This window comes from Paroedura picta, chromosome 11 (assembly GCF_049243985.1).
Source record: "Paroedura picta isolate Pp20150507F chromosome 11, Ppicta_v3.0, whole genome shotgun sequence".
Classification (NCBI taxonomy): domain Eukaryota; kingdom Metazoa; phylum Chordata; class Lepidosauria; order Squamata; family Gekkonidae; genus Paroedura; species Paroedura picta.
In genome coordinates this window covers 15681801-15825979 of record NC_135379.1, presented here as the reverse complement: position 1 = coordinate 15825979, position 144179 = coordinate 15681801, and the positions used below count along the sequence as shown (strand labels likewise).

Sequence of the window (144179 nt, the reverse complement as noted above, 5' to 3'; positions counted from 1 at the left end):
ATACCTTGGATGAAAAATCCTGGAATAATGTTATCAATATGATGATAACTCTAGAACCTTTTTTTTAAAAGCCTCTTGGAGGCAGAAAGGAAATAACTGCAGCAGGAAGAGGATTAGGGGATATGGCTGCCATGCTGGTGGGATAATCTGAACTTTCCCAGCCATACAGCAAGTATTTAGGCTTTACCCCAAAACTTCAGAGCAAACCAGGTTTGAGAAAGACTGGAGAAAAAATGAGGTAACCCTAGGAGATGCACAAATGCACTATGATGCTGTGGGGAAGCAAGACACAACCCCCACCATGAATTATGTAAATAAATGCACAGCACTATGAATCAGGTTACAATGCGCCTCATAATAATGTATTGTGTACGAGGAGCACCAGTAAATATAATATAGCAATATAGCCTTCCCTGTAGCATTAAGCTCAAGGCAGAAAATCCATGTAGAAACTGGCTCTGCATCATTTTCCTCCCACAAAACTACTCTAACCACTACACTATTCATATTTAAAAGATGCTGCTTACCTTTAAATCATATTTTCTATAAACAGATAAGCGATGGCTGAATACATTTCTTGTGACAATCATATATACTTCAACTCCGTCAACAGTAAGCCGGTACATCCCCAAAAACTGGGGGAGAAGCGTATTCCCATGACACTCCACTATAAACTAGAGAGAAACAGAAAGACAGAGAATATATTAAACTTTAAATACCTATCTGATACATTGTGTAGGACATCTCTCGTGCAGATGCACAAAAGTGACTGACAAAAATGAATACATGATTCAGACACATCATATCACTAGGAGAAGACATATGTTGCAAGCAAATATTTGGAAAGGCTTCTATAACCCCCTCATTCTTTCACTATCGTGGGCCCTCATTAAAATGAGAAGGTCCTTCAATACAGAGATGAAATGTTTAAAAAACAAACATTTTCAATTGAATCTGGAATCCCTTCAGGTTGGCTTGTTGTTCTCATGAACATTTTAGACTCCACATCACCTACCAAATTTCCCTTCTCTGCTAGTTCTCACCTCAAATCTGCACCTCATGATTACACAGTTCACTTCCAGCAGGCAGAAACTATGTACATTCACTTCTAAGATCTCAGCATTGCCTCACAAAAAAGGATGTCCGCCTTGGAGCCTGCCACCTGCAGATATATGGGAGCTATCAAAATAGGTATCAAGCCCTGGTCAGCTGGTAGATTAAACACAGTACACAGAATGCAAGATTTTGGCAGGTTTTCACTGAACAAAGATGCGTCCATAGCATATTAATCCAAGCATTCTTCGTATTTCTTTTATTTAAAATAATAATGCAAAAGCAAATTATATTAGGACTTTTATAAGGCTCCGGAAGAGAACATGCAGATAGCAGGCGTTCGACTTCCCCATTCAGCAACATGACCCTGCAAATCCTTCTCCTGAAAGTCGGGGGCCTTCCACGAACAGCAAGGGACTGCATTCCACCCCCCCCCCCGAATCTCTTGCCACGGCTATGGCACAGGAGTTATTTTCTTGTACGCTCAGACCTAGTGGAGCTTACCAATATAGCTTCATAATGGATCACAGTGAATATTCAACTTCCTATTTTCTTTCAGCAAGTCTTAAACCGAATTACCCAGTATTCTACTACTGATGAAGATGCAAGAACATGAACAAAATGTATTGAATGGTGAAGGCTGATGTTGTCCTTGCTGGCATGGCAGCCCCAGCTACAAAACACAACCTTTGGAATCTGATGTCTTAGGACAGCTTAGTTAATTGCAGAACAAGTTCATGAAATGGGATATACTACATTCCTGTAGAGATAAATGCTATCTTGAAAGCCAGTGTGGTGTGCTGTGGAAGACTGCTGGGTGACCTTGAGCCAGTCACACTTTCTCAGCCTAACCCACCTTATGAGTTTGTTGGGATAATAAAATGAAGAAGAGAATGATGTGAGTGGCTTTGGGTCCCCCATTGGGGAGGAAGGCAGGACATAAATGAATTATAAAGTAAATAAATGCACAGCACTATGAATCAGGTTACACTGGGCCTTATAATAATGTATTGTATATGTGGAGCACCAGTAAAAAAACAATATAGCAATATTTTCTGTTTGAGAATCAAAGAAAAAAAAGATTTGCAGGATAAGAGCTAAATAACTATACAAGGGAGAAAGTATAGAAATAGACTGGGACAAGACATGTGATTCAACGACATTTATTTGCATACGATCTGATGTAATATCTCTGGAGCATCTGCTACACTTGATACAGAACTTTGTATTTTATCTACTAATGGGTCAAGGGTAGTTGTTGTCCACAAAAAGAGGGATGCAATTAATCCCATAAGTATATTTATAGTACTCAATAACTCACTGCGCTGATTCTCTTTATTGAACGAAGAGCAGTATTAAAGAGCACTTTAGTTTGTTCTAAGCATCTATTCTAAACAGTAACAAGGTTTTACTGAGAATTCAGTAGGTTAATCACCTCAAGCTCTGTGACAAATGAATCTCCTCCCTTTGCAATCCTGTGTACCAGCCTGCCGGAAGTTCACTCATTCACTAGTGCATGCAAGGCAGTTTTACTCCAGAGAGTATTTGCTGGAAGGTGATTTTTTTTCCAGCACAGTTGGCTGTGACTTTTGCCCATGTGTCTTAATTCACATGCTAAATGCTTTTTAATTGGTAACTTTAGCTGGTTTTATTGGGCCATATGTATGTCCTTGCAACCTGGTTTTCTTGGGGAGGAGGTCCAGAGATTGAAGAGAAGGTTACTACAGCGGCCTTATGCCAAATTAAATAAAAGGGTAGAGCAGAGGGAGTGAATTCCTCCGAAACAGAAGAAAAAACTCACTTCTATCCTAAGTTAGCAGCTATTTTGCATTTCAACTATGATTCCCTTCCAGCAATAAGAAGAAAGGCAACTGAATCTACCATTTCCAAGCTGAAAGCTGTATATAGTAGGAAGCAACATCATTTTTGAGGCTAGTTTTGCTCTAGTATGTTACTTCACAAGAGCTTCTATATATTTAAAATTCCAAAATTGGCCTGGTTTTCTATCCCAAGATGTTACAGAACATGAGCTAGAAGGGACATTCTCTGAGTCACCTGGACCATTGCACCCCAAGCAAAAGCCCCTAGAATCTTAGCAGCAGGAACACACAATGGTAGGCCCCATTGCCTGCTGCAACCATGAGCAGTCAATGCATACTCCTAGGAAAAGCCGTACTCCTGCAGAAAGCCAACCAGAGAAGATGACCCAATTAACCCTATAAGATCCTCAAGAGTCAAAAAGCCTCATCGCTTTATATTTCAGACAGAATACCAACATTTTCCTGTACCCTTTGGTGCTACATGTACAAAAAGGAAAGACCTTGTATATGGAAATATGCATGTCAATTACACCTTTTGGTTATCTGCCTTGATCTTGGTTGAAATCCCCTCTTTTGGTTCACTTTTGGTTCCCTCTTTTGGTTCACTTTCACCCAAGGGACAAAAACACCTATGAGATCAAGAGGAGACCAGCAATAGAAAGCAGAGCTCCCATGGCATGGCATGGCACAGAGGCTGTTCCTAGAGTAGCTTCTAAGGAAAGACCTTGACATAAGCATGATGAGTTCTGCTGTGAGACCACCTATTAAACCCTCCACTCTGCACAGATCCCTGATCTCCCATCTCTCTGGCCTTACGACATCCCTACCTCAGAGCTCCCTTCCTCTCACTGCACCTATCTCTCTCTCTCCCAAGGCCTCTCAGTCCTTCAAATTACTGCAGTTTCTGTCCTTGATCATGCTCTTACATGCTCTTACTTGTACAATACCAATTCAATCACTTCATTCAAGCCCCTTCTTAAAACCCTACCTGTTCTGTGAAGTTTTTTTAATAGTCCCATTAGCTAGAGATGATCCCCCCCCCCAAAAAAAATATCCTAAATCCACAGCCAAACCCATCTACCCCAACAGGCATTATGAGGGAAAACTGAAATATATGCAGCACTAATTTTACCATCAAAGGGTACTTACTGCATGGATGTACTGCAACATGCATCAAATTTAACTTAGTAAGCATGCAAAACTGCATTATTTGGCATACTATGGAATGTAAAAGTAGACATTTCTTAGTCTTGGGTATGAAAAATAGCATGTATAGACAGTGCTTAAGAAATAGGATTTGCAACTTTGCAAGTTGATGGTGCTATTTAGACAGAAGCACTCTCATACATTCATAATAGGACTACCACAATATTTAAATATCAAGTTAATTTATAACACTGAAAACACTCAGCTCTGTCTGCAACCTTAGTCTAAAGACATGTACTTGATATCAATGCATATCCTCCAGATTTCTCTCTTCCTTCCTCCCTTCCCTTTGTGGTCTCAATCTCAAATTTTAGATCAACTTTTCAGCAAAAGAAACTGTCTTGATGGCACCACATGGATAAAAATAGCTGAAAGAAAGTAAATGTAATCAACTCCAACCCAAATTAAATCAACCCAAAACTTTAATGGCCTGACTGCTGAAAGAGAAACTGGTAACCATTTGCTTAGAATTAGAATAAATTATACTTTTACTTCAATTAGCAATTTTCTTTGTCATAATGAACTTAACTTGTGCACTCATGCAAAAGCCTCACTTGGAAGGAAAACCACTAGCTTTGATTTGGATATAAGCCAAATAATTTGTTTCAAATTGGGACTGGCTCAGAGACAGAAAAAGAGGAATGATGATTTAGACAGCCATTACTGTCTCTCTCTATTTAGCATTGTTTCATACATTACATTAATTTCCGAAGGATAACCGGCGACAAAACACACATGTGCTGTATCAGTTGTAAATGCAGGCAAGGAATAGTGACTTCTCTGAAAAATGCATGGAAGCCGTGCCCAGGAAAGACATTCCCAAGGGGGAAATTGATAAACAGAACATGAACATGCCCTTTTTAGCAGATGCAGACAGCTTGGTTTTGTATAAGAACAGATTCTTCCCTAGTATTCTTTTCTGATCCCTTATGGACCAAACTTTGAAACAGTCCAGATTACTTAATACAAACTGTGGCCCTCCAGATGTTCATGGGAATTGTAGTCTATGGACATCTGGAGGGCCGTAGTTTGACTACCCGTGATTTAATAAATCTGGATTATCCCAAAAGGTATTGCTAAAAAAAGAATATGGAAGGGGGAAGATGATATATTTTAACACCCAAAGTCAAGTGCCGTCAAATTGCAGACAATTTATGGTGACCTCACAGGGTTTTCAAAACAAGAGATGCAGAGATGGTTTGCCGTCGCCTGTCTCGGTAGCAACACTAGAACTCTTTGGTGATCTCCCAGCCAAGTATTAACCAAGGCTGACCCCACTTTGCTTCTGAGATCTGACCAGATCAGGCTAGTGTGGGCCCTCCAAGTTAGGATAGTCTTTTTATTTGCCCTCAGGTCACAGCTAACTTACGGTGATCTTGTAGGGTTTTCAAGGTACGAGGCATTCAGAGATGGTTCACCATTAGTGACCATCTGTCTCCTGACCTGGTATTCCTAGGTGGTCTCCCATCCTAATACTTGCCAGGGCCAACCCTGGTTAACTTCCAAGATCTGATTAGATCAGACTAGCCTGATAAGGGCAGCAATCTTGTGTAGGAGTCTGTGTGATTTATGGTGATTCCAGCAAGGGGCTTTCAAGACGTGAGAAGCAGAGGGGTGAACCAGGGCTGACCCAGGTAAACTTCTGAGATCTGACAGGACTGGGCTATGGTATGCCACCTTCCCTATTAGCCGTCTATCAGGGTGATCTAAAACTTCCTTCCTTCGGAGCCACTTTGATCTGCATTGCTCAGACAATAAAACCAAGTAATCAGTTTCAAAAGAAGCCCTACAGGCCTTGCTTTGGTGCCAACAACTGGCAATTATTTTATCCCTCTTAATGTTAAATGTAGTAGTGACTAGGGATCGGCGATATGGCTTAGATAAGTCTGAAAATCTCAAATCAATACTGACTGGAGTACTTTTTGGCCTTATCTGAGCCAAATCGCAAGTCCCATCATTTTAAATGGGCCGAATCAGAGAAGCCTGAAGTGATTTGAGCATGATTCAACTGACTGATGATTTCAGGCCTGCTGGTTAGATATTTAAAAACCTTGGGGCTGGTTGCTGGCTGGGATCAGGCAGGGTGTGCACAGAGCTAACTTGTCAGTCCCATACATGCCTTCCTAGACCCCCCACCCCCCTGGGACCAGCTCCTGCCTGGGATCAGGTAGAGTGGGTGCACAGCTGACATGTCAGCCCCTTGCCTGCCTTTCCGGACCTCCCTTGAGCCTGTCTGCTGTTCTTCTCACACAACCCAAACAGTGTGAGAAAGGCTGCCAAACAGCTGATCCTTGGAGAACCAACTCTTCTTCTTCTTCTTCTGACTACCAAGCCTGTCCTGCAAAGAACTTCTGCAACAAAGCACCATGCCCTCAGTAGGTTGCTAGATGTGTGATGCATCCTTCACCCCCCCCCTAAAAAGAAAAATCCGTACTTCATTGTATTTTAACCCTTGAAATAAGAAATGCAGGTTATTTATTATATTTTCTAGATAGGAGCCCCTATGGAAAGGCAAAATTAAACCAGCTGGGAAATGTAATGTCAGATCACACAGCGCTTTGGGTACCATGCAGGAACATACCAATTCCAAAAGTCATGTATGGTGCTCATTTATTTTTTAATGCCAACGCATTAAGCAGCAGCTTTAGCCCACTGGCAATACAGAAATCAACATCCCCTCCTCTATTAGACATACAGCACATTACAGAATTCCTATTTATTAAAAGCCAGCATTAAGCCTTACTGCTCATTATTACTCTTTTATGCTTTTTAGAAAGGGATCCGTTTGTCCTCAGACAATTAGAATTACAAATCTGACCCATTCGGTCCACTTTTGCTAAATGAATTCCATTGTGTGCCGCCCGTGTTCAATGGTTTTAGTGCCACTGTTTTATCAAGCCACGCGGCACAGCGGGATTCCATTTCTCAGACTGCCTGCTCAACGAGAAAAGTATTTAACCAGTCATGTCATTCAACGGATGAAAAGGTTAAAATTGCTGCCTTACAAGACAGACACAAAGCACAATGAATTATCAAGGCAATAATTATCTGCACTCTTGTGGCATTTATAAGAGTCTGGAAAGAAGATCTCCGCAGTTACCGAAAGAGGACTAAATACAATTGTGCGCTTTTCCACTTGTTTCTTTAATAAGCATAAGATGTTTTTGGAGAAACTGGTTTCAAATCAACACCTATCCCAAGTGGAAGAGTTAGCTTTAATTGCTGGTTGCCTCCGTTGTGACGGATACCAAGTTCTACCTTAGGCAGTCATGAAATAGACAACTTGAGATTTATGGTTTATACAGAAACGCAATACATACAGAGAGCGGATAATTAATTACATATTTAAAACACAAGCAGAAACCACTGAGGACACCTCCATGCAGAATTTGAGCTGTATGAAAAAGAGCCCCATCTCAAACTAAAATAACCACCCACCAGGACATAGATATCTATTTTGTGTTAGGGGTGGGGAGCATACTAGTAAAAGAGAAGAATTCTATATCTCACATGCAGAACTCAGTCTTGGCCCTAGAAGAGTTTCTGTTCAGAATGAGATCAAGTCCTTGCTCAAGTATGTACCTGACTGTGACAAGGCAGAAGTCACAGTGTCACATTCTATAAGCCTCATACAAATTTTGCTAAGATATATAATCATGCCATTCATAAAGGGATGTGCCACAGTATGCACTGACAGATGAGGTTTTGTGGCCAGCTAGCTGCTGCTGCTAAGACTGGAAATGCTTTACCCAGGTTCCAAGAATGTAGCAGCCCTATGCCGGGGCAGCACCATGCATGCATGGTGGGAAAGGGAGTTCTGGAGGCATTTTGTGCTACTTACAGGAATAGGTGAATATACTCTTTGGAAGATCTGAACAAAGCTATGTCTAATTTGCAAGGCTGCGTTAGCTTGATGCTGAACTTAACAAACAACTCTTCATCAGGGCAAACGGTTGATTAACAGAACTTATTGAGATCCATTTTGACTATCAGGTGTTGCTTGAGCTTTCCTGGGAAACTTATTGTGCAATTAAAAAAAAAACTTAAAACACTTCTGTGTCAGAGATTTATAATTTTAATTTCATTTTTTGGAGGTAGAGGATGTCTATCCAGAGTTCGGAGGCTGTTGCCTCTACTCACACTTTTACTTCAAATCAAAGACCGTTTCTACTCACTTTGTTTTTTGCCCTGCACTTTAATAACTTCAGCATATTCTAGTATAATTCTACAAGAGGCAAGTGCAAAGTAATACACATTGGAGCAAAACATCTTAACTATAAACATATGTTGATGGGGTCTGAACTGGCAGTAACTGACCAGGAAGGGGCTATTGAAGCCGTGGTAGATAACTTATTGAAAGTATTGACTCAGTGTCCAACTGCAATAATTAAGGCAAATGCTATGCTGGTATTATTCAGAAGGGGACTGAAAACAGCTGGCTTTTGTAATTTTCTTGGGCTGTGGGGCTGTGTTCTGGTAGTTTTTGCTCCTAATGTTTCCCCTGCATCTGTGGCTGGCATCTTCAGAGGTCTGTCACAGCAAGAAGTGTATCTCTCTGAGGCATTACACATCGAGCCCAGTAATGCCACCCCACTTCCTGATACCTGCTTATGCTATATTGCCATCATCTATGGTACCTATAACATGGCTTCAAGACAAAATCAGCACTTATACTAGCAGCAACATCATGCATTTTTTTATTTAACATTTGGCACAAGTACGTTTGGCACTTTACAGAGCAACATTAGCAGAAGGGAAGTCCCTGCCTCAAGGAGCTAACTAGCTAAATTAAAGCTGCAAGGAGAGGGCCAGGGAAAATCAGGGGGAGGGACTAACAAGCAGAGGTACAATCATGTTTCATTTTGGAGGGCTGGGGGAAAAACACCAGATTTAGGTGGTGGAAAGTGCTGTCAAGTAAGGTTGGGTGCTTTGGCGGCTGAAGCGGCCGGTCGCTCCCGACGCAGCCAGTGCCGCACCACAGGGAGGGAGGGGAGGTGTGGGAGTCGGCGTGTCAGTGGGCGCACACACGCAGGTGCCCACCGGCATGCCGACTCCTGCGCCTCCCCTCCCTCCCCATGGCGCGGCCCTGGCTGCGTCGGGAGCGACTGGCCGCTTCGGTTGTTGAAGCACCCAACCCTACTCAAGTCGCAACTGACTTACGGTGACCCCTCAAGGGGTTTTCAAGGCAAGAGACATTTGGAGGTGTCTTGTCTTCCTTTGCATAGCAACCTGGGCTTTCTTGGTGGTCTCCCAAGCACATACTAACCAGGACCAATCCTGCTTAGCTTTCAAGACTGGATGATATCAGGCTAGCTTGGGACACCCAGGTCAGGGCAACAATGACTTAATTCTATATAATGCTTTACAGAGTGAACAGGAACTTTTTAATGTCCCGTACCTGGTAGCAAGAGCCTCTTGTGGCGCAGAGTGATAAGGCAGCCGCCTGAAAACTTTGCCCATGAGGCTGGGAGTTCAATCCCAGCAGCCGGCTCAAGGTTGACTCAGCCTTCCATCCTTCCGAGGTCGGTAAAATGAGTACCCAGCTTGCTGGGGGGTAAACGGTCATGACTGGGGAAGGCACTGGCAAACCACCCCGCATTGAGTCTGCCATGAAAACGCTAGAGGGCGTCACCCCAAGGGTCAGACATGACTCGGTGCTTGCACAGGGGATACCTTTACCTTTACCTTTACCTGGTAGCAACTCACAGCTTAAAGCCCCTCTTCTCTAAAACATTACATAAAGCATTCATCCATGTTTCTCTTCCCATTTCTGCCTCCTAAAAAAAGAAAAATAAGTAATTACCTGGTGGTATTTCTTCAGTATGTTGTGCATTTCTGCTACATCTTCGCTTGTTATAGTTTTGATGACATATCTTTTGTCGTAAGAGGTATGGAATCGGGCACCGCTGCGGGCTTGAGAGTCATTTGCAAGCGGACAACTCCTTGTCAGAGAATTCTGTCGCAGAAATTAAAATGGGATGCGATGTCAGAACAAAACAGCACTTTTCAAGCTCTGTTACACCATCAGAAGTCGACAACCGACATTCATCTTAATTGTGTAATTGTGAAAACGCCCTGCAGAATGAAATTCTTTCACGTTTTATTACCAGCACTTTGAAATAGTTTCCACTTTGCTATATTAAATGTTACTCTGGAATATGAAGTGTTATTTTGGCAGTAAAGTTACAACATTCTTCAAGAAACCAGCGACATATTGTGATACAGTAGAGCACTAAGTCAGCTTTCTTGATGGTATCTTTAAGTTGGGGATGAATATTTATAGTGCAAAGGAATGCGCCCCGCCCCCCCCCCTTTCAAAAAGCCAGAGATCAGTTGCTTGAAAACAGCCTCATTTCCAGATAAGAATGAAGTTATCATGTAACTAATCAAAACTGGCTGTGTGAAAACATCAGTGTTACTTTTAGGGTGGTTGATTTTCAAACAGACAAAAATTGTGTTGCAGCAACAGGAAGTGAACATGGATCAGGAGCACAATTTTGCTACATACACCGTTCCTTTTCAGAGCCTCTCCCTCAGATCACTGAAAGGGCACACTTTGCCGGAGGAGAAACTGAGGAATATATGCCCACTTTATATCTGGTGAGTTCTAGGCTGAACCTGCACAGAGATTTTATTCTAATCCCAGGTCGATTCAATCCCTGCCGTTTACACTGAATGTGATTTTCATTTTGATTTTGGGCAAATTAAATTTTTTATCTGACACACGCATGATTGATCTGGAGTAACTCTACATTTTCCTCGCAATATCGTGGAGTGGATATAACCCTCGATATTTGAAAAACTGGCATGAGTAAAGGTATAGCTTTCTGCTTTTCCCTGAACTTGCTGCCTCTAACCTCCAATGCTGTAGAAAAGCCCTGATTGGCCAGGGCGACAGTTCAAAGGTTTTCCTCATTCCCAGGTTGTAAGGCTTCCCTTAAAAGGTAAGCCCTAACTTCTCTCAGCAGAGTTGCCTCTTGGATTTATTCCTCCTCCTCTACTGTCCCCAATCCTCTCCCCCCCCCATTCAAGAAAAGAAAGAGGTTCCTGCTGCGCTTGGCTCCCCCCCCCCTACTGAGCTTCCCTAATCACATGCAGAACACTTTCTGTTTCAATGGGGAGGGGGGTGGAATAGAGAAAGACCTGAGTTCAAATCGAACTCAATTCAGCAGGATCCACAGCAGAATAAACAAAGTAAGTGCAGAATGAGCCCAGCTCAGGTTCAACTGACACTGTGTAACTTGATCAGAGTTTTCCAGTGAGAGACTGCCAAGGAATGGGAAGGGGGCGGGGGGAAGCTGAAGGCAGGACAACAGGCTGGTGAGTCAGAAGAAGACAACAGGTCCCCCCTCAGACAGCCTCTCCATGGCCTGAACCAGTCTGTCCTCTCTAAGGGTCTGTCCTCTCTAAGGGCCTTAGCTAAGTTCCGTTCCTGTTATATTGTTTAAGATAACTGAAATTGTGTTACTTAGATTATTGTTGTTGTTGTATTTGTTTATGTTATATATTATTTCGTTCCATGTATCCCCCCATGTTGTATGTAAACCACCCTGAGCCATATGGAAGGGCGGTATAGAAATCAATCAATCAATCAATCAATCAATCAATCAAATAAATAAGTCCTAAAGAGAGATACAACCTTTCAAGCAAAGTGAAATCAATGGGCTTAGAAAGGTTTAAGTCTGAATAGAGTAACACAGGTAGTTTCTCAAAGCATTCCAAAATAGATCTCTGTGATGTGGCAGTGGTAAGACTCAACTGCTGTGCAAACATGGCACCATATACAGCAGGGGTAGTCAACCTGTGGTCCTCCAGATGTCCATGGACTACAATTCCCATGAGCCCTGTTACAGCCCCTGCCAGCAAATGCTGGCAGGGGCTCATGAGAATTGTATTCTATGGACATCTGGAGGACCACAGGTTGACTACCCCTGATATACAGATCAGGGAAAGCTCTGCTGCTCATCAATAAGGTTAACATTTTAACAAGCATTCCAGGAGAACAGATCGAGTATCCCAGCAAATATACTACAACTACAACAACAGACAAAGCTCAACTTGGCACAGATTAGTCACAGGGAAAAATGAGCCAACTAGCAGTGTTACAGAGTCTCTGAAGTGGTAGCCTGATTCCAATGGGCTTAACCTCCCTGCATGCTCTCTGTGAGGCAGTCTTCATCTTTTGTGTGTTTCTGCTATATTTTTCTCCCATTGGAGCAGTTCTCTCCCTGGCAATCCACTGAGAACTTGGAATCCTCATGATAAATATTAGTATAATGTTTTTTCTGCACAGAACACAGCTCCTCCACTGTACAATGCATGGGTGCAGTTGTGAGTGCCAACAGTAATGGCCCCAATTACTTCCTCATTCTTCGGCAAAACTGATCTCTGAATGCTCTGTGCACCCAACCTTCCAAACGAGGAGAATCAGAACAGAAGAATGTGACTCTAGAACTCTCTTCTAGGTGAACCACGGCTAGTTCTGTGGAGGGGCTGAGCCATATTCTAGGTTCTTCCCAGTAGCCACACAACAAAGAATGGTTACCTAAGCGCAAATCTGTTCCCCTTAGTCCTAACCTTACTTTGTATACTTCCCAGCTCCACTCTTAAGATTAAAATACCTATCAAGCTCATAAATTCAATGCCCTATAATAGCTTTACTTCTCTTGCTGTGTTATTACTGTGAATGAAACACAGCTGCCTAAACTCCACATTCACTCAAGAAGCCAAATGCCTTCTGGTTTTTGATCTCAGGAGAACAAACAAGCTTTCTGGTTCACAAATTGACTACTTTTATGGAGGTCACCTTAGGGGAAAAGAAAACTATACTGTTAACTACTTATACATATGGAACATGTTCAGCAAGATCTGTTTGAGCTACTTTCCAATTTATTTGAACACACAACTACCCTGCACTCCCCCCCCACCCCCCACAATAACTAATCCATCTAATAGTGGTCTTCTGAGCAACCTTTGGTTGAAAATGTCACCATGTCTTTACACAGGTCAATAAAAAGATTGTCTATATGTGTTGAGAGCAGTCAGCAACAGCATTTGTTGAAGGTCATGAAATTTAATCTGACCTTTAACACTCACAACTTCAATCAAACCAAACACATGTCCCATACCAGAGGAATACAGACACTTGTTAGCTCTACTATATATAACCTGATGAAACCCCAAATTCCTGCATGGTTTTAAAGCAATTTGCGGCTTTTGATACAGATAAAGATAATCCCTGCGTATATCATGATTTCATCACCTAACTGCGTAACAAAGACTCTTAGTGCATTTTCCCTGCAGTTTTCTTCAGTAATCTGATATCTTCTTCCAAGCTTCCAGTTCAACATTGAGTCAAACATCCCAATGTAAGATTTGTATCTCACTTTTCCCCCTCAAGGAGTGCATTACAGCTTACATGAATCACCAAATGGTTGCCAAACTAGGCAATTAAGACAGGTCCAGATCTGCTTAACATCCAACCAACCACAGAAGGGTGTCTTTAGAATTCTATATGGCATTGCTAATTTTATCTATGACAAGTGCTTCCTTTCACGTAAACACATTTACTTTCCCACTGTAAGAATGGCAAAGGCCAGTTAGTCTTCTCGAAGCCAAACCGTTCTGAAGACCACAGTTTGAACTAGGGTTGAGTGCTTTGGCTCGGTTCGGCCACCTTGATGATCACCCAAGCCCGAGACAGCACTTAGGAGCCCTGCGCTGTAGTGAGAAGGAGCAGCAGCAGCGTGCCAGCTGGCAGCCGCATGCAGGTGCTCAGCTGTATGTCTGCGTGCAGGCACCGGCTGGTGCGCTGCTGCCACCCCTCTTCGCTGCACCGCTGGCCGTCTTGGCCTTTGGTGATCACCGAGGTGGCCAAACTGAGCGGAAGTACTCACCCCTACCCAGTGGCACCTTTAAGACCAACTTAAGTTTCATTCTGGGTATCTGATGAAGTGTACATGCACACAGAAGCTTGTTTATTATTTATTTATGAATGAATGAAACTTTATTTATGAATGAATGAATCAATGAATCAATGAATCAATGAATGAAACTTTGTTTGTCTTAAGGGTGCCACTGGGCTCAAACCTTGTTCTGTTGCTTCAGACCAATACAGCGACCTACCTGAACCATTCTACGACATGACTGCAGAATACCTAGCAGTGGCAAAAGGATGCAGACAGAAATCAGGAAGTCCTTTGCTTCCAAATATGTTAAATATTTATTTCTAAGATAAAATACAGTGGACTCCAGAGCACTGGAGGCACCCAATGCAATTTAGATGCTACTACTACAGAAAAACAGAATGGAGACCATTTGTGACCGCAGAAGGACTTGATAAAGCAGGAAGAAAAAGGCGGCAAGACAGCTAGTGAGGGGTAATGGGGCAGCTGGTCAGCAGATTTAGACAACCCTGACCCAAGACAAAAGAGACAGATGAGATGACTGAAGGCCTGGCATGGGGAAGATGGGTATAAGGAAAGTGATCTTTGCGATCCAGACCTTTGAAATCCCTAACAGCAAGAGGGAAGGGAAGACAAACTCAAGAAGCGGTGTAACAAGACAGGTACAAAATTCTTTCCTCAGAACAAGCAAAGAATAAAACAAACAAAACAAAATGGTTGCTGCACGAACTGCACAGTTGGAGGAATGTCTTGGCATCTGCCTGCAAACTGACTATTCAGAAAGGCCCTGGAAGAGTGCTCTTGTCTTGGTAACTTTAATACCCAAACATCTGCTGCATCAGAGTTTCCTTAGTGAAAATTAAGGGGCAGCAGGATGGAAAATGAAGAGCAGCACCACCATTTCGCTTTGAAGTTTATCTGCACCGTGGGGGCTTAAGGATTACCAACAGACTCCAAGAGGGTAGGAAGGATTTAAAGGTCAATTTAATTAGCCCACTCTAATCTCCAATCTTTTGAACTTCTCGTTGGCATATTAATATCATTAAACTATAATTATGAGTTTTGTAAGACTAAAATATTATATAAGCAGGCACACAATATATTTAATTTACATACTGATTATGGTAATAGCTAAAAAGGTGTCAGACAAAAAAAAAAATCACAGGATAGCTTTCCCCCCTTACCAAGACCACAGATTTATTTATTTATTTTTAAACATGATTAAAAGAAAAAGAGGAACAATGAAATTAACCTGAGCCACACAAGGTTTAAACTTTCATTCAACAAAATGATATATCTGACTAGAGAAAAAATTTAGTAAAGCAAAGATGCAAACTAAATTTCAAACTACACTTTTGACAGAAAAATGGGCTAAGGAGGGCAAGATACTGGATACTATTCTGTAGATCAGGGGTGGCCAAACTGTGCCTCTCCAGAAGCCCATGGGCTACAATTTCTATGAGCCCCTGGCAGCATGCTGCTGGCAGGGGCTCATGGGAATTGCAGTCCATGGACATCTGGAGAGCCATAGGTTGGTCCACCTTGCCATAGATAAAACTGCAGAGTTTCCACCTTGCCACTGATCAGCAAATTTCTGATGATCTTAGGCAGCTTGATACCCAGTAAAGGTAAAGCCCAGTTCTGAAGCAGGAAACTGGATTACTTCTTCAGATGAGGAAGAAGCCTTGCAGATTCAAAACATGAAAAGTCACACCAGAAGATATGCAGACAGGGACACAGTTGTGTTAACAGAAGAATTAAAATGCAGAAGTAACAGCAACTTCACCCCACTTCGCTTACAAAATATGTGGAGAATGTGGCCTTTTGTGCTTCCTCCTCCCCTGAATGAAATAGTCTGAAACTTGCTGACAAAGACCGCAAGTTGGAACTGAATGCTAGAATTAAAAAATGCTATTTTAAAAAGTAAGACGGCCTAAATTAAATTAAGAGGACAGGCCATCACAATCAGCTTCTATGCCTTGTTTAACAAAAAAACCCCAAAAAACACACATACTACATTTTGATTTGGATTTATTAGACTCAAACCGTTTGCTTTGGGAAGAAACTTATTTCCACTGTTTCTTTGGAAGCATGCTGATTAAAACCCAGTAGGTCATTTCCTTGATAAAGGTCAAAGTCATCTGCTAATGACTGTCCTACTTTTATGACAGTGGTCTGACAGCTATCGATTGTCTCCCTCAGTGGAGCGAAGCACATTAACAAAACAATCCAAATTAGCCTTTTCAGTTAATGTAAACTTTTCAATAATTAATGCCCTGCATCACCTCTTAAAATCATTTGGACAGAACCATAAACACTCTTATTTGAGAGAAAGCAATACTAGGATCAAAAGGGATGTGTTTTCAAGTGAGCATGCTTAGGTTTTTGTCAGTCCTTTATAGCAGTGGTCCCCAACCTTTTTATCACTGGGGACCGGTTAATGCTTGACAATTTTACTGAGGCCCGGGGGCGGGGGGCGGTAGTCTTTTGCCGAGGGACATTGCTGCTGCCTGAGCCTCTGCTCCACTTGCTTTCCCGCGAGCGCCCCTGACTTCCCGCCACCCACTGGGGGGCACTGCCAGCAGCAGCTGCGCAGTGCCACGTTGAGGGGATGCCCCAGCCATGCCGGCCGCTGGTGAGCACCAAAGGTGGGCAGCAGCCGGGGAGGAGGATGAGGAGAAGCTGCGGCCTGGTACAGATTGATCTACGGACCGGTACCGATCCCCGGACCAGGGGTTGAGGACCACTGCTTTATATGGATCAAAACACAACTCTTTGTAGCATTTGAACCATTAGTCAGAAAGTTTAAATTGACACACTAACAAGTTAATCAGTTCATAGATGAAACAGAAAATCTGGGGGAGGGTTGGAATTCATGGGCAGCAAAAATTTCATCAAATCATGTTAAGTTTTACCTGCAGACTTTTTCTGGAAGTTTGTTATGAGTACAATGCATTTCGCCTCTGGAACCACTTACCAGGGACATCTAACCTCCATACAAAAAGCAGAAGGTATTTGGGGAAAAATCATTTTATTTCAATTATACTGACAGGCCCATTTAACCAAACTGGGAAATGAGCCATGCATTCACGTTCTGCCTGAACTGCTCAATTAAAGGTAATTGTGTAACAGAATATTAATTCTGGTTGTTTTTCATGAGCCACATGTTCAGATATTTAAAATTAAAAGCTTTTTTTAAATTTAAAAAAATGTCAACAAGCGTTCCAGAGTATAAGCTGTGCTTTCTCAACCAGGGTTTCTTGCCAGCCCTGGAAGGGTTTCTCAAATGGGTGGGAGTTAATTATTTTTAATATATTTTTTAAAAAATTTAAAACATTCATTGTGTGATATGACCATATATGGTCATGTTGACCAGTTCCCCCCACCTCCCATGGTCAATGATGGGTAGGAAGGGGAGCTGTGAGTGTGTACACAGCTATGCTTCCCAACCATATTCTGCATAATTGTGCCACTTCTGGGGTTTCTTGAAGCCTGAAGAATTTCAGGGGTTTCTCAACAGTAAAAAAGTAGAGAGAGTCTTATGAGTCAAAGCTCCCTTTATCAAGTATCTGATGAATACAGCTTTGACTCCTGAAAGCGTATACCCTGGAAATCTAGTTGGTGCTACTGAATATGCTCTACTATGGCAAGCCAACGTGGCTACCATCCTGAATCTATAAACCGTGAGAACGCACTCAAAGGCATATGCAACATGATTGGTAATATAGACCCTCTTTGTTTGCATTGAATTTATCACCAGGGGATAAATACCCGATCCCAGTGCTTCAGAACATATTTGAACTAGGTTTGTTTGTCCACGCTCATCTACTCTGTTTTAAAAATAATATTTCTAAATTTTAAAAACATATTGCACACCCTCCAAGCTCTTCAATTATTTCCTTCTACCTGACGCCTCAAAGAACAATGTTCGCTATATGAACTGCCACTTTCCCTTCCTTTTCTGTTATTAAAATCATTCACTGAAACTGCAGTCTCCAATGGCAGACGGACGGAGGTGGGTGAGGCACCATACATCAGAACTGCTCCCACCCTAGATGTACAGGCCCTGTTAGTGAAAAGATACGGGTACTTCCCTCCCCCCACCCCACACGCTTCTAGCTGGCAGGGTGAAATGAAAGTGGAAAACCTGCCGAGGAGAAAGAGTTAGAGATGCCTGTCCCTAGACTCCCATTGGAGACGGCAGCCTTAGCAGCTGCTTTAAATAAAAATAGAAAACGTCAGGGGGAAAAATTACATGTGATTAACGCTATGTGTAGTTTGAGCCTGAACATCTTTAGGAAGCACTGCAAGAGATTTTCTATTTATAGATGGGATGCGCTAAAGAAAAATAACCAGTGCAGAGAAAATCCAATTGCATCATACCACGCTGGGGAAAAAAAAAACCCCTAATGGTGAAATTCTTAAATAAGCATATGTTCTTCCCATCTTCAACTCTCCCAGGAGAGATTGCTAAAGGATTTTTCTATGTCTTATCAGGGAATCTTAGCATTCTTAATAAGGATGTGCCCATTACAAAACAAATTGGACAACGATGAAAATACGTACTTTGTTCTCCATTTAGAACAATGTGGCCTGCTTTTGGCAAATGTAAAAGAAAAGCTGCCTCCCAAAGTGTGCACTAATTTTGTTCTTTATGGGCTTAGATCCAACAATCCCACTGCAGAAGCAGAAGGCTCTCTTATTCATGTAAGTGAAGAAGGAAATGGCCAGCCCTGTCATGCCCTCTGAAAAATAGCTCCAGAGTTTTTTGGGGAGAGGTGGCCGTGCCCACAAATAATATATTGTATTCTTCCCTCTTTCTCAAAGTTGCTCAGGGAAGTATGTAACGCCCCCTCTTCTCCATTTAAACCTCATAACCAACATTAGGAAGAGAGAGTGTGATTGGCCCAAGGTCACCCATCAACCTTCATAGTTCAGCAGCATATCCCCAGGCCCTAATCAATACTCTGTGCTGGCTCCCCAGTGGCAGCACCTTGCATTCATGCAGTAGGGTCTTTAGACTCCTTAGACTCCCCTCATCTCCTCTCAGCATGCTGTTTTGAGACCAGAAACAGAGTACCTTGGCAAGACTTCAGCATTTTCTGAACTGAATGAGTTTTGCTTCTAACCAAGCAAACATGAAGCGATAGGTGACAACAGCTGTTCACGCCTCACCTAGCTTCACCTCCCCTTGTTGGAAGTAGCAATGTAAGGACTACTGTTTACCAGAAGCTTGAACTGTCACTCTCTAAGGCAATTTTTTGACCACAAAGAAGCCCCTGCAATAATTTTTCAGGCTTCAAGGCGCTCCGGAAATGGTGTCAGCTGCCATGCCTCCCTGCCACACCCCCAGAAGTGACATCACTGCCCGCATTAACAGGCAGGCTTGAGGAGGACGGAGGGGGGAAAGACAGGAGGTGGTTTAAAGCAGTAGGCATGCAGGCTCCACCCACTCCCAGGCACAGAAACCATGAGGGAGAGCAATAGAAGTGGTTGGTTCCCGAGCTTGTGGCCGATTCCATTAAGGCAGGAGGGGAAAGGCTGAAGACCCCCTCCGGAGTGTCCATAGACCCCTGATTGGGAATCCCTGCTCTAAGGTCTCATACTAGGTGGGAGAGGTGGTTTAGCAGCACCTAGTTCATTCTTCCTAATGGGTGGGAAATTCTCTAGTCCACCTTCACAGTCTTCCCTGCTTGGTCCAAGCACTGCTCAATTTACACAGATAATCCTCTGTCCCCCTAGAAAAGAAGTCCCTTGCTGAGACATGATGTTCTCTTCCTTGTGTTGCCAGGCCAATTCACGTCTTTCGATAACACCCACATGCCATAGCAGCTCTTTGTGGGATGTCTCCCACTTCACTAATTCCTGGGAAACAGTACATCAGGGGCCCAAGGGAGTGCCTCCTGGCTGTCACCTCACCCCAAAACCGATGGTCCAACTGAGCAAAAAGGTTATAGAAGGTTCTGAGGAAATCAATATTTCTCCACTAATTTTTCTGAAACCTTCACCTGAAAATGTAACTGCCTGTGTCTCTTTCACAGATTCTTCCTAATGAAATGCAAAATGCTGGCCTCCACAGTCAGAGGAGGAGAATGAGAAAGAGGTTCAATGGAGAACTGGATTTGCTCAGTGCAGTAAAAAGATAAGGACACCAACTGAGAACACAGCAACCCTAACCATGTGGTGGTAAGAGCGCATCCTTTTCTTCAGGTTATATACATTTGCAATCAAATGATCAAAGTCTAAGCTTCCATCTGCACATTTTTTTCCTGCTTACAATCAGCAGGACTGCAAACTATCAAACAGACGTTCACTGATGCAGGAAATCTTACCTGAAAGTCCTGATCATCAATTCCAAATCTCTCACGCAGATTGCGAAATACCATAGGACAGTACTCCTTGAATTTGAAATGGCTTGGCATGTTTTCCCTGAAACAAGGGTTTGAGAACAAAATGAAACAAACACAGCTGGGATTATTATAGCTTTTACAGATGTAGATCTGCCATAGCATAACAATAATTCCCCCAATCATCATGCTAGTTAAATATTCTTATACAGAACACAACTAGGCCAAAATGCATTAAGCAGAATTTTTAACTAACTTTTGCACTGCAACTCAGGTGAAATAATGGTCTTCTAGATGTCACACCTTTAATGGTCCTTAAAACAGCGGTCCCCAATCTTTTTCCGGTTGAGGACTGCCTCCAGGGGTGGGGGAGAGCTGCTGGCCCAGGCGCCGCACATGCGCGTTTTCGCCAGCAGGTGGCGCTAACACGTGTGCACAGAGTAGCCGCACATGCAGATTTTCGCCAGCTGGGGGCACTAATGCGCATGCGCGGCCGCTCCGGGCATGTGTGTTTGCGTCCGCTGGCGTGCCGGAGGCCACACCGGCATCCCCCCCCCTCCACAGCAAAAAGCTAGCAGGGCCGCGAGCGAAGCGGCCAGGAAAGCTTCTCACTGCGGGGGGGGGGGGGGGAGGCAGGTGCGGCTGCTGGTGGCCTGGTACCGAGGCCTTCGTGGCCCGGTACTGGGCTGTGGACCGGGGGTTGGCGACCCCTGCTTTAAAGCACTATATGGCTCGGCACCACAGTAACAGGAGGAACGTCTTTTTCCATACATTCCTGCCCAGGAATTAAGATCACAAGGGAAGGCCCAAAGAGGTGTACCTGGCCCTCTTGATCTTAATGAGGAAGTGCTTTATTTCAGGACAGGATAGCACTAAATTAGTTTAGTTATTCTGCCTGTTAGCAGTTTTAAATTGTGATTTTAATTCATGGTCTTTTATGTGTTTTATGTACTTTTATTATCTAAATTTACTGGAAGCCACTTTGAGCTCTGTAAGGAAGAAAGGAGACTAACGTATGTTTAAAAAAACTGAATGAAGACTGTCATCTGGGATACACTTTAAGGCTTTTTAGAAAATGTGGGCCATAAGGCACAAACCTCTCCTGTTACAGTTGCATAAAATCACAGAGTCTATGGAGGCATCACTGCAGATGTTGTTATCAATCTTTGCCCAGCTTCAGATAGAACTGATGCAGTTTAAGTTTATTAAATGTTTGGCCAGGTTCCAGTACTGATCCTAAAATGATGGTGATGCCCCTGCTGGATATTGGCAAGCCTATGAATCTGTTTATTTATCTGGCAGAGAGATCCAAAAAAGGAGGGCTGCTCATTTCCTTCCAGGAACTTTTCTTGTCTCATGTCCCACAACACTTCCATCCAAACCCTGTTCAAGGATTACACACAGTCACTGGATGAGTGCATGGGGTCATCTGGAATATTATGCTAGCCATTAACCTGATCTTTCTGATGGAAGGAGGAAAATAATTTCCACTGACAGTATCAGTTTTCCCCTGGTTAATATGGTCCTCAGCTTGGACAGCAGCACCTGGGTCCATCAGTGTGCCAACAATTTCAGGAAAGACAATGCAATCCTACACACAATTACACCCTCCTAAGGGCCAAGCAGACACAGCAGTTTTTCCACAATCAGAATTCAGATCTAGCAGTAAGTCATTCATGCCCCAGTAATATTGACACTAATCAAATATAATATAGTTTGTGTGTGCGCACGTGTGCCCTGGTAGGAGATTATCCTGGAATGGTATTAATTCCTAAAGACAATGTATCATCCGCCAGATCTTTGGTTGAGGCCAGGGTACGGAAGATCTGGGGGCCCCTGCACCCTGAACATCCACCAGCACTAGGATTATCGGCATCTCTGAATGCTTTGGCCCCCTGAGGCACTGGGGGAAGGAGGGGAGTGGACAGTGTGGGACTAGGGTTCTTTACTGATTGCCTCATTGCTGGAGCTGGTTTTTGGTCCTGATGTAATTGGGGTTTTTAACAGTTTTATTGTAACCCGCCGTGAGATGCTGTGTGATAGCGGCAGGTAATAAATCTAAGTAATAAACAAATAAATAATAAATAATAAAACAAATGAGTACATTACACTATTGTGCTGTGTCTTATCTGCTTGTGCTGGTTTGGATATATGAAATTGCTCAATGGATGGGGTTAATGCGTCCAAGAGACCCTGACTCATAATCCCAAATCAACAAAGGATGAATCACGTTTGCCAGACCAACCTACAAAGTTATCTGAAAAGGCATCCTTAGTAACTGCTGCCATTATAAGGAGACCTTCTTTCTCGACTGACAGACACACACACACACACACACACACTCAATAGTTTTAGCAGCATTGAAACAACTCATTTGTGCTGGCTTTTCTCAACTAGGTTAAGTCAGTATGAATGGGCAGGGATGTATGTTTGATTTATTTACTGCATTAAGCTGGTTTAAAATTGGAAAGTGCATGCATGCTTTTAACTTATTGCTACCTTGCTCTTAGACGTCAACTAGACTAGAAATCTGAAACAATACACAATGAACATCTGTATATCAAAAATGGAAAATGAGAATCTGTTCAAATATTTATATACTGGAGTCTTATATACCAAGAGCATTCCAAAGGGAGAAAAGGAAATCATTGCTCAGCAAGCTATAGTTACAAATAAAAGAATTCAAGGTTACTGGGGAAACTTTTCTTCCATCCACATGCAAATAAGGCTAAAATTTATAACTGCTAACATTTAAAGGAGTGTTACTTCACTTCCCTTCCTTTCACTTACTTGTTGAAAAGGTGATTGTCCACTTTGATCTTTGAATATGCTTTGAAGTCATCCGGCATCAACATAACAGGGATTTGAACATGGCTCAGCTCATTGATCTACAGGGAAAAAAGCAATTGTTTAGACAAATTTGATCTCAGAGTTGAAGCAGGCGCCTGTTGACATACCCAATCATAAATTGTTGTTGTTGTTGTTGTTGTGCTGGAACCATGGACTTGAAAATAGTGTTTTGCTCAATTTTTTAAAAAGCCTACGGAAAGAGTCAAACTGGAACCCTCCTAGCTTGAACTCTAGCTCAATACTCAACACCTGATCTGTAAGCCCAAGAGATTCAGCCAGACTCTCCAGGACCACATTACCATGGATTTTTGGCTACTGAGAGCATAGCCAGGTAAAACCGGCAGCATGTAAACCATGCTGGCTGGATCACCCATCTTGACTTGCCCCTCAACTTAGTCTTATTTTCTTAGTCTTCTATTACTAAATTGAGGCTTTCCCTGCTCTTTTAAGCTAAATCAAGAAATCATTTTTATGTCCATTAAACAGAGACTGTGATACCTCTTAGCTATAAAGAAATTCTAATGGCTCTCTAGGCTAGTACTTCAAACAGTTCTAGTTTTCACCTAGGGCTAAAACAACACAAGATTTTTGTTGCCTGTATCTGGTGTTATTTCACCTTAGATCAGTGGTCCCCAACCTTTCCGAGGCTGGGGACCGGCAGGGCATCGGGCCGCGCCCCCGCGGACCGCGCCCCCGCGGACCACGCCCGCAGATCGGGCCGCGCCCGCGGGCCGCGCCCACGGATCGGGCCGCGCCCGGGCCGCGCCCACGGATCTAGCCGCGCCCACGGGCCGCGCCCACGGATCGGGCCGAGCGGGCGTGGCCCGCACAGGCGCGGCCCGGCCCTGATTCCCTCTCCCCGCCTCCCGCAGTAAGAAGCTTCCCCGGCTGCAAGCTTGCAGCCTGGGAAGTTTTTTACTGCGGGGGCGGGGCGGGGAGAGGGAGCCGCGGCCCGGTGCCATGGCCTTTGCGGCCTGGCACCGGGCCGCGGCCCGCAGGTTGGGGACCACTGCCTTAGATGAAGTTTATTTTCTATTTCTGGATTATCTTATTTTTCATTTATTTGTGCTAATATGGCTCCTACATTTCTTGCTTGGTGTAGTGGTTAGGAGTGTGGACTTCTAATCTGGCAAGTCGGGTTTGATTGTGTGCTCCCCACCCATGCAGCCAGCTGGGTGACCTTGGGCTCGCCACAGCACTCCTAAAGCTGTTCTGACAGGGCATAATACCAGGGCGCTCTCAGCCTCACCTACCTCACAGGGTGTCTGTTATGGGGAGAGGAAAGGGAAGGCAACTGTAAGCTGCTTTGAGACTCCTTCGGGTAGAGAAAAGTGGCATATAAGAACCAACTCTTCTTCTTCTTCTTCTAATTGCTGAAGTGACATTTACGCCATGAACGCAGCCCACATTTCCTCCAGAAAATATACTGGATTCCAGAAGGTATAATATCACCAATGCTTGACTAGCTGTGGATAGATAGCTTAGAATTACACACAATAGAGACAGGCACAGCAAGGGAAGCTTTGAGAAGCCTTTGTTCTCAGACTGTTCAATCACAGCATCTTTAATTAAACAGACTGTCAACAGAAACTGAAAAAAGAATCAATTGTTTTAAGACTTTTGGTGCCTAGCTTGAAGGTCTGGGAGGAGACACCCACAACTGAACCTTTCTGTGTAACAGGGCAGAATGGAGCTTTTTGTCTCATTTGGTGATCAAAGATGCAGTTTCCTGAAAAACAATGATTAAGCTGTACCGTGTTGCGCCAAGCTAGGAAAGTTCTTTTGCTAAAAGATAAGATGCTCATAATTTCCACACAGATCATGATATTACATGCTTTGAAAACATCATCCACACAGCTTTGCCCAATTCCGTTGTTTAACAGAAGAAGATAAAATGGGGAGAAGTGTCACCAGTCAGTAGCAGAGCAAGTGGTCTTCATGCAAAAAAGTTCCCTGATCAATTTCTGCTGTCTTTAACTTAAAAAAAAATGGGGTAGTGTCACTGGGAAAGGATTTTTGCAAAAAAAAAAAAAACCCTGCTTCTAAAGGTAAAGGTATCCCCTGTGCAAGCACTGGGTCATGTCTGACCCTTGGGGTGACGCCCTCTAGCATTTTCATGGCAGACTCAATACGGGGTGGTTTGCCAGTGCCTTCCCCAGTCATTACCGTTTACCCCCCAGCAGCAATCTGGGTACTTATTTTACTGACCTCGGAAGGATGGAAGGCTGAGTCAACCTCGAGCCAGCTGCTGGGATCAAACTCCCAGCCTCATGGGCAGAGTTTCAGGCTGCATGTCTGCTGCCTTACCACTCTGTGCCACAAGAGGCTCCCCCTGCTTCTAGTTAGCACTAATATTAGGAAAAATGGACCAGTTGTGCAACTGTGTACAGCTTCCCATATTTGAATATCATCGCAGAAATTGAGGGATGGAAAAAGCATACTTCAGAGCTTCTAGAGCTAGCATATTATTAGAGCTAGCTGTTGGATCTGTTGGTTTATACGTTATATCAGGCCCTGCGAAAAATGACTTTGGGTAGTATATCTGTTGACTTATAGGACTAACAACTTAATCATATTATAGTTAACCTGGTTCTAACAAGTAGGATATGCCTGAAATACAATAAATAAATCAATTTTCTGTCGTTTTCTCTACATTAATTATTTTATTTAATATTAAAAGAATCCACAGTTGTCCCCAGCAGGTAAATGAAACACTTCATTCAGCTTCAATATCTCTAGAGACAGAAGCTAAATTGAAAAGCTCAGAACTTTCCCCCCTAATCAAGATAAATACAGATAGATAACACCTTACAGAGTCTATAAATCCAGTTCCTCCCACCTTCAAATGCTATCCAGGTACATCTTAGTTCTACCACTGAACTCTGCTGCATACTAGAAGGGAAGTTGCTGCCAAAGTCTTCTAGCAAACAAGATCAACCATCAGGACTTGCCCAAGAGAGCCTGCAGCCTGAGGCAGAACAATCTGTGCATCTTCCAACTGTGGTAAACTCTTGATATTTTGCTGGTATTTCAGATACCACTAGAGACATCACCCTGCCAACAAAAGTGCGTTTAGTCAAGGCTATGGTCTTCCCAGTTGCAATGTATGGCTGCGAAAGTTGGACCATAAGGAAAGCCGAGCGTCAAAGAATTGAGGCTTTTGAACTCTGGTGCTGGAGAAGACTCTTGCGAGTCCCTTGGACTGCAAGGCGAACAAACCGGTCAGTCCTAGAGGAGATCAGCCCTGACTGTTCTTTAGAAAGCCAGATCCTGAAGATGAAACTCAAATACTTTGGCCACCTCATGAGAAGGAAGGACTCCCTGGAGAAGAGCCTAATGCTGGGAGCGATCGAGGGCAAAAGAAGAAGGGGACAACAGAGAATGAGGGGGCTGGATGGAGTCACTGAAGCAGTAGGTGCAAACTTAAATGGACTCCGGGGAATGGTAGAGGACAGGAAGGCCTGGAGGATCATTGTCCACGGGGTCACGATGGGTCGGACACGACTTCGCACCTAACAACAACAACTGAGTCACCATTGTTTGGTTACAGCGTGCTAAGAAGGCTACCTTCTCTGGTAACAAAAGTAAAAAAGAATTTCTGCATAATCAATATTCTACCCAACAAACTCCCTGTAATTATTTTGCCACAACCAACTCCTCCCCCCCCAAAAAAAGTGACACGACCACAGCCCTTTAAAGAGCTAAAATAAACACCTAGTTTATTTTAGTGACTCCATGCTTATACACTTTTGCCCTTCAAGGGCCCCTACAGGAGCTTGATAAATCGGTCTAGTTACTCCCTGGTGGCCAAAAGTGCTATTAAGTCACAGCTCATTTATGGAGACCCCTGGTGGGATTTTCAAGGCAAGATATGTTCAGAGGTGGCTTGCCATTGCCTGCCCCCATGTCACCATTGGTATTCCTTGGTATTCCTTGGAGGTCACTCATCTAAATACTTTTCTGGAAGTCTAAGTTCCAGTTTGCAGTGTACTCCATAGTACTGTGAAAGCTAGGTGGGGAAGATACTGGCAACACCACAGTCTTCCAAGGTCTGATGAACCTGAGCTATGCAGGTCAGGACTCCATATTTACTTCCAAAAGAACAAGGACACATTGCAGCTTGCTTCTGAATAGTTAGCCTTGAGGTGGGATCCTGCCTGATTTGACGCTTTCATGACTTTTCTCATTCAGAGGGAAGCGTTACAGGAAAGGGTGTGTTTTGGATACTTTTGAGCAACCTAAGGAGCAGAAGACAGGTACATTCACATTCATTGATGCAATTCCGCATATGCACAGATGGGGAAAAAAAGGGAAACTGAAGATTAAATTCTGGAGTATTGTGGGACACCGTGTTCTGCTACTCAGATCATATTTACACAGACCGCACAAGAGAGACCTCCATTTGAGGTAGCCTGAACTTTTAAACCCAGAACCACAGACTAAGATGTTTTAAAGCTGTTTCCCTGCTCAAGCTTACTCTCCCAACAAAACAGTGTGTAGAGATGCTTCTTCCACCCCCAAGCCCAAGTAGGTAACATACAAATCCTGACCAGATCTGAGCAATCTTTAGCTCTCTCCTTTTCTCCAGCCTCTATAGGAGTCATGACCCCATCCACACTTTCCCCCCCCCCGCTAAGAACCTTCCTGAGATCCACCCCCCACTCCACACAAACACACTCACTGAGCTACAGCTCCCATTCAGCAAACGGTATCTATTTACTTCCTGGACAAGTTTGTGCAGAAACCTAAGATTAAAACAGCCGAGGTGAGGCCGGCTGTGACCGAGCCCGATTCAGCAGCTAAACAAGCTCAGCAAGTGCAGCCATTCTTGTCACTAAACTGGCCAGCAGGAGAGGTCAGCTGCATACAGGACTCGTGGGGCAGAACAGACTAGCCACAGAGCTCAGCTTGGGCAGCTGCCCACATCAAGAAAAGAAGAACAACACACTGGGACTCCCCAGCCTTTGCTGAATCCTAGTTGAAAGATTCTTTAAAAAAAAACCCAAAACTTCCCTGTTGTCAAATGTTAATACCCTCAAACAGTAACACCTACGGTCATTCTTTTTTCGGCTTTTGTTGAGAGTAGACAATATTTATTATTTATTTTATTTTTATACAGCCCTCCCATACGGCTCAGGGCGGTTCACATAAAACATTGCAGAGGGAATACCAGTGGGTGCTGTTGGGTCGTTCAGGCTCAAGCAAATGCCTGATGGAGGAGCTCCCTTTTGCAGGCCCTGTGGAATTCTGGGAGTTCGGGCAGGGCCCTGACCTCTGCAGGGAGCTCGTTCCATCAGTTGCGAGCCAGGGAAGAAAAAGCGCTGGCCCTTGTTGCCTCTTCGCTTCTTTCCAAAGAACATTGTTTCTTCAGGATATTCTGCTTTGAGATTCACCAGTCGAGTCAAAGGGACAACTTGCCCAACTAGCTGGCTGCATAACTTCAAGAGCTTATGGCACAGGACTGGCTGCTTGAAAGTGAAACAAGCCCCAACTGGAAAATGACACGCCCCCTCCAGATGCTGTCTGTCATCAGTTTTGGTAAGCCCTGTTCACCTTCACCGTCGATTTTCCCAGACCTTCAGGGTACTAAAATATGAAGGCAGTCGCTGCATAACATTCATCTGGTTCCCCAAGTACTTGGGTGATTATGTAAACAGTTTCAGACAACTCAGGCTGGTCCTTATCGTGGCATTCAGTAGTTAATACTCATTTTAGGTATGCCTTTTCTCAGCTTGATACTTGAATTTCATTGGTCTAGGGCAGGGGTGGCCAAACTCTGGCTCTCCAGATGCCTATGGACTGTAATTACCGTGAGCCCCTGCCAATTGGCCATGGTGGCAGGGGGTCATGGTAATTGTAGTCTACGACTACAGGCTTCCTCGGGAGGTGGTGGGTTCTCCATCTTTGGAAATTTTTAAACAGAGGCTGGATAGCCATCAGCCGGAGAGGCTGATTCCGTGAAGGCTTAAGGGGGTGGCAGGTTAGAGTGGATGAGCGATAGGGATGTGAGTGTCCTGCATAGTGCAAGGGGTTGGACTACATGACCCAGGAGGTCCCTTCCAACTCTATTATTCTATGATTCTATGATATCTGGAGAGCTGCCATTTGGTCACCCCTGGCTTGGGGCATACGAGAGACTTATCTGGAAGTTTGCATTCCGAAGTGCAGTGGAATCCAGATACTGACAACACCCAAAAAATTTCCCCCTAGATGCAGATCCATCCTATTTCAAGGAAATATTTAGATTCAAATGGGTAGCCATGTTGGTCTGAAGTAGCACAATAAAATCAGAGTCCAGTACCACCTTTAAGACCAACAAAGATTTATTTAAGGTGTGAGCTTTCGAGTGCAAGCACTCTTCCTGGACTCTGCTACTGGACTCTGATTTTAAGGAAATATTTAGTTTTTGCAGATGCCAGCATTTATGTTTTAGAAGCTTAGGTGGCCAGCTACCTGATACTCTTCCAGAAGCAACTGCAATAAAACCCCACATTAAAAATGACTTATGAAGAATAGTGGAACTTTCCCAGTATAATAACATGGCAAATGGAGCTAAGGAAGATAAATATTATGGAAGTGAGAATTGGGCAGCCTGTAATTCTAGTTTCCAGAGGGGAAAACAGACTGCAATTTACTGCATGTTTTAGAGATGTACACATGCTGCAATTTATATAATAAAAAACTTATTCCACAAAGAGTCATACTGTTTAGAATTAAATGACAACTAGATGGATGGATCTACATTAGGCGCATAAAGCTACTATCAGTCAGTACTAGCAGAATACAAAGGTCTTTGATGTGTGCACATGCCATTAAGTGGCTTCTGACTTACAGTGAATAAATGACCTCCAAAACCTTTTATCAAGGGAAGTTTTGCTCAGGTCTTGCAAACTGAAAGGCATGGCTATCTTTATTGAGCCAGCCCCATCTCATGTTGGGTCTTTTTCTTCCTACTGCCTTCGACATTCTGAGCACTACCGTCTTTTCCAATGAGTTTTGTCTTCTTATGATGTACAGAAAGTCCAACAGTCTGTTTTGTTATTCTAGCTTCTAGGAAGGATTCAAACTTGATTTGATCTAGAATCCATTTCTGTGGTCCACTGTATCCACAAAACTCCCCCAACATGTTCCAAATGAATCAATTTTCTTGCCAGCATTTTTCACTGGCCAATTTCTATATCCATACATGCTAGCATCTGCCTATGAACAGTTTGGATTTACGAGGCTGTCTTTAAATATTACAGAAGATACCAATCATTCTTTTGACAATAACTTACCACTCTTTCTGTGGGTGGGCTGCCATTTTCTCTCAGGGAGAGAAATGACAGGGATCTCTTCCCTCAGTCTGTAAATTCTTACAAGTTACAGCTTTCTATTTTTCTATTACTTCTTGAACTGTCTTGGAAGTACAGGCCAACATCAAGGTTTCACAATTCATAAAATGCCTATTCTAAATGATTTTAAACAAATGATAGTATATTTTTAGGAAATAGGGAATTTACAAAATTTAAAAAGGATTACACAGCTGAAGTAATGCTGTCCCATCTGGAACTCCACCTAAGGAACAGCATTGACAAGGTAACTAAAAACTTTTAGCTAATTATGAGTCAAATCCTTGAGAATGAAAGGTGGAAGGATGAGTATCAGATCTGACTATATGCAGACATTTCTTAGACCCTGGCATTCATGTAAATCATGCCGGATAGCTCGATGGCAATTCTTGGAGTCAGTTTCGTTAAAGCTGCCCACAATCTCACTTTTCCCTCATCCCAGGAGTCACAACTATTTCAAATCGTATGAAAGCAGCAGTAAGGACTAAGGACTACTTGGATTGGTGTGCAGGTTTCACATTGATGTGACAAACAAAATCAAGCAGATAGGATGTCTTGTCCAACTTAATTTTCTTTCTTCACAAATGGCAAGGTTTGCCTGTTATCAATTCATTCTGACAATCAGGTCTTAGCCTTTCCTCATACATTTCCCAGGGCAGGAAAATTTCCAGAAGGCCAGCCATGTTCGTCTGCTGCAACAAATGTAAAGAGGAGCTTTATGGCACCATGGACTAACAAGGTTTTGTTCTCCAAGGCTCCTGTCTGTTTTAAGAGCAAGGATGTTTAACTTGATACTACAGGGAAGGATGCAATCTTAAGCCTATCTGTTCACATGAAAACATGTACTTTCCCACCCCTTGCTTCAAGTCATAGGAGCAGTCTAGTAGCAGCTACTCGAGTAGCAATCCTCTCTCCTATGCCTTAAGTCTTCCTGGTCTGGTGTGCAACGGTGGGCAGGGAAATGCAGGGTATTTAAAGAAGCCAACATGTGAACGATTGAGAGAAACCAACCAGCCTTCCATAATGGCACTTCTATATAATATTATCTTATATTAGGCCCACTTATCGGCACCTATTCAGGCATATGATATGGGTATCATCACTTGCCGAGAACGTAAAATAGTTATACAATTACAGTCTCTTCTAAAGGAACTAGAATACATTCAGCTGCCCAATGATTGATCTAATTCTAAAAGGGAATTCAAGTACATTTGTTCCCCAAATAAGCATGTAATGTATTTTATTTATACCTAATCTTTTCCTCCAATGGAAACGCACAGAGGCTTACATTATCTTCATTTTGCCCCACAACAACCTTGTGAAGTAAATTAGGCTGAGTGTAATCTACACTAAGAGAATGTTAATCTAGACTAAGAGAATCTTCAGAGCTACTGATCATTACAAGAAGAAGAAGAGTTGGTTCTTATATGATGTTTTTCTCCACCTGAAGGAGTCTGAAAGTAGCTTACAGTCGCCTTCCCTTTCCTCTCCCCACAATAGACTCCCTGTGAGGGAGGTGAGGCTGAGAGAGTCCTGTTATCACTGCTCGATCAGAACAGCTTTATCAGTGCTGTGGTGAGCCCAAGGTCACCCAGCTGGTTGCATGTGGGGGAGTGCGGATCAAATCCGGCTCAATAGAGGTCTGCACTTTTAACCACTACACCATGCTGGTTCTTGATGTGAATGTAATGTGTGCATGTAGTGTGACAAGTTAAGTTCTGTTGATGGGTCATCTTTTTACTCAATGACAAATTAAACATCAGCTGATGTATTTTTTTAGTAAAAAAAATGAGGATTGGCCTTCCTCCCTTTTTCACCAGAGGAAAAATGGGTTGGACTCAATGCCTCTGTACTTCTGAATATTACTGAGACAGAACAATGAACATTGCTGAAAATACAAGGCATCATGTTGACTGTGGGATTAGTCAAGCCCATATTACAAAAGTTGAAAAAGACTGTGCTATCTTTCAGTCCAAATGTATAGGGCTAGACTACCACATCCAAATACATTGTTAGCCTTCCTTACACACATTTTATGCCAACTCATTTTATTCCAAGGCATCCAAACTACTAGTTCTAATTACCATATATACTCGGATAGAAGCCGAGGCACAAAATCTGGGCAAACTCATTGACCCGAGGGTGGGAAATGCTCCATCATCACAGGCTCTCCCATTCAGCCTCCCCCCCCCAAAAAAAAATACAGAAAAGTCAAGAGGATGAATAGCTGCTGGTTTTTGTATCCTGCTTTTCACCCAAAGAAAACAAAAGAATAATTTGGAAGAAGTGATTAAGAAGAGGAAGAAGTGAAGGCAAAAGGAAAAAAAAGATCAGAGTCCCTCAGTCAAACCATTGATGTCCTACAAGCTGCCAGAGCAAGCTCAGTGCAACGATTGGCTGGCTGGAGCAGGCCTTTATTTCAATTACCATATATACCCGCTTATAAGCCGAGGAGGGCTTTTTCAGTGTGAAAAAAGGAGCTTAAAAACTAGGCTTATACACGAGTATATAGTGTAATGTATTCACACTATTTCCAGAGAGCAATTTTACATATAATGAAGGTATATACTTTAGACATACTATGGAACACAAACAAGCTGTACAAGAACCAGCGACAATACAATGATTTTTTAAATATGAATTTTTCCTGCGGCGGCAAACCCAATGTTCTTTTCCTAGATGGGAGCTCTCTTGCTAGTCTCAGCAAAAAGTTCAGGAAATCCTACCACAACAAATGAATAGAGACTCTAAAATCTTTGGCTTAATTATAGCTAAATGCCTGTTCAGTTTTACCTATGACTTAGGTCTTACATGCTTAATTATTAATAAGCATAAGGATCTTTTTTTCTTCAAGTAATTGTATTATACATTCTTCCTCCATAAAACAGAAGGCAAAGGGTGAAAAAAAATCTACATAGTCTTTTGTGGCTGCCATGAACTGGTAACTAAGATCAGCTCATGTGTTAATGGCATAGGAGTCCATGGATAACAAAAAGGCTTGCAGTTATGTGAATCAGTCTATATCTAAATAGTTGCAGTGCAGCAGAAATTGTTACCAAGAGAGATGGCAGAGAAACAGCCACACTTCTAGATGCCATAAAATTTTCATCATCAACAGGCTTGTAACAGATTAAGGTAAAGGTAAAGGTATCCCCCTGTGCAAGCACCGGGTCATGTCTGACCCTTGGGGTGATGCCCTCTAGCGTTTTCATGGCAGACTCAATATGGGGTGGTTTGCCAGTGCCTTCCCCAGTCATTACCGTTTACCCCCCAGCAAGCTGGGTACTCATTTGACCAACCTCGGAAGGATGGAAGGCTGAGTCCACCTTGAGCCGGCTGCTGGGATCGAACTCCCAGCCTCATGGGCAAAGCTTTCAGACAGCTGCCTTACCACTCTGCGCCACAAGAGGCTCTTTGTAACAGATTAAACAACTCCTAAAAAGAATGACACAATGAATACTGCACAACCTTTTAAGAGTTGAATTGGCAAGGCCACAAAACCAAAATGTAATACGTGACAAAAGCAATGACAGGAACAGGATGCTTAAAACAAAACTTATTCCCAAGGGACAAAAATTCTGTCAGCCACATAAGCCATAAATTTAAATAATTACCCTTCATCTTAAACCATTTAAGCCTACCCTATCCAAATCCTTAAAAGAGACAGGAGAATTTGCCACAATTAAGTAGACTGTTAAAAACAGACTCTAGACTCTGAAAGACACTTCAAATGGGCTATTTCAAAAATCTAGAGCAGTGCAGCAGCTAGAGCACTGACAGGATTATGATTTGACATGCAGAAATACAGACATTTTCATAAGTGGTCAAGAAGACTAATTTAACTGTTTGATGCTTCCCCAATTCTTCTTTACCTGCCGTTGCTACAAAAAAATATGCATCAACTTGAAACAGCAATATTTATTTTGAATGGTTAATACATCTAGGAAAGAGACAGCAGTTTCTAGCTGTGCAATACCATAAAAGAAATTTAACCTTCAAAACTGAACCGGGGTTATCATGGTATCTGGCGGTGTCCTCAAAATGCCTGACATAAAAGGCTTTGGAAAGCTACCTCAGCTTCAGTATTTCTTCAAGAGGGGAAGAGCGATGGAGCTGCAGTGTTTCAGAGACGAAGGGAAAAAATCATCTTAAAAACAAACAAATTCACTGCGGCATAAGGTTTCAAGAGCCATAACCTACTTTTTCACAATCCCCTCTCTCTCAGGGCTTGGTCAAATTCCCCGCCTCCTGAATCATTCCTCTTGTAACCCAGCAGTCCCTTGCTGTTGGGGTGACAATTAGAGGGCCTTTTGAATATCAGATTTATGGACACACACACACACACACAAGCACCCCCTTGCATTGTTTTATCCCATTCTTCCCTCAAGGAGTTCGGAACAGTGTACATGATTCTGCTCTACTTTTATTCTTAACCATCTGAAGTATGTTAAGATGAGAGAATGTCTGGCCCACGACATTTCTTATAACTCATATAAACACAGAAATAAATATTTCCAGGAAGGTGTAAAGAAATATAAAACAGGGTCAGAGTAAAGCCAGAATTATAAAATAAGGGTCGAGTCAAGCCAGAATGATATATGACACATATGCAAACGAGAGCAAATTGGAAGAAAAATTAAGCGCTACTTTAACACGGCAAGGTTTGAGCCTTTAAGGATGCAACAAAACACTTGTAAAGTCAAGAGCTCTGTATTTTTACGAATTTCCCGCAGAATCGGAACTTACTATTGAGCCTCACATTCAGCCTTTCGAGAATCTCAGATTTTTAATGTATAGACGACCTTTGACACATATTGAGCATAGTCAGGATGCTTCCTCTGCCTTAGTGTGAATCAGAACCCCAGGCATTAGTGGTCTTTTCTACTGCTAATCAGCACCAGCTTTACTTTGATTATCAAAGACATTGCCCTGTTAAGTTTGCAATTTCTGCCTTTGAATGCTGACTTCCATCAATCAAGTCCTGTTATCATAATATGGGTGTCTGCATAAATTGTACGAAGTTTAATTAATGTTCCACAAACCTCTCCCACCATGTCTTCCCAAAAGGACCATAGAGGCCTTTGGCAAGATAGGCAAATCCCAGCTGGTCCAATCCCACTCATTCCATTTTAGGTAAGACTTCTGAGTGTTCCAGTATTCTTGCCTTCACAGCATATATCTATCATAATAGCTTCTATATGCATACCTTTTGAAGTACATTTAAAATAAATGTTAGCAGTAGCAGATGTTGACAGCTATGAACTAATTAGTGATCCAAACACAATCAAGCTTTTCCAAGAACCTAACCCTCAGAAAATAGGGCAGTTAACAATGACAGAATAGGGTTATCAGACAGACACACAGTTTTGTCAGCCATTTCATTGGCTAGAAAGAAATTAGGGCTTCCTACTGATTTGTTAAAGCTATTACTAAAAACAGGAGTTTGGACTCAAATATCCCTGGTAAGCATGTCATTATCACATTCTAGTGTTCATCAAAAGAAGGGACGAGCAAGGAGCAGGGCAGGAAGAGAAACTGCACACATCTTTGATCAATAAAAACAGGAGCCAATGTTTTCCCCACTTAAAAAAAAGATAACAGAAGAAAGCATACTGCCATCTGTGCTTTCATCTCTCTGCCTCTTCTCTAAATTTAGACACTCCAAAGAATTTTGGGTACCAAATTAACTTGTTTATTTTAGAAGAAAGCATTTACTACTGAAGCTTAGTGAATCTGCATTTGTTGCGACGGCTTGCCATAAAAACCTAAAAAACAGCACTCTGGGCAATTGAAAAGGTCATGCATTTTTCCATATGAGAAGCACTATGCAGGCAAGAACACAAACTAGCTCCAGCCGCTTGAAAGAGGAGATCTCTGCACTCATCATGAGACCGTAGACGTAAGGGACTCACAGCTTTTCCTACATGGAGCATGCTTCCTGCGGAGAAATTTCACAAGATCTGAAGGAGCTGCAGTATGCCACATGAACAAAAAATGATTTCAGAAGAGAGCAGTATAATTTGCTTATTTGGCTGAACTGCAGAACATAGATGTGGTTAAGATACGATTGGTAGTTTTAAAAGGTCAGTAGACCAGACATACATGTACCTTTAGCCTCTCTCATTTTCCCCCTGTGAATAGTATAGGTAAAGGTATTATAATCTGAACTCTGATTCCTCTCATATACCTAGTAGGGACTAAGTGGCACATGGTCCAACTACATTACTAAAACTAGATAGTTGTGTCTGGTTAATGCTCACATGAGAGATCTCCTGACAATCTTATTTATGCTGCCTTAAATTCCATAACTGAAGGTAGGATATACATGTAATAAACAATAAAATATTGATAAGACACCAGCCTTGTATTTTTGGAACTATCCCCAGATGCAACAGATGTATTAAATCCTAAAGTATGACAAAATAAATCTTCAGAAGATCCCCCTGTTGTATCTTATGACCCCATTCTACTTATGCCAGAGTTCTGACAGTAGACCACCCACCCCGTTTAACCATTTACTTCGATATTTTAAGATTTTATTATCCTAACTTTATTCCTAGTTTCCCCCCCCCCCCCCCCATCATAGCATCTAGGACCAGTTAATCCTGATTAGCCACTGGTTTCTCATGTGTTTCAAAGTTCTTTTTCTGTCTCCCTAACATCTTAAGTATGTCCACTGTTTTCTGTTCCTACAGAAGTGGAGCCTTGCTAAATCCTTAATAGAGGAAATAATTTCAGCTGTTTTGGACAGTTAGATCTTGGCAATTACTGCAATACATCTCAGAAATTCAAACAATCCTGAGTTCTACACATGTGATGCAGAAAAGAATACGAATCAGATATGTCTTCTGCATTTAACCGGTGTCCATAATTTGGACCAAATGGGGATACCTTTGACGATGTATAGTTAATTAAGACATTAGAGCAGGCTTTCTCAACCAGGGTTTTGTGAAACCCTGAAGTTTCTTGACAACCCTAGAAGGGTTTCCTAAATAGGTGGGAGTAATTTTTTAATGTATATTTTAAACTTGTTAAATATTTATTGGATGATATGGCCATATACGGTTATGTCAACCAACATGGCCCCTCCCAAAGTGGCCCATGATGGGTGGGGAGAGGAGGGGCCTTCTTCCTGATGTTTAGACGGAATTTCTTTTGAATTAATTTCATTCCATTGGTTCTGGTCCGTCCCTCCGTGGCAAGAGAGAACAACTTTTCTCCATCCTCTATATGACAGCCTTTTAAATACTTGAAGATGGTTATCAAACCCCTTTCAGTCATCTCCTCTCCAGGCTAAACAGACCAAGCTCCCCCAACCTTTCTTCATACGTCTTGGTCTCCAAACCATTAACTATCTTTGTTGCCCTCCTCTGGACAAGCTCCAATTTGTCTACATCCCTCTTCAACTGGGGTGCCCAAAACTGAACACAGTACTCCAAATGAGGCCGAACCAGAGCAAAGTAAAGCGGTACCATCACTTCCTGTGATCTGGACATGATACTCTGTTTGATACAGCCCAAAATCCCATTTGCCTTTTTAGCCACCGAGTCACACTGTTGACTCAAGTTCAATGTATGATCTACTAAGACTCCTAAGATCCCCCATCCTATATAGGTGTATTTGGTTTTTCCTACCTAAATGCAGAACTTTACATTTGTCCTTATTGAACTTCATTTTATTCAGTTTAGCCCACTTCTCAAGCCAAGATCATCCTGAATTCTGATTCTGTCTTCGGTTGGGTTTGCTACCCCTCCCAGTTTAGTATCGTCTGCAAATTTAATAAGTATCCCCTCTAAACCCTCATCCAAATAATTTATAAATATTATACCAAATAAGCTTAATGCAGAGTTACAGAAAGGAGTGAAACAAGAAAGCCCATTCTTCTCAAAAGATACTGCCAGCTTGACCTAGCAATCCCCACCCCAAACAAAGAGTATGAATCAATATAGACATGACAAATGGACTGCACACACAGAATTATAAATTCTGATTTCTGAAGGCAAAGCTATTTGCAGTATCAGGAGATATTGGCTACTTACGCTAGGGACACAACCCTTCCTAAATATATATAAGCCAGGGACACATCCTTCCTAAATATATTTTCTAGGGTTTATTGTTAAGTCAAACTTTCAACCTGAGAATAGCAAAGGAATAGTAAAAGAAAAACATGTCGTTCCTGTGGGAGACATCACTTTGGGCCACATCACACTTCTGAAAGTTTTGAGGCTATAAAACTCCCACATTCATTTCAAGAAGCTTCTGAATGTAAGCAGGGAGAGGAAATAGGAGTGGCTAATTACTCTGAAGCATCCTCACTGATAGTTCTCACAAGCACCTAGTACTAAAGGCTTGGCTACCCAATGTTTCTAGCCAACAAAAAAAAAAAAATCAAAGGACCATCTCAGGCCTGGGCAGGAATGTGACACTTAGGAGAATGAGAAGAGTTGGTTCTTATATGGTACTTTTCTCTACTCAAAGGAGTCTCAAAGCAGCTTACAATTGTCTTCCCTTCCTCTCCCCACAACAGACACCCTGTGAGGTAGGTGAGGCTGAGACAGCCCTGATATTACTGCTTGGTCAGAACAGCTTTATTAGTGCTGCAGCAAGCCCAAGGTCACCCAGCTGGCTGCATGTGGAGGACAAGCAGGGAATCAAACCCAGCTTACCAGATTAGAAATCAGCGCTCCTAACCACTACACCATGCTGGCTGTACGCCTAGGACTTGAGGGTGCCAAATGCTAACAAAGGGCCAGGCAGCCCAGACAAAAACCCAACATAACTGATGACTTCCAAAACACCATAGCTTTAATAAAGAACCTACTCTAGAATAGCAACAATCAGGGTATGAATAGCCAAAGGACGGAAGAATGCATGTATACACCTGAACTTAGTAGACTTGCTCAAACCATTGCTGTGCAGAGTATATGTATAGTGATTTTCTTTAATAAATTCAACAAAGTCCCAATCAATCATATAACCAAGAGGGTGCCAGGGAAGAGAGGCATTTGGTGAGTAAGAGCAGGGGTAGTCAACCTGTGGTCCTCCAGATGTTCATGGACTACAATTCCCATGGGAATTGTAGTCCATGGACATCTGAAGGACCACAGGTTGACTACCCCTGAGTGAGATCACTAGATCCCCATGCATGTGTGGTAAGCCACACATAAGTAGGCAAGTTGGAGTGAAAGCAGATGTTTACAGAACCTGTAAATAGCAATGAGCATGGATCGCTAGCCCTCTTAGCAGGAAATACTCTAGTCGGTCAGCTAGTGAGAGCATAGATGCTCAGAGAGAAGCAAGGAACCTCTCCAGAATTCATGTGGCCTTGTGAGAGCTGTGTGCTGCTGAGTAGAGGTTGGGACAGCCACTAAGTATCTTGACCTCTCAGTGGGCCCAAAGTGGGTCAGTGGGATGTTCTGCAATAGTTCTAAAATACAGCATCAAGCATCTATTAGAGCAGTGGTCCCCAACTCCCGGTCCGGGGACCGGGACCAGTCCGTGGAACAGTCAGTACCGGGCCATGGCTCCTCCTCATCCTCCTCCCCGGCTGCTGCCTTGGGGGCTGCCCTGCCACTTTGCCACCGGCTCACCTTTGGTGCTCTCCAGCAGCTGCCATGTTTGGGGCTCCTCCTCGGCGTGGCACTGTGCAGCTGCTGCTGGCAGCGCCCCCCAGCTGGCGGTGGGAAATCAGGGGCACTGGCGGGAAAGGAAGCGGAGCAGGGGCTTAAGAGGTGACGACATCCCTCGGCAAAAGACTACCCCCCCCAGGCCTCAGTAAAATTGTCAAGTGTTGACCGGCAGACAGAACAAGCTACCGACTGGTGTTCCTCTCCTCTCGAAAACTTTACAGGGTTACTACAAGTCAGCCACAATTTGCAGGCACTTTCCACCACCAATTCAATTAGCTTATCTTTTGAGGTCAGCTTTTAATGCCCCATGGCTGGAAACTCTGCAAAAGTTACTGAATGTATTCAAGTTCTAATTGTTTTTAGATCAGGCTGGTTCTGAGCCATCACTGTTTGCATTCCGATTAGTTTTTGATTCTCAGTTTATGGGGAATACCACAGCAGTGACAAGGTAATGATTAAGTACTTGTAAAGAACCCAAAGAATCTCCATCCAGCAAGAGTAATTTTGACTAATGCCAAAATTACTATCCACAAAGAGAAACAAATTTGCTTCTTTTTCTTCCTGAGATACAACTCACCTTTGCCACTTCAAAACAGAAAAGAAGGCTGAGATTACAGTAAATGGGGGAGCGGGAATCAGTCACCCACCTCCCTATTTCTCACATCTATTTAGTATGCTTGTGGGATTGTTGGGGGGGGGGGTTGGTAATGCAGATGTAGAAAACAACATTAGTGGTCAGCTTGGCATTCATCATGTATGCAAATATACTAGTATGCAATCTAGAAATTCCAATATGCTTAAATGTCCAGGAGACAAGAGTTCTCATGTTCCTCCCCTCCCTATCAGGAACAGCTATTGCTTTTTGGTAGCATACAAACCGGAGATCAATATCCTCAAAACATTTGAGCCAACAGTGACACAAGAACTCCACTTACACAACAACAAGAGGTTTAGGACTCAAACTATCACCTTGCACCTTTCTTTCTGGTGTCGTATCCCATTCATTGAGCTTCAAAGAACAAGACTCCTGAGAATATAGCATGACCAAGTCTACAATAGCCAACATTCTCATTGAATAAAAACCCAGTACATGGATAACGTTATGCGACGTCTGGATGAAGCACAAAAGTACATCACCAAAGGGACATCACTCCAACACTGAGTTCTGCAATGCCATTATGCAATTCCACAAAAATACTGCTATATGGAATTATAGCAAAATGTTACTATTACTGAAATACTATTACTGAAATACAGGTGAAGATTCCATTTCGAGCAGCAATTCTTTAAAAAGGGCTAAAGGAGGGAAGAAATCTAATATTGAGTGGTCATTGGAAATAAGGACATTACTGCAGGGCCTGTCTTAGCTAATGGGTAAGGGGGGGGCTACCTCAGGCCCCACATCAGGAGGTGCTAAATGGCCCACAGTCTCACCCTCCAAAAAATAGATGGGCGTGTGTGTGTGTGTGTCTAAGTTTTCTAATTCCCAGTGCTGTTTTATGTCCCTCTTAACATATGGCAAGCGGAAATTCGGTCATGATATTTTGTCTGTGGTGCGCAGTTGATTAAAAGCCTAAGACCCACTGATCCAGACCAGACTTTTCTCATGTCTCATTTCACGAGTGCCTCGACAATATCCAGCATCCACACTCTCAAACACTTAATATGTGGAAATTACATCAATCACAAAACATTATAGAACGTATGTGTGTTTGGGGGAAGAATTTAGAAGGAAGTAGGCTTGAGGATGAAGTTTTCTGTAGAATGTTTAGTAGATAAAAATGATGAATAATTGCGCAAACAGGCTGTTACGTTTAAAGGAAATGATGCCAGAATGGAAGGAAATGCAAGCCCAGGTCAATCACCCAACCAAGCCTCTTAAAAGGAAAAAAAAAAACACCCACGGGTTTTTGTTTTTGTGTTTTTTTACAAAACAATCAGCGGCAAGCAAAGTGCAAAACACCAGAAGTTCACAGACTGTGACAGAGACTGTGCCGTTCCCATTCCTGTGCAATTCTTCAGCAGCACATCACCTAACACCCCTGCAGGTATAAACATACTTGTATAACTAAAGTATCACTTATCTAACCAGGTGAACATTATACATCTTTCTTTAGAAATTCTCGTCACCCTTCCCACTCCTCTAAAAGATTTCAAATAGGCAATATAAGCCAAGAAGATGCTAGCAACTGAAGCAAAATGACCCAAGGCAAGCAGAACTGCATAACAAAAGACAGAAAATTTGACAGGTGTCCCTGCAGTGAAGTAGATCTTCTAAAGCAGGGGTAGTCAACTTGTGGTCCTCCAGATGTCCATGGACTACAAATCCCATGAGCCCCTGCCAGCGTTGCTTAGTTGCTGGCAGGGGCTCATGGGATTTGTAGTCCATGGACATCTGGAGGACCACAGGTTGACTACCCCTGTTCTAAAGAATTACACACACACTTATTTGGCAGAAGCCAGAAGGTGCAACCAAAGCCAACACTCACGCCGATATGCCAGCTCCTCTGATCTTCCTAACAAAAGGCAAGCTTCATATTTCCCTTCCCCGTGCCCAATCAGATTAAGAGTGCACAGGTAAATGAATAGCAATTGCCAATTCTGAGGCAGAACACTGCAGCACTCCAAGATAGCAACGTCTCTCCCTTCCCTAGCACAGCAGTATTTCAGCACAGACCCCGTTAACCGCCCTGCCTTCCAGCTATACGATACACATTATGCTGGCAGAGGGGGCTAGGAGGAAGACCGTTTGCTACGGACGTGCCTGGTATATCCAAGCTCCGTTGCAGCCGGACATTTTTACCGCTGCTCAGCAAAATGCATCCATCCTGGACAGCAGGAAAGCTATTAGCCCGGTGATTTAACACACCCAGCTCTGACCTAGCGCTGCCCCAACATCAAACCACACCAGAGGCATTTGTCACAGGGATTCTGAAGGCTTTCTCTGGGAGGAAAAGTATCAGCAGTGGGCCTATGAAGATAACGGCCTCATTGCACCAGAGCGAGGCACACCGCTGTGTTCCCAACAGCAGCTAGCCAAGCAGACGCACTCGCAGGCCACGTAGGGACGCCCTGCGTCGAACATCCCTGGCACCCGCTATGCAAAGGTACAGTACTCCGGTACTCAGAGGCTTCATTTAAGCTACCGACTGCAAGAGACGTGGCACGCCAGCTACCAGCCACAGAGATGCCTACAGCCCTGACAATACAAGCAGGCATGGCTGAGGAAGGGATGAAAAGCATCCAACTCCTCGAAGATAAGGGGGGGGGGGTACATGCAGCAGCACCCATGGCGTCCACCCCCACCGCCCCCCCCACTCCAAGGGCAGCATGCCTCTGCACTCGTGTGCCCAAGGGCACGCAGCTCTCCACAGGAAGGCTTCGCCACGGCCTCTCAAGCAAGCCAGCCCTTCTCCTCCGGACTCTCTGGAGCGGGAGCCCTGCGGCACCTGAGGCACTGATCCCTGCAGAAGCCGCAGCTGGCGGCATCCGATGCATTAAGCAGGGAGCCCTCGGGCAGACGCAGCTCCAAAGCCCGGCCCTCCGCATCGCTCCCGAGCCCAGAAAGCGGCGACGTGACGAAGGGGCAGCGGACGCCCGTCGGCTTTGGCCGCAACACCGGGACGGGACGGGCCTCCCCTCCCCGCCGCTCGCCTGCAGGCTCGGCCCGGGGGAACAGCGCAGAAACGGCGCCCCCTCCCCCGCCCTCCGTGCGGCCTTTGCAAAGGGCCAGGCTGGCTGGCGGACTGGCGGGCGGGGAGAGCGGCCAGAGGGACGCGGGCGGCGGCATCCTTAACAAAGAGCCCCGCTGGGACGGCCGGGGAGGGGGCTCCCCACACCCCCCCCCCTTCCCCTCACCCGCCCGCCCGCCCGCCGCTCTTACCGAGTGGTTCACCCCCCACATGAGGACGCTGAGGAGCGGGTCGCTGGCCCGGAAGAGCTTGACTTTCTGGGCCACGAAATGCTTTTTCTTGGTCTTGGTTTTACTGGCCATCACCGACACGATGTTGCCCGCCGCCGCCGCTGCTGCCGCCGCCGCCATGGGAGCCGAGCAGGAGCCGCCGCCGACGCCGCCAGCCACGCACGGAGGAAACGGAGCGCCACAGGCGGAGGAGGAGGAGGAGGGAGGCGCAGCGCCCCGGACCCGCCGAGAGCAGAGCGGAGCGGAGGCGAGCGGGGCTTCAGAGCAGCCGCGGCGCGAGGGGGGAGGCGGCGGGCGCGTCGCAGGCGCTGCCGCAGCTGCCAGTGCCGCCGCCAGCCGATGCCAAGCGCATCCTGGCCCGGCCGCCGCCGCCGCCGCTCGCTGGATCGGCCCGCCCCGCCCCCGCCGCAGGCCCCGCCCGCCCCGACGCCTCGCCCATCGCCGCACGCTGGCCGACCTGCCCACCCGCCCCTTTCGACGGGAGGCATCGCGCCCAGCGGGGCATCGGGGGCGCTGCGCGTGCACGACCCCCTGAGGGGAACTTCATAACTGGACTCGGGTTCTTTGGGGGGGGGGGGGGCGGGTTGCCAGCGGGGAAAGGCTGAGCCAACGCCACAGGCACGGAGGTTTTTGCTTTGGGGCGCATGCGTGCTACTGCCGAGCATGCTCTGAAGGAGAAAGCGACGTCTCCCCGTGGCCGTTTTCCCTTCCTTGGTGCCCTTTCTTGGGTTTCTCTCGTTTGGGAGTGATGGAATTGTGCCCTCTGTTTCTGTCAGAAAAATGCCCGTCAAGAGGACACACCGTCAGGTTCCACAAGAAAAAGAGACTGTACATTCAAAAATCACATGTCGTATGCATAGCATACGCAGTAAGGGAAGTGCAGACCCAATAAAACGTCAGTTAAAATGAGCAGGAAAATTGGAGGTGGTGCAAAGGTTTTTCAAGACAGAGGTGGTCTGGCATAGACTGTTTCTGTGTAGTATGGGGTTGCCAGCCTCCCGGTGGGCCGGGAGATCTCCTGGAGTAACAAACGACCTCCAGACGACCGAGATCAGTTCCCCAGGAGAAAATGGTTGTTTTTGAGACTGGACTCAGTGGCATGCCCCAGCGATCTGTTGCCCCTCGCCAAACCCTGCCCACGATTTTTACATCTAGGAAAACACCTGTACCCTGAATAGCTGACCTTATTGCTCACCTGGATGAGTCCCAAAGCCCAATAAGTACAGGTTAATGCTGCCCAAGCTTAAGCAAGTCAAATTATCTTGGAGATAACTTTGCATGCATCCATGCTACTGGTCATTACTATTTTTTAATTTATAATTTGATTTGTATTCCGCCGCTCCCAGCAAACTGGCTCGCACCAGTTCACAGCATATATAAAAAACATATGTACAAAAAAAATAACCATACTACCATAAAACATCCTTAAAAAAAACACCTCAATGTAATACATCAAGATGGCAGTACAACTAGAAAACAAAATCTTCCCAGCCTCCAGTGCAGTTGACTCAGTGGGCTGTAAAAAGAAAGCAAGGGAGGTTCGAATGATGGTTCTGTGTAGGTCTAATACCTAAAATCTATGAAATCAGGGGTGGGCAGGTCTGAAATCCCTGGTACTTATCACGCCCAGCCACAACCAAATGCCTGGTGGAAGAGAGCTCCATCTTGCAGGCTCTGCAGAACCTTGAAAGTGATATCTGATTAAGAGAATATTAATGTCAAAAGAGATGCCGAATGAGTAAAATTATTACATTGATGATGGAAAGTGCCATCAAGCTGCAGCCAATTTACAGCGACCTCATAGGGGTTTTAAGGCAAAAGATGGGCACAGATGGCTTGCCACTGCCTGCTTCTGTGTAGTGACTCTGGACTATCCTGGTGGTCTCACATCCAAGTATGACCCGGGGCCTGTCCTGTTTAGGGCCTGTCCTGTTCAGCATCTGAGATCAACCAAGATTAGTCTGTCCTAAGACATTTCAGGCCAGGACTTTATTAGATTGCACCCAGATATTTTCTTTGGATCTAAACCTAGAACTGAAACAGGTGTTGCGTCTAGAAGGGGCAGCTTTTGTCCCTTGTTTGGAGCAATGGCGTCCGGTTTTGAACAACACTGTGACCTGCATGAGAACTGCAAGTAATTAGCTTGTGATTTGTCAGCTAGCTGATCAACTCATAAACATTCTCCTGCTCAAATAATGAGGATGGCCTTTGATTAATTGGGCTGGTATGACTACGTGGCTGGATTCCTCCAGCACAGAAAACTGTTGATCGTTGCCATCTCACTGCTGCTCTTAGTTCACCTCACTTTTAGCTTGAAACCAGCAGGCCTTCCTAGTGGGTAGGCTAATGTATTTTATCTGGGTTTTGAAGGAGTTCCGGTGTTTTCATCTGAAGGGTGGCTTGGCTTCTGAAGGCAATGCCAGATTTCCTGCTCTTCGTATCAACTGCCATGCCAGCTTCTCTATTTGGGGCTCATGCCAAAAAGAGTTTTTCATCTTGAGTAGACTTTTTGGAGTTTGTCAACAGAGGTATTTTTCTCACACCTAAGTACATGCTGTGCCAGGTCATCTGTTTTGTGTTAGATTAGTTTCTCATTGACAAGTGCTTTTGTTTCCAGAAAGATGCTGTGGCTGCACCTCTTGCATGTGACTTACTCAGAAGTAAGCATGCTTTTTCAAATAAACAGGAATTGGGATGTATTATTGATTTAACATTTGTTTAAAAAAAACTCTTTTCTACAGAATATAAACATGTGTTTTTCACTTATCAAACTATTTTCACAGGAGCCTGGAGATGTCCCAGAGTTATAACTGATTTCCAGACTAGGGAGGTCAGTTCCCCAAAGAAAATAGCTGTTTTAGGAGGTTGGCTCCACAGGATTCACGCTGAAATGTCTGGATTTATTTGGGGCAGTGTGCCATAGTTTACTGTGGCACTGGGGATTTCAGCATTAGGTTAGTAATCCAGAGTGTTCTTTTGGATCCTTCGCAGGCTTTTCATGTGCCTCAGTAAAAGTACACTGTTGGCTGCTGCCCTTTTGCCTGTGCATACTTCTTCGTGTGGTTCCTCCCCACCCCCGCCTTGCCCCATCCCTTCCTACGGCTGCAGAAGAAGTTGTTGCCAGCACTTCCTCTGAGAGCCTGTAATAGGTCAGCTCTGTCAGAGTTTGCAAACTGCAGAGGAAGTACATTTTTTTGCTGCTGGAGAAACTGCAGAACCAAGACAACGGGTAATTCTGTGACGCAGTTCACCCCACAGTTCGTGCCCTCCTCGGCTTTCTCTGGCCAAATCAAACATGAAGGCTGCAATCCTGCGCAGGCTTACCTGGTAGTAAGCCACCAGGGATGAACAACAGTGGCTGATCTACCTGGAACTTCCCCAGTACCTGCCCTGGGTAGTCCAGGCAAGCCCTATCGGATCTCAGAAGCTAAGTAGGATCAGCGCTGGCTTGCTGTTGGAAGGGCAATCTCCAAGGAATAACTGGGTTGTGACATGGGGAAAGGCAATGGCAAACCACCTTTGAGCATCTGCCTGGCTGCCAGACAATCTTAGGAGCTCTTGGCTATGTTACACACATGCCAAACAATAAACAAATAAATGAATAAGAATAGTACTTTCCCCATCAGTTATAGAAAGTAGAAGGTGGAAGTCTGGGCCAAGAGGAAAAGGGAAGTCGTTTCACCACGCTAGGAGCTGCTTTCCCAGATGGGTTCATTTGTTATATCAGAACCCAGTTGAGGAAAAAGTGATGAGAAGGGGCAGATAACAAGGGAGTTTCCAATGGGCAGGAGATGGTCTACAGCAGGGGTAGTCAACCTGTGGTCCTCCAGATGTCCATGGACTACAATTCTGTAGATACCTACAGTTAACCTGGAGAGTTCACATCAGCTGGGCTTCTTGACATCATATGGGCACACAGATGCAAAGCTACAAATCCCTTTGTTTTCCAGAGCAGACTTAGGGTTCCAAGCCTGGGTTAGAAAATTCCTGGAGATCTGAGAATGGAGCCTAAGGAGGGGAGGGTTTGAGGATGGAGGATCCTGAGTTATATATAAGGCTAAAGAGCAGGGGTGGGCAAACTGTGGCCCTCCAGATGTCCATGGACTACAATTCCCATGAGCCCCTGCCAGCGAATGCTGGCGGGGGCTCATGGGAATTGTAGTCCATGGACATCTGGAGGGCCACAGTTTGCCCACCCCTGCTATAGAGTCTAACCTCCAATGCAGCTATTTCCTCCAGGGGAACTGATCTTGGTGTCTGTGATCCCAGGAGCTCTCCAGGCCATGCCTAAAGGTTGGCAACTCTAGGGCATACTCATCTTTAACCTGGCAAATCTGCCTCCATTACACCAAACTTGTCTCCCCCCTTCCAGAAAGCAGGCAGTGAATTGTTAAGAAGCAGAAGGACAGAACACTGAAATGGTTTTAGTCTGAAAAAAAAATGGGAGTCAGGTTTGAAATATGCACACAGCACAGCAAGCCTTTTGCTGCCTCTTGCAACTGCGTTGGGGTCTTGCTTTTCCTGCCGTTTAGTCTCTGAGTAGCCGACACCGTGCCAAGTGTGTTAATAGCCGCTTCAGATATTTTTTTGATGGTCCAACTACATGATCCTGCCAAATGTACCTTGTTTAGCCTGACAGCTATTTTAAAATTTAAGAATCAACTTTGGGAGGATCATGGAAAAAGGAGTGGGGGGATTCCCCCAATCACAAATCGAGCTCCCCCTTTCAGCAGCCCTCCCCCCCCCCTGCTGGCTTTAAAATGTTCTGTTTGCACACATTTTGAACCTCCGTGGAGAAAAGGAACTGGGAAACGGCAGCTGGAGAGGGGATTAACTGCCTGCTCCCTCCCTGCTGCTTCTCCACTGTTAATCATGCCTACCCAATGAGGCTTTTAAAACCAAAAAGGCCTTGTCTAGCTGCAGAAACAGGCATTTGTGTGCTGCCGGGCCCGAAGATTTTCCCAAATGATTCTTGAGGCAATACTGAATCCCAAAGATTCTGGGTAGACGAAAATTTGCTTTTAAAATGTTCCCTCTAACCCCCCCCCCCGCCCCATTAAAGGACCATGTATACTTAGCTCAGCAGGCGTGTTGATTTCTGTGGGTCCTCTTCTGTTTTAAATCTGCAGGCTTATGAATCCCAAGGCCTACTGAAATCTGAGGGACTTTTCCCTACATAAGACTGTTCACAAGCCATCTATGCGTGCAGCTTCAGCGATTCGCATTGTCGAAAACCCTCAGTCCAAATCAACTAGTATTTGTCGGTAGTAGATCGAAACTGATCCAGTTTAAGAACCTGTAGAATCGAAACCTGAGACGTGGTTTCTGATGAGACCATGATTCTCCAATTCAGTTCACTCGGAAATGTCATCCTCGACACAAAATGCCTGACTTGAATATCATGGAGCAACAGCCCTACATTTTACATGGTGCATTAAAGCACACTTCCTCGGATGTGTCAGGAGATTATCTGAAATCCCATGGGAGGCAAAGGAGATTGAGACTCTGATTGATTGACCAGTACAGAGTACAGTAAACGAGGGAAAGAGGACGAAGGTCCTTATTTCACTTACATCAGTTCATCTCTTCCTCTCCTTGAATTCCATGAATTGTAAACCAGCTTCCACTTAAGGTGATGCAGTTTCTTATGAGGCACAGTCAACACCTGCAGGAATGGCTAGAGGTAAGCTGCAGAATCTTAGCCAGTTCCTTGGTTGGCAATTTCTTCCAAATTGTGCTAGAACCAGACTGAAATCTCCAGGACTGGAAAAGGCTCCGCAGGCCAAGGAGTGCATCATAAAGGGCTTGTGCTTGCACATGAAACCTAGTATTCCTGCAGCAGTCTGTAACTTCCCAGTGGGATCTTTGGGGAATGGGGCTTGGACATGGTGATTCTGGAACTTGCTGAGAGACATGGATTTTGGAAGTTCTGGCTGCATATTCGGTGGAGTTGGACTATGGGCACTGGGTTCAGGTCCCCCCTTCCTGCAGTTCTTCCCAAGGGGCTGCTGCTGGCTCAGTCATGCTTAAGGTTGCCAAACTTCAAGTAGGGCCTTGTGATCTCCCAGGCTCTACCCCCAAGCCTCCCGGAACTTCCCAACTCAGATTTGGAAACCCTAACCAGCCTGTGTGGGTCTGTACAGAGGAAAGTTCAGCTGGACAGCTCCTCACATGTCAGTGTCTAGCTAGCCGAGCAAGGAGATGACAACTGGACAGCTAGGCACCAGAATGAAGAAGAAAAAGAAGAAGAGTTGGTTCTTATATGCCGCTTTTCTCTACCCGAAGGAGGCTCAAAGCGGCTTATAGTCGCCTTCCCTTTCCTCTCCCCACAACAGACACCCCGTGGAGTGGGTGAGGCTGAGAGAGCCCTGATATCACTGCTCGGTCAGAACAGCTTTATCAGTGCCATGGCGAGCCCAAGGTCACCCAGCTGGCTGCATGTGGGGGAGCGCAGAATCGAACCTGGCATGCCAGATTAGCAATCCACACTCCTAATCACTGCACCAAACTGGCTCTCACACCAAACTGGCTCTTAATAATACTAAATGTCTTAATAATACCAAATGTTAGTCATTTTAAAAAATGTTATCATAATTATCAAATGATTTCCCATTTATTAGTTGTTTTGTTCGTGAATACTTGAATGCATCTCCTACTCCTGTTCCCTTCTGTTCTACAGCCGTGAATGGCTCATAACCAGCAGGTAGACCGAAAAGTCCCTCAATACAAACCCAAGTTTATCCTGTGTTAGAGGCAGAACAGAGACTTCTAAGTGACCTCCTGCCTGGCTGTATTTTTGAGCTGTGGCATTTCTGCAGTTCTGGTCTGTACCGCTTCAGCCCAAGATGGAGTAAGCAAGGTAGGACAGCCTCTTAGATTACAGATAATCTTAAATGGACAGGATAACATTTCCTAGCTTGCTTTGCTTCAGAACCAGGTCAATGCCTTACAGAAGGAGCAGGGCATCCGGCCGCTGGTCCTGTTCCAACCTTGACGGAGCCCAGAAAGGAGGCACCACCTGACATTTATACAACTCTCTCTCTTTCCGCTGGCAGTGGACTATCCACAGTCATTAGGTTTCTTTTTCTAGCGTAAGGCAGACAGCACATTCATTTCCCCACTTGGCAGGAGTAGTATTCCCTCTCCAGTATGCCCAAAGTGTTGTTTCTCGCACTATTTTCTATTTAAATACACATGTGTGATTCTCACTCATGAATCATACCTGTGTCTGAAGATACTCTCAAAGGTAACGGGGTAAGAATGAGTGCAACAGAAGGCCTGTAAGCGCTGAGATTTTAGGAGAAGGACCAGCGGTTCAAGGGCAATGAACTCACGTTGCAGGTGATGATTGGAAAATTTAAAAACACCAAGGTTGGTGTGCCAGGCTATGGACGAAACACTAATGCACGGGGAACGAGCTGTCTATGCATACAAAATGCACACGGCACATTTCTGTGTATGGTATTTTACAGAGTACAAGAAGATGGGCTCCTGCTCCAAGGGGTTAGAATTAAGGAGTCAGAAATTGGACTCTGGTCTACCATTAAGCTAGTCTTTCTCAATCAGGATTTTGTGAAACCCTGGGTTTTCTTGACAGCCCTGGAAGCCTTTCCCAAGTGGGTGAGAGTTCATTCATTCATTCATTCATTCATTCATTCATTCATTCATTCATTCATTCATTCATTCATTCATTTTCTTGAATTTCTCTCCCGCCCTCACATAAAATGTCATGAGTATACATCATAACCTGGTGACATCAAAGAAAACAGTGGTTCCAAAACTGATTGTAACAGATTAGAACAAAATACTACAACAGATTCACAGTGCAACAACAACTCTCAACTTTTAACATGAACCCGTGGGAGCTCAGCATGGCTCAGTTCACGGAGGGGGATGTTTGGGGGACCAGCAGATGTAATTTTTTTAATGTGTTAAAATATTTATGGGATGATATGACCATATATGGTCCTGTTGACCCCCACATGGGAGGGGGCGGAGCCCTGTGTGGGCACGTCCACAGCTATGCTTCCCAACCGTATTCTGCACGATCGCACCACTTCTGGGATTTCTCACCTGTTTCAGGGGTTTCTCAGTGGTAAAAAAGTTGAAAAAGGCTGCATTAGGCTAGGAACTCACTCCTGTTCTAGATAATAGCCACACAATTTATGCTTTTTTCTGTGAGCAAAGCAGCTATGTGGCATATATAACTGCTTCATACTGTGCATATGCTTCCTTGTTTAAACAAGATGCTGTGCAGATACCAAGTCCTCTGGGAAAGCACTTTTTGCCTCAGCCAGGGTGTGTTTGAATCTGATCTAAGTGGCACTGGAAGAGAAGGGGTGGGGGGTGGGCGGAGGGCACACTGCTAGCTTATCCTAACCCCCCTCCCCTTTTAGTTGCCCGAGAGACGCTTCAACAGTGTGGAGAGCCCATTGTGGCACTAGATCCTGTCTTAGTATGCAGGAGAAGGCCGTGCACACAGTCGGCACAAATACACAGGCATACAAGAAAGAAAAATTGATGTCGGGGGGGGGGGAAGGAAGCTAAGAGGAGAGTTGAAGGGGGGCAAAGAGCTGAAAGGAGTGGAAGAAAGAAGAGACTAGGGTGGGGGGAACTCAGCAGGGAGGGAGAACAAGAAGACGACGACGAAGAAGAAAATATTTCATTCCCCTCCTTTGCACCTACTGTATGACAAGGAAATTGCCATGCAGAGTTACACATTCTGCGAGCACAAAGACAACAACAATCAGCCAAAACATATGAGTCAGCTCACAAAAATACCCACATTAGTCTCATCTCATAAGGCAAATCCCCAGATCCTTGATCAAATGGACAAGTCTCTGCACTCTTGAATTCAAGTGGACTTACTCTGACACTGTGGTGGTAGCGAGGGAATCACCATTCTTGTTAATTAGTACACTGGCATGTATTCAGTATTGCCTCCTAGTTCTGCTAGGCAACTTCTGCATAGCCAGTCTGAATGCAGATTAATTTCTCACTTGTCGGATGCAGTCCTTAGTTCTTGCTGTAAGAATATGATTTTGTGGCAGGACTTTCTCTACCACCAAGTGAATTTTGTTGCTTTTGGGGGGAAAACGCTTTGAGTTCACTGGTTGTTCTCGACATTCAGAAGGAATGTGATTATCTGAGTCTCTTGGGTACCAAATATTCAACTGCATACTGTGTATGCCGCGCTTAGAGTTGACATCACCAATGACCCATCCTCCATGTTCTTAGCACTTGGGAATCTTTTCTAAAGTGCCCTCCCATTGGGTATTTTGAGAGGGTCAGGCACACAAACACCCCCCCTTGTATAATCAGCACAAGAGTACTGTGCTGACCTAAAAACCTAGTCTTTTCAAATCTAGTCTTTAAAAAAAAGTGAGAAATAACATTCCACCGCTCTTGTGTAACAATGCCCTGCTATTGGGTATATCTCAACTTATGCATCAGTAAAGTGCCATCATGTCCCAGCCAACAGATGGTGACTCAGCATGGGGCTTTCAAGGCAAAGGAGAAGAGAGGTGGTTTGCCATTTCCTTCCTCTGCAGAGCCTTCCTGGGTGGTGTCCTCTCCAAATACTAAGCCTGCTTAGCTTCTGAGTTCAGACAAGGTCAGGCTATATACCATCTGCCTTCCATTCCATACTTTATCTTAGCCTCCCTCAAATATCGAAAGTTCCTCAAAGGCTGCACTGGAGTGCCCAGCTAATAAAAGCATTAGGGAGGGCCCCTGACTAGCAACATGGCTTTGTCCTTGCATGAAGGCTCCCCCTTACCCCTTCCTGGCCCTAATTATTACGAATGAGGACATATGGAAGTGTGTCACATGTGCCACTTGAGCTTCTTTCCAACTCTTTTCCTGCAACAGAAAAGCCATCTTGGATGCACAAGTGTCAGCATTCTGATGGGAGAAAAGGAGAAATGTTATTTTGTCATGTTATTTATTTTAAAGATTGATATCCCAACATTTTGATCAAACGTTTCCCCAAAAAACTTACAAACAGCAGAATCAATGTAGAATAGAAACCAACAAATAAACATTAACAGCTTATCAGCTCCCCAAACTCCAAACAGAGTGAGAGGCCAGCATGTCATTTCCCTTGTGTCTATATTCCTTGGCCATTGGGCTTTTGGACAGAGTGTTCTTGCAGTCAAGAAGAGAGGAAGTAAACTCTCTGATGACTTCCTTCTCTGGCTGGTGGCAGAGATCAACGTGAGCTCCCCACAGAGATGGTTTTACTCTAGTGAGGGAGCAGGTGCAACATTCCAGTAGCATTGAAATTTATTTAGTAAACTTTAATTTGAGACAGAATGTGTGGCCCCAAGTCACCAGCAAGCTTCATGGAAGAATGGGGTTGTGAACCTAGGTCTCCCAGATCCTAGTCCAACACTGAAACAGCTATACCACACTATCTGGTGTTCTTTCTAGAAGGTTCCTGAAACAACTGGTTACCATGCAAGAACATTTTTATCTTCTCTTTATCTTCATCTCCCAGTACACTAGAATGCACCAGTTACTCTCTTCAGGAAACCTTCTGGAGCTATCCTTACTTAGGATAGTCCATTTAGCAACAGTTAGGTTATGGGTATTTTCTGTGGTAGATCCATGCTTTTGGGATGGCATATCAGATCAAATGTGGTGACAAGGATGCCAGGCCTTTGCTGACAATCCCCAGAAACAATGAGGGGGAAGGACTTCTTACAAACAGGAAGTTGTGTCATGCCTCTCTTGTTTCACCATAGAGATTTTGACATTCCTAGAGTGTTACAACATCCCTTCCTGTTCTAAAATAGGATGTAACTTCTATGAGCTGTTCCCTTCATTCCCCCCGCCCTGTTCCACTGAGCGAGAGTGGAGGACAGGTAAATTCACTCTGAGGTCCCCTACCATTATTGGGTAAATGGTAATGCCCTGTGGAGAACATCTGCACTTGGCTTATTCAGAAAGGCATGTAAGACAGTTTTCATATGGGAGTTTGATGAACGGTCAATAGTTCTGATTGGTCTTTAGCTGTATGCACTGGGTTTTTTTAAACTTTATGTATTATTTGTGTATTTGGTTTTAACTTGTTGCTGGTTGATTATGATGTGTTGCATCCTTGCAGCTTTCACTGTTTTTGGTGGTTAATAAATCAAAATTTTTGTGATTTATAACATATGTGTGATGTCGGTCACAAGCAAAGCTCTCACTGTGACGGTGTGCAAAAGCAGTAATGAGCATCAACCCTAACCATGCCTCCATTTTAGAAGCCAGCTTAGTCAGCATGATGCTCTGCATACATGGCAGCCTGCGCATGAAGATTCTTGTAATATATGTGTGGCAGAACTCTCCCAGTCAGATTCCCAGCAGAGCAAGCAGCAATCCAACACGTTCTGTTCCGAAAACCCTTGACATCCCTGGTCTTTGGTACCTTCGAGTGGTCAGTCCCTGGTAAGAGAAAAACACACGCTTCTTATTTTTGTTATCACCTCACTTGGCGTGGGCAACACTGGGGAATTATATTCTGGTGATGAATCTGGCCTCACACAAAAACCCTACCACTAACTCTGTTTCTGTTTTGCCATTTTTCGTTTTCATTCAAGATGTTTGCCTTCTTTCTTAAACATCATCCCCTGCTGAATGGTTTCCTCCTTCTCTGTATAGATTATTTTTTAAAGCCTTCAGATGATTTCCCTCTTTGGGTTTTTCTCCCAAGTAGTTTAGTCATTTCCCCCCCGTGGGGTGGTGGCGGGTGGATAGGGATTTTAAAACATCTTCTCTTCTTAGATTTCTTCTCCTATAGGAACTGGCATTTGATTTTTCCACAGGCCCACAAACAAGAGGTGCTGTTTTCACACAAGCCAATTCATACACTGGGGAGAGCCCTAGGTCCTTCCCAGATAATTAAGTTGCATCTGAAAATAATAGCGCAGGGGCTGTCACTCGGGTAATGCTGGAGACTCGCAGTAATGTAATATTGCTGCAATCGGGAGCGGCATAAAGTTGAATCATCAGCACCACGCCACTGAATGGACAGAGGGAGTCAACGTTAGATGGTGGCCTGGAGGATACTGCTCTTTTGGTGGAGGCTTAATGTATGGAAATAGGCAGCTGAAGTCTTTCATAGCATAGAGATAAGTAACCACTGGCATAACATCCCATTCGATCTGTATGAAAGGGTCCAGACCTTTCCCCCCCACTTCTTTTCCTGCAAGCAGACAGCAATTCTAGTAGGAACGGCAAACAGAAAACCAGTTTCTTAGGCCAAATTCACATAGGCATTGTAAAGCCCAGGGAGGTTGAAATGTGATTTCAAACACTCTCCTTTTGTACTTGGCCCTCTATTAATTCTGGATTCAAGTTGTACTTAAAGCCTCTTTCTGTTTTTCAGCCATGTGCACCAACAGCAGAAGAGGGGTGAACGAACCCTTTAAAGTAGCATTTGTGGATTCAGGTCTTCTTGTTCATGTAGTATTTGCAGTGGCCTCCCATGGCTTAGAACAGGGGTAGTCAAACTGCGGCCCTCCAGATGTCCATGGACTACAATTCCCAGGAGCCCCTGCCAGCGAATGCTGGCAGGGGCTCCTGGGGATTGTAGTCGGACATCTGGAGGGTCGCAGTTTGACTACCCCTGGCTTAGAACAACCCCCACCTTCTGTTGCTGCCTTTTAAACAGTTCTAAGACAGTTCCATTTCTTTAGGAAATTTTTACCATGCAATTCTAGACAGAATCATTCCCCTCAGTGGGGATCGATGTGCGTAACTCTGCACAAGATGGCATGGCAGAACTTTTGACTGCAATTTTATACTCTCTTGCTATCTACTAAGTATGTGCAGGATTGTGGCCCAAGTTCCTTACCGAAGGTCTTTTCCTAGTAATTTTAAATACCATTTAATTAGCATGGGAGGTTCTGAAGTTTCCCCTGGTGCACAAACCAGTTTTCTGAGAAAATAGCACCTATTGTTTATTGGTCTGTGGGAAAGCAAATACCAGTTCCCCTGTGAGGCAAACCGTGCCTTTTATTTATTGCTCAGTTTGCCTAGGGAATAAGTTCCATTGAACTCAGAATGCTGATTTCTTGGTAAACATGTTTAGAATCAAAGTATTAAGTTTTTCAGAAATATTAGAACCGGTTATTAGTGGGGTGTATCTCCCCCCCCCCATTTATACCTGATTTGATTTGCTTTTTTCTGGTGGTACACCTGAAAATATGTCTCAATTACTTTTCTAAATAAAAAGTTTCCTGTTGCCATGGCCACAATGAATTGACCTGTGAGCTCCTCAAGTGTCTGGGGGAAGTTGCTAAACTATTAACTACAATATGTAAAGTCATTAAAGCCTACTTCCTGTATCAGAAGATGGAGAAGTAACACCATTCCCCCCCTTTAAAAAAAAAACAGGATCCAAGTGGAGATTGGAACGCTATAAATTGCATACCTCCCAAACTAGCTTCTGTTCCATGTGCCCTTGAAGAACGCATCAAGATTGGTTCCAGAGGTCATCTACTTGCAGCCAAAATTACAAAGAATTCAGAGAAATTTATATCACAGTAAATGTGTTAACTGCAGAGGAACAATTTCGTTGCTGTCAAGACCAGACAGCATACAGAAGAACTGTTTTATGTATTTTATTTTATGATGAAAAGGAAAGAGTTGACTAACTTTTTAAGAATCCTTGGAGGGTGTCAACAAGCATGTAGAAATGGCAGTTCAGAAAGCATTGAAGAAATGGTTCAGGTGTGAAAACATCCAGTAGTCTGAGGCAGAAGTATCCCTGGATGTACTTGGGCAGAGCATCAGGTATACAGAGTACACAGTGCTACATGCAGTGCAGTTTTTTTCAAAGACATAAGATTTTGAAGACATCTGGTGAGGTGGTAAGACAGAAGCCCCGGCAGAGCTTACCACAGGTGAGATCACAGGATTTACCTTTCTGGTTACATTGGGTTGCCAAGTGCCTGAAGAAAAAAATTCCTATCCCTTGAACAGAGTCCCCCTTAACAGGAAACTCCTTATTAGATGACATTGTTTATTTCTGTATAAGGTTGTCAGCTGTGTGTTTTATGCTTTAAGGAACACCTAGAGGGTGACAACTGGTGGAAACAATGTCATGTCACATCACTTCCAAGTCAGTGTCGGTGTAGCACAATATCGCCCTCCCCCCTCCCATGCTCCCTTGCTTTGGCTGCTCTGTTCAGTGGGTCAGATGTCAGAGTAGAAGCAGGCAGCCTCATGGCGGCCAAGCCATGAAAATGTCAGCTTCCATACACAGAGGCTCTATTAAAAGGACAGGATTTCCCACCCACCCCCAAGCCTGTTGGCTCCTCTAAGCTTGATGGAAGTTCTTGTAAATTGTTGTAAATGGGGCTAACATTCCCCCATTTTTGGAAAGAGCCAAATGTGTGGTCTCGCCAACCAGTCACAAGAAAATCCCCATGACGGTCACAAGCGGCCATGCAGCATGTGTGATCATTTGGCTGCCAGATAAACTAGTCTATAACTACAAATGAGGCTTGGGCCATGCGTGCAACAGAATGAGAAGGTTTCCTCGTGTAGAAAACTCATTGTGAAGTAGGCATTAGCAGATCAGGGAATAGGCAGGAAAGAACTTTTCTCCCGCATATTCAGTTTTGGCTTTTAAAGCTTGCAACAATTCTTTCTAGCATGATGGACGAGTTTAAAATGAGTCATATACACCTCCAGTCTGAAGTGATAAAAGTTCATTCTCCTGTTTGTGTCGGCTAGGCCTGAGTCCTGCTGGAGTGGAGAACAGTACTGTTTATTCTAAATATAGGCTGTAGATGAAACCAATTGCTGGAAAATGTAGCTGGGGTTTTGCTCCCAGGTGAATTCTTGTTCAGCTTTCTGAATTGTACTTGAGGTGTTTACCACGGTCGTGATGCCGACAACAGATGCTGGTGTGATATTCTTCTCCTTTCTGCCAATTTGTTATTCCGTTAGAAAGCTTGGATGGAATCAAGCAGACAAAAACAAGACAAGCTTGTTATGGTCCTATTATTGTTGCGCAAATGTTACACATTGTTTGGAACTGATTGGTATAAACGAGGCACAAGAACTTCCATTTCAGTTAGTAAGGAGGCACTGGAAGGAGAGTTAGAGCGAGCAATTCTGAGCAGTAAAAGTAAAAATGTAGGAGCCCTGCTGGGTCAGATCAGTGGTCAATCCAGGCCAGCATTCTGTTTCAAACCATGGCCAACCAGTTGCCCTGGAGAGCCAACAAGCAGAACCCTCTTCTGGTGCTGATTCCTCCCACTGGTGTTCAGATGTTCACTGTCAGTGAATGTGGAAGTCCCTTTAATTCATCACGGCTGGTGGCCATTGATAGATCGATCCACCATAAAATAATTGTTCTGTGGCAGAGTCCACTATAAAATGGCTGCCATAAGAAATGGAGCCAACCACAAAATCAGGGAATATGGTCAAGTATGGTCAAAATCAGGGAATATGGTCAATATTTCAGAAGCTCCATTGAACAGGATGCCTTTAAAAGCAAACACGTTGTTTACAAATATTTTCTTGCACACACACATCTTATCTTCAGTCATACCGTAAGATGGTAGCCATGTTGGTCTACAGAAGAGCAGTCCTATAGTGAAGGTCCTTGTGCTATGGTGGCACCTGCTGCCTAAACAACTTTTCAAAAATCTGCATAGCCAATCAGATTTCCACTGGGCAACCAGAAGCCCTGCCAGGCAAAAGCTGCACCTTCCCCCACCCATTTTCTAAAAAAACACTTGGTGGGCACCAGAAAAGGAGTCTGCAGGTTGCATGATGGCCACAGGCACCATACTGGGAAATCATAGTTAAATTTACTTCCAAGCAGACAGAAAGACTAGGGTGCCAAATAGTGCATCACATTTGGCCCCCTCATTCATGGATATAATGCACATAAAGGGGAAAAATGATCAAGCACACCCTGCTGATGAGCACATGTGCTGACCCTGGTCCCCACCTATATTTGTGTACCATTTGATCACATGTAGGGTGTAGGCAAATGCACATAGTTGGGCACATCACCTTATATGGGTAAAAATGGTATACTTGTAGGCTGAATCAACTTATCTCTCTTGTATATGTTGTAGGCCAATGATGGTGGTGAGTACTGGGCAATTGCCCCTTTGACATGTTGGATAAATCAGCCCTGCATATGGGGACCAGCCAATGGGGTGTACTTAATTATGTAACTTAAGTAGCATCATTTGGTTTCTGTGAAACTGATCCCCACCCTTTATCTTGGTGTAGCCCAGGGGTGGCCAAACTGTGGCTGTCCAGATGTCTATAGACTACAATTACCACGAGCTCCTGCCAGCATGTTGGCAGGGGCTCATGGTAATTGTAGTCCATGGACATCTGGACAGCCACAGTTTGGCCACCCTTAGTATAGCCCTTTCCAGAAAGGAAAAACAGACTATTGGTGCAATTGGTAACAGAATTATACCCTTCTAAGCCATAGTATAATTCTGTTCAGAGCTGCAGCAGAAGCATACAGTTAAAAACAAACAAACCTAGAACTAGGGTTTCCGGCTCCAAGTTGGAATATTCCTGCGGGTAGGGCCTGGAGAAGGCAGGGTTTGGGGAGGGACCTCAGCTGGGTTTATTGCCATGCAGTCCAGCCTCCAAATTAATCATTTACTTTAGGGAAACTGTTAGGGAAATCTAGCGGAGCGATATTGCACGACAAAATACGACAGCTTCTAATAACAATTTTACTAAAAGATTAAGAGGAAAGGGATACATGGAAGTAAAATAATAACAGCCCTTCTAGCTCATCCTTTCTAGGTCTACAACATCTTTTCTTCTCCTTCTCCTTCTCCTTCTCCTTCTCCTTCTCCTTCTCCTTCTCCTTCTCCTTCTCCTTCTCCTTCTCCTCAGAACTAACAAAAGGACTGGAAGTTTCTTCTAGAACCCAACCCAATCTCTAAAATATTGATTAGCCAATCAGCAATCTTAGGCTCTCCTCATTAGGAATCACATCTCCCCTTCCTGGTGGGAACGTTTTGCTCCACACTTAATAGGCCCTATGTTAACTAGCTGATGAAGTTTACAGAAAATGTCACCTTAAATCTTTCACGACTAAAGTGATGACTCTTGTAAAATTCAAGAGAAACTGGTCTCTGTAGACCTAGAGAGCGGTTGTAATTCTGGGAGAGCTATGGGCCCTAGCTGGAGGTTGGCAACCCTGTTATTTCAGAACACATCCTTAGGTCACATTTATCTTTCTCAATCCTGGCCACCAGCAGCACAGACAAGAGTTGGATGGGATAGTTGCCCTTCTGTGAAGCCTGAAACTTGTGTGGTATTCCTAAAGGAGGTTCGCACAACACAGATCTTACTGTGGATTCTTAAAAAAAAATACAACCCTCAATTTGAGACTTTAGGCTAGAAACTATAGCACTTTCTTCAGGAAGGGATAGGAAATGTCCTCTCCTCATTTGATTCAGACATTTGTGTTTTGAGGGGTTTTGTTTTGTGCTCCAAGTTAAAAACTGGACAAATTCAGCCTTGTGTCTGGAAGGAAGATGAGATGACTTTTTTCTTGGTACAGGACAAAACAGGTTTTTGTTACTTACATCTGTGCAACCCTTGATCGAGTTTGCTTTTGCACAAAACTGGGCTGGCCCTCTGTAAATAGCTATGTTGTTGACCAAGTATAAAGTGGAAGCTTATATTTTATTGTGTGTGTGCAGAACGAGCAGAAGCTATACAAACATGTTGCCTGTATATATTATTCTTAAATTAGCTGCACAGAAGACAGCTGATAAGGTGCAGTTTGATAAGATCAGAGAACTAAACTTTAAGTAGAAGTAAATAGTTGCCCTCTTGAGGAAAAGGCACTGCCTGGCTCTATTAATTGCATTTGTTTTTCCCAACAGCCTTGAAAGGAGATGGGAACTTAACAAAGGGGGCGAGGTTGATTGTTCTTTGCTGTCTCTAGACTGCAGTATCCATCAGAGGAGCAAAGAAGAGGAAGAAGAAGAGTTGGTTCTTAGATGCTGCTTTTCTCTACCAAAAGGAGTCTTAAAGCGGCTTACATTCGCCTTCCCTTTCCACTCCCCACAACAGACACCCTGTGAGGGAGGTGAGGCTGAGAGAATCCTGATATTACTGCTCTGTCAGAACAGCTTTATCAGTGCTGTGGCAAGCCCAAGGTCACCCAGCTGGTTGCAGGTGGAAAAGTGCAGAATCAAACCTGACTCGCCAGATTAGAAGTCTGCACTCCTAACCACTACACCAAGCTGGCTAGAAATTGTTTTGCAGTTTGAATTTGGGTAATGTTGCTGGCAATCCCAGGAATTGCAGGGGGGGCTGGAAACTCACCAAGAGAAAAAAACATGTTTGTGAGGTCACTTCTGACTACATAACTGAAAGTGATGCTGCTGTGTCTTGAGGCCCTCTAGGGTTTCTCTGAAATTCTATGGTAGAAACCATAGTGTTTAGGGGAATGCTAGAGAATCCTGTGATGTGAAGACGTTCCAGCTAAGCAGCACAAATGATGTTGCGGCATCGTACGACACTATTCCAGCTCCCCCATTTTGCCCCTGCCACCCTTGCTCCAGTGGATTTGGGATGAGAATTCCCCTGCCTTCAGCTGGAACTTGGCAACCCTAATTTGAAGAGAGCTGTGAACTAGATGTAGGCAAAGGACCTTGGAACACAGTCTTTGGGCATTTGATGCAGCTTGTGCTGCCCAGTTTTTCTAGGACTACTTTTATGTAAGCTATGCATGTGTAGAAAACTCTGATTAATAGATCACATACCAGAATGAGATCCCAATTTATGTATAAAGACCCTATTTTCTGCTTTTTGCCTCCTTCCAGCAGGGGGAACATCCTTCTTATGCAGTAAACGGTTGATGCTGATAGTATATGTGGTTTTCAGTAAGCCGCAAAGGGAATACCACTGCCTTAAGATTAATTTGGAAAGACCACAACGAATGCTGCCACAAGCAGAAAGCAAGCAAAGTGCATTGCATCAAGGTGTCTGCAGTGCAGAAATAGACATTTGTATTCCGATACAATGCTCAGCACCTTTTCCCTGGGAAATGAGAAGCCCAGAGGTAGCACTACAGAGTGGTGTCCTCTGGATAAGGTAGGGGCACTGTAGACATTATATGACTTTGTAATATGTGTCTATTTGCAAACAAAAATGCAGCACACATCTTGTTCCGTTCCTGCTCAACAATCACTGTTTTAAAAAATGCCCTCTGGAAACACAGCAGGGGGTAATGGTGGGACTCTAACACCTGTAAGGGGCTGATGGCAGGGAAATGGTGCCAATATGAATTGTGCCCTTGCAGATAATACACACCATTCCTTCCACCTAATATGCTTTGGCCACATGCTATCCAAAAAAGACAGCAAAATAGGTCTGGGGAAGAGCACTTTGAAACTGGAAACAGTCTGGCAACAGGACAACTATATGCAGTGGGGGTGTGGAATCCACCCACCTCCTCACTTCAAGAAGGACGTAGATAAAATTGAAAGGGTACAGAGGAGAGCGACGAAGATGATCTGGGGCCAAGGGACCAAGCCCTATGAAGATAGGTTGAGGGACTTGGGAATGTTCAGCCTGGAGAAAAGGAGGTTGAGAGGGGACATGATAGCCCTCTTTAAGTATTTGAAAGGTTGTCACTTGGAGGAGGGCAGGATGCTGTTTCTGTTGGCTGCAGAGGAGAGGACACGCAGTAATGGGTTTAAACTTCAAGTACAACGATATAGGCTAGATATCAGGAAAAGAAATTTCACAGTCAGAGTAGTTCAGCAGTGGAATAGGCTGCCTAAGGAGGTGATGAGCTCCCCCTCACTGACCATCTTCAAGCAAAGGCTGGATACACACTTTTCTTGGATGCTTTAGGATGCTTAGGGCTGATCCTGCATTGAGCAGGGGGTTGGACTAGATGGCCTGTATGGCCCCTTCCAATTCTATGATTCTATGATTCAAAAGTTTCATCTTGGAAGCCAAGGTGTATGTGGGGGGGGGGATGCCATAAGGAATAGGATGCTCAAATTTAAATCCTTTATAACAGTGGATGGATTTGGTTTGGCCTCTTTCGGAAGCTTTGTTATCTGCTCCAAACACTGCAGGGTGAAAATCTGAAAAGTAATCTGGAACGTAAACAAGACTCCCTACTGACAACAGTTGCAGAGAGTTTATTTTTACTCTTCAAAAGAAGGGTGAGTTGGAAGAGTGTTAGAACAAATGAGTCTTGTAAACAAGCAAGAAATGCAGATTAGAGAATTCTGGGGATGGGGTGTGTTGTGGATAAGAGGAGCAACATGCTTGGACATTAATTCCTCACAGACATTAGGGTGTGGGAGGGAGATTAAAAATAAACTCAAGTATGATTGGTTCAAGAGTAAATTGTAACATCTGATGCCTTGGCAGAAACAAGTCTTTACTGCAGAATTCCAGTGTTTTCACTTTGTCCCTACTCTTTATGCTTTGAAGAACAGCCTTAGAAAATATAATGGAAGGAAGGAAGGAAGGAAGGAAGGAAGGAAGGAAGGAAGGAAGGAAGGAAGGAAGGAAGGAAGGAAGGAAGGAAGGAAGGAAGGAAGGAAGGAAGGAAGGAAGGAAGGAAGGACCACTTGATCATCCTCAGAAAAGCCTCACCTGCTGATCTAGGGCCTAGATTCCGGGCAAATCAACTTGTTATTGAAGAAGGAACAGACTGAGCCATTTTTCACGGTCAAATGGCAACCCTACCTTATTGCTGAAATGACAAGGGCTTCACAAAAAGGAAACTGGAACCAGTTTGGATAGCTGAGAGAGCATGTGAAAGATTTTTAGGAAAATATAGATATTTCTTTGCCAGATCAAGCTATAATCTCACTGCCTCTGAATGTGGAGGTCCCCTTTAGGCACAGTGACTAGTAGCCACTGACAGATCTATCTTCCATTAATCTGCCTTAATCTCCTTTTAAAACTATCTAGGCCTGTGACCATCACATCATCCTTTGGCAATGAGTTTTAATCCCTCAGGTAAAGAATTATTTCCTTTGGCCCAACATAAGTCTACTTTCCATCAACTTCATTGGATGCCCTTGAGTTCCAGTATCCTAGGAGAGTAAGAATAAATTCTTTCGGTCCCCTTTCTCTACCCCATGCATGATTTTATAAATCTCTATCATGTCCCCACTTAGTTGTCTCTTCTCTAACCGATTAGTTCTCTTGGAGAAGATGGCTGCTTTGGAAGGTGGATGCCATAGCATTATACCTTGCTGAGGTTTCTCCAACCCTCCTCAGACACCATCCCCCAATCTCCAGGGATTTCCTGACCTGGAATTGGCAACCATTGCCCCTAACCCCTTTCTTTTCCACTTCAGGCAGACTTTTCACTGTGTATGCGTGTGTGTTGTGCCTACCTGCTTACCCAATCAAATGTTTCTTTTATAAATTCTGATTTTTTTAAAAAAATTAAAAGATAGTCATTGCTCAAAAGCTTGGTGGTGGCTGAGCTTTGTGACTCAGTCCATCCCCAGTCCACCCATGCTCTGCACATCATTATTATGAGAAAGGCTAGATTAAAATTTTTAAATAGCACTTCAATTTGAGAAGATCATCCATGTATGTCAAGCAAACACAGTACCTTTGTTTCCAAATAAGTGTATGCACCTTTGGGTGTTGAGCAGGTGGGCCATTGTCATTTGTTTTCCTTTTTATTTATAGTTTGACTTGTGTACCACCCCTCTCCAAAAGTCTCGGGGTGGTTCACAGTAATAGGATTAAAAACCCAGGCAAATTTAAAAATTAAAACACATTTAAACCAGTTCAAGCATCTCCCTCCAACATCCCAAACCTGACAATTAAAGCATGGCCAGGCATATAATGGAGGGTAAAGGGGTGTAACATTAATATTTTCTGCTTCAACCCATACATTAGTTTGGATTTTACAAAATTATGGGGAAAATCTTATTGTATCCATAAAGGGAAACAGAGCACTTTTTAAAAATGTTTTCCAGTAAATTAACAGAAAATCTATTCTTAAAAGCATTGTTATGTTTTGTAAAACTATTTGAGGAAAAAGAAGAAGAGTTGGTTCTTATATGCCACTTTTCTCTACCCAAAGGAGTCTCAAAGCGGCTTACAATGGCCTTCCTTTTCCTCTCCCCACAACAGACACCCTGAGAGGTGGGTGAGGCTGAGAGAGCATTGATATCATTGCTCGGTCAGAACAGCTTTATCAGTGCCATGGCGAGCCCAAGGTCACCCAGCTGGCTGAGTGTGGGGGAGTGCAGAATCGAACCCAGTTTGCCAGATTAGAAGTCTGCATTCCTAACCACTACAACCAAACTGGCTCTCTAAAACTGAAAACAAGCTATATGGAAAACTCCACGTTGTATATATCGGCCACATGTTTAAATGTTAGATAGTTCTTGTTTTGAAAACGATAGCTGGAGATGACAGCACATGAGTTACAGTCTCACGAACATAACCCTCCAAAGATGAGAATGTCTCTGTTCCTTTGGACACAATACTTTGGCAGAAAGATAGAAGCTTTCCTGGAACACAATGTACATGTGATGTTTTGTGTCCTATTGGTGGACACCATGATCTGACAAGTGAGCCATTTAAAAGGCAGCAGATTTATGCAGTCTGAAGAGAAACCATCAGGTTGAGTCCCCCTCAAACTGAGGTGCGATGGGGTGGATTCCCAGTACGGCTACAGCATGCTTTGCTTGATAGTTCATCTGGCCCCGTCTACCGACACCAAACCACACAGACTTTGTGACTAAAGTAGTTGTTCACTGTGACAGACTCATTCAGATCAGCTATAAATTATTAACTGGGCCACTGTTGTCAGTGTGAACATATTGTGCTGCATAATAAGAGCAGCACAAACAGCCGAGGAGCCGCGCTGAATCTGCATTATTGATAAACAGAGAAGAACATTCACTTCTAATGACACATGAGGTTCCAAACAGGAGTCAAGAAGATTCTTTGTTAGAGCCAAAGAGAACCGTGAAGAGAACCGTGAAGGAAATGGTTGCAGGTAGGGTTGTGCGCGGCAACATCCAAATCGGCCATTCTAGGCTGGCGCAGCCAGTGCCGCGCCATGGGGTGGAGGGGAGGCACCTGTGACTCCCCTCCACCCCGCGGGACAGCGCTGGCTGCGTCGGCCTGGAATGGCCAATTCAGACGCCGCCACGCACAACCCTAGTTGTAGGTCTCTGGTCCATGCCTTTTTAGGGTTGCTAACTCTGCCCTCAAAGCAAGAACTGTTAGAGCACAGAGCGGAGCTTTCTGGGTTGTGAAGTCCAATAGTCTGATACGTTCCTCTCCCAAGGTGGCCTAATTCTGTAATGTGCCTCAGGGGCAGGCTGGAATCCCTGGAGCAAGCTGAACCACACAGCTTCTGCAGTGATGGCAGTGCTGCAGGATCTGCTGGGCTCAGACCCAACCCGCAGGGGTGAGGATGACAATGGGTGTGTGCTCCTACACCTGTTGGGCAGGTTTCCAGAAAACCAGCAAGAAGGTTCAGGAGGTGGGGGTGCAATGCAAGCTGCCATGATGTAACTTCTGGTAAAAAAAACTGGAAGTGACATACAGCAGCTCTAGGAACCGCCTGAAACTCTATGGTAGAAGAAGAAGATTCTGCTGTTCTCCTTTGCTCTGTTAACTCCTAGATGTGGCATGGGGGAACATAGAGAGCCAGTTTGGTGTAGTGGTTAGGAGTGTGGACTTCTAATCTGGCAAGCCAAGTTCGATTCTGCGTTCCCCCACATGCAGCCAGCTGGGTGACCTTGGGCTTGTATCAGCATTGATAAAACTGTTCTGACCGAGCAGTGATATCAGAGCTCTCTCAGCCTCACCTACCTCACAGGGTGTCTGTTGTGGGGAGAGGAATGGGAAGGCGACTGTAAGCCGCTTTGAGCCTCCTTCGGGTAGAGAAAGGCGGCATATAAGAACCAACTCTTCTTCTTCATTAGCCTTGTTGAGGTTTGCTAAAGGGCTGGGAGATGCCCTTTAAAAGAATCACACGCAGTCACCCAAGTGAAATGTGTTAGTGGACATTAGCCACAGCAGACCAAATGAATCAAATTGGGAGAAGGGCTCTGGGTGAGAGGTAAAGCACTTGCTTTGCATGCAGGAAGGTCCAACCACAAATGGCCAATGATGGGCCTGGAGGGGGTGGGAAGGGGAGGGGCCCCAGGTGGGTGTGTCCACAGCTCTGCTTCCCAAACATATTTTGCATGATCGTTCCACTTCTGGGGTTTCTCGAAGCCTGAAAAATGTTTCTCGAGGGTAAAAAAAGTTGAGAGAGGCTGATCTAGAGCCAACTTTTATTGCACAGCTGCCAGAGTCCAAATGTGAAGCATGCACAGATTCATGTCAGTACACTAAAACAGTCACACTTCGTGATCCTTTGTATAATACTGTGAGAAGCAGTGTGTACTACCTCTAGCAAAAGACTCAGGACAGCCAGTGTTTGATCTGAGGAAAACTTACAGATCAACGTGTCAATGATCAGTCAATGCTCAGTTCTGCATTTTCAGTTATAGTCACACGCTGGCCATGCAATCAAGTATACGATTCTTTGTTGATCTCTTATTCAGAATTCCCATGTCCTTTATTTCTTTAATTATAAAAAATTTGCTGACCTGGCAGCGGACAAGACTGACCTAGATAGACTAATGGTTTCTTGGTATGAGGCGGTTTCATGTGTTCAAGCATCCTTGCTGGATGCTAGAGGCAAACTACCCAACGTGGGTATTTATTACATCTTAGCAGATTGCCAATTGCTGCTGGAGACAGAATGTTAGACCATATGGAACCTCAGTCCTGGTGAGTCAGCTCACACATTCGTCTGCAAGTCAACACGCAAAAAGCCATTAAGTGATATACAAGAGTATAAGAACTGCCTCTAAACTGCTATCTACAAGCTGATATTTTGCAGTGCTTTATTTCCTTCCAAAGAAGACAATTCTAGCCAATTAAGAGAGATGGAAGCAGACACTATCAACCAAGCAAGGAGACGCTTGTAAGGACTGAGAAAGGAAACAGCCATTGCGTGACCCATTCTCAACCCGACTGGTTCAGAGTAATGTCTATGGCTACCTGCTGCTTTTTGCATTCTGGCACAATAGACGGGTGGGGGACCCCAAATCCCAGTAATCAGGTTAACTAGCTCCCAATAATAGCAAATTATATGGAGGGTCGAGCCAAGGTTCTCTTAAGCACCTCTCATCTGCTTGCTTATCCGCAGTCAGCCACACTTCCTTGGCTTATGAGTGTGTATTAAAAATGAACAATGTAATTTAGAGGGGGATTAGAGGAAAAAAACCCAAAGCAACACCAATGCTTTGTTTACTTCAGCTTTGGGTAATAGGCTTCTCAAACCCAGAATTTGTGCTTAGTGGGGAGAGATGCGGGGTCAGCAGCATATAAATCATTGTGGTTGAGTATAGCTTCCTTTTCCAAATCACCATTATTTGAAGAGAATACAACTTATTCCTATAAAATAAAGAACTGGCCATGCCTGTTTTGTTGGGCATATTGTTTCCACACAGTGTTGTCTGCCTCTTTTAAATCTGTTTATTTGAATTGTGAGAATGTTGCTAGGAATCTGTTCTCCCCCCCCCCCTCCAAGGCTCATTTACAACCTGTGGTCCTCCAGATGCCCATGGACTACAATTCCAGAATCAGAATCACAGAATCATAGAGTTGGAAGGGGCCATACAGGCCATCTAGTCCAACCCCCTGCTCAACGCAGGAACAGCCCAAAGCATCCTAAAGCATTTGCTGGCAGGGGCTCATGGGAATCATAGTCCATGAACATCTGGAGGACCACAGGTTGACTACCCCTGATTTACAGGGCCCAGACCTTGATGGAGCGAGTGGACCTGCTCTGCAGATGACCAGATGCGTGTGACTTGGACACTAGGCTTCAAGCGGGGAAACATATTTACCAACAAAACATCCCAAAATAGTTTGCTTATGGCCCAATGATTGCTCATGGCTATTTTACAAAGCATCCCAAAATAGACTGCTTCCAAAAACAGGTTGCCTGTGTCACAGTCACTGAAACTGCCTTTTTTTCTTGTCTTTGTGGGCAATAAAAATAATCTCAACTAAGTGGAAGTACAAATTCAAAGTCCTGGGAAGTGCACCAGTGAACTGGGCTCCTAAACCTGTCCCGAATCTGTGGCTTGCACTCTTGAAATTGAGTACAGAAACAAGATTGGGTACAGCTCGACATTGTGCCCCATTGAACTGAAGGGGTAGGATCAAGCAGGACAGAAGCATCAAGGAGAGAACAAGAGAGAAATCCGAAGTGGAAGAAGGACATGGGCTCATGAAGGTAATGTGTACATTAAATGTTTGCATGCCCAAAGAACCAGTTGACCAATACTTAAAACCAGGCAAGAGAATGCAAGAGTATTATGTTTAGAAAAGCTCCTCTCCAGCCTATTTGTTAGCATTTCTCAAACACTATTACATGTTTTCCCCCTAAAACTTAACTATATTGTCCAGATTCAATGAGTAGCCGTGTTGGTCTGAAGTAGCCCAATAAAACCAGAGTCCAGTAGCACCTTTAAGACCAACAAAGATTTATTCAAGGCGTGAGCTTTCGAGTGCAAGCACCCTTCGTCTGACAAAGAGTGCTTGCACTCGAAAGCTCACGCCTTGAATAAATCTTTGTTGGTCTTAAAGGTGCTACTGGACTCTGATTAGATTCTCCAGAACTTTCCTGACATTAACACCTCTCGAAAGCCAGTGTGAGGTGAACAAATCTGCAGCTTTGCTTGGGCTTGGCGCGCTGCTGTCCGTTCTCTTCCTTTCCAAGAGTTTCTTGGGAGTCCCTAACATAGTAATGAATAAATTTGCCGATCAGCTGGAATCCCCCTGAAGCAAGCTGCCTGCCACTTCAGATCTTTCAGTCACTTGAAGAAGATTAAACTCCCCTCTGCCCTGGAATAACTCGACTCTTTAGCTCCAAAGTACAGAGGCAATTACACTTGCAAATCAGGAACAGGGAGCTCATTTAGGCTCCTTCTCTTACATACACACAGCAGGTGACAGGTTTGGTCAAAACAACATCCATTTATTAGCGAGAAGATAAAGGGACAGGAGCAACTGGTTTCAGGACAAGGGAGTTCATGCTGTTTACAATTCTAACAAAGAGAACTCAGCAAACACTGCAGTTAAGGTTTCCAGGGGGAGAGTGGTTGGGGACTGGAGGTTACTGCCTGTCAGTAACAGCGCGGGGAAAACTGGAAGTGATGTCATACCTCTCTAGGAATTCCCGGCTTCTCGATAGTTTGAGAGCCAGCTTGGTGTAGTCTTTAAGAGCAGTGGCCTGTAATCTGGGAAACTGGGGCCCATTCTGCACACATAAGATAATGCACTTTCAATGTGCTTGGGGAGCTGCATTTTCCTGTGAGGAACAGTAAAATCTGCTTCGAAAGGGCATTGAAAGTGCATTATCTAAAGTGTGCGGAATGGGCCTGGGTTTGAGTCCCCCACTTTTCTTCCATATGCAGCCAATTGGGTGACCTTGGGCCAGTCACAGTTCTCTCAGAGCTTGCTTGGCCCCACCTACCACACAGCATGTCTGTTGTGAGGAGATTAAGATAACTGTGAGCCAATTTGAGGCTTCTTCCGATTGTAAAAAGCAAGGTATAAAAACAGCTTCAATTTCTGGTGATTCTTAGAGAGATATGACACCTCTGCTGGCCACTTTTCCTCAGAAGTGATACTACGGCATCCATCCGACAGATATGTTTTGAATTATAAAAAAAATTCCTCCTGAGAGATGAGGGAGGGAATCCCCTTTTCCCCACTGGAACCCCACCTCCACCCCATGACACTAAACTATTCATACAAATATTGGGGGGAGGGGCTCAATCTGTTCCTTTGCAGTATATACAATAAATATATGCTGAGAACCAGCATAGAGTAGTGGTTAAGAGCATCAGACTCTAATCTGGAGAACTGGAGTTGATTCCCCACTCCTCAATAGGCAGCCAGCTGGGTAACCCTGAGATAGTCACAGTTCTCTTAGGCCTGTTCTCACAGAACAGTTCTTATAGAGCTCTCTCAGCCCCACATACTTCACAGGGTGTCGGTTGTGGGGGGAGGAAGGGAAAGGTGTTTGTAAGCCGCTTCGAGCAGTGAAAAGCAGGGCATGAAAAACAACAACCTCTTCATCTTCAATGTTAGTAAAAATCTTTATAATTTATACTGTATCATACAACATAAAGTCATTGCTTCCAAAAAAAGAAAATGAAACTTGCCTCAAATATGCAGTCTGCACAGATCACTAAGGAAATGAAATATGGATTCTTCAGCGGGTTGCTCTCCATGCACTGGGAAAGATTATTTCAAGAGCCCGAAGTACACAAATGTTCTAAAACATAAATCTTTCAAATGTCTTGGGCTTTGATGTACACAGAGTTGTTGCTTTTTAAATGCATCCATAAAATGAAGATGAAAGATGATGTTCCAAATTACTAGGGGTTTTAGATTTTCTGCAAAATTCACATTAGTCTGGGTTGAATTAGTCTAGGCAGAACTTTTAGCACTCATTAGAATGCCGCTTCTTGCCAATTATTTATTATTTTGAACTACATCATGTTGCAACAAAACCACCACATTAGCAGTTAAGTTAAAGAGCACAGTTACATCTGGCCCACATTTATAGGGCAGCATATGACCCACCATGTCTTTTCTAGAATGCCTTTTTGTCATGATTGCCTTGTACATAATAGGGGAAGGGAAGCAGCCAGAAGCTGGCACAGAGCTGGCCAGCTCCTTCCTGACCAAATTTATTCTCCACTGCTGCCCCATGACTATTCCATTGAGTTCTTCGCTATTTTCCTGTTTGCTGTCTTCTTAATTGGACGCAGTGACAAGTGAGATTGCTGTTGCTAATACTCAGAAAAACCTGATGATTTTCAGAGGGTTTTTTTTTAAGGCAGAGTGGTATGTGGAAGGAAAGGTCAATTTAAAATTTGATTTGGGTGTTTGTGTGAGGAAATGACCTCACAGGAAGGGAAGGGTTTGGGGAAGCCAATTTTTGACCTTGTGATTTCACATTCCTTCCGAGGTCCCTCCCCTCTGTAATTCCTGATCTCTCCAGACATTGCCACCAAATCTCCAGGAACTTCCCAAACTGGAGTTGGCAACCCTATTTACTCTGCCACCCCTTCCTGCACACAGGGATCAGGATTAATCCCCAGTAATCCAGTCCAGAGGGTGTGGTGACAGCGCACTGAAGACTAATATTAGTATTTGGCATAGCGTAATTTCCAGAGAACACTTTCCCTGCTATTAAATATCAGCTATCAAATATTTATAAAATAGCAAATACATATTGACCGTTAAATATAAAATGAACTCCTGGAAGTCAAACACCAGGTACTATTTGGCGGCCTGAACAGATGTCATCAATCTGCCAGCCAGTTTTTAATAATAGCCCTGCACGTCACATATTAAGAATAGCAAACATTCCAGTATCAAACGTTGAAACGAAATAAAAATGAATGTCAGATAACAATCTCCGACACAGTGTATATTTGCAATGGACTTTCAGAGAGGTATGCTGAGAAGAAAATCCCAGTGTATGCTAGGGTTACGAGATGTCCTCTTTTTAGAACTGAATTAGGGCAGTATTTTCCCCAGCAGGGGAGTTCTTAAATAAAGCCTTACTGCAGCATTTCCGTGTTGCAAACAAAACTCTCAAAATGGGTGGCCAAAGAAGCTAACTTCTGCTTCCCTGCATACAACCTTATGGGATGGGCGGCCCAATCCCTAAGGGAGACTCAGGCTGAAATAATGCTCAGAGAATGGCAAATAAACAAGTCAGGCCTGACTCCTGTATGGGGTGGACCGAGTGTTGAGTGTAGTTTGGGTTGCTCATCCGTGGCAACAGGTAAGCAAGACTCCATAGGGGTGCCCTTGAATTTCATCATATGAGATGAAGGTGTCGTCTATCATCTCTTCTTCTTTCTGGGCTGGGGGGAAAAATGAAACCTGGAGAGCCATAGTTATGGTCTCCAATAATTGTTTTGTTGTAGTGGTTAGGAGTGCGGACTTCTATTCTGGCATGCCGGGTTCGATTCTGCACTCCCCCACATGCAGCCAGCTGGGTGACCTTGGGCTCGCCACGGCACTGAAAAACTATTCTGACCAGGCAGTGATATCAGGGTTTTCTCAGCCTCACCCACCTCACAGGGTGTCTGTTGTAGGGAAAGGGAAGATGACTGTAAGCTGCTTTGAGCCTCCTTCGGGTAGGGAAAAGCGTCATACAAGAACCAACTTTTTCTTTTTCTTCTTCAAAACACTGGAAGCAAATGTGGAGGACAGATCAAGGACAAGGTGCTGGGAGGAGTGATAAACCCCTGGGCTATGTTCTGTCTCAGTTCCCCTCCTTCGTGTTTATGTGCTCCACAGAGGAAAACATAACAGTACTGTGGAGTACAGTTTTCTCCTCTGGGGCAAATGGCTCCAGAGGGCCAATTTGCAACTGTGAAATATTGCCTAGGGGAATGGGGTCACCACCCACACACCCCTGCCCAGGCCTAATTTGAAACAGGCTTAGTCTCAGCTGCAACCAGTCTTTTTGTTGTTGTTATAAAAAAGGCAGCGTCTATTCCTGGATCTCCTTGGTCCCACATCTATTTCACTTGTCCTAATGGCCCCAACCTACCCCAGACCTAACATGCATAGCTGTGTCAACACACAGGACAAGAAGCCCCTTGGGTAGTCCTTCTCCATCATTCTTAGGAACCAGATAACACTGGTGACATGCTATAGCTCTCCATGGCTTTTTAGTGCACACAGAAGACCTGGAAGGAGGCCCTTGGACCAGTGCTAGAGAACACATTACAGTCTTTTACCTGGCTTTAAAATCCAAATCCAATGAGCCGCTGTGAGCCAAACTCGACAATGCTGCTTCCTCCAAGCCATGGCCGCTGCCACCATGTCAATGAGACAATTTAATAATGCCACAACAACCTGGTCAAGATCAGGTCCGCAGTGCGGCTGGATGGGGCACTCTATAGGTTTGAGATCAACTGCGAATGCAAGGAAACTCCAGGCCACACCTGAAGGGTGGTAACCCTAGGCACCAACAATAGATGCGGCAAGGGAAGGAAAGTGGAAACAACCCAGATGGGGACTTCAAGGCATTTTAAAATTGCCTCATTGACTTTCAAAAGGCTATGGCCCTCACGGGTCAAAACTGGGGATGCCGTCGCATCTTGTATGGCCCTGCGTCACATATAGGGTTGCCAACCTCCAGCTGGGGAGCTCCTGCTATTATACCTAATCTCCAGATAATCTCCTGGAAGAAACGGCCACTTTGGAGAGGGGACTCTATGGCAGGGGTAGTCAACCTGTGGTCCTCCAGATGGTCATGGACTACAATTCCCATGAGCCCCTGCCAGCAAATGCTGGCAGGGGCTCATGGGAATTGTAGTCCATGGACATCTGGAGGACCACAGGTTGACTACCCCTGCTCTATGGCATGTTATCCAGCTGAGTCCCCTCCCTGCACCAAATCCTGCCCACTCCTGGCTCCACCCCCAAAAGTCTCAAGTATTCTCAATCCAGAGCTGGCAACCCTAGTTATGTAGGAGAGGGGCAAATGTTCCACCTCCTGTACAGCCATCTACAACAGCTGGCAGGGTTGATTAGGGATGCTGACCTCCAGGTGAGGCCTGGAGTTCCCCTGGGATTACAATTGATTTCCAGCCTACAGATATCAATTTCCCAGGGGAAATGGCAGCTTTGAAGGGTGGACTCCATGGCATCATGTCCCTGCCAAGGTCAACCCCCCCTCCCCAAATTCATCTTTCCCCAAGCTGTGCCCCCAAATCTCCAGGAATTTCCAAACTGGAGTCAGAAACCCTAGGCATGATCTGTAAAGGGCTTCTACATTGTTCAATTGATGTAGAAAGATTCTAGTACCCACGTAAGCCGAGGTTTCTTCCCTTCCCCTTGCAAAAGTAGAAGAGCTGGTTTTTATACCCCACTTTTCACTCTTGAAGGAGCCTCAAAGCGGCTTACCATCGCCTTCCCTTCCTCTCCCCACAACAGTCACCCTGTGAGGTAGGTGGGGCTGAGAGAGCCATATTACTGCTCTGTATCAGGATTGTCCATCAGGACCCAGCTGGCTGCATGAGGAGGAGCATGGAATCAAACTCCGCTTGGCAGATTAGAAGCTGCCGCTCTTCACCACAAGTAGCAACGCACATGTATAGCAATGTAGTTTGCTATAGCAGGAACACATTGTTTATGTCACCAGTTGAGCCTTATATGTTTCCTACTCAGTCAATGGGACAGTTTGTCAGGGACCAGATATTGTGCTTGATGCACTACTAGATCTCCTGACTGTTTATGTGTCTGGCAGTGTTGTGCTATCCGTGTATGTGCAGAGCCTGTGCAATAAAGCCAGTCATACATATCATGTGCTGTTTTCCTCTGTTGGCACATGCAGAAATATGACTCGACTGTGAGAAAAATGCAACCCGTTCTTTTGCCTAATACAAACTGACTCAGGCTACTAATTTGTCAACAGCATCAGGTCAAACACAAACTCTGAACAATCATCTCAGGGGAATGAGAGGAGAACCCGGATGTTTTCTTTGCCTTTATCTGCTGATTTAATAGATTCCTGGGCAGGGGGAACTGGCTGGCCACAAAGCATTGTTTTTTTTCCCCTTCCATGAAAGAAAGGGGGGGGGGGAAATCCACTCAAGGAATTCTAAAAGGAGATTGCAAAATTTCCAGGTTGTTCTTTGGGTTTTAAAGAGATTGTGGCCAGTGCCTGGCCAGCTTCAAGGGGACAGGGATTCTAAAAAGGAGTCTGAGGAAGAGTGCTTGCACTCGAAAGCTCACGCCTTGAATAAATCTTTGTTGGTCTTAAAGGTGTGACTGGACTCTGATTTTATTCTAAAAAGGTCCACCACTGACAAGGCCTGGCCGCCACCTTTCTCACCTCTAAAGACAAGGGCAGAGTGAGCTGGGCTCCTGCAGGGACTCTTACCAGTACGAGAAAAGGCCTTCAAGTACCTAGGCCCCAGCTGGAATTCTGCCCAGAACAAATGGACACCCAGGGCAGATTTTTCAGAAAAGGAGCGATACCAGCAAGAAAGATGCTGAAACATGTCTATTTACAAGTTATCATGTGTTTTAACTTCAGATGTAAGGGAATGGATTACACACAGCTTACTCAATGGTTACAGAAATGCACTGCACTCCTATTTACACTGTAACACACTTAACAAAAATCCTGCTCTTTCTCCAAGGTTTTGGTTTTTTGACCGCCACAATAGCTGAGATATATTATTAGGGACAATAACTGGACCGAGGCTACGCAGGAAGTCTCCAGCCAGATTTGAACCCAAGTCAGGGATATCTAACGTAACTGCTGCAAAACACTGTTGTGATCCACTGGCTTGAACCAATTTATTTAAACAGTTTCTCCAGTCCCCATCCTCCATTTTATCCCCATGCCCACTTTAAATAAAACATAATGCCATGGGGGCCAACAGGCAGCTGCCCCGAAGAGTCTCCATTATCAGCTCATACAATCGATAGGGGAAGAGGAAAGAAACCCTTGGAGGAAGACTGAAAAGGGATAATGTGTGCACATTTTCTTTCTGCATGCTGAATATTTACGAACATCCTAGCATCTTCCTAACCGCAGTACACCCTTTTTGGGCTGGGCAACTCTTAGCGGCCCTGTGTTCTGTTTAGGACGAGAACAAAGGGTTGTAAATGGCCGAACTTGGCCCATTTCCGACGCGCTGAGCCAAGCGAGGGACTGTAAACCGAAACGAAACGGGTGTTATCCGAAAGCAATTCCGCCTGAGAAGGCTGGAGCGAGCCGAGCGGTTGCGGCCGCGCAGGATGCAAGACTTTCGTTCAAAAGCCTGCTACCTTCGCCCCCCAAGCCCCGCAGGACTGCCATGGGGCAGCCAAGGGGTCGTCCGGGAACTAGCTGCCGACCTGCAAAAAGACCCTCCGAGAAAGCAGCCCCTTCCTTTGAGCCCCAGAGGGAGCGCGGGTGCGGGGGCTCGCATTTCTGTTCTGCATCTTGCATTTCTGGGCGCGAGGCAACCGAGCCGCTTTCCGAGGACGGAGACGGAGGATGAAGCCACAAGACCGCAGCGGCCGCCTCGCGCCAAAGAGGCTCGCGACGCTCCAAGAGCCCGGCGCCACTGCGCATGACCGAAGGAGCCCTCGCGCAAGCTCTCCAGCCCGGGCTCGGCGAGCTTCCACGACGCATGCGCCCTTCGGCGGCGTAACCTAGCAACCGCCCAAGCCTCGACGTGGTGCCGGGAGATCTTCGGAACGCGGCGACACGTGTAAAGCGGTCCCTCCACGTGAGTGCAGTTTTGCCTGCTGTTATGTTGTGCAGTTTACTGCCTATATCCTTTCTCGTTCAAATCGTCCCAAATATTCTATGCACCTTTCCCATCCCCCGCTGGTTTTATTGTACACCGCCCCGAGACGTCACGGTGAGGGGCGGTTTAGAAATTGCATGAATAAACAAAGGAAGGAAGGAAGGAATAAATAACAGCAGAGAGTCACCTAGAGCTCCGCAATGTGGAAAGGGGGGCTTCACACTCCATGTCAGTTTCAAAGAAGTCTTGTCAATTTCACTCTGCGCCTGTATTCCTTTCTGTTCCCTTCCCTCCAGTGAACAAATGCTAAAATGCGTGAGCAAAACCAGAACCACGATGAGTTAAGTGGGAAGTGCTTGCTGGAGGCAACTGCACAGCTGCAATAGAGCAATTGCATACATTAAAAAAAAAAATGGGGCGCCACCTCCCATTTGTCACAAGTGTCATTTCACCCCAATTTGGAAAAGTATACCAGGCATTTGGTTGAGATCATGCATAACTAACAGCGACTGAAGGACCCCTGCGCCCCTCCCTCTCAGAACTCCTCCAGAATGCTCTGGACCTGTTTGCACTGTTGCATTGTTTACACTGTTTATATTGTTACGACTATCATTAATATTAATGTACGGTTATTCATGTTATAGATTGTATCATGTATTGTTCATGTGTTCCATGTAAACTGCCCTGAGCCTCTGGGGAGGGCGGTATATAAATATAATAAATACAATGTTTTTAAATTGCAGCTGCAGAATAAATACACTGGAAGGAAAAGAATGGTGCATAAAGGGAGTGGGGCATGGAATTTGAAGTCAAGATTAAAAGGTTTACTGCTCTGGAAACTTGCAGTAAAATATGCATGTCTCATGGGCCTTAGAACAGTATGAAGTGCAATCATCAGCAAGTTCTTCATATATTTGCATATACGAAAGGGGAGATGGGAGCCTCTAATTAATTTGAACATAGAAGGGGAACTCAGATGACTGGAGGTGAATCTTCCCCCAATTTGCTCCCACTGGAGATGCTCTTGGCTGGTTCCCCCATCACCACCACCTGAACTGATCAATAGGCTAATTTTCAAAAAGTGTGCATAACGGCTTGTAATTTGGCAGTTTTCTTACGGTACACTAATGTGCTTTTAATTTTCAGTTACCCAGTTGATCCCCCCCGCCCATTTGCTAGGATGTGATGTGAATACAGCCTAGTTACAGACGCACAGTAAAAGTTTCCTCTTCTTTATACCCCAGAATGTTCGGTAGGTTGTCTTAAGGAGGTTCGGATGGGAGGAGATCTTTCTGTGCCAAGCCTTCTGTATCAGCCTGAATTTATGGGAGTGGTCTGAGATGAAGCAATGGAAACAGTGCTACAATAAGGAATTTGGGGGAAGCAAATGGGGTATTGTTAACATTATTAGCGAAGCTAAAATGCATTTGTGTGTGCTTTATGGAAAGGATGATGAAGAAAAGCCCTGAGTAATGTTTCCTCCCTTAACAAGTACTGTGAGGAAAAGACGCAGGGAAGAGACTGATCTGTGTGGGAGGATTTCAGGGGTTTAGAAAGCAATGCCTTTCTGAGGTATTCATCTTTCAAGTTCCTGACAAATCAGTGGAGGTCATCGTGGCTAGAATCTCGTGATGTCATCTTTAGGGACTCCAGACTGCTGCTGTATTTGAAAGAGGTATCCGAAAAAGGATGGGAGTGGGAGCCAGGAAGCAAATTGGCAGGAGCGTGGCAGCATTAGCGCCTTGGAATATTTATTTATTTAGTTTTTTATACCGCCCTTCCATACAGCTCTGGGTGGTTTACATTAACATCATGGGGTAATTACATAGAACATTGCAACAAATACAACAGATATAACAAGCATAACATAACCTGTCAACCAGAACAATATTTAAACAGGAACAGGAACATGGACACAGCTTTGGGTTGGTCAGACTCTTGGGTCATGGGAGGGGGTGTCTGGGGGGCAGTGGGTGTTTTTGGGCTGGTCAGCCTCAAGCAAATGCCTGGTGGAGGAGCTCCCTTTTGCAGGTCCTGCGAAATTGTGGGAGTTCAGACAGGGCCCTGATCTCTTCAGGAAGCTCATTCCACCAGGTGGGGGCCAGCACTAAGAAGGCTCTGGCCCTTGTTGAGGTCCAACGTGTTTCTCTGGGACCAGGGATCCGCTGCCAGTTGGAGGTGGTGGAGAGTAAGGCTCTTTGGGGGGTATAGGCAGGGAGGCAGTCCCTTAGATACACTGGGCCCAGACCGCGTATGGCCTTAAAGGTGATTATCAAAACCTTAAGCTTGCACTGGTAGCCATCCGCATAGTGGGAATGAGTGGAAACAGCCACTGAGATGTAGTGGCCTTGTTAAGGGTGTCAGACTGGACCCAGGTTCAAATCCCCCACTGGATGACTGAGGGCCACTCAGTCTCTCTCGGCCCAATTAACCATGCAGGGTTGCTGTGAAAATTAAAAGGGTGGGCTAAAAATGTGATTGGTGAATGCATTTGGATGGACTGATTGATTTAACAACATTAAGCCAACATGTTCAGCCTCAGCTTAATTAGGTGTCTTCTGCTTATTATATAGCAAACACGAACTAACGTACACATGCTGAACAAGCAGCATTTTCTGTTAGAAATGGAAAATGGAACTTAAATCTAATTAGACTGACACTTCCTTAAGAGGCACTTTCATTTATAACCCTTTTGATACGATTAGCTTTGAGGCAGGTCCTCCTAATTTTCTTGATAAAAATGCCCTGCTGTTCCTTCCAAAGAATTGACGGAGGAGCTGCCATGTTCCATTTCTTTAAGGTTCATATTAAAATGCTTTTTCCTATAGTCTGTCTCTCTTGGGAGGAAGGATTTTACTGTGCATCTCAGCAAGACATTTGAAATCTCACACATCATTTTTAGAGGCTTTTCCCATTCAGATTGTTTGTCGCAGCCTCGGTTCCCTCCGAGGAATCGCTGGGCTAGCTTCGTCTAGAAATCTGGTTTCTGCCTTCAGAGCCCTCTGACTGCAGAGATGGAATAGACTTCATGTTTTGTTGTTTGTCTCCTTTAATTACACAAATATGTGACTACTGACTACACTAAGAATTGTACTGAACATAGGAAAATTATGTTTCCTTTCCGGAGTAATTTGACAGTAGGCCAGGCTTAGATGTTCAAAGTTCTCAGCTGAGAGTTGATCTCGCAGGCTGTCTTCTCTTTTGGTGGCGGGAAGTCAGGGGCACGGGTGGGTAAGCAAGCGGAGCAGGGGCTCAGGCGGTGGCAGCGACGTCCCTCGGCAAAAGACTACCTTCCCTGGACCTCAGCAAAATTGTCAAGCGTTGACTGGTCTCCAGTGATAAAAAGGTTGGGGACCACAGAGACCCATGTTTGGATCCTATTTGTGCCAGGAAGCTTGCTGGGTTGACCCTGTGTCACAGCCTAACCTACCTAACCTACTTCAGAGAGTTGTTGTGAGAATAAAATGGAGGAGAGGGATATGAGCCATTTTAGGACCCGCTGTGGAGAAATGCAGCTTATAAATGAATTGAATAAATATAAATAAATAAAACAGTAGCCATTTTAGCCTTTAGGACTGTCCAACTTTACAGGACTGATTATATCTGAGAGTACATCCAATAACCTCAGGCACCCCTGTTCAGGAAAGGGGAGGAAAAATCTCCTGCCTTGATTTGTATCTTTTTCCTTTTATTTTTTTTCCCATGTGGCTTTTGATCTGGTGGGAGACTGAAGGTAGCTTTAATAAAACAATGAAATACAACACAAGGGTTCAAATTGTTACCTTTATCCGAGGTATACAAATGGTTTGCGACCACCGTCCCAGCTGAAACCAGTCTTGCTGGTTAGCTTTTTGCCAGCGGATCTCTTAATAGCTGCCCCAAAGGATCTACCAGATTCTAGAGATTCAGCCAGGATCTCTTCTAGCCAGAGACAGTGTTGGTTCCACAGGCAGATCAAGCCATAATAACTGCTCCGCAGCTTACCTGACATCTTCCTCTTTCTGCCTGTTCTCTGGAGGAGGCAGTTGCCCTAAAAATGACCTCTGATTCTTTGATAACAAGGTAAGTAGCAGATCTGGTGATGCGTTCATTTATGCAGTGCTCAGTAGGCGAAACATAAAGTGTAGCTGTTTCTTCTGTCATCCATGCTTTTAGAGACTCATGGGAAGCAAGGAAAGGAGTTAGGGTTTTATAAGTGTAGTTAATTCAGCCTTATCACAAGCTGTGCTTTTGCTTTTAAAATGATTACAGACATTGTGTTTTGGGTCTGATGCTGAAAGGAGATGCCTTGCGCATCATCAATCAAGGCACAGCTTTGGGATGCAAAACTACGTCAGAGGCTTGCTGATATGAAAGAACGTTTCCTGTAGTCAGAGGGAGAATTGCAAACTGGGCCTCATTCACAGATCATATAAATGTTTGGGGAAAGTTATTCGACAACCCCTTTTGCAAAATATTGCAGTTCCCTTAGAGGGAAACATTCTTTTGATCGGTAATATAATGCTAGCTTCATCTTTGACGTCCAAAAGCAATTTTTGCCTTTGAGGATTTCTGCAAATGTATGGCTATCAGCTGAGAAAATGTTATGTTCAGCTTGCTGTTTTTCTTCTTTAGACCATTTTACACTGGGAATTTGCCAGTCATACGTTATTGTGTAGGGCCTTTTATGTGCCTTGCTTGAAACATAGATGTATAACTTTATTGTTGCAGCTAGTTGTCCTTTGGTCCTTCTGGAAATTGGACACACAACATACTTTACTCTGCTCTGGTTCGGCCTCACTTGGAGTGTGTTGAGTTTTGGGCACCACAGCTGAAGAGGGATGTAGACAAACTGCAGCATGTCCAGAGGAGGGCAGCAAAGATGGTGAGGGGTTTGGAGAGGAGGAAAGGTTGGGGGAGCTTGGTCTGTTTAGCCTGGAGAGGAGATGACCGAAAGGGGATCTGATAGCCATTTTCAAGTATTTAAAAAGCTACCATGTAGAGCAGCTGTCCCCAACCCCCAGTCTACAGACCAGTATTGGTCTGTGGATTAGTCGGTACTGGGCCATGGCTCCTCCTCATCCTCCTCCCCGGCTGCTGCCTGGGGAGCTGCCCTGCCATGCTGCCGCCGACTCACCTTTGGTGCTCTCCGGTGGCCGCCATGGCTGGGGCTCCCTCTTGGCATGGCACTGCACAGCTGCTGCTGGCAGCACCCCCCAGTGGGCGGGGGGTGGTCAGGGGTGCTGGCGGGAAAGCAAGCGGAGCAGGGGCTCAGGCGGTGCTGGTGACGTCCCTCGGCAAAATACTACCCCCGCCCTGGGCCTCAGTAAAATTGTCAAGCGTTGACTGGTCCCCGGTGATAAAAGGTTTGGGGACCACTGCTGTAGGGTGTTCAAGGCCCCAGACAAACAGAGGTGGTTTGCCACTGCCTGCCTCTTGTGTGGAGACCGCTGATGTTTTCCCATCCAAATACTAACCAGGCCTGATCCTTTTTATCTTCTGAGATCTGACACAATCAGACTAACCTGGTACATACAGGAGAAATAATTATCCTTAAATAGTGCAATGTGTTTGTGTTTTTGGTTGCTATTATACAAAAACATCACTTGTTTTATTTTGTTCTGCTTTGGGAATGAAGCAGTGAACTCACTGTCCTTGGGAAAGGCAGAATTTATTTGAATCTTCTTTGTGGGCACCACAATGAAGGAGGTAATTAAGTTTCTGAAGTGAGGCCAAAAGGCTGTTAGCCGAATAACCTCATAATTGCTTCATACGAATGCTTGTTCTTCACAAATCTTAGTGCTCTTAATTGTTCTTGAATTCAAAATGCATTTTTAATGTACCAAAGCAGCACATTTGGAAGGTACTTGCTTCAAAGAAACATCTTTAGGGAATCCCAAAGTGAAAATTTGATTCTCCAACACTGTAGAGCTTGGGTAATGGTTACAACTTGCAGGGAGCAAAGCGTCTGATCAGTTCAAGATGGTGAGGTTAGATACTCTCTTAACACTGTCATAAATGAGAGGGCAAGGTTAACAGCCCTATAGAATCAATTCCATGATTTAAAAATAAGTCCTCCATAATAATGGTTCATTTTGTTTCCTGTTCTTGAAGCTACTTGGATACCTTCTGTTCTCCCAGAGGCAAAATGATGACTCCAAGTTATGTCATAAATGTCTGAAGGCTCACTCAAGGAGCATATATTGTTAAGTTCAGTAGGTAGACTTTCAGGCAAATTAAAACAATATGGTAAATCACTTTTATGTGGGAAGCCTGAATGCTTTTGTTTAGAAATTTTTCAAGATTCCTCTTGATTCTCCTCCACAAACATTGGTTGGGAAATCTATGGTCCATTCCGCACAACTTAAATGTAGCTGAATTGTAATACTTTGTAAATGTTACATTTTTGACATTATGCACCATGTTGTACACAAACCGCAGTACTGCAGCAACACTCCCGCAACATTCGCTTCTTTATAACGCTTCAGGGGAAATTGTAAAAAGTGGATTCCCCCTTTAAAAAGCGCTTGACTCCTGAGAGCAACCTGCAACACATCAGCAAAAAACATGTGTGTTCTCAAAATAGCATTAGGAAGAAGGTCCCTCCTCCGCTCCCGCCCCCAAGCTTCTGGGAGATGGGAATGCCTTTTCCCCCCTACAAACTGTATAAAGCAACGAACAAGCGAGCATGCTTTTCATTCGACAGAAGGCTTTAAACTTTAATCTTTCAAAGTGAGCATCATAACGTCACAGAGCCCCTTGCTCACTATGTGCCTGAATGTTGCCCTGCCTGCACTAACATGCATTGTATGCGGTTTTTCTTGGAGACACGTGTCAACAATTACACGGATGTCTGCCAGTAGGCTGTATTATAGCGTGGATGGAGGAACTATGAAAACTCCCGCAGCAGGCTTTTTTCCATCTCCAATGAATACCTCCCCCCTGGTTTAGCCTTGTGTAAAAAGCCATTGGGGGGCAATGAATTAAGAAGAAATGAATTAACACATATGCATTGCCACATGTGTTTTTGGATTTTAAAAAAATAAAATTTAAAGGGGAAGGGGCATTTCGGAGCCACAAAGGCGATCCATTTGATTGGCTCTTCAGTTTGATTGATGGGCAGAGGCAGGCAGAAGCGCCACAAATTTAGAGCGCCTTGTTTGCAATTCCTGCAAGACCGGAAACATGTGCATTACCAAAAAAGCGCTATGGGTGCATGAATATTGTGCTACCATTTGCACTGTGTGAAATGTCGAAATTCCACTTCAAATTGTAGCGGTTTGGGCTGCCGTGGACATCCAGCAACATTGGCAGATGTGCGGAATGGACCCATATATAACCTACCTATCTATTTATTATATTTATATACTGCCTTCCTTTGCAGCTCAGAGTGGTTTGCATATAACGTAGGTATTAGGTATAATACAATATAATTCAATCACTCAAACACAACAGATTCAAGTGGGTAGCACAACAAAAATAGAGTCCAATAGCACCTTTAAGACCAACCAAGATTTATTCAAGGTGTGAGCTTTCAAGTGCATGCACTCTTCTTCAGACATGCTCTGGAGCATGGGAAGGGCAGGTTTTGGGGAGGAGAGGAGTTTCAGCAGGGTATAATGCAACAGAGTACACCCTCCAAAGCAGCCGTTTTCTCCAGGGGAAGTAATCTCTGTTGTTTGGAGATCAGTTTTAAATCTGCAAGATCTCCAAGCCCCACCTGTGTAATATGGGCAGATCTGGACCTGAATGGGTCCCCCCACCCCAGGAAGTATAATGGACTAGTCTAGATAGCAAAAGGGAGATGCCACTTTTGAACACTCGTGTAAAATATTCCATGCAAGTAAAAAAAGCCCTACCTTATTGAGAAAAACGGTCTAGACCAGCCTGCTTCCTGAGTCCTAGTTTTCTATTTCCAGAGAGCTTTTTCTTGTCTTTTTTTTTTTAAGCGTAGTTTGTTCATCTTCTCCTCTTTTGTTTGTTTTTAGAATGGGTAAAAAAATAAAAAAGGAAGTGGAGCCTCCTCCTAAGGATGTGGTAAGTTTATAAAATGCAGCCTGTTTTAAGAATGCGCTAGTTCCACAATGATACCCTCCAAATTTGCTGTCTTTCATTAAGCTTTTTACTCCCACTTGCCTCTCCACGTTCCTCTAAAAATGTCCTTGCAGAAATCATCTTTTTTTGTTTTGTTTGGACTGTGTGCGTAAACAGAGCAGCCAGTCACAATCATTTTACATAGAATGTTGTCTGTAGGTCTCGTCCCTCTACACTTTATCTTTAACCGCTCCTAGCGGAGCGGAAGAAATAAAACAGTAAGGGCCCCGAGGGCGGGCCCTGTCCGGGATGAGGAAGGGTGCCAATAGGCCCCTTCCCCTGGACTGACAGGCGGAAGGCCCAATCGGGAGGCGCGAAGCGCCTCCCGATTGGGCCCTCCGCTTGTCAGTCCAGCCCCAAACTGTCAATCAGCAGCCGCGCACAACGCGGCTGCTGATTGGCTGTTTGCCTGGACTACAGCCAATAGGGAGGCGCGAAGCGCCTCCCAACCCGCCCCATCCCCGACGAGGGCTACCCTTCCCTGCACGGCGGCCATTACTCTGCTGGCCGCCGAAAGGGAAGGTAGGCCTGCGGCTCCCTGTGCCTTCCCCCAACTGGGGGAGTACAAAGGATTCTGCGGGCCCGGGGACGGCGCTGGGAGGCTTGCTGAGCCGCCCTGCGACGTTCCCGGGCGCTCAGAAGCCGCTGGGGGGGTAGGAGGGGAGAACGGCTTCTGCGCGCCCGGGGAGGGCGCAGGGCGGCCGAGCCGCCCTGCGCCCTTCCCGGGCGCTCAGAAGCCTTCGCAGTTGGGGGCTGGGGAGGGGAGAATGGCTTCTGCGCCCCCGGGCAGGGCGCAGGGCGGCCGAGCCGCCCTGCGCCCTTCCCGGGCGCTCAGAAGCCTTCGCAGTTGGGGGCTGGGGAGGGGAGAATGGCTTCTGCGCGCCCGGGCAGGGCGCAGGGCGGCCGAGCCGCCCTGCGCCCTTCCCGGGCGCTCAGAAGCCTTCGCAGTTGGGGGCTGGGGAGGGGAGAATGGCTTCTGCGCCCCCGGGCAGGGCGCAGGGCGGCCGAGCCGCCCTGCGCCCTTCCCGGGCGCTCAGAAGCCTTCGCAGTTGGGGGCTGGGGAGGGGAGAATGGCTTCTGCGCGCCCGGGGAGGGCGCAGGGGGGCCGAGCCGCCCTGCGCCCTTCCCGGGCGCTCAGAAGCCTTCGCAGTTGGGGGCTGGGGAGGGGAGAATGGCTTCTGCGCGCCCGGGCAGGGCGCAGGGCGGCCGAGCCTCCCTGCGCCCTTCCCGGGCGCTCAGAAGCCTTCGCAGTTGGGGGCTGGGGAGGGGAGAATGGCTTCTGCGCGCCCGGGCAGGGCGCAGGGCGGCCGAGCCGCCCTGCGCCCTTCCCGGGCGCTCAGAAGCCTTCGCAGTTGGGGGCTGGGGAGGGGAGAATGGCTTCTGCGCGCCCGGGCAGGGCGCAGGGGGGCCGAGCCGCCCTGCGCCCTTCCCGGGCGCTCAGAAGCCTTCGCAGTTGGGGGCTGGGGAGGGGAGAATGGCTTCTGCGCGCCCGGGCAGGGCGCAGGGGGGCCGAGCCGCCCTGCGCCCTTCCCGGGCGCTCAGAAGCCTTCGCAGTTGGGGGCTGGGGAGGGGAGAATGGCTTCTGCGCGCCCGGGCAGGGCGCAGGGCGGCCGAGCCGCCCTGCGCCCTTCCCGGGCGCTCAGAAGCCTTCGCAGTTGGGGGCTGGGGAGGGGAGAATGGCTTCTGCGCGCCCGGGCAGGGCGCAGGGCGGCCGAGCCGCCCTGCGCCCTTCCCGGGCGCTCAGAAGCCTTCGCAGTTGGGGGCTGGGGAGGGGAGAATGGCTTCTGCGCGCCCGGGCAGGGCGCAGGGGGGCCGAGCCGCCCTGCGCCCTTCCCGGGCGCTCAGAAGCCTTCGCAGTTGGGGGCTGGGGAGGGGAGAATGGCTTCTGCGCGCCCGGGCAGGGCGCAGGGCGGCCGAGCCGCCCTGCGCCCTTCCCGGGCGCTCAGAAGCCTTCGCAGTTGGGGGCTGGGGAGGGGAGAATGGCTTCTGCGCGCCCGGGCAGGGCGCAGGGGGGCCGAGCCGCCCTGCGCCCTTCCCGGGCGCTCAGAAGCCTTCGCAGTTGGGGGCTGGGGAGGGGAGAATGGCTTCTGCGCGCCCGGGCAGGGCGCAGGGGGGCCGAGCCGCCCTGCGCCCTTCCCGGGCGCTCAGAAGCCTTCGCAGTTGGGGGCTGGGGAGGGGAGAATGGCTTCTGCGCGCCCGGGCAGGGCGCAGGGCGGCCGAGCCGCCCTGCGCCCTTCCCGGGCGCTCAGAAGCCTTCGCAGTTGGGGGCTGGGGAGGGGAGAATGGCTTCTGCGCGCCCGGGCAGGGCGCAGGGGGGCCGAGCCGCCCTGCGCCCTTCCCGGGCGCTCAGAAGCCTTCGCAGTTGGGGGCTGGGGAGGGGAGAATGGCTTCTGCGCGCCCGGGCAGGGCGCAGGGGGGCCGAGCCGCCCTGCGCCCTTCCCGGGCGCTCAGAAGCCTTCGCAGTTGGGGGCTGGGGAGGGGAGAATGGCTTCTGCGCGCCCGGGCAGGGCGCAGGGCGGCCGAGCCGCCCTGCGCCCTTCCCGGGCGCTCAGAAGCCTTCGCAGTTGGGGGCTGGGGAGGGGAGAATGGCTTCTGCGCGCCCGGGCAGGGCGCAGGGCGGCCGAGCCGCCCTGCGCCCTTCCCGGGCGCTCAGAAGCCTTCGCAGTTGGGGGCTGGGGAGGGGAGAATGGCTTCTGCGCGCCCGGGCAGGGCGCAGGGCGGCCGAGCCGCCCTGCGCCCTTCCCGGGCGCTCAGAAGCCTTCGCAGTTGGGGGCTGGGGAGGGGAGAATGTCTTCTGCGCCCCCGGGCAGGGCGCAGGGGGGCCGAGCCGCCCTGCGCCCTTCCCGGGCGCTCAGAAGCCTTTGCAGTTGGGGGCTGGGGAGGGGAGAATGGCTTCTGCGCCCCCGGGCAGGGCGCAGGGCGGCCCGGCCGCCCTGCGCCCTTCCCGGGCGCTCAGACGCTCAGAAGCCTTTGCAGTTGGGGGCTGGGGAGGGGAGAATGGCTTCTGCGCGCCCGGGGAGGGCGCGCAGGAGCCTTTGCCATCTTCTCCCACCCTTGCCAGCCACCAAGCGCTGTCCCCAGGGACAGTAGCTAGCGCCCATTTTATTCTAATATAAAATGGGCTTAAAATCTAGTATATGTATAAAATAGTCTAGGAGCCTATATGTATTTCAGCTGTATACGGAAAAGGGAGGATTGTATAATCTCCGTTTTAAACATGTCGTTCATTGGGCTTGAACTATAAATTTCATCTGATTCATTGTGAATTCGGATCATGTCAACAAAGCATCTGACCCTGTAATAGAAACTTGAATTAGGCATGTAAGTTTATATTCCAGTTTTAAGCACGTGGATCCTCATCAAGGCAGTACTGTTGCCAGTCTCCAGGTGGAGCCTGAAGATTTCCTGGAATTACAACTGCAATCCTGGGTGCAATGGGCTTTGTCTCCAGTTTTGTTTATATATTTTGAATAAAGGTAAAGGTATCCCCTGTGCAAGCACCGAGTCATGTCTGACCCTTGGGGTGACACCCTCTAGCGTTTTCATGGCAGACTCAATACGGGGTGGTTTGCCAGTGCCTTCCCCAATCATTACCATTGACCCCCCTCCCCCTCATACAGTAAACTTTAACTGGAAAAAAGTGAATAGTTGAGACATCAGCTATGGCCAGCATTTCTAAAGCTGCTACAAGAATGTGTGTTTTAATAACAAAAGACTGATAATTAATGTTAATTATATAATCCATAAAAATATTTGGTCTCTAACCCAGGAATATTGAACCAAAAGTATTCCTGGAATTTGGTTGTGCATTTCTCAGTTCTGTTAGTGCTGCCTTCATCTGTGCAGCATTCGGGAGGGGGAGAGGGGAGTTTAATTGAGTAATGTATAGGGCCAAAAAGATAAAAGAAGATGGTCAAGTACTGGGGGCTAATCCGTTCCACCTTGAAAGGTGAAACCTGTATCCCTAGGATTCCTTTCATTCACAGAATTTTGACTGTTACCAGAACTGAATTTCAGATAATTGTTATTTGGTAGTTCTAACCTTTTGAAGTTGCTCCTTTCAGTCTTCTGTGGTCCTAGCGGGCAAAATTATTTTATCACCTGCACGTACCACCACCCTTTTTTATGTACCATACATTGATATGTTCAACAAAGAAGCCCTAGTGCAAATGCTAAGCATGTCAGCTATTTAGACCAATTCTATTTGCTCTTTCTTTCTGTCAAGCTTGACTGTGTGATTGCCCTGTAGCCACTTACTGATCATACTGTAGGTCCCAAAGGCTCTTGCTCTTTATCGACTTGACAGCATACTTCTCAAAGGCTGTGTTGATCGCTCAGCTTCATACTTTATATTTCCGCATGTCTAGTACAGACAACCCGGCCAAACTGCTGAGATTATCAGTAAAAAGAATAATCTAGTCCCATCTCTGTGTATCGACATCAGAAAGCTCAATAGGTCTTTTTTCTGTCTGTTTGACCAATAGCCTTATATACAAGGTATTTCCTTCTTTCACTCATGGACAAAAAGCTTGAGGTCTAGTTTTCTGTATTACTCCGAAGAGTGAGGTTTGTTGGAATTTTGTGCCTGGCCAAAACTCTACCCCTGTGCTTGAACATAGTTTCTTTTAAGGAGTAGGCACCATTCTCCATTTGTGTTTTTCAGGCAGACATTTTTCATGGTTGAGGACTTCACTTTCGAATTTTTCCTCTCCAAAGTGTAGCCATTTGGCAATACCTTAAAAAAAATTAATCCAAACTGAATTGCTTCTAAAGCTGAGTTTCAAGCACAAAACAAACTGCATGGGTGAATAGGTTGACTTTCTTTCTGTTTTTTTTTTTTTTGTATCCAAAAAAGCAGTCAATAGTACAGCGTAACAAGCATATCATGCAAGCTTGGGCAGAAAAAAGGAACAAAATTTTGGCTTACAGGCACTGGCTTGCTGGGATGCTGCATGTTTCTCAGAGATAGGACATTTGTACAAAGTTCCTGGCTGGTCAGGATGTTTCCCTGGAGAACTGAAAAGAGCCTCAAGAGTGTTAGCCAGAAATGCAAAAAGGGAACAAGCCTGGCTGCTTCCAAGTTCTCTCAAGATAGCTAGCACCAGGAAAAATGCATTGCAAGGATCTGGGGGGGGGGGGATTAAGCTCATAGTTTGCAACTCCTGATCCTTTACAGCTCAACACCGAAATATATATATTTTTGCAAGCAGAATTGTGTCTTCTAGGAAGTTTCTAAAGATTTTGTTTTCATTAAAGTTGCCCACAAGAATTTAAGGCCTATGAACAATGAAGCGGAAAATGTTCCCCTACCCATGAACCACAGTAAACAAAACGATCAAATGGTAGCCTGCTCATGTTTAGTATTAAAAAATGGGGTAAAATAAGACTGAGGATAAAAATGCAATACACAAATACAATATAAACCAAGTGCCATACGTGATGTGGCAAACTGGCTTCATGTGAGGAAAGCTGCTTTGCTGAAACACACAGAGCGCTTTGTTGTGTCTCGCTGCCTGTGGATGTTTTCAGTCTGTTCTGGACTGTGATATGATCTGTGTCATGCTTCATGTACAGAAGTGAATGGGTCATCACTTGTCTATTGCTTCATTTTCCCTCCCCCAACCTTTTGGTGTACTCAATCTTGCTTGGTTGGGTGTTTCCCCCCCTTTCTTTGTGGAGTAGGATAAAAAAAACCCCCAAAAGTACAAGACCCAGGTACATTTTTTACTTCACTGTCTTGCTCCAATGATTGATACATTAAGCAATAAAGCTTGCGCCAACATTTCTGATGTCCTCTTACCTCCTCAGATCACTGAGTATGGTTATGTGTATTCAGTGCTCTTATGAGAGAAACACCCTGAAGCCAATGCACAGATAGCCCTGAGAATTATGCGCTGTTGACCTGATCATGCAATTTTGGCCCATGTTCTTTACCTGAGTGAGCCAGCAGGAGCAGACAGGTCCTCGAAGTACATCCAGCTATGCTTCTGGGGGGGGGGGACATATTTGGTTCATAACCAGCCAGCAGCAGTGATGGGCACAGGCATGCCTGTCCCCTCTTCTCATGCTGTCACCACCAAGCAGCTTCTGTGCAGGGATGGCATTTGGGCTGCAAACTCACTGGCCTTGACAACTAAGGATGTAGGTTTGCCTTTCAGGGTCTCCACTTATGCCTCCACTTATGCCCCAGCTGAGCCCGTGCCTGTGCTTGCCACTGGTGGCTTGTGCCCAAGCAGCAGCTCATCAGGAACCTTCCCAGTCACTTAAAGGGCCAGTCCGCCTCTCTGCAAATCAAGTTAAATTCAGGGCAGGGTATGGATGGGCAACCTCAGCATATTTGTAAATTTGAAAAGGTATCAAAATGTGCAACCTTACTTAATATCAATAGCCAATATATCAGCTGAAACACCAATTGCTTTATATGGGGGTTTATAGAACAGTGGTCCCCAACCTTTTTATCACTGGGGACCAGTCAACGCTTGACAATTTTACTGAGGCCGGGGGGGGGGGGGGATAGTCTTTTGCCAAGGGACGTTGCTGCCGCCTGAGCCCCTGCTCCACTTGCTTTCCCACTGGCGCCCCTGACTTCCTGCCGCCCGCTGGGGGGCACTGCCAGCAGCAGCGGTGCAGTTGCACATAGAGGGGGAGCCCCAGCCATGGCCGGCCGCTGGAGAGCACCAGAAGTGAGCTGGCAGCAGAGTGGCAGGGTAGCCCCCGAGGCAGCAGCCGGGGAGGAGGATGAGGAGGAGCAGTGGCCCGGTACCAACTGATCTATGGACCGGAACCGGTCTCCGGACTGGGGGTTGGGGACCAAGTATAGAAGATTTGCTTACCATGTGGAAATCTGTGGTGTCTTGTACACTTCTGAAAGGCATGGTAAGGTACAGCAGGGCTGGTGACCAGAACATTCCATGGTTGCTCCACTGCATTTACTGACTCGTTCTGTTGCCGTGGAATAAAGATGTTAGTTCCACCTATCATTTTGTGCATTTTCTCATTATTTCATGCTGTTTTTGTTTATAGCAGTAGGAGGTTGGGCGTGAGATTAAAACATGCTTTCATTCACCATCCTTTGGATTTCCCATAAATATTGTCTATGCACATTTTTAATTAAAAGTGGATTGTTCTTTTCTTTTCTAACAAGGAAGCATTGTTGTATGCGTGCAAGCATTATCTCTGCAAAAAGGAAAAGGGAAAACAGTCCCTCCCAATTTTATAATTTACTATCCAAATTAAGTGCACAAACGGTGTCCAACTCCATCACACAACACACGAACGCAGATAACATTAGAGACAGTTTCACGTCTTTAAAAAATCCCTGAAAATCCCCAAAAACAAGCCATTAAAAAAACTTCACAAAACCTGCTATTTAATGCTCCTACTATGTATTGCAAAACAGAAAAATGAGGGGGGAGGGGTTAGGGAGCGGAACTACTCTTTAAGGAAAAACGAAATCAGAAAATGCTGCATGTTTTTAGTAATAGCCATTGATCTTTGTGGTGGAAACTCCTATCATGGGATAACCTTGGTGACCTTCACCCATTGGCTCCCTTCCATGGGCTGACAGCAAAAGCAACCCCATTGCTCTCACCGTTTCCAGGGAAGTGGTGAGCAGCATTTTACTAGGATCCAAAGTTTCTCAGCTTAAGAGAGTTACGTACTAACCATAATAGTATGTGATCAATAATGTATGATTATAAATGCTTAGTGTGCATCTTAAATAGTTTCAGTGTGTTGTAGAATGAGGCATAGCGAGACTGAAATCAAGAGTAACGTGCAGTGTATTTATTTATTTTATTTTTATACTAAAACCACCAAACGCAGCAATAAAAGCGCAGTTTAAAACCCCTTTTAAAAACCAGACTTGTTAATTCCTGGTGCCTGCAACAGCCATTGGATGTAATGCGTCATCAACAGCAGATAGTTCAAACCCAAGACACAGTTTTTTTTTTCAAGAGAGCAGAATGAAGTCCTTAATTTTCTGCTGCTTTTGGGAAAGTTTTACATCCAAACGTTTGATTCTAAATAAAGAGCAAAAAGCCTTTGACAAGGTTTTGCCCTTTCTCAAGCCATGTCGATTTCAAACAGTCTTCTAAATAGGGTCGGAGCAGCTGGATTTTGTGTTCTCTGCTTGAGAAAGGTCAGGAGTGGAAATGAAGATTTGGTTTCCTTCCAGCGGGCTGGACAGGAATCGTGCCATGGCAGTGCCGTGGCCAGATCAGCCTCATGGAGAGCTGTCCTTTGAGATCTGAACCTGTGTGCAGATATAGCACAAGCAGGGCCACTCTGTTTTTTAAAATTCCACTGTAGCAATGCCGAATGTGCCACGTACAGCCAAAGTCTGCTATGATCCCTGACCAAATTGCCCGCCTTGCTTTGCTGCACTTATTTTCTGGAGTGAGCGCTTTGCTGGCTATTCAGCGATCAGAACGACACACGGCGGCTGCCAAACATTTCTTGGAGCCCTGCCTAGTATAGAACAATTAAGTAATTCCTGTTGCCTGAAGAATGTTTCGAGTCCCCAAGGGACTTGCAACACTTTCCCAGCTTTATTCATAATGTATGGAGACCCTTCTTAATCCTCATTGGACATGATGAATGCAATCTGCCAGCCACTTACTCTGGGTAACTTCTACAGCACTGAGGGCTGAGCAAAAACCCCATGGAACATACTAAGCAACAGTCAGCGGGATAGCTGGAACACGCAGAAGGTGTGAAAAGGCAAGTGAGCCACCAGCGCTGTCCTGTGATGGAGGAACAACCTGGTCAATTCACCGGAGGCTTCCATATTGGCTTGGACATTGACTAGAGGACACTGGAGGGTTTGTAGTAAGAAAGGTAGATGATGATCCAAAGTTCTATGTCATCGTTCAAGGGCATTAAGGATGCAAGAAGAAGCAGGATGAATAGTTAACTATCAGTTAACTATCCAGTTCTTCTACTCTTCACAATTAGCAATGCCTGAGCTGTTCATGTTTTGCTTTCTGAGTGACACCTTGCTTGGCTATTTTGAAACACTGTCTAGAACAGGGGAATTCAAACTGCGGCCCTCCAGATGGCCATGAACTACAATTCTCATGGGAATTGTAGTCCATAGACATCTGGAGGGCCGCAGTTTGATTCCCCCTGGTCTAGAATGCCTGCATCTTGTCTAGCAATAACAATGTGAACAATTACTGCAAGAGTCTAACAGGGAGAGAGTGGTTTAATTGGACCTTGCTCATCTGCTGGGCCCCAATCATATCTTGTTATAACAAGTTTGACTCCCTCACTCCTCTTTCACTTACGCCTTATTTCAACTTTGTCTTATGATGAGATAATGGAAGAGACAGCTTCGGTTCTACTTGTGAAAATAATTGTATTGTGTTGTCTTCATCCAGGTGGCTTCTTGTATTCATCTCTAAAAATAGAGCTATGTCTTCAAATACTAAACTTCATAAAATGTTCATTATTCTTAGTAGCCTTTCACTTTGTGAGATGACTTTACCAATATGGTGCATGGATTCCAAATGAGTGTGAACTGTAGGTGTGAGCCATGACATCAGACTCTTTCTGCATTTTCCTCCCTTTTCTTTGCCATCCTCTTTATATATCCCTGCTTGCCATTTGATTGCACCTGCACGCCGAACGGATCTCTTCAATGAGCCGTTCACAAAGATCTCTATTCATGCCTTTCCCGACCTTTTGTGTAGGAGCCTGAGGTACCTTGTTTGAGTAAGAAGACAAAAGTGGCAATGCTGTAATGTGTCTTTTAAAAAACTCTCTGTGTTCCTTATATTTTAAGGGTCTTGAATTCACAGTTTGTTCAGATCTATTGCAGGAGGCTGTCGACTTTACACATGATCAGGGGCTGCGTGTTGGTGGCTTGCTAGGCAAATCATCAGCTTCTATGCAGGTCCTGAGTCAGTAAAATCCCATAGGGCAATTCATTGCAAGCTCTTTCCAGATAACTCACTTATGTGTGTAGTAACAAGTTGCTAACTTCATTGTGTCTTTTGTCCATCTCTTGCATACTAGTTTCATGCTGGAGAGTAACAGAGAATCATAACTCTGACTTTACAAAGGTGAGGAAGGTGAAGCAGTTCACAGAGTATTTTCTCTCACTCATTTCTGAAACATTTCTTGTCTCCAGCACTGGGATGTGCATTTCCCAGTTGTTTCGTACAAGGCAGCTCAGCATCTGTTTTCTTTGTCAGCCATTATAAGCTTCCAAAATAAGCCACAAGGATCAATATTGATTTGCCCTTTTTTTGTAATCTTTATCCCTTTGTTTCTATAGTTTGATCCTTTATCGGTTGAAAGCAAGAAAGCGGCCACAGTGGTGCTCATGCTCAGTTCCCCGGAAGAGGAAGTTGTGTCTAAAGCCTGTGAATCTCTCTATAAATTTGCAGCAAAAGGTTTGTCTTTGAACGATCAACTCTCACAACATTAAACAAAAATTCTAGTCTAATCTAATCTTTAATAAATTTGTTTTGTACAAAAATCCCATCAACAATTTTTGTTGTCAGCATTATGGGCAGGTGCAGGGCACAGAGTGATATAGGAAGGCTAAGAGTTCAATCCCAGCAGCCGGCTCAAGGTTGACTCAGCCTTCCATCCTTCCGAGGTCGGTAAAATGAGTACCCAGCTTGCTGGGGGGTAAACGGTAATGACTGGGGAAGGCACTGGCAAACCACCCCGTATTGAGTCTGCCATGAAAACGCTGGAGGGCATCACCCCAAGGGTCAGACATGACTCGGTGCTTGCACAGGGGATACCTTTACCTTTAAGAGGAAAAAAGTCTTCTCCAGGCTGTTGATTTAGACTTCTGCTGGTGACCCATTTTGTGGGGCTGTTCCACCTCAGAATGAATATGGAGGATTGTCTCTTTGGAAAAGGGCTAGAACATAACCACCTTCCACATAAAATATTTTTACTTGTTCACTCTCCAAGCACAGGGAGATTTTGATACATCATTTTCAAATACATTATTGACCATTTCCACACTGGAGACTTTGCGCCAAGCTGCAGACTTGAGTTTGAGCCAGGACAGGTTGCTGAGCTTCTTCCTGCTCCCGTATGGGGAAGCGTTTGGCCCGGTGCATCTCTTCCACCCCAGATTTGTGCTCCTGCATCAGGGCAGCAAAGTTCCCAGTGAGCAAACAGTCATTATTTGCCTCTTGTGGCGCAGAGTGGTAAGGCAGCAGACATGCAGTCTGAAAGCTTTGCCCATGAGGCTGGGAGTTCAATCCCAGCAGCTGGCTCAAGGTTGACTCAGCCTTCCATCCTTCCGAGGTCGGTAAAATGAGTACCCAGCTTGCTGGGGGGTAAACGGTAATGACTGGGGAAGGCACTGGCAAACCACCCCATATTGAGTCTGCCATGAAAACGCTAGAGGGCGTCACCCCGAGGGTCAGACATGACCTGGTGCTTGCACATGGGATACCTTTACCTTTACCTTTTTACCATGAGACGATTGTGCCAGGTGCAGAGGTGCATATCTGAATCCATTCTTACAGCAAAACACTATTCTAGAGATGCAAAACTCTTTCCCTCTTAAGTTTCATAAATGCTACACATGCTCCCACGTTCACCTCTTTCAAAACAGCCACATACAAAACTGCCAAATATCTGCTGCTGCTTATAAAGAATCTAAGACTTAAGCGTGAAAAGTGAAAGTGAAAGGAAGAGAGATGCTGGCATATTTGCGTTCTTGGACTCTGGCGCATTCATAAAAAGTGCATCTTAATTGGTGCTGTTCTCCATTGTGTCGCTGAAATGAAAAGACATTTTGATGTGTTCACATTTTTAGGTGACGAGAACAAGCTGACTCTTCTTGAGCTCGGAGCCGTGGAACCTTTATTTAAGTTAGTTACAAACGAGGACCCCATTGTCCGTAGGAACGCCACCATGGTACTTGGGATCATGGCTTCTCACAGTAAGACTCTTCCTTCTGTGAACTTGGTTTCTTGCAGTTCTGTCTGGCAGGGGTATTACACTGTTGCGGCTGGGGAATCGCCATCTCACATTCCAAAGGAATAACTGTAGAACAATTGGTCTGCACTCTTAGGGCTTCTTTAGCACTGTGGAGTTGGAGTAATTCCAATAGCTGAAGTAGCGGTCACTTTCCTGTCCGCAGCATTTCTTCTACAGAATGTGTGGAAATGGAGGAGCCATACAGAGTAAAAGAACCCAGAGCTTATGGGTGGCGGATGAGCCCAGGTTTGACTTGCACAGCTTACTCACCATGTCTCTAGACTAGACTTCTGTAACTCGTTCTACATGGGCCTACCCTTGTCCTTCACCTGGAAATTGCTGCTGGTGCAGATTGCAGCTGCTACGGTCTTCACAGGTACACCTTGGAGGGCACATATCCAGCTGGTGCTGGTTGTGGTCTGGATCAGGTTCAAGGTATTGGTCTTAACCTTCAAGGCTATACACAACCTGTGCCCTGCATACCTGAGGGACCGCTTGCCTCCTTCTGCACCCCCCTCCCCGCAGGGCCCTTCACTCTGCGGGTGCTAATCTGCTGGAGATTCCCTGCTCAAGGGAAGTTCACCTGGTCTCAACCAGAGTCTTTTTGGTCCTGGCCCTGACCTGGCAGAATGAGCTCCTGGGAGAGCAAAGGGCCCTGACGGAGCTTTTGCAGTTCTGCTGGGAGTTCAATCCCAGCAGCCGGCTCAAGGTTGACTCAGCCTTCCATCCTTCCAAAGCTGATAAAATGAGTACCCAGCTTGGTGGGGGGTAAACGGTAATGACTGGGGAAAGCACTGGCAAACCACCCCGTATTGAGTCTGCCATGAAAACGCTAGAGGGCATCACCCCAAGGGTCAGACATGACTCGGTGCTTGCACAGGGGATACCTTTATCTTTACCTTTACCTTTATAGGACTTGTAAGACAGAGCTCTTCTGCTAGATCTTTGGTTGAGGCCAGGGCAAGGAAGATCAGGGGGCCCTCCCCAAGCTGAGCCTGACTGATCCTTGAACCCTCAAGGCAGGGGCAGCTCTGAACCGGGAAGAAGGGGGAGTTGTTTTTACTGCTGCTAGAATTTGTGATTGTTGAAGCATATCTGGCTTAGACAAGTGACACAGTTTCATGTTTTTAAAGCGTGCTGCAGTTGTTTCACAGTTAAGTGATCCAGTTTGTAAACCAGAGTTGGTCTGCCTCTATCTTACAGTATAACTTCTTCCCAAGAGTTAGTCCTGTCTCATAGCAGTCCTTCTAGACTTCCATTTGGAGGGCACTGACAAACAAATGGATATTGAGGTTTATCAGTGTGTTCCTTGTTCCCCCTTCACAAACTGCTCACATGAAAAAGACCTAAAGAGTATCTCACTTTGAACCACAACGTGCTTCTTACTGTATGTCACCCCCTCCTGTGGGACATCCAGGGGTGTCCTAGGTTTATTGGGTGGGAAAGTCTATTGTAAACCACCTTGAGCCCGTTATGGGAGAGAAGCAGTATAAAAATCTAATAATAATTGTAATAATAATTTGTTTTCTTTTTTAGCTATTGTTCATCCCCCAAACAGGAAGGAAGTGGAAGAGGGTATCATCTGAAATAGGCTTTAAAAGTTGGTGAAGAACCTTTAAGTGACCAGATTTTGAAAGGATCACTGAAATCACAACACTGACTTTCAGTCTAACTTCTATAAATGGACACGAACCTACTTTTTAAAAGATGTCTGTTTTTAAAAATGAAAATAAATCATGCAAAACCTTATTTTTGGTTAGGTCCCGTCATGAAAGCTTTTGCAGAAGTGTTGCCAAAATAGTCCTCTAATAGGGCTTATTTTGACAGATTTCTCTAGTCTTTGATGGAAAAATTGTACATTCGATGTCATTTGGCAAACAGTGCAGTCCTAAGCTTGGCAGTTGCTTGCTTTTTAGCGTTTTAGATTTACGTCATATAGTTCCGCTGTCATCTTTCAAAGAAGTGTGCTCCAACACAGAGCACAACATTGTCAAATCAGAGATCTCTTTTACCTCTGTAGGACTAAACAAGGGTATTAACTGTGCCTCGGCAGCTGATTGTAGGGTGGATTTCTTCAATTAATTAAATACATAGTGTCATATCTATATTTGCTTCATTGTAGATGATGTGAAAAAATCATTAAGACAACTAGATGTCACCCAAGCATTCATAGCTCGCTTGGCACCAGAAGGTAATTTGTAGTGCTTATTGTGGGAGCTTTCATTTGTGCTGTTCAAAAACACGCATCAAAAATACCATTTTAAATGTATGTATTATTTTGTGCGGCTGTTTGCTTCCTCCACGAGTATATCCAAATAGAATGAAATTAGCAGCGGCTGTTTGTTGAGTTTCAAATCGCATTTTGGATAAAGTGAGCATTTCCTGCGCAGTTTACATTCTGATTGTGCTGTCTGCTTTTTGTTCTATAGAAGATGTGGTCATCCATGAATTTGCTAGCCTTTGTCTAGCGCATATGGCCGTTGAGTACAACAGCAAAGTGCAAATATTTGAGCAAGGTGGACTAGAACCGCTTATCAGACTGCTAAACAGCCCTGATCCAGACGTTAAGAAGAATAGCATTGAATGCATCTATAGCATGGTACAGGTGATGATTCCCCCCCTCCCCGTTATTGATTACAAAGTAGTATACCTTTTTCTTGCCAATTAATCTTCACCTTTTCAGAATTAGTTATGGCTTGGAGCATAATTCTAAATTCATTTACACCATTTTTATTTTATTTTTTTTGGTCCTACAACCTCTTTCTGCTCCAAAACCCAGTCTTGGAACTGGTTGTGCTGAAGAAGGCTGTGCCTCCCACCGTTTCTGTCCACTTAACAGGTGGTTTAGTGAGTCAGTCGCAGAGCACAGATATTCTCAGCGCATATTCAGCAAGGGGAAGGACAGGGGTATGACTCCCCTTTCCCCAACCCTGCCTAAAAGGTTATTCAGGGCCCTGATACAGTATTGTTTCTCATTCACGGAGGGCTAGAGATTTGGGCATCTTTTGCATTGGGTTGGAGCAGTTTACTGAAAGGTAAATCTCACTGGTTCCATTGGAATTTGGTTTCAATTAAATGTTATCTGGGTTGTAAAAAAAAATCCATTTGCATGTGTATAAAAAGACAATCTTCGAGACTAGAATGCATAAAGTCAATCATCTCTTCATTGTGTGGAAAAATGGTTTGACCCATGCAAAAGGGGACTATAAAAATGTCTGTCATTGTGGTGGGGTCAGAAATCCGCCCCCACCCCTCAATACTTGCATAACACACCATGATTTTACACATCTTTGTAACTCGAAGGAAAATGCTTTTGACAGCTCCTTTTCATGAAAGAAGGGGGGTTATTGTAATTGGTTACTCTCACATTCAGTGTTAATGTCACCATATGCTGGTTAGCAACAGAATAGTGCATTTTGTATAGGAGTTCTTTTATTAGACTAACAGCCTGATCCACAATCCAGTTAAGAGGAAATACTAGGGTTTAAGTCGATTTAGCGACATTTACTTCAATGGACCCAAATTGGCTTAACTCCAAACACTCCAGTTCAACTGCATTGTGGATCGGGCTGTAAGTGAATCAGCCTGGTAATGAATTCAATTCACAGCTCAATCTTTTCTAGGGCATCGGAGCATGTCTTTATTCTGAATCACATTTTGCTGTTTCCCTTCTTTTGCTAGCTGGCTGGCTTTGTTGTAAGGTATCTGGACAACTGCACCTGGTGCTTGCTCAGAATGATAAAGGAACTTGATCAGCAATGTGTGTAGACGGCTGTTTTAACTCACAACTTTTTAAATTTTTACCATTTTAATACTGCATAGTAGCCATTCTTTTGCGGGGGAGTTGTATGCTACAAAAGGTTGAAAGAGTTAGTAACACAGTTGTAACCTTAATCAATTTTTTTTAAGGGGAGAGGAAGGCAACTGGGCCCTGAAAGTGCAGTAAAGTGTGTAGATCTTTTCACATTTAGCTAAATTTATCAAAATTACATTGAATCGAACCGTTAAAAAAAACAAAACAATGTAGTCTGCCAACTTTCTTAGCTCCCTTATCATTTTCCTTTTCAGAAGCATTTTTAAATGTGACATTAATGTTACTCATTGAGAATACTTATTAAATTATATACAATTGCTGGATATTATTCTGTAGATAACTGTAGATATCAGCAGCAAAACAGCCGCCAACTTCAAAATAATAATATTTAACTGCATCTGCCTTCATGTGTGCCTGTTTTGCAAAACTGCTTTCCGATGGTTTGTTTGGCATTTTACTTCAGGATTTTCAGAGCCGCGCTGCAGTTCGTGAACTAAATGTGATTCCTCCTTTGTTGGACCTTCTGAAGTCGGACTACCCAATTATTCAGTTGCTAGCACTCAAAACCTTAGGTATAATCACCATCGATAGAGAAACCAGAGTGATGCTACGAGAAAACCAAGGACTAGATCACCTTTTCAAGATACTGGAAACTAAGGTAGCATTTCATTGCAATATATAGGCAACTAAGGGCCGATGTTTAAAAATGCTTATAAAACGTAGTCATTCTTACCGTCTTGCAAAATGTTTACGGAACATCCCTAGTTTATTCCTTCTGGCTTTGTGAAATATTGAGGCTGAGTGGTCCAAACCAAATATGATGTTCCCATTGAACAGATGGACAGTGTTACTTAACGTTTACTGGGAAAGCTATGATTTGGATCAGTCCATCTTTCCCCATCAAACCCTCAGGTGATCAGCACTCAGCATTGCCATAGTAGACAGCACTAACCATCTGCTCAACTGCATGTGCAGCCCCAGACAAGCAAACATGGAGACAGCTCAAGGCAGGCTTTTGGCATCTAACAGAGGAGAAGGAATCCTGGCAAATGCCATGTGATGTACGCTTTTTTAGTAATCAGGATGCTGGTGCTGGCACAAGACATAGGGGAGAATAATCTAAATGTTAGTTTCGAAGCAAAGTATAGTGGGCTGTAATTGGAATGAAACAACCCCCCTGTCTCTATTAGACAGCTTGATAAAATGTGCATCATGCTTGCTTGTCTCAAAGGGGAATTGTAAAGCAACATTCACTTTAAATTTGTTGGAAATTTTAAGATGCCAGTTTTTACAGAGTTAGCATTCAGAATCCTACTAGAGTTGGTGGAACACTTCCTCTTCTGTTTTTAATTGTCTCAAAGAGAACGATATCACACATTTTTAATAGGCATAAAGAACTTTCATATAGACTTATTGAGGCTATGAACATACTTAAAAAAAGAGATGACAAGTGGATGGCATCTTTTGTACCATTATATGCAGTCAAGTAAATACTGACTTGAAAGAGAAACTCATTTGAGGCAGATACTGTTATTAGTGAGTGAAAATGTCAAGTGATCTAAAGTTTATATTTCTCGTTTTAAATCTACGTAATGGCTCTATGCGTAGTGTTGTATACGATTTACGCAGCAACAATTTAATACTCTTGTTCAGGGGTAGTCAAACTGTGGCCCTCCAGATGTCCATGGACTACAATTCCCAGGAGCCCCTGCCAGCGAATGCTGGCAGGGGCTTCTGGGAATTGTAGTTCATGGATATCTGGAGGGCCGCAGTTTGACTACCCCTGCTCTTGTTCATCCATTTGAATGTATAACTTTTTGTGTGAGACTATGCCTTACTCAGTTTTTGCGTTTACATTTGCATTTTAGTTTTTGTGAAAAGTAATATTAAAAAAAAAATAGAAATAGCCATTTTGCATATAGAAAAATGTCCCTGAAGGTTAGAGCGGTTTCTCAGCGGAACAGGCTTCCTCGGGAGGTGGTGGAAATTTTTAAACAGAGGCTGGAGAGCCATCTGACCAGAAAGGCTGATTCTGTGAAGGTTTAAGGGGGTGGCAGGTTACAGTGGATGAGCGATAATGTGGTGAGTGTCCAGCATAGTGCAGGGGGTTGGACTAGATGACCCATGAGGTCCCTTCCAACTCTATGATTCTGTGAAAGCCCTTCCTCATCCTTGTTTATTGACTGTTTAAGGAATTCAACGATCTACATGTGGAAGCCCTTGGAGTGGTGGCCAACTGTCTCGAGGACGTGGATACTGTGCAATTGATTCAGGAGACGGGAGGTCTCAGAAAACTGCTTGCTTTCACTGAAGTTTCCACACTCACAGATTTCCAGAAGAATGCAGCAAAAGCCATTGCTAAATCAGCTTACGATCGTAGGTCACTTCTGAAATTCATATTGCATTTCTTAAGAAACGTCTTTAGGGTATCTTTGTGGCAACTCAGAAGTTCCTTGTCATGGTTAGGGTCTAACTGCCGATGATGACCGAATGCAGTTTGAAGTGTAAGTCTTTATCATTTGGGTTGAAGCCTATTTAGGCTAGGAGACATGTCTCTTGGCTCCTGCATTTCAGACCTATGTGGCTGATTCCTCAGGAGTTCCATATTTATATCAGGGGTGGCCAAACGGTGACTCTGCAGATGTCCATGGACTACAGTTCTGTGCTGGCAGGGTCTTGTGGGAATTGCAGTTTGGCCACCCCTGAACTATATACAGGAGCTACCATCAGAAATATACCCCAATCACACTGTGGTGTTATTTGTTTTTTGCAGGATACATTTTATTTATTTATTATTTGGATTTATTTCCCGCCACTATCAGAAACTGTCTCGCAGCGGGTGCCAATCATAAAACGTAAAACCATATAAAAACCCACGAGTTCAAAATCCACACAGCACTTAGATTTTCCTTGCTCTGGCCTCAACCAGAACCTAAGGTTATAATGTTATGAGCATTGACTCAGAAGTAAGTTGAAATGGGGCTCAAGCATGCATTGGATTGCAGCCTTAATCTTGAATCCATCCTTTGTGCCGTGACCAGATCTTTTTTTCTGTCCTTTGCAGAAACTGTTGTATTATCTTGAAATACAACCCTGTGGTCAAGGCTGCTGAGATCCATCACAGACACTGGTCAAAGATCCCCCTCTGGGCTTGCTCTTGTCAAGCGAGGGAAAAATGTGCGTGCAGACAGAGAAAAGTGGAACAAGTCGAAGAGTTGGTTCTCATAAGCCGCTTTTCTCTACCAGAAGGAGTCTCAAAGTGGCTTACAATACCTTTCCCTTTCCTCTTCCCACAACAGACTCCCTGTGAGGTAGGTGAGGCTGAGAGAGCCCTGATATTACTGCTCAGTCAGAACAGCTTTATCAGTGCTGTGGTGAGCCCAAGGTCACCCAGCTGGCTGGAGAATCAAGCCTGGCTCACCAGATTAGAAGTCTGCACTCCTAACCACTACACCAAGCTGGCCCTTGGTGTAAATCAGAGCTCAGTAGGATCTATATCAGGGGTAGTCAAACTGGGGGCCTCCAGGTGTCTATGGACTACAGCATTCGCTGGCAGGGGCTCATGGGAATTGTAGTCCATGGACATCTGGAGGGCCGCAGTTTGACTACCCCTGCTCTATATGTTCATTATGTACTTTCACAATGGCAAATGAGAGAATGAATGAGGGACTGTCAAGGGCAGAGCAGAAAAAACCCTTCTAGAAATCAAAAATCTCCCAACCTTTTGCTTCACTGCAAAACACACAAAGTGATCTTTTGCTGCAGAATTACTGTTTTCTGCCTGCCCCCTTGGGCTCCAGGACAACCCAAGCCCTGGGAAATTTGCACACCAGCTCTCCCTGCCCCAGTCTTGACAGCTCTGCCTGCAGTTGTGGACTTTGCTAAGTAGTTGCCCATCCAACCATTGGTGAAGCACAGCATGTCAGTAAGAAATATCTCTCAGAAACTATTGGAAACTCAAACCTTTATCTTGTGTGTTTCTCTTTTATTTGAGCCACTGTGATCTCAGGTTTTCCCCCAGCAAGTATTTTCATTTCCAGGGATTCATTCAAAGAACAATAATGGGGTTAACTTTTCATGGCCTAAGGCTTTGCCATGTTAGATCTCAGGCTGCTCAGAGGCAGATTTTTTTTTCTTGCAAAGATTTAGCAGCCTTTAAAATACTGCTTAGATTACACTCTCCAGTGGATTCACCACTTCATTTTTAAAAAAATGATTTTGCATTTATATTATTCCTTGTTTACACGAGTAATAGAATGGGCTACTTCTGTATCAGCTTCACCATGTAATTCTGAAGTACGCCCACTGGATAGGAGACCCGCCGCCTGTACTTGGCAAGACCACGCTGTTTAAATACATCTTGAAATTCCAACCATCTAGTGATTTGTCAAGTCACAGTCAAAGAACAGCGGTTAACATGTGACAAAATGTAATGATATAAAGAATAATGTGTTTCTTGTTGACCATAATAGGATTCTGAATCCCTCAAGGGGTTTTGGTAACATAAGCCGTGACAGAAATCTTACATTTTCTCCTTTCCTGCATCTATGGATTATTAGATATTTCTAACATCTTGAGAATTATTTTAATTTATGAATATATATATATAATCAGTTTCTACTAGGCTGAAAAGCTTATTTCATGCCATATCTTTAATTTTTTCGGAAATGTACTTACATTTTACAATTGACAGGACATCATACCCCATCTCACTTTTGTCAGTATAAAATGCAGTAGGAACTTTTAGTTTGTGCCTGTGGGCTGGTTTTCCCAGATCTTAAGATGGTCCTTTTTAGATAGTCGCTCTGGTAAATCCAGTTTGATCTATCAAATGTGAGAAAAACACCTTTAAAAAATGGCACCAAGGTTTTAATTGGTTCTCAGTGAGGGTTTTTTTAAATTGTTTGTTTTATTGTTTGATTCATATTCTTCTTGTTCTTACATTTCTCTTAAGATCTGCTTTATAACTTTTATATGCTTTAGAACCAGAGCTATCTGAATTATCTTCTCTTGTACAATCCTGCCCATCAATACAATAAGCTAAGGAAGCTCTTTTACTGACTGCACCCATCTTCTGGTGGGTAGGGTTTTCTCTGAGCATGAGGTGAAGTCCTTTTATGTAGCTGCCTTGCCAGGGTCACTTACAGCAGGGGTAGTCAATCTGTGGTCCTCCAGATGTCCGTGGACTACAATTCCCATGAGCCCCTGCCAGCATGGGAATTGTAGTCCACAAACATCTGGAGGAGCACAGGTTGACTACCCCTGACTTACAGTACTTTTTTTTGCCAGCCTCTGGGCCCCAGCATCTTATTTGCCAAGATTCTCCACTGATTGCATTATATATTTGTTGAAGCCTCACAAGGGGGCCTCTTCCATATTAAAATATTAATATGTCACCTTTCTTCTTGACAGTTAACGTTGATTAAGTGAGGAGTCAGTGGCGGGCAAAGTTTAATTGTTTCTCAATGTACATAGGATTGACTTTCGGAAGTTTTTAATAAATCCCTTGTAGCTCTAAAGCTGCAGTCTTAAACTTATGTATGTGAAAAATAAATACAATACATATTGCTAGGGCTTACTTCCAACTAAGCACATTTAGGATCAGGCTGTGAATTGCAGTGTTGATTTGTCATAAACTGTGTTGTAATTTCAAATTAGTTTGTTCTTTCCAGGTTTGACAAACACTGTTTCCCGTGTTTTTCTAGCAGAGCTGAGAAATGGTGATAGTTAATTATTTCCGTACATTGAAATGAAGAACGGCGTGCCTGCTGTTATTGTAACAGTCATCTGCACAGTGGGACTAGATTTTTTTTTTGCTTTAAATTACTCCTTTCAGCAGCTGCTGCAGGATTTATTCCTTTGGTATGCAGTGATATTAGCCATTTTTAAAATGTATTTTGCTTTTCCAGAAAAAGTAGCTCAGTTATTTTTCTCCCCCTCTTGGCTGAGTTGTTGACAGTAAGGTTTCTGTTTTTTCTGGCTAGATCCCACACCATTCCTGTAACATTCAAATGTTGAGTGAGCAGGTCTTGTTGGAAGATCCCAAATCAATGTCCTTAGTCTTCTGGAGAGTGTTCTGATATCAGAACTTCCAATGCGATTCCAGTATTGAGAGATGTGTAGTTTGCTCTTATCCATATTGACTCAGACAGCTTGGTGTAGTGGTTAAGACTTCTAATCTGGCGAGCCGGGTTTGATTCTGCATTCCCCACATGCAGCCAGTTGGGTGACCTTGGGTTCTCCACAGTACTGATAAAGCTGTTCTGACCGAGCAGTAATATCAGGGTTCTCTCAGCCTCACCCACCCCACAGGGTGTCTGTTGTGGGGAGAGGAAAGGGGAGGCGACTGTAAGCTGCTTTGAGCCTCCTTCAGGTAGGGAAAAGCGGCATATAAGAACCAACTCTTCTCAATGGGAGCCAGTTCTCTGTACAACACTATGATCATTTGAACCAATGTCATTTGATGTGCCTTTACTAGAAAACAAAATGCAATTCAGCCAGGCTTTCATTTTTGTTCTTTTAACAATTAAAGCAAATGTTAGTTTTCTCTATTTCCAGTGCCCGAGCTCCTTGGGAGAGGGGTGGAACGTAAGAGTGAGGAATGTCATGGAGGACAAAATGCATGGTCCCTTATTAGCCTGTCCCTGCTAACAGCGAGTCATGTAACTTGGGTTGATAAAATACTGTATTTGATTCTTGGAGGTGTGGGAGAGAGTTGGGCCCTAAGGGAGCGGGGTTCTGCGGTGGCTCTCGCCAGCCCTGTACAAGGGATGGAAGTCAGTCTGCACTACTTCCTCGTTTTTTCATTTTCATCTGAACACCCATCTGGAAGAAGCATCGGGCACATTTTTTATCTTGCCACTCACCATAGCTAGCCTGAGCATTAATTTGATTTGTACAGCAACTGTCAAGTACATAGCATCTTTGCTGGAAAAGTGACCTTTTAATTTTCATGTACACGGCTCCGATTAGCACTAATTGAGGAAAGGCATTATGTCCTAGTGAGGATAGATTGAGGAAGCAAGGGGGAGGCATGTGCATCCCTGATTCTCCATGAATTAAGCACTTTTTTTAAAAAAAAAGGGAGACATAATCTGTAATATTGTTAGTTCCCTTTTGCATAAAGCTGGTAATTAGAATGCCATCCTTTTGACCTGCTCCAAAGGCTTGCATATTTGTGCAGTTTTCGTTAAGCTTGATTTGGATTTTGCACACAACGCTAGTGCAAGTTGTGTCTTTTACCCTGCATTGGACAAAACCAAAACAACAACAATCATCATCATCATTTCTGTGGAAACGTGACATTTTACTTTCTCTCTAACTTGTTTGCCATATTTATTTGGTATTGATGACTGTTGTTTTAATTTAATGCAGCTGAAAATAGAAAAATCCTGCACGAAGAAGAAGTCGAAAAGTGTCTCGTAGCTCTTTTGGGAACAGACAACGAAGGAACTAAAATAGCTGCTGCTCAAGCAATCTCGGCTATGTGTGAGAATTTAGCTAGCAAACAAGTCACCGGAACTCTCGGTAAGTCAGTTATGGAGGAGAATAGGAGCCATGATCTGTAAGCAGTGTTATGTTCTGTTTACCGGCCTGCAGTTTTAATCTTAGCTAATTTGAAACTGCATATGTGCAATTATTTCTTTTGCTCCCCCAAAGGAATTCCCCAGCTAGTTCAGTTGCTAAGCAGCGACAATGAAGAGGTAAAAGAAGCTGCCGCTACAGCTCTAGTTAATCTGACAACAGCCCATCTTGGCAATGCAAGGTGAGTGCAAGATGAATGGAGGTTCTTGGAGGCAGTAGACCTCTGAATCCCAGCATCAGAAGGCAATATCAGGGGAAGGCCTTGGCCTTTATGCCTTGTTGTGGGCTCTTGGGAGAAACTGATTGACCACTGTGAGTCAGCATGCAGAACTAGATGGCCCACTGGTCTGAGCCAGCAGGGCTTTTCTTATGTTCTTGGAATTGTTGGACACCTTTTTCACTTGTGGGTACTTTCCAAGTGTTCTGGCTCATTACACGCTTGCTTCTCTTCGCTTCAGCTCACACAAAGTGTCTGCATCCCAACATCATTTCCTCCCAATAGGAAAGGGATGAGTGATTTTTGCTGATTCTCCCTTATTTTGGGGGACTCAGACCATTTACGCACTGGAGGCGTCACACCGGACTGCAGGCTAGAGTTTGAGTCAGGGCAGGTTGCCCTGTTTCTTCCTGTTCCCCCACAAGGAAACATTTGGCCCAGTGCACCTCATCTGCCCATATTTGTGCTCCAGCATGGGAACCAGCGCAGCAAAGTTCCCAGTGTAGAAATGATTTCAGTGGGCTGCAGTGGGGAAGGCTAGAGTATTACATTTTGCTGATTGTTTTCCCTTATCATGAATATCTGAAGCCATGAAGATACTAGCAGGGGACGGCAGGACCAACCTGAGCCATAGATTTCTTCACAAGTTGATAAAAAAACTCATGTTTTTTTTTTTAAACATAGTTAATTTCATGTCGGGAATTGATTGGAACTCTTGATTTAGGTATCGGACCTTTATTTAATTTAAGGATTTTTACCCTGCATTCTTAGCCAGAGAGCTATGCGACAGCTACAAATATAGTATGATGAAATGTATTAAAATAATAATTTAAACCCTCCCCCAAAACACAACTAACAGATCCATAAGAGTTACAATTTTCAAAGCAGTGGAAAACAAAAGAACAACAAAATAGGAAAAAACTTCCAGTGGCCGTTTCAGTCTTTAAAATGACATTCTTCCCCAGCCATTCTGAGCCCCTTGACTTCTATAGCCTTGTGACCCTTCTTAAGATTGCGCTATTAATTACACACTAAAAGCTGCACAAAAATAATAAGGAAGCATAAATAGCAATTACTTGTTTAGCTGTGGGGGTATTGAGCATTTGTATGGCTATGAAAGTTTGTCGAGACAAATGGTAAGCATACGTATGCGCATGTGTCCTTTTTTAATACCATTTATTTCCCCTGGCATCCTGGCTATAAGAACTGATCTTCCGCATTCAGAGATGAAACCACACGCGATATACATGAATAAATGAGCAAGGTGGTTCAAATATTAAAGGACATAAAGCAATGACATTTGCAAAAAGTTTCATGAAGTATCTCAAATGATAAATAAAACCTGGGGAAAGATTGCTTCATAGATATTCCATGAGGAGAAAGAGATGTAATTCATCAGATCCATTTTATGTCACAAAATTATTCACTCGGCTCTAATAGCCACTGACATTAATTTAACATTACCAGATGAAACACCATTTATCATGTGTAGACATTGTTCTGCCTGCCATTCTTTCCCTGGAAAGAATATAGTGGATATTGACTCGGATACTCCTTTCTTGTGGCTCTTCAGTTAATGTCAATTGTAGCTAGGCTCACACATAAAAAACTAGCTATTGGCCTCTGGGGCCCAGCCCTGCTTGAATTGCTTTGCTCCACTCCGCTCTGCACTCAAGGATGAAAGCAATGTAAAATTCATTGCAGGTTTTCCCCATACAATCTAACTCTCAAGGGAGCATAGTTGCTTTTTAGGGCCCCTTTCTGCAACGCAAGTCGGAGGAAGGTGGTGAATTTGGTCCTGGGTTCCCGTGACCCTTGAACTTTGGACCGAGTCTTGAGGTCCTGAATATATTCACCTTGAGTTGTAGGAAGTTATCATTCTCGTGGTGCAGCCTTATGGAGTTTTTTTGGGGGGAAAGCAAGACAAGTCCTGTATGGAATTTTCAGCTGATCTGAGCAAAAGCAAATAAGGGTGTGTGTGGTAAATATGCAGGTCCCATGTGTCCTTTGCACTCTGAACTATAGGTACCGAGTATCATGATCCTGGGGGAACGTTTCATCGGGCATTTCCCCAATCGCTTCTGTGGGTGGATGTGGGATAGAACTCCCCTCCCCCAGCTGGTTCTTTGAATCTGCAAGACTGTCTGGATTATTTTTCCTCCTCGGCCTGCTGCTCAGGTGCATTTTTGGAATGAAAGGAGAAGGTGGGGGTGGGAAATCCTTATCCCTGTCTCACAGAGCCATTCAAGCTGCCTTTGAGAAGAGAGTTATGGGCTGACCTAGAGCCGCCAGGAGAAGAAGGAGAAGAAGAGTTGGTTCTTATATGCCGCTTTTCTCTACCCAAAGGAGACTCAAAGTGGCTTACAGTCGCCTTCCCATTCCTTTCCCCACAACAGACACCCTGTGAGGTGGGTGAGGCTGAGAGAGCCCTGATATTACTGCTCGGTTAGAACAGCTCCCCCTTCAGGGAATATGCTGAACATTTGTAGATGGTGGCAGAAACTGCTAAAGCATCATGTTGTATCCAGGAGTCATGGCTGCCTTTGTAATGCCTTATGCATGTAAGCTCAAGGGATCCAGATCACATGCACTTCAGGGTGAGTCCACATGAAAAGAAAGCCATTTTGTCCCTGTACTCAGCACAATTTGAACATGCCCAAATTTCTGAAACACCTCCACATTCTACTATATAGGCTGAAGGTTAACATGAGTTAACCTTATCATGCAACTGTTAGAAAACACATATAGTAATATCAGATTTGTTGAGGCCAGGAATGCAATCCTAAGTATATTTTCCTGGGAGTAAGCCCCACTGGATGAAATGGAACTTACTTCTGAGAAGAACTGCTTAGGGTTGTTTCCTTAACTGGCGTCTTATAGGTAGTGAATATCGTGAGGCTGCTATTAACTAAATGCTGCTAAATTGCTACTTATGTTTTTATTATGTTTTATGCTATTAATGTTGATGTTTATTGTTTATTTAATTCCCTGTTAATTCTTAACATATTATGTTAAGAATTATGTACATCAGCCTGAGCCATTTGGGAGGGCAGTATAGGAATGGAATAAACATGTATTTCTTCATGGAATATTTTATCATGTTTTATGTGGAACCAGCCCTGCTCTTGAATAATAAGAGCTGGACGATAGCTTTATAATTGTTCGGATCTGCAGCTAAAATGACATGTGGGGTTTTCTATTCCTGACAGGGCACATTCAGATTATAATAACTTTATTATAAACGTGTTAGATCTCTTTTTCAGTAGATTCGGTATTCTTAATGGCAAACCATAAAGCCACCAAAAAAACGATACATCTATTTATGACAAGAACATATCATAGCTAACTTAATTGAGGAAGACTGATTATTTTTTTTTATCACAAACCATTTTGATGAGTCACCAACCTACTTGACTGCAATATGTGATCTGATCAGAAGTATACATACACACACCCTAGTCAGAGCAATACATTTTTATACAACAGGCTTAAATGGTCTGAAAGGTGCTTCTTTTTTCAGTGTATCAAGCATATAATGGGATATAAACAGCATATATGGCATTTCAGTATGTGTCCTTAAAAAAAAAAAACTACTTACATCAATAATCTAGTTTGAAAATGCCCCTTTCTGACCTACTGCATAGGGATGTAAGATTCAGGACAGGCAAAAAGAAATATTACTTCACAGAATACATAATTCTTTGGGGAATTCACTGCTAATGGATGTAGTGTTAATTGGTAGTGTTTTGTTGTTGTTTTTGCCATCCCATTGCAGTTGACATGGCAACCCCTCATGGTTTTTAAGGTAAAAGACAAACAGAAGGTGTCTTTCCATTGCTTGTCTCTGCATAGCAACCGTGGACCCTCCTTGATGGTATCCCATCCAGGTTCTCACCAGGTCTGATCCTACTTTGACTGAGATGTGATGAGATCTGGCTAACCTGGCCTGTACAGATCACACATTTAGATGGGTTCAAAAAGAAACTATGCAAATTCATGGAAGTCAAGACCATATCAATAGCTGACATAAGTAAATGGAGCCTCTGTATTCAGAGTCAGCATGCCTCTGAATATAAATTGATGCTTCATTTACAACACGATTGGCACCCCTCTAGTCCTGTCTAGCTGTTAACATTTTTGGTGATCCAACTACATGTCAGGGATATTGCCAGAATCCAAAACAAAAAGGAGAAAATATCCTGACCCAAATCAAAGTCAAGAACCCAGAAAGGTCCAGATAGGGCGAATGAATTTAAGGCTATGTAGATTAGAAGAAAACATTTAAAATTAAGTTCTAATATTTATTAAAATTAAAAACCCAAGGCTTATCGCATAACCTCAATAAAATATGGCCATGCATGCATACCAATGCCTCCACTGACCAGCTGTGTTTCGGCATTACTACCTTTATGGTCAGTCAAGAAATAAAAATAGTATACATAAAATACAAAGATTGTTATATACAGAGTTAGCTCCTATACATAAAATGATATTATATACTCAGGACACTATGACCTTAGTCAATTCTGTGGGCCAGAAGGCCAGATAAGAGAAACTGAGGTCTCTAATGTTGCAGGCCCCGGTCAAGGTAAGCACTTTCAGTGTTCAGTAAGTGTCATGTAGGAGCCAATTTTTATTCAAAGTATGCTTGGCAATTGCCTAGATGGGAGAACTGTGTGCAAGATACTGAGATCCACGGTGGAAGAAAGCCTGTGTATAATATGATAAAGCTGCTACATACAGACAAGATTTCTTTGAAGAATGTTGGACCAGGCTTATAACCCACAAAACAGAGAGCAGACTCTCCCCCCCCCCAAAAAAAAAACAAGGGGGAATAGCAGGCATGCCGCAGTGAGGCTCAGTGCTATATTCCAAGCTTGGCTGACAATCTGTCTCTAAGGAGATTCTTTAACTCCTGCAGAGCATGGACCTGACTCTTTAACAGTCTCAACTCTGTGTTGGTTTATTCCCCATCAATCCAATTACAAAATAATCAAAGCTATACCTGGCCTTCAGGATAATTTTCCAGCTTACTAGTTTAATAGGCCAGTCACAATGTGTCCCAGGCAGGTATTAATTTACGGCAGCACTGCCATCTATTGGTCATTGTTGCGCTCTCTCTTGCTGATGGTTTATGGGGAGGCAGCGGTCAGTTGTTACCCTTCATAAACTCAGAAAATATGTTTGCGTCAAACAAGCAGCTAAACTTAAAATGAGGACAGCAATGGCGTCATTAGTACTATGTATATTTTAACAAGCTCAAAAACTGTGTTTGCAGTTAGTTTAGGTATGGTTCGCGATGGGAAGTGGTTAGTGTTAGAGGGAGCATTAGGGCTAGGGAAGAATTAGAATCATGGTTAGGAAAGGCCATGAGATGTTCATATAGGGTTTTTTAAAAACATTATTATAAATGTAAAAAATGTGAAAGAAATTACAGATTCATATTCAGTTTAATTTTAGGGTTAGATGTATTTTCTTGCATTATTTTGAATGTAAAAATATGAATTAGGGATCCTCATTTGGGTTAATTTTAGGGTTGGGGTTTTCTCATATATGGTTAGGGTTGGGGTGTTGTGCATCTTAGAAGTAGGGTTAAGGCTAGGGAAGGGTTAGGGTTACATTTAGGGGTTATGGTCAAAGTTAAGTTATTGGTATTGATCCATAAGACCAGGGGTAGTCAACCTGTGGTCCTCCAGATGTTCATGGACTACAATTCCCATGAGCCATGGGAATCGTAGTCCATGAACATCTGGAGGACCACAGGTTGACTACCCCTGCATAAGACCATCTACGATCTGGATCCTGCGTATCTGAGAGACCGGCTTCCTATACCCTCCCAAAGAACACTCCATTTGAATACCAATCAGTTGGTGGTCCCTGGCCCCGAGGATGTACCTGGTAGAATGAGCTCCCAGAGCAAATCAGGGCATTGCCGGAGTTAGCACAATTCCACAGGGCCTGTAAGACAGAGCTTTTCAGTCTTACAGTGGATGAGTGATAGGGTTGTGAGTGTCCTGCATAGTGCAGGGGGTTGGACTAGATGATCCAGGGTATCCCTTCCAATTCCGTAATTCTATGATTCTATAACACTTTCTAGGAACAAAGATTTTTCATTTTTACAATTGCACTTCTTATGTCGTAACGTGTTCCTTAAAACCTCATAGTTTGCTTGGGTGTAAGGTAAAAGTAAAGGTATCCCCTGTGCAAGCACCGGGTTATGTCTGACCCTTAGGGTGACGCCCTCCAGCGTTTTCTTGGCAGACTCAATACGGGGTGGTTTGCCATTCCCTTCCCCAGTCATTACCGTTTACCCCCCAGCAAGCTGGGTACTCATTTTACCGACCACATTCAGTTTGCACATTGTATTCGATCAAATAAATAAAATAAAACCAAATAATTTTCTCTAAGCAAACTTCTCCAGAATTTAAGGGAGGTATTTAAAGGAAGCCACACACACATGCAGCTGTGCACACACACAAACTGTAAGTAACCTGGCTGAAGTGAATCACCAACTTCTAACTACCCTTAATAAATAGCAGGATTAAAATAGTAATTAACCTTCAGCCAAGCACTTAAAACTCTCCCTTACTGAGAAAATATCTCATCCTCCCACCAATTAACAATTAAATCGAGGAAAGCGAGCTAGCACTAACGCTAAAGCCACCAAACACAATAAGAACAACAAAATACACAATAAATTAGAATTACAAGTGAAACTGATAAGAACAGAACTTTAAATGAAGACGAAATCCCTGAGAATGACGCACAGCCTTCAAGCGTCTTGCGGCACAATGGCAGAACCAGAAACCAAACATCTTTCAGTGTGAGGCTGATTTGAGAAATAAAGACCTCTGTGCAAGTGCTGAAAGCTTTTTACTGCTAACATTTCTTGAAACCGTCTGCTGATAGCAACAGACAAGGGATTGTTTGGAATTCCATATATGTCCAAGGAAGAAAACGATAGCACGAACATTCACAAGCTGTTTTTGAGCAGGCGTCTGTACGATTGTTCGATTTCTTCAAAATAATTAGATGTGAATGGGTCAAGGTAAAAACTCTTCTCCTTCCATTGCACCAGGAGGCTTCCCTTCAATTGCAGAAATGCTTTGGGCAAAGGGTAGCCAGTTTGAGGATTCTTTAGCCATTCCAGAAATTGCTTTAGTTGTGAAGACATAATTCATCAGACATCCTTGAGCACCCTCAGAGATGTCATGAAACGTTGTACGAGTATCATCACTCAAATACAAGTACAAAAAGCAAATTCAGGTCTTCTCTGAGAAGCAAGACCACTGGTGGCATCTTGCTTGCAAAAATCCACCAACTACCTGGCCGGGGATGGGGGATGGGGGGTACTAGCACAGGGGATATCGTCCGCAGAACAGCACATGAGTCTTGTGTATAAACATGCAAATGACTCACACTTACCACACGTATGCATACACATTGTAAATGCTTCACTGAGTTCTATTTAAAATAAAATTAGAGCTCATTAATAAATGTACAGAGGTTTTTCATAGGTCAGGTGGGTTTAAATAATTCTTCTGGAACAAGCGAGCTAGCCTTTGTTGTAGTAAAGTGACTTAACACTGGCCTCTAGTGACAGCCGGCAGAACTTTCCCCAGCATGGAGTAATCGCAGAACAAAGTTTGAGTCCAGGGGCACCTTTAAGACAAAGCTTTATTCAAGACATAAGCTTTGATGTACAAGCACATTTCTTCAGATAGTACGGAACAGCCAAACATAGAGGGAGAGAAGGGGGGGGGCGGGTTGGTGGGTGGTGGTAAATTGCAAGGAAGGTTTAGCTAGAGTTTAGATGCATAATTAATTGGGCAATTATCACTGAGATAGCTTTGAGACAGTTATCAGAATTGTGCAAATGGCCCTCTATCAGCATACAAATGCAGGAGTTAACGAACAGAAGTTGGGAGTTCAGTGCTAGCCCCCCCCCCCCCCCAGGTCAACACATTCAGCTCTGGTAATTGTAGGCCTTGGTATCAATCCACAATTGGACTCAAATCGTGGTACAGGAGGGTAATTCTTGTGTAGGGCTGTGCTCAGAAGCTTGAGTTCCCTTTAACTAATTTTCACAAGAGGGATATCCTCACAAACCATTTGAAGATGCTTGTATTCTGTGAGCTGTCCCATATGTGGTACTATGTAAGGTCACAGGAAAACAGCCAGTTTCATATGCTGTTTTTTTCTAGTAATTATGTAATCATGATTTAGCCTTTCAGCATGATTTCTGTTGCATGGGACATGAATATCTATGTCTCAAGACAAAACCTATACAATATCTTTTGTGAGGATTAACCAAGGGGTAATCAACCTGTGGTCCTCCAGATGTTCATGGACTACAATTCCCATGAGCCCCTGCCAGCAGATGCTGGCAGGGGCTCATGGGAATTGCAGTCCATGGACATCTGGAGGACCACAGGTTGATTACGCATCTTGCAAGTTCTCCAGGGCACTTTGTCAGGGTGGATATCAAAGGGGGATAAATAGCAGTCATAAAAAAATGTTCACAGCTTTCTTCTTTGCAACATCTTATCTGCATCCTGAGTAGAAAAGCTTACAGGTTGTTTTCTGTTATCTTGGTTGGTCCTAATCAAAAATTTTAAACAACACTTAGTTTTCCATTTTGTTTTGGACCAATCCAGCTATCTGCATGGTGTGACTGATAAGAAAATACCAGTATTGGTTTCTTGGCATTCACGTCTCCTTAAGAAATTGTGCCTTAACAGGGCACCCATTAACTGCATATCACCAGGAATTTTATTAGAAGAAATTTTGAATTATCAAGTTAGCAAATATATTAGGCGCAGCACAACACTCTAAGACAAGCAGCACAGAAAATAGCTTCCTACCTAACATTTAGAGGTCAGCATGAGGAGGCATGCTCTTACTTCCTTGCAGGTGCAGGCCACATATCAAGCATTCTTCCTGCATCGCTGCAACAATTCATAGATGTGGGCCTTTAGCTAAGCTAGTCTTTCTTCCATCCCCAGGCCAGGTAAAGTTTTTGCCCTGTCTGGGTCAGGTGATGACGCTGGACCAATTAGAATCCATTCTCCTTAGAATCCTCTAGAAATTTACCTCATCCCTCTACCCCTCCCATCCTGAGGCACCAGGTTTCTCAGGTAGCTAATTATCCCAGGTCATGCCCTCTCCTTGAAGATGATGAGAACCCAACAAGGCCAGGCTCCAATTAGGAACACCTGTAAGATGGAGCCAACTTGGCATAATATCCATTAACCCTCAGGAGGAGAGAGGGGGAGGGGATTGAGTGGCATGAGAAGACCAGTGGAAAGAATATAGCTACCTGGTGAAAGAAGGGGAATGATTCTAACATGCTGAAGTTAGCTGGCCCAAACCATCAGATTCCTACACCGAAGCAACACCGCACCCTTCTAACCTTCTTGAAACAGGTGTAGCTGGCTTAGGGTGGCACTGTAGGTCATCTGGCTGACTGTTGTTCTCCACAGAGGAGGAATCTTTACCAAGACCTGTGACCTGAAACCCTTTAACTAGGGATTAAACCTAGGGCTTCGTGTACACAAAGCATGTTCTCTGCCCCAGAGCCACAGGCCCTTTTCCCTATGGGCACACAGTGTCTGCTGTACATGAGGCTCTTGGATTTGGACCATGATGTTCTGTGGTCCATACCCCTTAGACTCCTCTGAAAGGGACATGAGGCGGTAGTGAATGTAAGCAGCCCTGCCCCTGTAAGCTCAGCTGAAGACCACCTGGGAACCAAAATTCAGGCACCTCAGATGAAGTGTTGAGACATGTCATAAGTAAGCAAATGAATATTACATCTATTTTAAATCTTTTTATTTAAAATGGGAAATAGCAGAAGCCAGGATTGTTCCCCCCTCCTCTGTTTAGGGATACAGACAAAAATACTTTAAACCACAGTTATAAACAAGAAAACACATGGGTAACAGAGATTTCCATCTGTACATTGCCTGTGCTAGAGGCTCTGCCAGGTTTTGTTTAACAAACAGATGAGCCTGGTATAAAATCACTATGAAACGCTAGTGCGTTCGGCATATGCCTCCTGTTGTTTACAAGAACAATATTATGAAGGAATCTAGAATAGCGCCACTGAAAAGAGGTGTTTTCCCTGGAGCATGCTGCTATGGAAGGTGTGGGAGAATTAGAAATCTGTCTGCTACCTGTAATGTTTCAGAGGGTAGCTGTGGTGGTCTGCAGGAGAACAACTAGATTTGAGTCCAGTAGAAACTTCTGGGTATAAGCTTTTGAGAGGGAGATTTGACTTAGGCCCTAAAATGCACCGGGCTCAAATTTAGCAATGTTTAGATGTTGAATTTAAATTTATAACTTTCAGTGTCTGTTTTTAAATAATTGTTTTAATTTTGTAAATCACCTCAGGCAGGTTTCCTGGAGGGGTAAAGGTAAAGGTATCCCCTGTGCAAGCACCGGGTCATGTCTGACCCTTGGGGTGACCCCCTCTAGCGTTTTCATGGCAGACTCAATACGGGGTGGTTTGCCAGTGCCTTCCCCAGTCATTACCGTTTACCCCCCAGAAAGCTGGGAACTCATTTCACCAACCTTGGAAGGATGGAAGGCTGAGTCAACCTTGAGCCGGCTGCTGGGATCGAACTCCCAGCCTCATGGACAGAGCTTTCAGACGGCTGCCTTAACACTCTGCGCCACAAGAGGCTCCACTCCTGGAGGGGTGGCGTTAAATAAATAATAGTCTATGTATTGAAGATGCTGTGGCTTTAGACTTGGTGAACGACCCAGCTGCCATGTGCAGATCACATGGGGAGTGGTCTGTGGAGCTGATCTGGCCTGAGGAGGTAACATCTGGAGGGGCTGAAGGGGGCCGGGGGCTCAGATCAACCGGCATTTGGCTTTGTATCCTCTCCTCCAGTGCTGTTGCTGAAGCTGACGGCATCGAGCCCTTGATCAGCGTCCTCAGTTCCAGGAGGGACGGGGCTGTGGCCAGCGCTGCCACGGTGCTCACAAACCTGGCCACCCAGGAGCCGCTGCGCCTCAGCATCCAGAGCCACGGCATCATGAGCGCCATCGTCGAGCCACTGCACTCCTCCAACAGCCTCGTACAAAGCACCGCCGCCCTTGCGGTGGCGGCCGTGGGCTGCGATGCCGACGCCAGAGCTGAGGTGAGGTAGACGCGAAACGTTGTTTGCTATTACGAAACCCTGATTCGTTTTCCGTTTCGAGTGTGTCATGGATGAATCCCTTTTTTATCACGTCAGTCTGGGTATGCTCTGTTCGCCTGTCACTCTTTATTACATGTGTGCAGGGCAGTTTGTAGCCTCAGAAAAGCAGAAATGCAGTCTTGTCTGTTAGCCACGTTTGGGAAAGGTGGAGAGTTTAAGCCGCAAGCATTTTTTTAAATGTACTGTGAATGAATAAGTATATACAGCAGAGGTAGTCAAACTGCGGCCCTCCAGTTGTCCATGGACTGCAATTCCCATGAGCCCCTGCCAGCGCCCGCTGGCAGGGGCTCATGGGAATTGTAGTCCGTGGACATCTGGAGGGCCGCAGTTTGACTACCCCTGATATACAATATGAAGACAAAGGTTCAAATATTCTTCTAGGATAGGAACATTTTTGTGGGGAATATTTTTTTTTAAATCGCATATGAACTCTGACTTCCCAAACATGTACACTAGGGTGAATCTTTACCTGTATCGCGTGCGGAATCAAGTGACAAAGGACAGCGCTGAACCGAAGCCAGATTGGGAGTCCCTCCCCTGTTGCTTAGCCCCCGGGTTCATCTGTAGCCAGAGGCATTTGAGAGCCAATCGACTTTTGCTGCAGGGCAGATCAGTTATAGGATGGGGGGTGAGGCAGTGATAGGGAAGAACCATAGGCTGCAATAAGGTCTGGGGAGTGAGGCATTAGAAGAAAGGAGGGGGGGAAATAAGATTATCAAATTGAAAAACAGACAGATCATTTTAAAAAAATGCACACATTGCACTCAAACATGGACATTACGCCCTGTGGTGCGTAATGCAAGGTTAGTGGTAGAAAGTAACGTATGTCAGTATACCAGCTTTTGAGGCACTTGGGTCATGAGTAAATGACCTTGGAGATGGAAAGAGTGCTGAGAAGTTAGCGATATCGGTTAGCCAGCCGGAGCCCTTCTCCACTGGTGGGTTTTTAGCACAAGAGCGCACTCAAGTAGAGCAGGGCACTGGCCTGTCATCTCAGCGGTGGCCTGTGCAAGGAGGGGCAGCACAGGTGCCGCTTTGATACCTCGGCCTTGAGAGCCAGCATGGTGTCGTGTTTAAGAGCGGAGGCCTCTAATCTGGAGAACTGGGTTTGATTCCCTACTCCTCCACAGGCAGCCAGCTGGTTGACCTTGGGCCAGTCACAGTTCTCTCAGAGCTCTCTCAACCTCAACTATTTCACAGGGCGCCTGTTGTCGGGAGAGGAAGGGGAGGCGTTTGTCAGCCACTTTGAGGCTCCTTTGGGTAGTAAAAACTAGTTATTCTTCTGGACCCGTGGCCAAGTCCTTCATCCGTGCTCTCCCCACCGGAAGGAAGGTAGCGTTGGCCAAGCCGTTTAGTGCTGCTGTTTGCCTTTGTAGTTACGGAACACGGGTGGGCTCGAGCCTCTTATTAAGCTCCTCCAGTCAAGGAACGATGAAGTCCGAAGAAACGCCTGTTGGGCCGTCATGGTTTGTGCCAGCGATGAGCCAACGGCAGCGGAAATGACAAAGCTCGGGTAAGGAGAAAGGCCCTGGAAACGCAGGGCAGGAAGGGATGGACTGAGCGATTTGACAGCACATGCATACGTATTTGATATCAATCCTTTGCAGAAAATTAGAGCATGTTATTAGAACAATGCTTCTTTCTCTCTCTTTTTCTTTTCCTTCCAACAGTGCTTTAGACATTCTTGAAGACATTAACTTGTCAATTGGGCGGAAAAATAACTTCAGCGAAGTGGCCTTGGATAAAATACTCGACCACAATCTTCCCCAAAAATATAGTCAGATGGGGTATTTAGCATCCAGCAATATAATTTCGGACGGATTCTATGACTACGGACTGGTAAAAAGCTTTAAGTCTCTGCTTCTTGGGTTTAGATCGGCAGAGCTCAAGGAACTGGTACCAAGGCAAAATTTCATATCCAGGAACCAGTTTATTCTTTCTCACACTTCCCAGGACGTTGCTTGTCATTCTTCTATCACAATCCCAGGTGGAATTGGTCCAGTTTAAGCCCACTGGAACCAGTTGGTGTCCATCACTGCCACCTTCTCCCCTTCCTTCAGTTGGGTGATGATGGACTTCCTGAGAGAGCTGTGCAGTGGAGGAGAGGTCACGCTGCCTTGATCCCAGGAATTTGGCTGTGAGGTGCTCTCCTTCCCAGCCTGACCCTTCTCACTTTATCTTAGTCACCACCTCCTGGTGTTGCTGGGAAAGGAAACTCCCAACAGCACTGTGACACTCTTCCTTATATGTATTGTTTCTCTTGCAACTGTGAATCCTGGTGAGCCTGGGTTATGTGCAGGAATTTGCTTTTTAAAGAAAGATTTGCTCTGCTTTTCTGGACTGCCATGCTATTCAATCTTGATTTGCTGCATACATTACTAATTGTATTATTTATGATAAAACTAGCAGAAAAGCCCATTGTACAAAAAATACAATGGTCTCTATGTCACCTTGCCCCCCCCCCGGCAGCTCCACTGTGGCCTGGAGAGGTTGGGGCGGAGCTGGCCAGGGCAGGGGCCAGCTCTGGCAGGGCTCCCAGCTTCCTTCCCCCCCCCAAACCTGGGCCTGGCGAGGGTGAGCTCTGGTGGGGGCTTCAGGCACACTGGGGAAGCTCTGTTGAAGCCTGGCAAGGCCACGGTGGGGCTGCTTGGGGCAGGGGCAAGCTGTGGCAGGGGCTCCCAGGATCCTTCCCCCCTCACCTGGGCAACTCCACTGAGGCCTGGTGAGTCTGCGATGGGGCTGCTCAAGGTGGGGCTCCTCTTACCTACCTGCCACCTCTTCAAGTGGCAGGAAAGTGGAGGAGAAGCAGTCAGGAACGGGGCACTCCCTGCCTGATTGGCACTCTGTGGAGAGTGACTCCCCAGTGCCCCAATCAGGTACGCGATAAGTCACAACTCCTCCCACCACCCCAGTTGGACTATATTTGTGTTACAGATTTGCTAGTTTCTGCTAACGTTTTGCTTTTCATCGGAATCGATGTAGATAACAGCTCACGTGGAATCTGACCTTAATATGTGGGCTTCTTTCTTCTGATCTCTCTGCAGGTAAAACGGGGTATAAAACTATTGTCTCTGGAGGAACTCAGTGCTCAGGAACTCAATGACCGTCGCGCTATAATTTTAGTGAATGCTAAACCACCAGACACGTGAGTCTGCTAAGCGCTTTTCAGAGTCTTATGCTCAAAACTGATTTAAACTGGGCAGGCTGAAGCTCAGTAATGCCAGGTCTTAGGTTTTGGGGCTCATCCTCAGGACGTCAGATTAAAAGGCTTCTTTTAATACTTATGCATGTACTCCCTGGTGGTAATTTCAAAACACAACCTCCCCCAGGAGACTGAAGCCAAGAATCTGGCTCCAAGAACTCAGTTGCATTTCACATTTGGTCCCTAGTTGGTTTCCATTTTACGGTTATTTATCAGTTGTGATAAATAGTACTTTCCCTCAAAGCCTCATGGATAGAAGCCCTGAATCTTGATCAAGATTCAAGCCTGCATAACAATTTGCCAGTTTCCCCAGTACTTACTGTTTGAACTGAGGCATTCACATTATGGAAATAAAAAGATGGACAAGACATGCACAGGCCTAGACATACAGGTGGATAGAACTGGGGGAAAGAGGAATAAACACACCAAAAAAAGGAAAGAATAGAAGAAGAGGAAAAAGAATAGAAGCAGTGTCTTTTGTGCATGATGCCAAAGGAGTGCTGGATGGTTTCATAATCTCCGGTGTTACTTCTCTTTTGAAAGACTGCACACCGATGGACTTCAAGGTTCAATAAGGTCTCAGGCCATTCCTCCGGGAGGTATTTGGCTCCTGCAAAATGATCCAGAGACTGTTATTAAGATGACTGGGACCTCTCTATTGACTCAAGAATGTCACTATCCCTCCCCACTACACTTATGTAGGTGTTCATGCAGATGTCTTTGTTCTATTCCGTGAGCACACTACCCATTTGTCTGAAACTGCATTGTGAGACAGCTGTGTGTCCTGATTCGTTTCAGAGACGTCCCTCCCACAACGGAGGACAAGCCACACGATTTTCCTCCTCGAACCAGCATTGGCTTCAGAAAAGCGAGTAGAGAAAGAGCCAGGTAGGTACTATCACTCTGCCTCTCTAGCTGCGTCAGATTCTAAATGTGAAGGAAGTTGTTCGGGATTCTGTGTAAAAAATCTTTCTGAAACCATCAAGGAGATGGTAGAGTAGCTTGTGAAAGTAGACTGAAGAATTAAAATTAGAAAGCTGTTTTCACATTCTCCTCACCTTCCTGAGCGGTAAAGTTCTGAGGCAGTGCTACCTTGTTTGGTCCCTGCTGGTGGCCAGGGGGAGCTGGCAGCCCTAGTCCCTGTGAAGGAGAAAGCCCTGGAGACTTCCGTTATCACTGGAATACTTGCTTCTGTCCTCAAGGAGAGGGCGATCTCCCACCTCTAGGGGCATCACCTTAAGGCAGCACAGACTTACTGTCTACCTGTTTTCTCTGTCTCACTGTTTCAGTCTCCAAAATCATTATTCCTTTCACGCACACAAGCATGCAGAGACTCTCCAATGCTGCTTGCTTCCCTCAGCTGGGAGATCTCACCTTCTCCAAGGTGCCAGGAGACCGCCTCCTAGTAATTAGCAGCCATTCAGGGTATATCAGCTGATGCTTCAAATCCATTCACCTAACAGGTACATTGATTTAGCAATCAGACAGCAGCCTAACGGCAACATCCTTTTGAGATAGGCCCTGGTGTCATTTCAGTCCAGATCCACTCCAAGGACAGCAGTCAGGGCAAACTAAAAGAAGAAGAGTTGGTTCTCATATGCTGCTTTTCTCTACCCAAAGGAGTCTCAAAGCAGCTTCCAATGACCTTCCTTTTCCTCTCCCCACAACAGACACCCTGTGAGGTAGGTGAGGCTGAGAGAGCCTTAGTATTACTTCTCGGTCAGAAAAGCTTTATCAGTGCTGTGGCGAGCCCAAGGTCACCCAGCTGGCTGCATGTAGAGGAGTGGGGAATCAAGCCTGGCTCGCCAGATTAGAAGTCCGCACTACTAACCACTACACCAAACTGGCTCTTATAGCCACTGGGGAGTTGTCTGGAGGGACAATTGCCTCCCTCCCCTCCTCACTTGACACCTGTCCAGTCCAAGGGAGATGGACCACACAAATTGCAGGGGATGCTCCTTCCAACCGGGGCAAGCCAGGCACAGCTTGCAGATGGCCATGCCTGTGCCTGGAAGAGCTACAGGGGGTGTAGCTCTTGTTGTTGTTGTTGTTGTTGTTGTTGTTGTATATTTATATTTATATTTATATTTATATTTATATTTATATTTATATTTATATTTATATTTATATTTATATTTATATTTATATTTATATTTATATTTATATTTATATTTATATTTATATTTATATTTATATTTATATTTATATTTATATTTATATTTATATTTATATTTATATCCTGCCACTCTCAGCCAGTCTCGGCAAGCCGGCTCATGGCGGGTCACAGAATAAAATATACTCCCCTAAAACCAACAATTAAAAGCTGCCCAACAACCGGCGGCAACCAACCTACCCGCCTCGCTGGGGAATCAGGGATATTCCACCTTTGGGGAAGCCCATAGATCTTCTCTTTGCCCTGGCCTCAACCATAAGCCTGGTGGAAGAGCTCCGTTTTCAGGGCCCTGCGGAAAGGCGGAACAACTCTGCCAACAACCCTTTATTTGTATATTTCCGCATCTCTATTCAAGCTTAACCTGCATTGAACTGGCCATTCTTACCATGTATTTTTGTGCCTCATTTTTTAATTGTTGTTGTTGTTATTAATTAGGTTAATATCCCACCATTCACAGCAAGCTGTCTCGTGGCGGGTCGCAAGATAAAAGAACCCCACATAACAAATAACTCCCCGCTAAACCCCGCATTAAAACTGTTCCATGAGCTCAATTCCTGGCAGCAAACTATCACTCCCTCCCCGTAACCGTTCGGTATGCCAGCTGCATCTTTTTCTTTTTACCTGTCCTGTCTCATATTCTCCCATTGCATAAAGCCAGTTATTGAGGGGGGGAGTAATTACATAGGAAATAAATAGTAAGGATTTATTCTTCTGCTGCTGCTATTATCTGTTGCTTTATGTCGCTGGCATTTAAGAAATGTGGAAATTATGCTAAGTGCAATAAAAAAAAGACGTGTATTGACCAAGGGGCGCATTGCCATTTTGCTCCTCCTCATAATTATTATACAGTCGACAGATCTTTCAGTAATACGGCCATTAAAACAAATCTTGGTACTTGTACATATTTAGTTAACGGTGTTCTTGCTGCATCCAAGGTCTAGTTGCCAATATGTTGAATTATTAGTGCTGGCAACCTTGAACACATTCCTTCCCCTCTTTAGCTAAGTACGTTCCATTTTATGTCTATTATATAATAATAGAAAGGATGATCAGTAACATTTTGTGGTCAGAGGGATTTCCTCTGGCTGTTCTTCCTTGTGGATTGGACAGAATAGAAACCTTGGTGTGTATGCGTTTTTTTAGGTAACATGAAAAAATAGCTAGAAGGGATACCTTTTTGCTTTTTAGAACTGGTGTTAAGAAGAGAAGTTCTATCAGGCCAGTGACCCTACTCTGGTTGGCCACAGCCCCCCCACCCCACCCAGGGTCACAGAAAGAGTACTCCCAGAACAGGCTGCTTGCTTTAAACTCTTTGACAGGACATGCCAGGGATGAATCTTGGGACATTCTGCATCCAAGAAGGACGTAGATAAAATTGAAAAGGGCACAGAGGAGAGCGATGAGGATGGTCTGGGGCCAAGGGACCAAGCCCTATGAAGATAGGTTGAGGGACTTGGGAATGTTCAGCCTGGTGAAAAGGAGGTTGAGAGGAAACATGATAGCCCTCTTTAAGTATCTGAAAGGTTGTCACTTGGAGGAAGGCAGGATGCTGTTTCCGTTGGCTGCAGAGGAAAGGATGCGCAGTAATGGGTTTAAACTACAAGTACGACGATATAGGTTAGACATCAGGAAAAAAAATTTCATAGTCAGAGTAGTTCAGCAGTGGAATAGGCTGCCTAAGGAGGTGGTGAGCTCCCCCTCACTGACAGTCTTCAAGCAAAGGTTAGATACACACTTTTCTTGGATGCTTTGGGCTTAACCTGTGCTGAGCAGGGGGTTGGACTAGATGGCCTGTGTGGCCCCTTCCAACTCTAGGTTTCTATGATTCTAAGAGTGTGCTGTACTGACTTGAGTCATGGCCATTTTCCATGGTTAATCCAGAGTACACCTAAAATATACCCATTTTATACTAGCCTGTGCATCCATTGACATCCGTTTGTACAGTAAAGTCAAGTATGGTGTTGGTTCCCCCAGAATGATGTTCAGGTTGGTCAATGCCCAGCAAATTTTCAATTTAAGGTGTATTCTAATGTGGGACAGTTTATCCATTGACAATGTCAGCACCATTGAAGTGCAAACACGCTATTGTATTATAATAAAATCAGAGTCCAGTAGCACCTTTAGGACCAACAAAGATTTACTCAAGGTGTGACATTTTGAGTGCAAGCACTTGAAAGCTCACGCTTTGAGTAAATCTTTGTTGGTCTTAAAGGTGCTACTGAACTCTGATTTTATTGTGCTACTTCAGACCAACACGGCTACCCATTTGACACTATTGTAATGTCACGTTATTTGACTGGTAATCAGAAAGGTGTTTCATGAAAACGTGGGATTGTGTCTGATAAGTTGCTGGAAAACTAGTGAGACCCACTGCTGACACTTACGTTGACCTCTGCATAATGTGTGCACAAACCCCTTAACCATTTCTAATGAATTCAAGGCAAAATGGGGGGGGGGGTTTACTTTGTAATTTTGATAGCTCAACGGACGACAAACCGGACTCCCCAGGACGTTCTTCAGTCAGCAAAGGCAGCAGTCGAGAGAAAGGATCAAGGTACTGTAATTTGAATGATCTAACTTTATTCTTATGTAGAGCCGGAGGGTGAACAAAAGCAACTCTTTCGAAGCCAGGCTTTTATATGCATTCAAGATAGTTGTGTGCTTCAAGGCACGCTGATTTGGAAGACAGGCAGAACCTAGCGTTCTCTGCCCCCCTTTGGGTCATGGCCAACATGGTAACTTCCCTACATGGGTAACACAGGGAAAAGTAAAATATAATTCCAAACTGCCCGTATAAACCCAGACAGCGGGCCCTTGCTTGACTGATATGTGCACAGCAGCCTTGGAGCACAGCATTAATTACAGGAAACCACCTATCTGTTTTAGTTGAATTGTGTGCACAGCGCTCTCTCTCTCTCACTCTCTCTCTCTTTTAATTAGCTGTCTTTTCTGCACAAGCCAATCTTGCTGATGTGTCTGGATCCCATTTGGGGACTTTTAGTTACATCAAGATTTTTTTTTCCAATTATGGCTTCTTAATATTCAGTAAATGTGGCCAAATGATATTAAACCTGCTTCACATTCCACATAATTTGATGGATTCAGATCACCCGGAGCCACGCCTGAGCTTCTTCAAAGCTTACAGTGCGGCACATATATCAGATGAAGAAGCAGGTGATGGTAAGCTCTCACCCAGTGCTGAGTCCTCCACGCCTTTCTCATAGCCACCTGGAAATCCAGGCAGCTTCTTGTTGTTTCAGACTGTTCTCCTGGCTAGATGGGCAGTGTATATACATATTTAACTTCCATATATTTTTATTTGAAAAAGAAAGAAGAGTTACATCATCTGTTCTACCCATAACAAAACTTCATGTCACACTAAATCTAAGTCACTGTTCCATGTATTGTTTATATGTTTAATGTAAACCGCCCTGAGCCTCCAGGGAGGGCGGTATAGAAATATAATAAATAAATAAATAAATAAATCCTATGCATCTTCCTCTCTAATGCTGTAAGCCTATCACATTCGTAGTATTCTTTCATTTTATCTAAGACAGATCTCCTTGCTGGAATTTTCCCCATTGTCCACATTTTTGCCAGCATATAAAATAAATGTTATACTTCTTAGGAATAAAGCTTATGTAATTCAAGAATAATGCTGCTATCATTCCCTTTTGAAAACATTTGTAACAACCGTCTTCCAATATTTCACTACCCCGACATATTTCCACCAGATGGGTTGCATATATTAACAGCAGCAACGCTGTAAATAAATGCATTAAATATATCTCTGCATATTCCAGATGCTTTGGTTGGTGTTTTCTCCATTGATGTTTTCTAAATGCTGTACAAGAAAGTCCTGATGTCAAACACTTATGCAGGACTCCCGGATTCGTGCTGTCTAGAAACAAGATCCCCATCTCACTCACCCGTATGACGTAGAACTTGAATAGAAGGAATGGGAAATGCAAGATTTGTAGTCAAACAAAAAAAATAATAATTGAGAACATCCGTGGGGCATACACTGTTTCTTTTGCAGCCCTGCTTCTGCAGCTTGTTCTGCCAATGCTATAAAAGCCACATTTTTGCGGTTTCCTGAGGGCTAGCATTTCCTGAGAAATATGGTAATGCGAATTACCCTTAACTGCAAAAGGACTGTCAGTATAAACTCAGTGGGCATCTCAAAGGTTATAGATAAGTGAATCCATCTGTACATTTCTGCGTATATATTTCTATGCCATCCTCCCCCTGCCCACAGCGTTTAATTCATCTGTTTGGTTCTCTCCTTGCCAAATTATCTTCTCAACCACCTTGTGGGAGAGGTTAGTCAAACGAATGGCCGTTGAACACCCAGTAAGCTTCAGGGCGGAGTGCATATCTGATCCTGCTCTCCCGCAGTTCTGATCAAATAACCTTTAACTCTACTTCATGGGTTTTCTCTCACAGTTTGAGACCACCAAGACCCACTGGGGAACACTCACCAAGATGCCTGTTTCGTATTTCCCATGAAACAAATGCTGTACTGAGACACAGATAAGAGGAATATTTCCACAAGAGGCCCAAGGAACACATTTTTGTCCTGTTTTGAAAACATTTTTAATATAGCTGCCACAGTATTACAAAACCAGTTTTGAAAACGAATGCTGTGACTATCACAGAGCTGGTCCTCACATGTGAATAGATTCAAACCATCTTAGGCAGGGGTAGTCAAACTGCGGCCCTCCAGATGTCCATGGACTACAATTCCCAGGAGCCCCCTGCCAGCATTTGCTGGCAGAGGGCTCCTGGGAATTGTAGTCCTTGGACATCTGGAGGGCCACAGTTTGACTACCCCTGATCTTAGGCCTTCTGCATCTTGATGGGTGACCCATGTGGTGGAGAGATCAAAATGGCAGCCATGTTGGCAATGCTTGAGTTGATGCAGTCATCAGATCACCTGCTGGCCCTGTTCATTCAGTGCTCAGTTCATACCGCCATTTGCCTCATTGTCATGTTTCAAAAATGGCTTAGGAGTGCTACTCATTTATAAGGGGAAATAATCTCCTAGTTATATATTTACTTGTTTCTGTAAATAAACTTGCAAATCTCCAACAGAGTCTGAGCTCTTTTTGGAGTTCCCTTTTTGAGCGGACATCCTAGCGCTAGAATTTAGTAGGCCAAACAAAACTTGTGATTGTGAAGATACAGGAAATTTTGAAAGAGGTTGAAGTGCATGTAATAAGGACAGATGTTCTCTCCAGAAGCAACCAGGGAAACCCATCAACGCTGTCTCTACAGTTAGACTCAGGGCTTTGGAAACACAAATGTTCTTCACATGTTTGTCATCATTTTTCTAATCAAAGAAAAGGGAAAGGAAAAAAGGAAGAGGAGAAACCAAAAGAAGAAGACACGGAGCATGCGCATAAAGTAGTCGAAGAGGTTCCTGAAAAGGCTGTGTGGCTTCCCCCCTTTGACCCCATCCTGCTGGATTACATCACTGAGGTTTCCAAAACAATTCTGCCGCTAGCATCCACCCAACAACAGGTTATAGCGCTTGCACAGTGAGTAGAAAAATACTAGTGTTGTAAATACATGTGTGAGAATGGGATTGTCAACTCCAGGTTGCGAAATCCCCGGAGATTGGAGGGTGGCACCTGGGAAGACAGGGTTTGGGGACAGGCACCTGAGCAAGGAATAAGATCCTGGGTTCCACCCTCCAAGCAGCCACTTTATCCAGGAGAATTGGGTCACTCTCTAGGCAGGAAATCAGTTGTAATTACAGGAGATCTCCAGGTCCCCACTCTGGCTGGAAAACCTAGAGAGTCCATTCAGCTTTAGAAATGTGTTGCCCAAAATCCTCATTAGCATTTCCTTCCCAACGAGCATCACTTCCATCTCATTGGATTTCAGTTTAGTCACAATGGCCATTTGAGGGTTGCTAGGCAACCCCCAGCTATAACTGCCTAGGCCAGTGTCAGTGCAAGGCGAGAGGGAGGCAGACTCAAAATGGGAAAAGACAGGAGGAAGTGAAGGCAAAGAGGGAAGGGGAGGGCCCAAAACGGAGACAGGTGAAGCAGGGGGAAGAGGAAACCAGAGGGAGGGAAGGAGGAACATACAAGGTATGTAGGTAGGTGGGACGGAAAGAAGGGGAAGGGCTGTCAGTGGAGGGAAAGCTGAAGGTGGGAGGAGAGAAAAAAGGTAGGCTGGGGTGGGGCGAGGTTGTAGGCAGTCTGGGGAGAGGGAAAGAAGAAAAGTAACAGGGAATGAGGAAAACTACTCTCTCCAAGTCCTCTACAAAAAGTGAAGCAAGCGTAGGCCCTGTCCAAAATGCACTATTTAGGGATAATGTACAGATGAAAACCCTGGACCGCTTGTAGCTCTGGAAACTGGAAGGGAAATGTGAAAATCTTTGGTACGTATGGAGGAGAACACTGAAGGTGGGTACAGCAGATTAAAGAATTAACCACAGTGTATGGTTTATAGTGAGTTTTAAGTTTTCATAAAACGTTTGTTGTCTATAAATTATGCTGGACTGTAGAGATAAAGAAGAGAAGAAAGAGAGAAACTATGAAACCACAATATTATGTGGAGTGAACGATTTTTCTGCTCTTGGAATCCAAGTAGATCCTGATGGTGTCTGAAGAAGTGATCAGTGACTCACGGAAGCTCATGCCACACATTTTGATAGCCTTTAAGGTGCTAGTGGACCCTCGCTCTTTTCCAAGGAGATGGCTGACCATGGAGCTCCCTTATTGCTTTCAGTGGGCTTGTGTCTGCCAAGCTGGCCATGGGCCCACAGTGCTCATCCCTTGGGAATAATGGCAGGCACATTGCACTGAAGCTGAGAATGATCCCTGCCATACAACTCTGAGCCACTTTGCCTCCTGAACCCTGCTGTCCTTGTGATCCCATATATACGCAAAGTGGTAATGTAGCATGCATATAGCAGAGCTTGCCCGTCCTGCTGCCCTGCCTTGCATGATTGTAATTTCATTGTAGTAAGTTGCCACTAAATTTTAGCCCAATTATGCCAATAAACATGTCTTGAGCCCCATAGGATGTCTTTAGCATAGCTCATTCACTATGGCCAAATCAGTTCGTTGTGTCACATCATTGCTGTCTCCTCAGTCCCCCTCTCACCATTGTTCTCTGCTGTCCTCTCTGTCCATCCTTTTCTATGACAAGTGGAACCACTGTTTATTTATTCACAGTATGGTGTGTATAGTCTAGGCAGGAGATCTGAGGACTGTTTGGCAGTCAGGCAAGGAACAGTTGGAGCTGGTTTGCCATTTCCTGCCTCTGTATCATGACCAAATAGTCTCCCACCCAAATACCAACCTACAGCTGACCCCGCATCGCTTCCGAGATCTGAGTTGCCTGTGCTGTCCAGGTCAGGGTAGCAGAACTCCTGTTTGGATGTAACTGTGTTACAGCTGGCAGAGGTGACTCTTACAAAAGGCAAACCCCTCGGTGTAACATGAATCTGATAAGATCATGTGAGCAGATAAACTTATCCTCCCATCGCAATTCCATTGGTTGCAATGGTGCAGTGGCTGCTTAGCTGAGTCCAAATGCTGTTGCAGCGCAGGAGTGCTCATAGGCTCAAGCTGTTCCCCCCCCCTCCCATGCATATTTTTGGGTGAACAGGTTCAGAGAAACAAAGGCAATGCAGTGTTTTCATGTCTCACATGCTGTGCCTTCCAGATGTGAGCTGCTTGCCTAGAGGAGACTACTTGGCAGCCAGTGAGAGTTTTTTTTTTATTAAAAACCCACACATATATTTTATGGGTTGCAGTTTGGTTGCTGCCCATCGGAATAATTTCTAAAAAGAGCCGGAGCGGCTTGACCTATAAAGATAATGTAAATAAGAGATGGCCTACAAAAAACAGCATTAGCATTTTAATTTGTCCGGCAGCACTCAAAAGAACCGGGCTAATAAAAATGGAAATAGCTACAATGATAGCAGTGCGTTTTTTATTTGCCCTGCGGAACTGGTATACTGAGAGCCTGAGGGCTGGTTTATACAGTCCCAACGAGGTCGCTGCTTCCACTTGGCTGCATTGAGGATGCTGGCTCAGAAAGCAGCTGCCTTACTTGTCTGTGCGATTAGGCCCTGCACATGCTACTGGAGTGGGAAACAGCGAGCAGAGGCACCCCCTCTCCACACTGTTTAGACGCCAGGTGATCTGTCTGTCAGACAACAAGAAATGAGTCCGAGAGCACCTTTAAGACCAACAAAGATTTATTCAAGGTGTGAGCTTTCCTGTGCAGGCGCATGCCTTGAATAAATCTTTGTTGGTCTTAAAGGTGGACTCAGTTTTTGTTGTGCTACTTTAGGCCAAGAAGGCGACCCATGTGATTCTGTCTGTTAGAAGGAAGCACTGAGTCAATTGGTCAAATGGTCTGGGGAAGCCAGTGTCTGGAGCTACATCACATACAAACAAACGGCCAAAGTCATTCATTCCAGTTCAGTGCTGTTGCAGAGGAGAGAACTAAGGAGGCAAAATTCTAGAGCGCTGGTCATCCCCTGGACTGTGTGCTGAGCTCATTGTGGTTTGTTTTCATTGGTGTTTGGCTGGGGCGGGGTGGGATGGCGTTCTTGGCATCTTCGGTCACTCTCAGCAGGCCACCCAGTTGTTGTTTTTTAAACTGCCTCTGCATTTGTGATCCGCCATAAACTAAATGAAAACAGAGAAGCAAGAGGGGCTGGCTGCAGTCTGGTGCTCTGGTCTAGTTGCTTCGTAGAATCATAGAGTTGGAGGGGACCTCCTGGGTCATCTAGTCCAACCCCCTGCACTTTGCAGGACACTCACATTCCAATTGCTCATCGACTGTAACCTGCCACCCCTTTAAACCTTCACAGAATCAGCCTCTCCGTCAGATGGCTATGCAGGCTCTGTTTAAAAATTTCCAAAGATGGAGAACCCACCACCTCCCGAGGAAGCCTGTTCCACTGAGAAACTGCTGTGTCAGGAACTTCTTCCGGATGTTTAGATGGAATTTCTTTTGAATTAATTTCATCCCACTGGTTCTTGTCTGTCCCTCCGGGGCAAGAAAGAAAAACTCTGCTTCGTCCTCTGCATGGCACCCTTTTAAATACTTGAAGATAGTTATCAGATCCCCTCTCAGTCACCTCCTCTCCAGGCTAAACAGACCAAGCTCCCCCAACCTTTCCTCATACGTCTTGGTCTCCAAACCCCTCACCATCTTTGTTGCCCTCCTCTGAACACGCTCCAGTTTGTCTACATCCCTCTTCAACTGTGCTTCATCCGGCGTGTTCAGAGAGCGACCACTTTTTATACCAGCTAGGATCTTGGAGGATCATTGTCCATGGGGTCGCGATGGGTCGGACACGACTTCGCACCTAACAACAACAACAGGATCATGAAGCCGATCTTATGTGGGATTTGAATTTAATTTTTTTTTTTTACTATATACTGGACTGAAGTTATGGAAATGGTTTTAAATTCCCCTTGGTGGATTTGAAAACAGGTTTGTTGCCGACAAGATGGGCGGCCCGATAGAAAGGGAGAAGCTGCACGAGTTCAGCTGGGAACTTCACATCAGCGAGATTGAATTTGAACTTAGATGTAACGTTGTGCCTATCGGGAAGATCAACAAAGGGACCTTCTACCACCGGGCCTTGCTTTTCAAGGTAAGGGTGGAAAGGCTGGGGCCAGTTTTCCGAATGAAACAATGTTCTGAATGAAAATAACGCCAGTTTTCTGAATGGAAAATTCCTGTTGCCTTTGTTCATTTTTTTTAATATGCTTCAATATACTGGCTTTAACGTCGATATCATCTTGCAGCTGCCGTTTGATCCTTAATGGCTGAACTATTTAAATCATTTTGAGTGTACTAAATGTCCATTTCCTGTCCGGCAAAGAGCTGCGGTGTGCTTCTGTCGGCATTCTAGCTGTAAGCACTGCTGAATGTACTTAGCAGGAAGACGGGAGTGATGTTCGCACCACACTCCTCTCCAGGCAAAACGAGACTAAATGTGTAGCTAAATGATTGAAGTTTTAGGGAAGAATTTGATCATTTAAAAAAATGACACACATTCTTCCCCCCAAATAGTGGTGGCAACTGTTGTATAGTGGGTTCGACAGGGAACAAGCGAGGCGCAGTCGTGCATTACAGCTCTTTATTATTTCTTATAGCGATTCCAGGTTGAAAGTAACCACGCTGACTGGGGACTTGCCTGGACAAGCCCCCAATATAGACACATGGGCAGAGGTGGGCACGCCCTTAGCTGAGCCTTGATTGGATCAGTGGAGCCTGATTGATTTAAACTCATTGGACCCCGCGGTTGGGAACCTGGCAGCTCATTGGCTGTCCAAGGCTCAAGTTCATCGAGTCCTTTGTTTGGGACCCCGGCAGTTCATTGGCTGTCCTTCGGGGCTGCTTGGATCCTGCTCCAAACTCAGCCCTCTGCTTCCTCGCATACACAACAGCAACCACAAATCAAACCTGTGTTCCCCCAATATCTGGAGGAATATCTAGTTTGACCCTAACCTGCAAGCTGGAAAGTCACCTGATCACTAAGTGAATCACTGCAGTCTGGCCTCAACCCAAGGCCCTACCAATGACAGAGGCACTGGGAGAGGAAGAGAGATTATACTTAACCTATTGCGGTCAAAAGCACATCCTTTCCTCCCAGGGCATTTCAATCTCTCATTTCCCAGTTCCCTCTTGGGTAAGAGAGCCATGCAGCACTGCAGGCATCTAAGCAGATGTGGATTCAAACCTCATAATTCCACTTCCAGCATACTGTAGCACAGAAGAAGCTGTATATGGTGGAAGGCACTCTGGTCAGCCCCCTGCTATTCCAATGGGGTGCAGTGACAAGAGGCCTGTCCTGCATATATCGATCATCCCTTGGCACAGATGCTAACAGATGTTGCTGCATGCTCACTTCCTTCCACAGGTCTTAGCAGAGAGAATTGGCATTGGTTGCACCTTAGTCCGTGGAGAGTACAACAGAGCGTGGAACGAAGTAAAACTGATTGACGAGTCTCCCTCGGGAATACCTGGCCTTCTGATTCCTCCCCAGGTGTTCATCGTTGACCTCATGTTCCAGCCAGGCCACCTGATGAAAGAAGGCACTGCAGAGGCAGATAGCTATAGACGGATTTAACTCGCTTTCCAGGGCTGTTCAAAAAGCCACTGATCAATGAATTGTATTAATTTTGCAGACCGGGGCTTGTATGAATTCTTGGCAAAGGGCTGCTCAAGTGAAGCTCTTTGATGTGGTCCGAAGGATTAATATGGGCCTCTGGATCTGGGGGGTCGGGGGAGAGGGCTGAATTTCTAACTTGAAATCATAAGAAAGGCATAGGAATCTCTGACCCCGTTCATGTTTTTGATGGATTTAAAATAAAATTCCGATACCAGAAGCTTGGTTACAGACTTTATATCCATCCATTTTCAATAAGTCTTGTCCAGAAGAAGTGATATTTGTTGTACTGAAAGTACCATTTCCCTCGTGTGTTGTTATGGCCACACCATTTCCATTTACCATTAAAATGAGGACAACATGGAAATGAAGGACAAGAAATATATATACTGTCTTTAGCATCCAGCACTCAAATGGGAACAGTAAGAAGGCTGCCTAAAAGATGGTTTGGTGTCATTAGCGTGACAACACAAATTGAAGAGCGAATGATCCAAGATCCTGGGGAAAGGTAAAATGTTGATTTGGGCTTCCCAGGCTCTCCAAACAAAAGTTTAGCGCTGTCAACGTGTTATTCAAATGGGGTTTGTTCATCTAGTACGCAAACACCTAATGCAAGACACAACAGGGGTACTCCAGAACTAAACAGAGGTTTATTGCAATAAAGGGAGGCTCAGTGGCAAAGACCCAAGGATTCTTGTAGTAAGGCACAGAGTTATAGAATCATAGAGTTGGAAGGGACTTCCTGGGTCATCTAGTCCAACCCCCTGCACTCTGCAGGACACTCACAACCCTCTTGCTCATCCACGTGTAACCTGCCACCCCCTTGAACCTTCACAGAATCAGCCTTTCTGTCAGATGGCTGTCCAGCCTCTGTTTAAAAATGTCCAAAGGTGGAGAACCCACCACCTTCCCGGGGAAGCCTGTTCCACTGAGAAACCGCTTATTGTAAGTACCTTGACCTGGATAGTCCAGGATAGCCCAATCTTGTCAAATCCCTACAAAATATTGATCAGGATCAACTAAGGGTTTGTTTTGATAAATATTTGGAGGGAAGACCACCAAGGAATTTTACATTTTACCAGGACAATTGCTAGGTCCATTCTGCGTGACTTTAATGTAGCAGAAGGCTTGCAAATTGTAAACGCTACTAATTTGCAGTTCCGCAAGACGTCGCACACAATCTGCAACACTCCTGAAACAGTCCCACGAAAAGCGATTCGTTGTAGTGCCTCAAGGGAAATCAGGAAAAGTGAATTCACCCTCTGAAAAGCACTACACTCTTGCGAACAATCTGCAACACTAGCGAAAAAGACCTGTGCGTTCCCATTGTTGCAGTTCCAATAAAGGCCCTCCCCCTGGCTCTCTCCTCCGAACTTCCGGCGAAGCGATTGCCATTTTTTTTCCCTCGGAGCGAGCGGAGAGCAACGAACCAGCGAGGCTTCATTCACCCAGCGAGGCTTCTCCGGCTACAGTCCCTCCACATAAGTGCTTTAAAGCTCCCCTAAGTCCCCAAGCACAACACAGCCCTGTTTGCAAGTTCCCTTTATTTTCGGCTGAAAATCGCGCCCGTGTGGGGGGGGGGATTTTTTTTTCACTCGAGGGAGCGTGGTAATGATGACTCACCAGCTCACACGCCAGCTAGATGGGTCTCTACGTTAGGAAGAATCAAGGCATATTTGTTGCAACGTGTGTTTTTCTTTTTTCTTTTAAAAACTGTTCTTAAAGGGAAAGGGGCTTTTCCGGAGCATGATAACAACCGCCCATTGGTTGTTCGTTTGATGGCCAGGGTCGGGACCAAGCACAGAAAAAATCGCTTCCTTTCTAGCGATTTTTGCGAGACCGGAAACCTGTGGGAAACGAATGAAACGCTACTGGATTCCACTAGAAAGGCAGGCATGCGTAACGCCGAGATTGCACTTTTAAAAATAGTGTTTCCACTTTGTGGAACCAATTGGCAACATTGGTCCTTGTGCGGAACCCCCCCTAGATTTTGGGGCTTGGACAAATCTCCGGAACAACCTTTCTCAACTTTTTTACCATTGAGAACCTCGTGTAATATTCTTAGGCTTCAAGAAACCCCAGAAGTGGCAAGATCATGCAGAACAAGATTGGGAAACAGAGCTGTGAACGCGCCCACCTGGTGTGTCCCCCTTCAAGCCTGTCATTGGCCATTTTGGGAGGGCTGGGTGGGTTGACATGACCATATATGGTCATATCACCTGATAAATGTTTAACAAACTTTAAAATATATATTTAGATTTATAAACTCAAGGGCTGTCAAGAAACCGCAGAGTTTCAGAAGCCTGCTCCTGAAGGAATTCTGCTTCCTGGCCTTTCTTAAGCCACAGTCTGAGGAAATTGCTTACAGTAACTTCCTTTGGACAGCAAATGGCCTTGCCCAGCCTTGATTGGTTGGCATTTCATGCTTCTCTGTTGGCGAAGCAAATTTATTAGAAAGCTCAACACAAACAGTGAGTGAGGCTTGAGACGGACCTAATCTAGAAAAAAATCCGGGCGGCTGAATTCTTTATGATATTACTGTTTGCACTCTTAACACTGAACCCCTTCAGCTGCATCAGTGTTTTAAATTAGGGAATCTCAGGAGAGACCCAGGACAAACACTTGGATTAAATATTCATATGAGGCTTAATCCACTCTCTGCAATGAAGACGAATATGAAATGTAAATGGGAATCTAAAATCATTGCTGGAATTCCTCAGGTTCTATTTGATCAAATATTGTCACTTCAAAGTGATTTGGAAATGGGGCCTTGAAATATCGTCGTGGGCTTGGACTATAGACACCCTCCCATTCCACACCCCCCCAGGGAAAACACCCAGAGAGGAGGAAAAAAAGCACAGTGTTAATGAAGAGCTCGACCTCTGCTAATAAATCAGCAGCAACATAATCTTGTGTATGTTTTAATTAGGCATATGTGTCATTTTTGTTAATTGCAAGATGGATGAAGTCCCAGAAGACTAGGAGGGTTCAGGGAAAACTAGGTCCCTGTGCCCGATTCCCACCTCATCCCTCATGAGGAAGATTTTGATTGTCCATTCCTTTTCAGTTCCTACTGGAGAATTTAGTCATCCTGCAGCTTTTTCACTCCTGCGCATTCATAGCAAACACCACTAAGAATGGCACAGAACCTCCTGCATCAGGTATTTCAGGCCAAATTCCCTTCCATGAGGAACACAAAAAGAACTCGGGCAGAAGGGCCATTTGCCTCCGATTGGCACATGAAACATGACATACGCTGCACTTAAATAATTTCTCTTTTACTTTTTTACGATGCAGTTGTGAATTAGCTCTTTCTGCATTTGTAATTAGAGGATGTAACAGATGGCCAGGGCTTAGTTTGGGGTGATAAATCCATTCAAATAACCTACAGGAAGCTGCTGTAGGCATCATGAGTAGCCCAGCGTTTTGTTCAAGATTTGTGCTCCCCGGCATGGAGTCCTACGCTGGAGCTCCTGAGAATTAAAATACCTTTAAGAACTAAAATACTTGAAACCTAAACTTGGATGACAAATCTTGTTCAGAATGAAGAAGATCTAAAATGTATCAGTCACAGAGGATAGGTCCTTAAGAACTAAAAACAGATGAATGGATTTGAATCGGTCAGATTTGTTCAAAGGGAGGGGAGGAAAAGGTTGAATATCAACTGAGTTCTTGTAACAGGCAAATTCAATTTGGAATGTAAAAAATGGGTAGAATTGGAAAATTGTGAAGCTCCCTGAGTGGATGATAGTGAATTAGAAAAGAGAAGTTTTAGAATGGGTTAAACGGTATTATTAATGACAGCAAGTTGGGTTACTTTTTCGAGTTAACTGGAAATATCCCATAGACTTCCTGCAGTGCAGTGACAAAATAGTATATAAAAGACAGGAGATTTTAGATTAAAGAAATATAAATATTTAGTCAGAAAGAAAATTGTTAAATTAAAGTAATTAGTAAGATATAGAGTATGGGAAATGGGCAAATAGGATACATCTGTTCCACTTGGTATTTCTGGTAAGGGGTTGGAGGAGGAGCTGGTCTCATGGCTTAAGTGCCATTCAGCACTTAACACCCACTCAGGGCAGCTGTCCCGCCCCTGAGTACCTCCTCCTCCAACCGGCTTGCCTGTCTGTCCAGCGTCCAGCCAATTGCCTTCTGTCCCCCATCCGTTCCCTTCAAGGCTCGGAGGCTGCAGATCCCTGCCGCGTGAGAGCTGCCCCTGCCAGTGAGATCGCTTCCTGCAGCCTTTCCAGGTCCTGGAGGGAGTTAGAGGCCATCCGCTGAGTTCACCCCCCCCCCATATTCAAGAAGATGAAAATTGAAAACGGGGAATAGAACTATATTATTTATCCAGAACCTGTTTTGGTGGTTATATTATATTTTGTTTTTTTGTTATGAACATTTAACTAATAAAGAAAATTTAAGATAGCCAAGTGGCCGGAGTCGTCTTCTTGGTTTTTATTTATTTATTTTATTTTATTTATTTAGATTTATATACCACCCTCCCCGAAGGCTCAGGGCGGTTTACATTAAAACTAGTCAACGATACATGAAACAGTCTTTGTTAAAACATACAGTAATTAATAACAGTGGTTGTAACCATATAACAGAATAATGTAACAGTATAACAATATAATAAAATAATATAACGATGGAACGGTGCAATACCACAACAGGTCCAGAGCGCTCTGGTGGAGTTCTGGGAGGAAGGGGGGAGGGGGGAGGGGGAGGGGGAGGCGTGGGGGGGAGTGGAGGCCCTTCATTTGCTGTTGGTTGTGCCTGGTCTCAACCAAATGCCTGGCGGAGGAGCTCCTTTTTGCAGGCCCTGCGGAACTGTTTAAGCTCTGTCAGGGCCCTGATCTCCTCCGGGAGCTCGTTCCACCAGGTGGGGGCCAGGACAGAGAATGCTCTGGCCCTGGTCGAGACCAGGCGGACTTCTTTAGGGCCAGGGACCATTAGCTGGTTGGTGGCGGTGGAGCGCAGAGCTCTTTTGGGTTTTGATGGGTGGCTGATGGTTTATGCACTCTCTCTTGGGGAAGAGAATAGCTCATCAGGAGTCAAGAAGTGTCTGAGCCATGCAGTGGAGACCAGCCGGCTGAGTGCAGGCCTCTGCAAGCTCCCTGTGCTTTTGGACCCGTTCACTCCTCACACCTGCTTCCTGCTGTGTTTTCATCCAATTCCTGGCCCTGGTCTGCTGCTGTCACTCATTTCCTTGGTCTCTGACCACCAGGCACGAAGCCAACACACACCTACTAAAACCAAAGATCCTTTCCCCTCTCTCTGTCTTTCTGTGCCAAAGCAGCAAGTATGGACTATGCACAGATTTGCCCCCCCCCCCCCCATTAAATCTGTATCCTGTGCTGGCCAAAAACTGGCGTGAACATGCAGAGAGACAGAAAGAATGAGGATTTTCCTGTTTACAGAACTCGCAGTGACCTCAGCCAAAGAGTTTGCAGACAGAGCTGGCATCAGGGGTTAGCAGCACTGGGGCACTGCCAATGCCCCCAGGCAATGCTTACAGTTGGCACTTCCTCTGTGGAAGGATTGACGTGGCATCTGGCTGCTTTGCATGCAAAAAGACCCAGGTTTAATTCCTGCATCCGCTATAGCAAGGACCGGGTAGCAGGTGTTGCGAAGGACCTTTGCCCAAGACCCTGGGGAGCTACTGCCCATCAGAAGAGGCCCTGTGACAGTGTTGTGTGTGCTTGGTCATCACACTGCCTCCACAGGGGGAGTTTGCTCCACTGCCTGGGCTTCAGGCTCTTGGGGCAAGAGGGCAAGCGAGTGGCTGGGAGCATTTTTAGTGCCTCAACTGCTTAGTTGCCTGGGCAGATCACACCAAGGATCAGTCACTGTCGGCTTGGCTGCTTTGCACTGTGGCACTGCCACATCTAGAGGGATTTATCACAGCTGCCATCCCTGGGCACCAGCCCCTTTGAGAGCCAGCATGGTGTAGTGGTTAGGAGCGCGGACTTCTAATCTGGCATGCCAGGTTCGATTCTGCACTCCCCCACATGCAGCCAGCTGAGTGACCTTGGGCTCCCCACGGCACTGATAAAGGTGTTCTGACCGAGCAGTGATATCAGGGCTCTCTCAGCCACACCTCCCTCACGGGGTGTCTGTTGTGGGGAGAGGAAAGGGAAGGCAAATGTAAGCCGCTTTGAGACTCCTTCGGGCAGAGAAAAGCGGCATATATGAACCAACTCTTCCTCCCTGCCTCCCTCCCTGCCTCCCTCCCTGCCTCCCTCCCTCTCTCTCTCTCTCTCTCTCTCTCTCTCTCTCCCTCCCTCTCCCTCTCCCTCTCTCTCCTGTTACCCTGAATCCACCCTTCCCATGGTCTTCCATAAACTTTCTGACCTGGCCCAGTGCAGGTTATAG

At 44.9% G+C, this 144179-nt stretch overlaps 2 protein-coding genes across 5 annotated transcripts in view; one reads left to right on the top strand and one right to left on the bottom strand.

Moving 5' to 3' along the window:
* The window catches only part of PIP4K2A (phosphatidylinositol-5-phosphate 4-kinase type 2 alpha), a 61362-nt gene extending 16895 nt beyond the window's left edge, over positions 1 to 44467 (bottom strand). The window contains exons 1-5 of the mRNA XM_077302769.1: positions 44025 to 44467; positions 23122 to 23219; positions 20317 to 20413; positions 9883 to 10035; positions 528 to 674 (exon numbers count right to left, since the gene is read on the bottom strand). Coding sequence (XP_077158884.1) covers positions 528 to 674; positions 9883 to 10035; positions 20317 to 20413; positions 23122 to 23219; positions 44025 to 44183 — 654 coding nt within the window. The 5' untranslated portion in view covers positions 44184 to 44467. The remainder of the gene's footprint in view (positions 1 to 527; positions 675 to 9882; positions 10036 to 20316; positions 20414 to 23121; positions 23220 to 44024) is intronic.
* Positions 44468 to 77972: 33505 nt separating this feature from the next.
* ARMC3 (armadillo repeat containing 3) lies at positions 77973 to 142145 on the top strand. Of its 4 annotated transcripts, none has more exons than XM_077303494.1 (19): positions 77973 to 78400; positions 86389 to 86437; positions 96774 to 96891; positions 98286 to 98411; positions 100572 to 100640; positions 100879 to 101048; positions 102727 to 102921; positions 104456 to 104639; positions 109638 to 109790; positions 109923 to 110028; positions 120962 to 121211; positions 122648 to 122784; positions 122942 to 123110; positions 124316 to 124416; positions 125272 to 125361; positions 129126 to 129200; positions 131989 to 132186; positions 136118 to 136280; positions 137553 to 142145. In XM_077303494.1, the coding sequence occupies exons 2-19, from the start codon at positions 86390 to 86392 to the stop codon at positions 137760 to 137762; spliced, it is 2562 nt and encodes an 853-aa protein (XP_077159609.1). In that variant the 5' UTR covers positions 77973 to 78400; position 86389; the 3' UTR covers positions 137763 to 142145. The 4 variants fall into 4 exon arrangements, with proteins under 4 accessions (XP_077159609.1, XP_077159608.1, XP_077159610.1 ...); XM_077303493.1 differs by having other exon boundaries at positions 100879 to 101054; XM_077303495.1 differs by lacking the exon at positions 86389 to 86437 and having other exon boundaries at positions 100879 to 101054.
* Positions 142146 to 144179: the final 2034 nt, after the last annotated feature.

What these genes read in the sequence shown, in the direction of transcription:
- ARMC3 (XM_077303493.1), top strand. Translation starts at nt 86,390, where the DNA reads ATGGGTAAAAAAATAAAAAAGGAAGTGGAGCCTCCTCCTAAGGATGTG. An exon ending in AGCCTCCTCCTAAGGATGTG is followed by an intron (nt 86,438 to 96,773) that starts GTAAGTTTATAA and finishes TTGTTTCTATAG; the next exon opens with TTTGATCCTTTATCGGTTGA. An exon ending in CTATAAATTTGCAGCAAAAG is followed by an intron (nt 96,892 to 98,285) that starts GTTTGTCTTTGA and finishes TCACATTTTTAG; the next exon opens with GTGACGAGAACAAGCTGACT.